Here is a 121,909-nt window from a genome sequence, read left to right on the forward strand (position 1 = left end):
AATTGGTGTCTCAGCTGATTCGTGTCCAGCTGGTGCTCCTTGATTGAGGGAGTAATCAACAAAATTTATAACCTATTACACCATATACTAGGGTAGCAAAGACAAAGCTACTATAGCATAGTGGCTCTAGGATCGTTCACTGGGATGGGTTTTCACTTCACAATTGATATTAATTCAAAGATGAATTGGTGCCTTTTCATTTCAAGGTTAGCTTTAAAAGAAAACATAAAGATGTTTAAATGAAAAAGGTTTGGTTTTAAGCTAACTAAAAATAGTAACTGATTTTAACTACAAAGAAAAGTGTTTCTTGGAGTTTAGATCACTAGGCTCAGGTTCCTCATACAAAAAGGGAGTTCCGGTCACTTGTTTCTTTTCCTCGCATTAGAGAATTAACATATAGTTAATTCTCTAACTGGTGTTGTACAGATGCTTCCCATTATAGTTAATTCTCTAACTGGTGTTGTACAGATGCTTCCCATTAATGGGTTCAAACACTAAATCACTCTCACTGATGCACTTTGCAATGGCTCATACCTCTCACTTAGCACTTGCCATTCAAGGTGATCTTTAACCTTGGATTACCCGTCAAAAGCTCGCAAGAGATAACTAATGGATGTCTCCTTGGAGTCCAAAAGCTTACCAAGTGTTGGCTATTCTAGAAAATCCTACCTTGAAGTCACCTCCCAAAGACTCGCAAGGGGTAAACTAGTGCATCTCCATGGACGGAGATCACTTGCATTACCAAGTGTTGGCCCAAGTGATTTAAAGGCGTTTTAAGTTAACTAAAAAGATAAAAACCATTAACGGGTCACACTTTCTCTTCATTAAAAACTAAAACAACAAAACTTCCAAATTATGCATGTGGAACCTTACCCGGCTTTCCTTACTCCAAGAGACAAAAAGCTTAGCCTCTCATCCTCTGAGGAAAAATCCTCAGAGTTTGATTAGCTAGAAAGAAAACTAAAGAGGATACAAGAATATATATGAAAAACAGAGCAAGTGCTCTGTTCCTTGATTCTATATATGATATCTCTATTACATACTTCCCCGAGCGTCCCGTTTACAGTGGATGCAAGAGAGTTTATATAGGAAGGTAATTTACCCTTCCTTGGACACTTCCTAGCTAAGGAATTACATGAGTGGCTGAATACAAGGAGAAAATGGAAATTTATACAAAAATATCTGAAGAAAAATATCCAAAAGAGTCGGTGGAAAATATCGGGAAGCTTCAGGAACCATTTCGCAGGTGAAAATGGTGTCTGCGAGATTTCGCAGACACTCAAGAGGGCTGCGAAATATTTTCGCAACAACAAGTTAAACTCGCAGGGCTGCGAAATTGGCTTCCACCTTGAGGTTCTCAGCGTTCCAGCTTGCGGCATGTATCGGGTGGCTTCAGGAGGAATTCCATAGCACTGTACAAAAAGGCTGCGAAATTCTCGCAACAAAAGGCTGATTTCGCAACACTTTGGAGTGATCTTCTTGCAATGGCTGTAACTCCTTCATTTCAACTCCAAATCACGCACCGTTTGAAGCATTGGATTCTTGACTTCCTGAGCTTTGAAATGGTATATAGAATGTAGAAAATGGACTTCGGGAAGTGCTCCAAAAGTGCGCATGAAGACTGCAGCTGCTTGTCCTCTGTTTTCTTCACTCTGTTTTCCTCTTCTCCTTGCTTCTCTCCTTGCATACTTTGAACGACTTTGGCAAAGGGCTATGGAGCTCCAAAGCTTGGTTCTTCATGAATTTGAGCTTCCAAAAGCTTTGCCATGAACTATATACAATTCTCCCTCATTCTTGGATTGTTTTGGTGATCAAATTACTAACAAAAACACCAAAACTTACACAATTTGATCAAAATTGCTTTAAAGGGTCCTTAACATGCCAATTGAGTTAAAAGGCCTAAACTACTACTCAAAAGTGTTTAAAAGGATTAATTATAGGCTATCAAATAGCACTTTTTGAGTAGTAATCAGTTATCATCAAAATCTGATTAGGAGAACCCTTGGGCTAACAATCTCCCCCTTTTTTATGATGACAAACCTTGGTTATCTAGGAGAAAATAAGTCTCCCCCTTAAACCAAGCATGAATCAATTTAAACAGAAATTTATGAATGATAATCAGGATAAGCAAATTTTCAATAGGAACAATGTGAAATTCTGAGTAAAGATATGAGAATGACATGCATATATGAGTCTCCTAAATCCTAAAATCTCTCCCCCATTGGCAACATAAAAAAGAAACGAATGAGAGGGTCTCGAAGATATCAAGGTGGAGGTGGAGGAAACACTGAGCGAAGGTAAGCCATCATCACCTCATGCTGCTGATCCATACGCTCCTCAATACGCCCAAGTCTCTACTCGAGATGCTCAAAATGAGAAGTGAAGCCGGTTTGATATTGATCTATGCGATCCTCCATAGAGTAGAAACGAGTATCATTGACGACTGCAAGCTCCTCCATACGAGTCCCGAGAGAACTGATCTGAGCGGATAAGTCCATCCAAGGCTCATGATCAGGTGCGCGAGGTGCCTGAGATGGTATCTCTGCGTGAGAAGGCTCAGTGAAGGATGGCTCAGTGAAAGATGGTCCCGTTGTGTACGCCGGCTCAGATATCATCCGCTCAAGAAACAATGCCTCAAACTGAACACCCTCGGTCTGGATTGGAGGAATGTCAAACTCGAACCCTCTATGCTCAAAGTCTCTCTAAGGGTCTAGCCCGCCCTCCATCTCTCGGATCTCGGCCTCCTTCTCATCTCTGGGATGCATCTATCCCTGTCCCTGTGCTGGCGGTCGCTCAGCTCTCTTACTCCAAGAGCCATCAGGGGCCTTCTCAAACTTCATCCGCCCCAGGGACTGCTCATCATATGTGTCATAAGTGGTAGGGGCCTCAAAATCTGTCTCTCGGCTCAAGTCAACCTCGGCATCCTTAAATACTCTCGTGAGGAAGCGACCGTAGGGGAGTACTCGGGTCTTGCTCTCGCAGCAAGATATCATATGCATCATCATCAGATACCCTACATGAATCCGTCTCCCTGTCAGAATGGAATCCACAATGAAGGCCTCGAGGTAGGAGACCTCGTCTCGATGTCCGCCGCGTGGCAACAGGATGGAGTAGACCATGTGATGCAGGACACGACTGGTCACTGTCAAGCTATGTGCAGAAGGTTTGCCCATCCCCTAGGCATCGGCAAGTCCACACATCCTCTGAATAGCCTCTCTAGGCTCGAATCCTGGCACCGTGGGCCACACCTTGGACTCATACACCTTGAGTCCAACTGACGGAACATCTAAAATCCTGCAAATGCTATCCGGACTCAAGGTGATCTCAACTCCTCTGACGGTGGAAGTGATCGGTCCTCCAAGTCCGTAGGTCACCCGCGAGTAGAAAGCACACACCAGAGTCGAGAAGATGGGCTCCGAAATAGTCACCACTGGTAGCCATCCCATACGTCCAAAAATCCCCTCAAATCCAAAGTACTGAAGTTGGGAGAAATTGATGCTTCTCCCTGGAACAACTTTCCTCTAGGCGAATTTTTTGTTTGTATCTCTGGTAGTCTTCAACATAACCAAAGAGAGCAGTGTCGTACCTCACCTTTCGGCGAGCCTCGGACTGATCCAGATGTGATGGCTCAACAGGGCGCTTGCCTTGAGCCCTAGAAGCGGCTGACTCTCTCCTAGGCGCCATCAGAAAGGCTGAGATGAAGGAGACGAAGCTGGAAAAGAGGGATGCACACACACCTGAAAGCCCTACGCGTGCAGGAAGGCACTGATGCAGGCTGTGACGTGCGGACTGAGGAGGAAAACATCCAAATGCGAAGCCTTGGGTCCCAAATCCCAAACCCTAGCTTCCAAAACCCCAATCCGTACATCTCAGAGAGTTGCAATGGTGTCAAAAAATCTCTTGTGGGAAGCTGGAATGACACAAGACTTGAAGAGCCAGAAGAAAATGATGAGAAACTGAGGCGCAAGAGGCTCTTTAAATTCCCAGCCCCGACAAACTGGTCGACCGGTTCACGCTTCACTTTTTGTGCATTTCCCTGTCTCGTGATCCTCCCCCTGCCCTTTTCAGTTGAAATCCCCAATTTTTGATGTCCAATGCCAAGGGAATTTTGATTTTTGGTCAAAATTTGACCTTTTTCCTAAGTGTATTTCTATATGATGCAAATGATGTGAATTTCATGCAATTATGAGGCATATTCAACAAGAATTCATCAAGCAATCACAAGATCATAGAGAAATTACCCCTAATTGTCTTCTAATATCAACAAATTGCTCTTCACTTAGAGGTTTTGTAAAAATATCGGCAAGTTGATCCTTTGTGCTTACAAACTCAAGAGAAATATCACCTTTTTGTGCATGGTCTCTAAGAAAATGATATCTAATTTCTATATGCTTGGTCCTAGAGTGTTGCATAGGATTTTTTGAAATGTTTATGGCACTAGTGTTATCACATTTTATAGGAACATGCTCAAAAGACAAATTAAAATCATTAAGAGTTTGTTTCATCCAAAGGATTTGTGCACAACACAAACCGGCTGCTATGTACTCGGCTTCAGCCGTTGACAAGGCTACCGAATTTTGTTTCTTACTATGCCATGAAACAAGTGAGTGTCCTAGGAAATGACAAGTGCCACTAGTGCTTTTCCTTTCAACTTTACAACCGGCAAAGTTGACATCCAAATATCTAATTAATTCAAATTTATCACCCTTAGGATACCATAGGCCTATGTCCATTGTCCCTTTCAAGTATCTAAGAATTCGTTTTACGACACTTAAGTGAGATTCTTTAGGACAAGATTGAAATCTAGCACACAAGCATACACTATACATGATATCGGGTCTACTAGCGATCAAATATAGCAAAGAACCTATCATGCCTCTATACATAGTTGAGTCAATGGATTTACCTTTCTCATCTTTGTCAAGCTTGATGGATGAGCTCATTGGAGTCTTCATTGTTTTAGCCTCTTCCATGTTGAATCTTTTGAGAAGGTCTCTTATATACTTTGCTTGATTGATGAAGGTTCCTTCCTTTAGTTGCTTGATTTGAAGTCCAAGGAAGAAGTTAATTTCTTCCATCATGCTCATTTCGAACTCACTATGCATGCATTTGGAAAATTCTTCACAAAGAGAGACATTAGTAGCTCCAAAAATGATGTCATTTACGTGTATTTGCACTAAGAGCATGTAACTTTCTTTGGTTTTTATGAAAAGAGTTGTGTCAATTTTTCCCATTTTAAAACCCTTTTTCAAGAGAAATTTACTCAATCTTTCATATCATGCTCTAGGTGCTTGCTTCAAACCATAAAATGTCTTTTTAAGTTTAAAAACATGATTAGGAAAGTTAAAACTTTGAAATCCGAGTGGTTGTTCAACATAAACTTTTTCATTTATAAAACCATTTAAGAAAGCACTTTTCACATCCATTTGATACAAGACAAAATCTTTAAAACATGCAAAGGCAAGTAGCATTCTAATGGCTTCTAATCTAGCTACGGGCGCAAAGGTCTCTTCATAATCTATCCCTTCTTCTTGATTAAAACCTTGGGCTCCCAATCTTGCTTTATTTCTAACAATTATGCCATTTTCATCCATTTTATTTCTAAAGACCCATCTAGTTCCAATAACACTTTGATTTGAGGGTCTTGGCACTAATTCCCATACTTCACTTCTTTCAAATTGATTTAACTCTTCTTGCATGACAATCATCCAATTTTCATCAACTAGAGCATCATTTATATTTTTAGGTTCAATTTGAGAGATAAAAGCAAGATTATTGCAAATGTTTTTGAGAGATGATCTAGTTCTTACCCCACTAGATGGATTACCTATAATTTGATCTTGTGGGTGGTTGATCACAAACTTCCAATCTTGATTCACATTGCACTTGATGAGGAGGGGGTAGTGCCAATGGTGATTCTTCTTTCTTGGGATCCTCTCCAATTTCTTCTTGTTGCCTTCTATCTTCAATTTGCAATTTTCCCATGGAGGTCTCAAAGCCTAAATCATCATCAAAGCTTTCTCTTTCTTGGAAAGAATTGTTAGATTCATAAAAAATAACATGAATGGACTCCTCTACAACCATGGTTCTTTTGTTAAAAACTCTAAAAGCTTTACTTGAAGTTGAATAACCAAGAAAAATTCCAACATTCGATTTTGCATCAAATTTTCCAAGATTGTCTTTGGTGTTTAATATAAAGTATTTGCACCTAAAGACTTTAAAGTAGCTAATGTTGGGTTTCTTGTTTTTCCAAAGCTCATAAGGAGTTTTCTTAAGAATGGGCCTCAATAGTATTCTATTTAAAACATAACATGAAGTGTTAACCGCTTCGACCTAAAAATATTTAGGTAAATTGTTTTCATTTAGCATGATTCTAGCCATTTCTTGAAGAGTTCTATTTTTCCTTTCAACTACCCCATTTTGTTGAGGAGTTCTAAGAGCCGAAAAATTATGGTTAATACCATGCTCATTGCAATAGTCTTCAAAATCAATGTTTTCAAATTCTCTCCCATGATCACTTCTTATACAAGTGATTGAAAAGCCTTTTTCATTTTGAACTTTTTTGCAAAACTTTGAAAACTCATAAAAGGCTTCATTCTTTTGACTTAAAAACAAGACCCAAGTGTATCTAGAGAAGTCATCCACAATAACATATGCATAAGATTTTCCTCCAAGACTTGGTGTCCTAGAGGGACCAAATAAATCCATATGCAACAACTCAAGAGGTCTAGTTGTTGAAATGAAATTTTTGTTTTTAAAAGAATTTTTGATTTGCTTTCCCATTTGACAAGCTTCACAAAATTTGTCTTTTTGAAAATTCACTTTGGGAAGGCCTCTAACAAGTTCATCTTTGTTGAGTTGGGAAATGAGGTCCATGTTAGCATGTCCCAACCTCCTATGCCACAACCAACTTTGATCATGCATGCTTGAAAAACATCTATCATGGCCATCATATTTTGAAATATTTATAGCATAAACATTATCACATCTATGACCCATGAAGATGGTTTTATCATTTTGAATGTCTTTGATAATGCAATGAGATGCTTCAAAAACTACTTTAAAACCTTTGTCACAAAGTTGACTAATGCTTAAAAGATTATGTTTTAAACCATCCACTAATAAAACACTTTCAATAAGAGAGGATGTGCCATTACCAATGTTGCCTTGACCAATGATCCTTTCTTTTGCATTGTCTCCAAAGGCAACGTATCCTCATTTTCTTTTTGTGAGGAAAGCAAACTTGGATTCATCCCCGGTCATATGTCTTGAGCATCCACTATCCAAGAACCACTTATCCTTCTTTGATCCCTACAAAATAAAATTCAAGTTGATTTAGGTACCCATATCTTTTTGGGTCCTTGAGGGTTAGTGACTTTGGATTTTTCAATCCAAACCTTTTTAGCCTTAGTGTTTGAATTTTTTTTAGATCCATTTCTTAAGGGACATGTGCTACTAATGTGCCCTCCTCTTCCACAAAAGTTACAAATAATAGAGGGACTTACACTTGAGGATTCTTTTACAAAATAGTTTTTAAAATACTTTTGATTCTTTGAGGATTTGAATCCTAGCCCTTGTTTGTCAAAAACACAATTTTGGCTAGCTAAAATCATTTCAAGGATTTTTGCCCACAAGAAAAAATTGAAAGAGAAGAGGTCAACCATTCATTTTTCTTTTTTAAAACCTCATTTTCACTTCTCAAAATCTCATTCTCTTTTTCAAGATGAGTTTTAGATATTTCATCAATTGAAAATTTTTCTTTCACTTCTTCAAGCTCTTTTTCAAGTTCTTGAATTTTCTTTTTGAGAGAATTATTTTTCAAACTAAGTTTTTCAAAATCCTCATATAATTCTTCAAAAACATCATGCATATCTTCATCACTAAAGTTAGAGTTTACCTCATCAAGATCATCTATTGCCATGAAGCACATGTTTGCCACTTCTTTCTCATTTTCTTCTTCGGAAGATTCTTCACTATCACTCCAAGTGGCCATCATTGCCTTTTTCATTCTTCTCTTGCCTTCACTTTTGTAGAGAGGACAATCATATTTGATATGTCCCGGTTTTTTGCATTTGAAACACACCAAGTCTCTTTTTTCTTCCCATTTCTCCTTGTCACCATGAGATGATGATTCCTTTTTAGAAGGGTCTCTTCTAGAGGTAAATTTTCTTCCTCTAAACCTTTCATTCCTCATGTATTTGTTAAGCTTTCTTGTGATGAGGGCTAAATCATCATCTTCCTCACTTGGTTTTTCTTCTTCAACATCTTCTTCTTCCTTGGTTGTAGCTTTGAGAGCTATGCTCTTCTTCTTTTTGTCTTCACCTTCTTGAAGCTTCTTTGCCAAATTAATCTCATATGTCATCAAGGACCCTATGAGTTCTTCCATAGGTAGCTTAGTCAAGTCTTTTGCTTCTTGAATTGCGATGACTTTAGTATGCCACTTTGATGGGAGTGACCTCAATATCTTCATCACCTTCTCAGATTCTTTGTAGGTCTTTCCCAAAGCTTCAAGACCATTGACAATGTCGGTGAACCTAGTAATCATCTCAACAATAGTCTCATTTTCTTTCATTGAAAATGATTCATAATTATGAACAAGTAAATTTATTTTTGACTCTTTCACTTGATTTGTTCCTTCATGAGTTATTTCAAGTAATCTCCAAATTTCTTTAGCTGATTTGCATTGACAAATTCTATTGTATTCATTTCTATCCATAGCATATTGCAAAGTAAAAACAGCCTTAACATTTAATTGAAAATTTCTTCTATCAAGCTCATTCCATTCTTGCTTGGGTTTTGAAACCAAAACTCCATCAACTAGCTTAGTAGGAAAAGTTGGACCATCTTACATGACATCCCATACATCTAAATCGGTTGATTGCAAAAACCAAGTCATTTTGGTTTTCCAATAGGGATAGTCGGTTCCCGTAAAGAATGGAACTCTATGTTTTGCAAAAATTTCAGTGTGGGATGAGCTTGATGGAATAGCCATTTCCTCTTAGACGATTAGGTCTTAAACAAGAGGTTAAACTCTAATACCAATTGAGAAAATAAAGGCTATGCTTAATTAAGAAAAACACCCAAGAGGGGGGATGAATTGGGTTTTTAAAAATCTTTTCAATAACAACAATTTCAAGCACAATATAAATGAAAGTAAAGAGATAGAGTTAGAGAATTCAAACTTGGGTTTTATAGTGGTTCGGCACTTCCTTGCCTACGTCCACTCTCCTCAATCTCCTAACCGAGTGAAGGTTCCACTAACTTGAAGCTTCAACCAAGCTTCTTATCTTCTTACACTTGGATTCCGGCTCCAATGGGCTCTTACACAATCTCTTCAAGAATTACAACTCTTGAAGGCTTAAACGCTTGGCTTTTACAAGAATAAAACACTCAACCTAGCTCAATGATAGATCAAATACAAAACAAGACTAGGATGACTCAGAAAGGTGCACTAAGGAGTATGCAAGTGATGATTTAATGCATCAAGAAGGAAATGAGAGCTTTTTGATCAAGAACAGGTAGGTAGATAATTGATTGCAAGTGTTCTCTTGTTCATAAATGAAGTGGAGCTCCTAATTTATAGGTTTCTAAGCTTGGGAGTCAAAAACAGCAAAAGGTACCCTCGATCGATCGAGTTAGGGGTCGACCAGATCATTAGCCGTTAGGCATTAAATGCTTGACAGGTTACCGTTGCCTCAATCGGACCTCGACCAGACATCGACCGGGAAATGTGTGAACCTCAATCGGGAAGAAAAGGCTACTGGATGAGAGAAAGTATTTTTGACACTCCTCGACCGGACCTCAACCGGACAAGGGCAACCGGTTGACCGATTCCCCAACCGGTTGAGCCGGTTGGCCATAGCCTCGACCAGTTGAGCCTTTTGGCCCCGAAAACCTTCCTTTTTAAATTCCTTTCTTTTCTACTATTTAGGCAAGGTCTTTAGGTGAATAAATATGCCAGTTTTAAAACATTTTGCCTAAGGTACATTTGATAAAACTCGGGTTTGAATGAATTTGAAAGTTTAAAGGATAAACTGAGTTTTTCAAAGATGCATGAAATGGTATGAAAACCTTAAGTGCACCTATGCATTCATCTTACAATCATTTCCTATGATCAAGAGATTCCCAATAGTCTCGGTCTTGTATCCATTTGGTCCTTGGATGAATTTTCGAATTTATACTTGAGATTCTTTACCATTTAAAAACAATTAGTCACTTAACCATGATTTGTTATCATCTATATCTGATTAGGAGAACCCTTGGGCTAACATTTTGAATGAGGGTAATTAACCTTATGGCCTTTCATTTGCATCATGGTTGTGTGAAAGAATGATAAAAATTGTGAAAAGTGCATTAAATGAAAAAAAAATATATAGTAATGAAAAGTAAAAGTCTGTGTGAGGCGAATTAAGAAGTGAGTGAGATTCCTAGGGTGAAAGACCCAAAAGTTTACCTCGGGAAGACTCCGAATGAGGAGTGTATTTGGGTACGGACGCGTATCCTTCGATGAAAGCTCGAGAACGACAGTGCATTGTGTGACTATGTGTGACATGTCCATGTGCATTTTATTTAATTGTTGAAAATTGTGGAATTATTATAATTATAAAAATTAAAAATGTGGGTGATTAATGCTGATGGAATGTTTCTTTTGTGTTCATTTGAAACTCAGTAATCCTCATTAACCCCTTGGGTGTTAGGCACCCTACTGAGCAATGTGGAATGCTCACCCATTCATTTTTACATTTTTTTAGATGCAGATGTCACTCCTGAAGATCCACAGGTGGGATAGAAAGGACTTCATGATGCCCCAAGAGGTTTTGGAACGACCTAGTGAAGTGTTGTGTATTTCTTATGTTGCCTATTTTGGGACTTGTATTAGCAAATTTTGAAACTATATATTTGTAATGAGACTTTATTCTGATTAATTTTCTCAATTGTGAACTCTTATTTCTACACTTTAATGGTAATTATTATACCTGGTTGCTCTTGAGTAGTGGTTAGTGTGTTGATAAATTGGATTGTTAGTTGGAAGAAGCTTTAGTGTGATTATGCCTAGAAAAAAAACAATCAAAGCATTTTGGTTTATTGTTAGTGTACATTAGGAGAAACCCTTAGTGTCAAACCTTTGACTTAGGGTCATGGGCCAAATTTTGGGTTGCTCGAAATTTGGGTCATGACAACGTGGTATTGGAGCCAAGGTTGCAATAATACCTTGGGGTCAGTGTTTGTGTGTATTGTTATGTTTATGATTTTCTACATATGTTTAGTTAACGAGCTGATTATTAATTAAATTATTCAATTGTTGATTCTTGATGTTTGAAAAATCTTGTGATGGTTCTTGCTGATGATAGTAAGAAACATTATGGTGTTAATTGTGTTGAATTATGTATTATGATTGTATGAAAGTGAAAGTTTTTAATAGTTGTTGAAGTTGAAATGGTTATATGTGAATTTATTTTGCTCACCTTGGAAGTGTGGTTGGATTAGGGCTTGTTGGAATTGAAACGACGGAAAGGCCAAGAAGAGAAAGATTTGAGAGAAATGAGGAGCTAGAGTTGGTAAGAGAAGAGCTCCGAGAAGTAAAAAGACAATTACGAGAGGCTGCTCACTTAATGAGAGGTCAGGGTTCCAATAAGTCAGGAGGTACCTAAGGCTAAGAAGATTCAGACCACTCTCAAATGAGGAGCCACTCTACGAGGTCAGTAATGAGCCAGATGGAGGCAATGAAGAAGTTCATGGTGATGCAACCTCCATCTTTTAATGGAGAGCCCAATGCTGAAGCAGTTGAGCATTGGTTGAGGATAATGAAAAGAATTCTAGTGTGGTTGGACATACCTAAGAAAATGAGGGTAAGTCTGGCAGCATACATGCTAGTTGACAAAGTTGATTTTTGGTGGTAATCAATAAAGATAGTATATAACACTGAGGTGATGAGTTGGGAGGAATTTGAAAGAATCTTTATGGGCAAATATTTTGGAAAAGTGGCTAAGCATGCTAAGATGATGGAATTTGAGCACCTCATCCAGGGAACTATGTCAGTGTTGGAGTATGAATCTTGCTTTTCGAAGTTGTCTAGATTTGCCTTAGGGATGATTAGTGAGGAATGAGAGAAGACCAGGAGATTCCAACAAGGGTTGAGGCCTACTATTAGAAATAGATTGGTCCCATGGCTATAAGGGACTATTCTGAGCTAGTTAAGAGGGCTTTTTGGTGAAGCAAGACATAGAGGAAACTATCAAATCTGAGACAAATAAAAGACAGAAAAAAGAAACAAAAAGTAGGGAAAAGTTCCTAGAAGAGATCCCAGGGCCAATTGTAGAGGTAGAAGGGTCAGCAATTTGAGGGGCATTCTTCATTCTATGCAGGAGGTGAGTAGAGTGCTCAGAGGGCGGCTACTTCTAGAGTATGTTATGGTTGCAATGCGGGAGATCACTTATGGAGGGCTTGCCTAGTAACGGGTGCATAGTAGGCTTGATTTCAGCCTCAAGGAAGCCCCTAACACTAGCCAGCAGTGCCCTTCCAACCCCTTTAACCACTTACCTTACTACTAGATGCCGCAATTACCCCCAACAGTGTAGGGAGCTTAGATAGCTACTATGAGTAGTCAGACCCGTTCTTCTCAAGGGTTGAGTGCTAGAGGTAGGGGGGATAGACAACAGGTAAAGTTTTTGCCTTAACCCCAATCGAGCCAGAGGAGGACGACATTTTGGTGGAAGGTAAGATTTCAGTCTATAGTACTTGGGTACATGTTTTGTTTGATACTGGTGCAACTCAATCTTTCATTTATGCATCTTGTGCTAATGCATTGCGGTTGAAAACGGAAATGGTAGAAAATTTGTTACTTATCGAGTTGTCTATGGGTATGAATTCTAGAGTTGATAAAATATGCAAGAGATGCGTGATTACCTTGGTAGGTAGAGCACTTAAGGTGGATTTAAGGATTTTGGATATGACTGGGTATGATGTTATCTTGGGAATAGATTGGTTGATGGTGTATAGAATGCTTATTGATTGTCATTGCCGCAAGATAATATTTTGTTTGCCAGATGGATTTAAGGTTTGTTTCATTAGAGGAAAGTGTGTTAGTTTGCCTTTTTTGTAGTTTGATCCATGCTATTATTACGTGTTAAGGAATGGATCAATAAATTTTCTAGCTTGCCTTCGTAGTAAGGAGAAAGCCTAGAAGGACATTAGAAAAATTCTAGTGGTAAGGAAGTTTCAGGATGTATTCCTAGATGAGTTACCAGGTTTACCACCACATAGAGAGTTTGATTTCTCTATTGAATTATATCCAGGAACGGATCCTATTTGAGTATCCCCCTATAGGATGACCCCTCTTGAGTTGAAGGAATTGAAAACTCAGTTTGAGGAATTGTTGAGTAAGGGTTTTATTCATTCAAGTACATCACAATGGGGAGCCCTAGTGTTGTTTGTGAAAAAATATGGCACGTTAAGGTTATGTATTGACTATAGGAAGTTGAATAGAATTAATGTGAAGAATAAGTATCATCTTCCATGGATAGATGACTTGTTTGATCAGTTGAAGGGTGCGAAGTATTTTAGTAAGATTGACTTGAGAACTGGGTATCATCAATTGAGGGTTAGAGAAGAAGATGTCTCAAAAACTACTTTTAGAATGAGATATGGGCATTATGAATTCTTAGTCATGCCTTTTGGGTTGACTAATGTCCCCACTGCATTCATGGATTTACTAAACAGGATATTTTGTGCTTACTTGGATCAGTTTGTGATTGTCTTTATGGATGACATCTTGATTTACTCAAGGAGTTTGGAGGAGCACAAGCAGCATTTGGTGACACCCTTAGAACTTTAAGAAGACATCAGTTGTATTGAAAGTTGGACAAAAGTGAGTTTTGGCTTACTGAAGTGAATTTCTTAGGCCATGTGGTTTCTGAGGTAGGAATAGCAGTGGACCATTCCAAGGTGGAAGCTATACAGGAGTGGCAAAGGCTTACTAATGTATTTGAGGTTAGAAGTTTCTTGGGGTTAGCTGGATATTATAGAAGGTTTGTGGAAGACTTCTCTAGAATTGCAGCACCGATGACTCGGTTGACTAGAAAGGGAGTAAAGTTTGAATGGAATGAGGAGTGTGAGAATGTTTTCCAAGAGTTGAAGCAGAAATTGACTACTATTCCAATGTTAACTACTCCTATTAGTGGAGAGTTGTTTACGGTTTACTGTGATGCTTCTATAGTGGGGCTAGGGTGTGTGCTAATGCAGTAAGGCAAAGTGATAGCTTATACCTCAAGGCAATTAATGTCGTATGAACATAACTATCCAGCACATGATTTGGAGCTTGCAACAGTGGTGTTTGCCCTTAAGACTTGGAGACACTATTTGTATGGAGAGAAGTTTTAGGTGTACTCTGATCACAAGAGTTTGAAATAAATTTTCACTCAAAAGGATCTGAACTCTAGGAAAATGAGATGTATGGAGACATTGGAAGGTTATGATTTTGCTCTTCATTACCATCCTGGAAAGGCAAATGTTGTAGCAGATGCCTTGAGTAAGAAGAGCTATGGCCAGCTATCTAGCTTGTGATCGAGAGAGTTTGAGATGCATGTAGTTATTGAGGATTTTGAGCTATGTCTTGGTTGGGAATAACAGGGTCCATGCTTGTATAGTATATCGGCTAGGCCAATGTTTATTCAAAGAATAGTGGAGGCCCAATTTTATGATGAGTTTTTAGAAAAAGTTAAAGCCTAGTTGGTAGAAGGTGAAGTAAATGAAAATTGGTCTATGCATGTAGATGGGAGTATGAGATTTAGAGGAAGATTGTGTGTGCCAAGGGATATGGAGTTGAGGAATGAACTCCTAGTAGATGCTCATAGGGCAAAGTATACCATCCACCCTAGGAGTACCAAAATGTATCAAGATTTAAAGAGACAGTTTTGGTGGAGTGGGATGAAGAGAGACATTGCTCAATATGTAGCCAACTGTCAAACTTGTTAGCAAATGAAAGTTAAATACTAAAGGCTTGCAGGGTTGTTGCAACCTTTACCTATACCTGAGTGGAAGTGGGATCACATCACTATGGACTTTGTGGTAGGGTTGCTAGGAAATAAAAGCAAGAAAAATGGAGTTTGGGTGATTATGAACCATTTTACTAAGTCAGCTTATTTTCTAGCCTTGAAGACTACTGACTCCATGAACTCTCTGACTAAGTTGTATTTACAGGAGATTGTGAGATTGCATAGGATACCATTGTCTATAGTGTCTAACAAGGACCCTAAGTTTACTTCTCAGTTTTGGCAAAGTTTACAAAGGGCTTTAAGCACCCAATTAAATTTTAGCACCTTTTTTCACCCTCAGACATATGGTCAATCAAAAAGAGTGATCCAGATCTTAGAAGACATGTTAAGGGCTTGTGTTTTGGACTTTGGAGGGAATTGGGCAGATGATTACTACCCAAAAAGTGCTATTTTGCGCCTTTAATTCATTATGTTTTAAGCACTTTTGTGTAGTAGTTCTCCATTTTTATTCCAATTGGCATGTTAAGGACCCTTGCAATCAATTCTAATCAAATTGTGTTAAGTTTTGGTGTTTTGATAGCTTTTTGATCACCAAAGCAATCCAAGATTGAGGAGAGTTCTTTGGAATCCATGCAAGGAGTATACCCGGACAGGGCGTCTGGATACACCATCGGAGGGCATCCGGGCAACATATCCGGACAGGATGCTATCGTTTCATCCGGACAACATTCCACCCGGGTGGTTCACATCCGGATAGTGGGGAGTGCCGCCAAAACACCCGACTGCCGTCACTTTCCACCCGGCTGCAGCCACTTTACACTCAGCGTGCCACCATTTCATCCGGGTATTTTGCATCCGGTGCATGACGCCGGATGGGAGAGGATGCGTTTCAACTTCTCTGGACAGACGTATCCGAATCATCTGATAGCCGTCTACCCGGATAGGAGAGCAGTCATTTTTGCACAGTGCCACGGTGTTCTCCTAAAGCTTCCTGATATTTGCCACCGATATTTTGGGATATTTTGAGATATTTTGCTTTAAATATTTGTTGTCTAAATCCTGAAAATCTCCTTGTAACCCACCAATTATAGGATTCCTTAGTTATTAAGTTTGGAAAAAGGATAAATAACCTTTTTATATTATTTGATTACTACCAAAAAGTGCTATTTTGTAGACCTAATTATAAGGGTTTTAAGCACCTTTGAGTAGTAATCATATTCATTTAACCTAATTAATTCATTAAGCTCCTTAGTAATTAGTTCTAACCATTTTTAGTGGCAAGTTTACATGTTTTTCATCAGCTTATGAACCAATTCAAGCATGTCAATTGATGGAGGAGCTATTTGGGCGAGTTAAGCAAGGATTTTGGACGTTTACAGGCTTGAATTTCAAGTGGAAACACGATCACAAGCAATGGGAACACCATTTCGCAAGGGGAGGCAATTCACTTGCCAAATGACCAATTTCGCAAGGTGATTTTCATCTTGCCAAAATTTCGCAAGGGGATTTTCCTCATGGTGCGAAATTTGGCCATTTCGCACCATGAAGAATCCACCTTGCGAAATGCCTTTGAAATCCCCTATTTTGAGACGCTGTTGATGATATTCCACTGCCGGTTCTCCAAGATATTTTGCTTGACTTTTAGCTTTGTAAATACCTATTTTACCCTTGTAATCAACCAATGAAAAGGTTGCTTTTGTAATAGCTCTTGTAATTTAGCTTTTTATTGTCTTTAAATAGAGGTGAAGAGCCTCAGACACGATCATCTTGTAACCTGTAACTTTATAAGTTATAAGAGCACTTTTGTTCATACGCTTCTTTTCTCTTTTCTTTCTCATTTTCTTAGTAGCCAAACATCCTTGGAGGATGAAATCCCCAAGGATGAGAGGCTAAAACCTTTTAGTTTCTTGAAGTAATGGATGTCATGTGAAGCTCCCGTGTCAGGATGGAGATTTCCAAGCCATAAATGTAAGTAGCTGAGCGTCATAAATGTTTTCATTCAAAGTAAAGCTTTTAATCTCTCTGACTTGCTTTGAATGACCAATACTTGATAACCTTTTGGTCTCAGTGAATTCTTATTGTTAGATCCACTGACGTTCATTAGTTATCTCCTACGAGCCATTGTATTGCAAGTCGAGGAGATGACCTATACCAATAAAAGAGCATTTATGAGGTTCAGCTACCCTTTTTGTAAGTTTTCAAGGACTAAAACTCAGTTGTTAAACTCATACCGGTTCGGGAAGTAAGCATCACCTTAGTTGCTTCCCCAACTCGAGGTGAAAAGTCCCAAAATCTCCATTTTTACACAGTGAGTTAAGCATGGCTATCCAAAGCTTTGAGAAACTTCTTTTTCCATCTTTTAACCTATTTTCATGTTAGTTTAGTTTACAACACCTTCATCTTTTTATGTTTTCATCTTAACCTAATTTTTATTAAGAAAAGTTCACTCCATCCTCCGAACTTCACCAGTTAAAGTAAAAACTCTTCCCAGTGTTCGATCCTAGAGCCACTATGCTATAGTAGCTTTGCTACTTTAGTGTAAGGACCTTAGGTATAAATTTTGTTGATACCCTTACATGCCAAGTTACCAAGAGTCGGGTTATCATTATTATTGTAAGATATATAAATATCTCTCGGGAGCCTGTTCCTAGGAGGGACGATCGATCTTTTGTACAGTTTTAAGTAAAATACAGAGCCTTTGCTTTGCTTTACCTTCTCATTTTTAATTATATTTTCTTACTAGCCAAACAAGCTCTGAGGATGTTTTCCCAGAGGATGAGAGGCTAAACCTTTGGTTTCTTGGAGTGAAGGAAGCTAGGTGAAAAGTCCAGATGCAAAAGTGGAAAACTCTCGTGCTTTAAATACAGGTAGTTGGAGTTCATAAATGACTTTTAAATCTAAAGTTTTGCTTTAAATCCCTTAGAATCACTTTGAATGACCAATACATGATAAGCTTTTAGGTCTCTATGGATACTTATTGCTAGATCCACATCAGACCATTAGTTATCATGTACGAGCCATTGGAAAGTGGCTCAAGGTGAAGACCCATAGTGTCTAAAGCCATTAATGGAACTTGACTACCATTTCTATTGACTTTTTATGGATTAAATCTTCATTGTTAAACTATACCGGTTCGGAAAACAACCATCCTTTATGTTATTGTCCCCAATGCGAGGAGAAAAATCCGGAATTTCCCACTTTGCATTCTGAAATTGATCCTAGCAACCTTTAGCTCCGGGAGACTTTCTTTCTTCCATTTTTACCTAGTTCTATGTTAGTTTAGTTTCAAACACCACTTTCAAAACAAATTTTATTTCTTTTAAACTTTAAGTTTTTGACAAAGGAAATCATCAGATTCAATTTCTAATCTTGAGTCTATCACTGGTAGAGTGAAAACCCATCCCAGAGTTCGACCCTAGAGCTGCTATACTATAGTAGCTTTGCTACGCTAGTATAAGGTCATAGGATTTATAAATATTTTTTATTAAAAGACCCTACTGGGCACGAATCAACAGACTACTTACCTTTGGTAGAGTTTGCTTAGAACAACAGTTACCAATCCAGCATTGGCATGACACCTTATAAAGCACTCTATAGGAGACCTTGTAGATCGCCCTTATGTTGGATAGAGTTGGGTGAGAGTCATTTGTTGGGACCTGAGATTGTCCAAGATACTACAGAAAAGATACAACTTATTAAGGAAAAGCTTAAGACTGCTCAAGATAGACAAAAAAATTATGCAGACCAAAGGAGAAGGCCTTTAAAGTTTGAAGAAAGAGATTGGGTGTTTGTAAAAGTGTCCCCTCAAGGAGGCATATTTTGATTAAGGAAAAATGGGAAGTTAGCCCCTAGATTTGTGGGACCATTTTAGATCGATAAAAGAGTTAGCCTAGTGGCATACAAGTTAATCTTGTCTCAACAGTTGTCCCTCGTGCATGATGTCTTCCATGTGTCAATGCTAAGGAAGTGTACTCCAGATCCAACTTGGGTAGTAGATTTGCAGGATGTTCATATTAGCAAAGATACTTCTTATGTTGAGGAACCTTTACAAATTCTGGAAGTTGGAGAGCATAGGTTAAGGAACAAGGTGATTCCCATAGTCAAAGTATGGTGGCAACACCATGGGATAAAAGAAGCAACTTGGGAACCTGAGGAAGAAATGAGACAGCACTATCCACAACTCTTCTTTGATTTTTAAGATAAACTCATTTAAATTTTGAGATGAAATTTCTTTTAGGGGGATAGCATATAATGACTAGGTATTTTAAGCCACATTAGAATTTCTAGTTTGAAAAGTCTTCTTTTGAATGGTGGTTGAAAAGTAAAAAAAAAAAACGATTGGAGAACACGTGTTAATTTTAGATTTGCAAAATTCAGAATATTTTGTTGGTCAATTAAGCGAGTTGAAATTTTTGTGACACGTTAGCTTTATGGTAGAAAATTTCTTAGGATTGTAAAAATTAAAATTTTCCGGAAACGAAAAACAAAAACGAAAACGAAAAATAAAAAATGAATTAATTAAAATTAATTAAAACTAATTAAGTAAAAATAAATAAATTAATTTACTTATTAATAAATTTGAGAAAAATTAATTTTTTTGAGATGGTGTTGGTTAATTTATTTTGTGTGTTGTTAAAAAAAGAAAAATGAAAATGAAGTGAAATGGAAAATGAATCAATGAAAGAAATGGAAATGAATTGAAGCCATGATTCAAAACAAAGAAGAGGGTTAGAAAATACAGAGGGTATCCAACAAGAAATTTAAAGAGAAGGAACCAAAAACTTGTTAGTTCATAATAAGCTTAAAACCGACCATGTAGGCGGTACAAAATAAAAAACATAAACTTAAAAATAAAGCTTAATTAAAACCGACCATGTAGGCGGTATAGGAACATAAAATAAAATGAAAATGAAATGAAAACAAAACTTAATTAAAAACCATCCATATAGGAGGTAATCAAAACATACTTATATTATACATAAGGAGAAATATCTTACAATGGATAAGGGGAGGAAAGCTTGAAGAAAGCTTGGGGCTTGAAGGGCTTTACATGATGAGAGAGAAAGAAGAGAGAAGGGAGAGCATAAGCTTGGGAGAGAAACATAACTAAAATTAAACGTGCTTACAAATGAGGCCCGAGCCTCCTTAAATAGGCAAAAAAGGAATCTTGAATAGTAACCATGAACAGTAGACCCGTGCTTGAATAGTGAATAGTGAACAGTGAATAGTAAGATTCACTTTTATACCGAAATCCCCCAAAAACCCTCTTTCAGCTGAGAAGACTTCCGGCAGGCTGCTTTATACTGTGTAGACACATGCTTGCTGCTTTTGGAACAGAAACTGCAAAGCTTGAAATATTCTTGTTGACCGGCCATCATGAGAAATCCTTACGATGATCTTCAAGAAGCTTAATATCTTCAGTAATAGCCATGGTTGGAAGAGGGTGTAACTTCTTGCCACAGAAAATTTGATGACAAGAATCTGCAGCAATAAGATGTCCCATATTTCTTGGAAAAGCCTCAAAATCTCTGCAAATAATTCTGGCTCTCCAGTGATTGATTTGCTTAATAATGGGTTCAGCACAAATATCAGAAAATAACATAGGGTAAGACAGCCGAGTAGGTCTCCTATTCTGATAGTGAAGAGAAACAATGTGCTGAGCTGGAATAAGCTTGCCACTAGAAACCCACTCAGGAGCTTTGCTGATGATGATGGCGTCTGCGAATTTCTTATTCATTTTAAATCCTTGGGTTAGACCAAGAGCAATTTTTCTTCCAAACTGGGAAACTTGGTTGGGATCAGAACAGATGATTTGATGGACCAGACCATGGTCCAGAAGTTTTTCTGGAGTTAATAATAAATCTTCACCCTTGAATTTGATGCTGATTGGTGAATAGTATTGCAAGTCCAAGCAAACACGACTGATTGTGAAATTTCTGTTGCAGTTGCAAATCAACTTCTTGATGCCTTTTTGGTACTGGAAAGGTTCTTCAATCATTCTGCAAATTTTTGAATCATCAACTTCCTTATCAGTAACCAAGCTTAAACCTGGGACTTTAAGACCAATATTGGTAGAAAGATAGAGATGAAGATCCTGGAGGTATGAAGAGATGAAGATCTGTTTTTCTTCTGCTGAAGACTTAGCCTTTTCCAAAATTGGGAGACGTAATTCTGGCTTAAGAGAGTATAGATTCTCTGTCTTATGATGATACATTCTTAGCATACGGTAACCCAACTCTTCCTCACTCAATTTATCATTCACTAGTGGGGTAGAATGCTTATTCTCACCATTTTCCAGTGGGGAAAATGAGGCTTGAGCTTTTAACATGAGCTTATGAAAGTCAACTGATTCAAGTTTCCTTTCAAGAGTCTCATACCTTCCCCGCCATTCAAAAATGCAATTGATATAATCAGATAAAGTGTTAGTATTGTTAAAAGATGGATTTGTGGGGAAGGAATCTTCCACAAAAGGTAGAGATTCCGAGCTTGAATCAATATCCCTACTAGGGGATGCTGAAGGAATGTGATTATTGAAGTGGCTGGAAGAACCTGATACTTCAAAATGGTCATAATGAAGTGGCATGAAATTTTCAGAAAGAACTGAATGAGAATTCTTAGAATCTGTAGGTTTAATGGACCTAGGAGGTTGTTTGTTTTTCTTGGGGGCCATGGTCTCGTGAATCTTGTAAATTCCATGAGTTGAGTGATTAGGAATGGAACTTTCTCCTTTAATAATCTTGATTTGAAAATTAGGGTTTAAAATAATCCAATCAGTTAAATTATGCTTAAATGCTATATACTTAATTGTTTTCTCAGATGTGAAAACAACTTTTAAAATTCCTTGGTTCAAAATATCAGTTTGAAATTTTGAAATGCATAAAGGAATGCTTAAAATATCATTTATAATGAGATTATGAATGAATTGGGTACCTAATATCTTAGGTGGATCATTAATTCCAACAAGATTAATTTCTTGATCACAAGGAGTGATGTTTTCAACAGGATTAGCAAATTCAAAAAGAATTTCCTTATCAAAAAGCTTTGTTCTTATACCTTGGTTATCTACCCACAAGGGATAAATAGAGCTTAAAAAGGGTATTCCTAGGAGGGCCTTTTCATTAAGATCCTTAACAAGGATAAAGGTTTGCTTAATACAGACATCATGATTACGGATATGAACGTCTGTTAATTTATACTTAATGGCAAGTCTTTTGCCATTGGCTCCAAATAGAGACATACTAGACTCTTCGCATAAAGGAATAGGTACAAGACCTTCTTGAAGGCAATTTTCAGCTGCTCCTGAATCAATCAAAGCAACAATATTAAAGACAAATTTATCTTTGACTACTATAGTAAGGGAGACTTCCCACCTCTGGAAGATAACCCTACTCACAATATTCAAAAAAGTATCTGTCTCATTATCATTAACATGAGAAGATTCTGGAATATCCATATGGATTTCTTGGTTGCCAATTCTATTGATTTGATCTTGGAGATCAGAGAGACCTAGACTTATGAATTGTCTTAACTCCTTAATCTCTTTTTTATGCTGCTTAACTTCTTCATGAAGTTCCTTAATGCTGACTTCCTTGGGAGACTGTTGGTCAAACCTGTTTAAGATATCATTAAGGTTATAAGGATTAACAGTCTTCTTGGCTTCTACCTTAACAACAGATTTCTTAAAAACTTCATAAAGATTTTGCTTAGTCTTTTCATCTTCAACTTTTCTTAAAGTATCTAGGATGAACTCCTGATCTTGGCTTATGACATTTATGGTTTTAGGACGGCAATTACAATTACCCTTAATACAAACATCTTGGTCACTAGAAGATTGGCTAGAAACATCGCCACTGCTATCTAGTTGATTAATATCATCTTCATTATCTGAATCAGTCCTTGATTCAGAATCTGAGGAGTTTAACATTACCTTACTAAGCATATTTTTTAGGTCATCTGAGACACTTAAGTTATTAATCTTTTGCTTAACTCTACAATCTTTCTTATAATGGCCAACTTTGCCACATTTAAAACAGATAATTGGCTTGACGTCTAAAGGAGTTTCTACCTTTTTCTGGGTATCTTTGTTGACCCTTCTTTGGACGTGCCTTGAATGCTTAGTATCATTCATCCTATAGTTTTCATGGGTACCTCTCTTACTGTGGTAAAACTTATCTTTGCTAGGCTTCCTACTTGGTTTTTGCTTAGAGGGAGGCATAGTTTCTTTTTGGCTGAAACCAAACTGGCTACAGAATGATCCAAATTCATTCTTGTAGATTTTTTGTTCATTCTTCATTTGTTGCTTAAGCTTGAAGTCATTGCACAACTTAATCCCTTCAGCTGTGACAATGTTAATAATCTCACCATAGGTTAGCTTATCATAAGGGATTTGACCGTTATACTGTTCCCTTATCTTGATCCTAATTCTCTCAGAGAAAAGCTTAGGTAAACCTGAGATGAATTTTTCTTTCCAAAAAGACTGGTTACAATCTGACCTTAGCATGACTTTGGTTAGGAAGACTTCCTTATACCACCTAAAATCATGAAGCTTGGGACACTTAAGGTTGGTTAAGAGATCTGCAGTTTTATCCTTAATTTTTGCAGGATCTCCAATGAAGTGCTTGGATATTGAGTAGATTAGAGTAGCCACTGCATCCTCAATATCTTGGCCATCTTTGTCCTTAACAACTTCATTACTCTCATTAATCCTATAGGCTTTAAGGATACTATTTCGATCATCAAAAGTGAGATAATTATCCCACCATCCCTTAAGCTGACCTGTAAACCCAGCAACAATGGTCTGAGCTACAGCATGATCTGGCAGTCTATTGTTTAATTTATAGGCTGTACTTACCATGGTCATTTCTTGAAGCTTAGTGAGTATGTTATACTCGGTCATACCATCTATGTTCCATTCATAGATAGTACCACTGGTGTATGAGACTTGAGTATACTGATTTCTTTCCTCAAACTGCATGTCAGGAAAAGTAGGCCTAGGATAGTAATTCCTAGTCTTAAAGGTTTCCAAGTTGTTAATAATTTGATTATGGGGTTCCTCAAACATCTTAATTAGTTCATCAGTTTCTTCTTCTGAACTAATATCACCTTTAACCATATTGATTCTCTTATCAGGCTGAACAGTCAAAGGGGCAACAAGATTATCCTTAATCTTCTGATTAATCCTATCAACAAAAGCCTGGTTGATTTGGGGATTTTCCTCGAATTCCTTAGAAAATTCGAAGGGCTTAGTTTTATCAGTGCTCTTAGTGTTATCCACACGCTTACAAGGATAATCTGGATATTCCTCTTGTTTGAAGAGTTCAAACCAAATCCAAAACTTAATGTTTTTCTTTTCTTGTCTTAAGTAGGCATAGAATTCTTCTTGGTAAATGGTTCTAATGACCTTTGGGATAGTGCTAAAGAACCAATCGTTTCTTTGCTTATTGACTTCAGAATAGAAGTCCTTTCTTAAGAGATCCTTGTTGATCTCAAAGTCCTCATTACTTAGGCTTATAGTGTTAATCATCTGGGAATAGGTAGGAGACATAACAGGGGACTCATTCTGTTGGGATTCCTGGGTAGACTCATTTTCTTCACTGTAAAATGGTCTAGCCACGTTGATGTGACTTCTAACACCTGTTAGCTTAATGTTCTTAGGGTTTCCTGAGCTGGATCCTTCTTCTTCCCTAGTGGTTCTAACTGGGATGGAAGAACTTGAAGCTCTAGAGGGTTCATAAACAAAAACTCTAGGGCTGCTGGAATGTCTGGAAGATTTGGAGAAAACCAGTTCTCCTCCTCCATCTGGATATTGAACAATTTGTTCAATACTTTCAGAACGTTGTGCTATGGCTGGAACAGCATTAGCAAAATGCCAATTTTCAGGGAAATCGACATCTTTCCACAAGATCTTCTTGGAGATGATGAAATCTGACTTATCTAGCATATCTGAGTGAAAGTAAGTGGTCTCACCTTTAGGACTGGTGCAAAGAGCCCCAGATCCAACGCTTGTGTTCATACTCTTATAGGCAAACCTGGTTATGATAGAAACAGGACTGTTTCCTGGTTTGATCTTAAAGCCATGAGTCTTAATATGCAGGACAACTGAATCTAAAATGTTTGCATCTCTTATTCTAACTGTGAAGTTAGGATAACACTGGAAATAAACTGGGCCATCATTCAGTCCAGCTTGGACTGCGCCTATAATAGAATCTCGATATTCGAGATGCCTATTATCCCTTAAACACATGACAATAGAGGTGTTTAAACCTAATCTTGTCAAAGGCTTAGCTGCTACTTGAATCATACCAAAGTGTATGAAATTATAGCCATCTTTCTTATGCTTTTCAACGGATCTGTTATCTAGAAGTCTTATGACTTGGTCTTCTTGTTCTAAACTGATTGTCATTTCAGAGGTCTTAATGGTATAATCTGTGAAGAACTTAAAGGTTCCTTTCTTATAAATTTCTTGATTAGACATCTTGGGTAACTTCCAATCATCTAAATCATTTTGGATCTTAGGATAATTGATCTCTTCACTGTTTACAACAATATCTTGAGAATCACTGGATCTCCTAGACATGGTTCGGAAAATTGAACTCATTTTAGGGTTTTTGATCTAGAGCCTAATAGCAGATTGACAAACCTTATGAGACGTCACCTCAACCCTCTTACAGCCTAACAAACGCCTATCCACGGCTAACAACGGCTCAACCGGCAGGGCTCGCGCTCCCAGGCACACTGCTACCTATCCTAGGATAGGCCAAGAACACCCAAAACAAGACCCAACTTCCCTCCCACATGGCTCTGATACCATAGACACCCAGGACAAGGTCATATGCAATGAAAACAGGAATTATGCCATGATTCAAAATAAAGAAGAGGGTTAGAAAATACAAAGGATATCCAACAAGAAATTTAAAGAGAAGGAACCAAAAACTTGTTAGTTCATAATAAGCTTAAAACCATATCCAACAAGAAATATATATATATATATTCAAAGACTTGAATGGTGATGGGTTGTGGGCCACTTGTGGTTGGAGGCTTAAAGGCAAAGGAACGAGAAATTAAAAAGGGAAATGAGAAAAGAAAGAGAGAAGTGGCAGAAAAAAGGTCTTGACGGCTACAGGGGAGAAAAAATTTCACCATTCTTCGATTGGCCGCTTGGGTAGCCAAACAAGCTCTGTTTTGCATGAAATTTTGAGAAAGAATTCTACTCGACGCAAGGAACGTTTCTACAGTAGTTGATTTTATTTTTAATGGTCTGATTTGTAGATATGTGGTAAGGAAACTTAACCCTAAAACTTTAATTAAATGTTTTTTTCTTGAAAAAAAAATTATACATCTTGTTGTTAGGAGTTAAATAGGTAATATTTGTAATATGAGAAATTTTATTGGATAACTTTGGAATATTTTTGGAATTTTGGTGATGATGGAAAAAAAAAATTGGTTAATAAATGATTGCATTTGGGTTGTTAAAATTAATGGGATTGTTGAGAATAATTGAAATTGTAGTATAAATTATATTTTATTGATATGTGGATTTTTTAGAATTTATTGGAATGTTTTTAGCAATTTTATTGTGGAAAAATAATTATATTAGATTATTGAAATTATTGGAGTTGTTGGAAAATTATGGATTTTTGGTATCGATTATGTTTAATTGAGATTTGAATTATTGGAAATTTGTTTGGTTGCTTTTGGTAATTTTATTGTGGAGCAATAATTATATTTGATTATTGGAATTATTGGGGTTATTGGAAAATTATGGAATTGTGGTATGATTGTAATTTCAATGATATTTAGACTAGTTGAAAATTTATGTGATATTGGTGATACTTTTGAATGAGAGTAATTAACCTCATGGCATTTCATTTGCATCATGGTTGTGTGAAGGAATGATAAAAATTGTGAAAAATGCATTAAATGAAAAATAAATAAATAAATAAAATAGTAATGAAAAGTAAAGGTTCATGTGAGGCGAATCAAGAAGGGAGTGAGATTCCTAGGGTGAAATACCCAAAAGTTTACCCCGGGAAGACTCCGAATGAGGAGTGTATTTGGGTACGTCCTATCCTTTGATGAAAGCCCGAGAACGACAGTGCATTGTATGACTATGTGTCACATGTCCATGTGTATTTTATTTAATTGTTGAAAATTGTGGAATTATTATAATTATAAAGATTAAAAATGTGGGTGATCAATGCTGATGGAATGTTTCTTTTGTGTTCATTTGAAATTTAGTAATCCACATTAACCCCTTGGGTGTTAAGCACCCTACTGAACAATGTGGAATGCTCGCCCCTTCCTTTTTACATTTTTTTATATGCAGATGTCACTCCTGAGGATCCACAAGTGGGGTAGGGAGGACTTCAGAATGCCCTATGAGGTTTTGGAGCGGCCTAGTGGAGTGTAGTGTATTTGTTATGTTGGCTATTTTGGGACTTGTATTGACAAACTTTGAAACTATATATTTGAAATGAGACTTTATTCATATTAATTTGCTCAACTGTGAACTCTTATTTCTAGACTTTAATAATAATTATTATATCTGGTTGCTCTTGAGTAGTGGTTAGTATGTTGATAAATTGGATTGTTAGTTGGAGGAAGCTCTAGTGTGATTGAGTAGAAAAATAAAATTCAGAGTGTTTTGGTTGACTGCCAACGTGGATTAGGAGAAACCCTTAGGGTCAAACCTTTGACCTGGGGCATGGACCAAATTTTTGGTTGCCTGAAATTTGGGTCATGACAAGTCTCACATGAGGGAGCATCACCATAAGCCATGAAAGGAAGCTTTCTAATCATGTTTTTAAACTGCCATGTATTCGGTGAGGCGGTTTTGAGGGGAAGTCTCAAAAAGAGGAATCTTTATGTTGAGGGAGCATATACACCACACTGGGAAGGAGTAACAACTATAGTTATAGAGACTTTTGTGTCTAAGAGAGGAGAGTTCATCACCAAATAAGGAGTCACTTTTTGGGGATTTTTTGGAGGAGCGCAAATTCTATGTTGAAAAAGGCAAGTTCATCACTGCTGGAGTAGTTCACCATCGTGGAAGCTTGTTGTTTTATTCATGGAGATTGTTGCTATCGACGCAGTTTACTGCCAATTAGAGGTTCTCATCACAGTCACTAGAGATCAACGCTGCTACAAGTTACCACCGCCATTTTCACCACCAGAGATCGACACTACTACAAGTTACCATCACCATTGGAACTCGCCATTTCCACCATGCCGAAGATCGACATTTGTCATCACCATCGCCCTTAGAGGGTGACCGTTTGAAGATGAGTTATAGTCATCATCATCAGACCTACAAATTACCATTCTTGTGCGAACAACAATTCATCTCCATAGTTCATCTCCACCAACATTGCACCGACATCATACTAGTGCACTTGCAGTTTTGAAACAGAGATCTGCAATAAGTACTTGCAACACCATACTAATCATCACCACACTCGACATAGGTTTCCATCACTATTTCTTCATTAATAATTTTAGAGCACCATATCTATACTGTTCCTCTGTTTCTATCGCATCTTCACCATTACCAACGTCTTCATTTGAAAGGAGGGTTTAGATTTTCGTTTGCATCTTTACCACTGCTAGAGATCGACCCATCGAAACTTACAGTTTGATCCATTATTGAATTCACTACTGTTAAAGCCATTCATCACTTCTATAAGAGAATCAACACACCATCGTTTGTTATTTTCATCACTGTGAGAGATTTGGCTATAATACGCCCATTACATCTGCTTTAGAGCATCAGTAGACACAAGTTAGTATAATTTTATTCAATTTTAAATCACTTTCTCATGTTTATTTTATTAGATTATAGAAATAGTGACTTGGTGTGGATGTAAGAAAGACCACACGTATTTGTTTTTTAATCATTTACTTGATAATGCATGTTGGTTCTAGTATAACCGGTTTAAGAATGTGTTAATGATTTTTGTTGAATTTTTAAAATCAAATCAAAATCATGCATGTGATTGTTAATGGTTAGGAATATTAGTATTTTCTTTAATCAAGTGAAAATAATGCATCTGGCTATGTAATGGTTAGAAACTTCAGTTTTGTTTGAATTATAAAATGAATATGTGATATGGTATGATGCAGCCATGGAAATATTGAAGTTATTAGTCTTTGTCTACTGAATTTTAAAATTAAAGCAAGTATGTAAAGAAGTGGCAGCCATGAAGTGTTATCAACATTTGTTTATTAACTTTCAAGATCAAAACAAGTATGTGAGTTGATAGTTGAGCTGAATTGAAGTCATGAAAGTGAATTGAGGAACATCTATACATTGAGATTTTATTGGTTGTTTGATGCTTAAATTTAAAATTGAAATAAGTGTTGTTGGATTGTATATTGAAAATTGTTTGATTGCATTTTTTATTGCTTAATTGATTGACTTAGGAATGAGATTAGATCACTTTTTCTTCAATTTCTTTTACCAATATAAGCCATTGGATGATCAAATGACAATTGGCTTAAGATCAATCTTTTAATTTGATTTTATGTTTTGATATTCGTAATTCATTTCCTTAGTTCACACACATACACTTAAACTTTTCCTTGAAAATTTATTATTGAGATTTCATGTATTTCAATATTAAAAAAAAAAAAAATTGTTTCCAAAATTTTTCCTTACTAAATCAATCCGTAAACTTATATTAAAAATTCATCTTAGTCTCTTTAGGTATGAAACTTCAATTTTCCAAAAAAAACAATGTTATCAATTTCATTCGGTATGCATATTTGAAAAGGTTTTAAAATGAACTTTGGTTTTGAATACACACGAAATAAAATTCATAGCTCCAATAAATGGAGTCTTTATGGACAAACTTATGGAAATTAAAATGGGATTTAACATATCCCTACATATAGAATTTTCCAAAGCATGGATCTCTATTGACACTATTGATAGCTTACTATACTTTTGAACTTGTAAATTAGAATCCAACCATTTAGATACTCTTTAAAATTTTTCTAATTATTCCATGATATGTTAAACTTCTTGAATTTTATGTTATAATTTTGTTTAAGTAAAGAATAATCCCTCAATTAGAAGATATAAATCAATTTTTCAGAAGGTTCGGTTTTCAATCTATTTTTGACACTTAGTTTTGTTTTTTAAAATTAAATTATTAAACGATCCCTTTAATTCCTTTGGATATTTTTCACTTAATCTAGACTTCCTAAATTTAATTTTTGACACAAAATATTAAGAAATGATTTCTAAAATGAGATATATATATATATATTCTTACACCCACTACACAAGTGTTTTTCTAAAGTTGAGGGATTTTTGTTAATTTTTAAATATGTTATGAATGTGATGTTGCCCTGTGATAATTTTTCATTTTAAATAAACATATCAAGCTAGTTATATGATTATTTTTTTTTATGATTTTAGGATATCTCTAAGTTAATTAAAAAAATCAATTGTTGAAAACCTTAAAAAGATACTCTATTTTAGGCCTATGAACATCATTATGAAATCTAGCACTAAATGAGAGCTAGTTAATTGAGATCACTTGGATGATGAACTAGGGAGATGTTTTCCGAAAATTTTCATGATAAAATTTAACTTCTAGATATTTGTTTTAGATTTATTTTATAGAGTTCTTTGTTTTGATCATTTGATGATTCTTTTGTGAAGTAACCTACTTGTGAATAAATTTGTTATTAGTTGGAATATAATTAATTAATTTGGTATTTTGAACTTTGTATAACATAAGGAATACTTTGCAAGGCTAGAAGCTCTTAACTTGTTTGGTGCCTTGACCAAATGAGGTCATCACCTATTTATAGGCAACCAAGGAACTTTTTGGAAGCCACAAAGGTTCCACTTTAATCCTAAAATTCCCTAGAATTTTTGTGTACAAAGTATGTACAAGACTTGTTTGGAAATCTTTAGAATGTCCCATATGCTTCCCTTGTCTTCCACTCTTATATAAAAATGTGTGGACACCTCTAGGCCTCTCTATAACCATCCACACTCTTCCACTAGTAGTAAAATGTAGATGGCTCTAGGAGATTGTCATTACACTAAGGCCAAGAAAAGAAGTGAAATTAGTATAGTATAAAGGTGAAGTATCAATTATATTCGTATAATTGAGTGGGTAATTTGCTAAAAAATACTAAATAAAACTTGGATAGTTGGAAAGAGGAAAAAGGAAAAAGGAAATAAAAAAAACCTTGGGAATATGCTTAATTAAGGATTAATGTATATTTGTGAAGACACGTTATAAGGTCTAGAAATCATCAAAGTAAAATAATTTATGAGGCAAGAAAAATATTAGGAATTTCTATTTTTTCAATTATTTTCTTGTGTTGTAAAAAATCAAGACAAAAAACAATAATAAGAAGAAGAAAAAGATGAGAGAATGAAAATAGAAAAAAAATATAAAGTATACCAAAATTTATATGGTTTGACCTAAAGCTTATATCTACGGGTAAAGATAAAGAAGAACTTCCACCATTCCTTGAAGATATTATAATCAAATTTTCAAATCCAAACTCCCAATTACACCTAAAAGGGCTCTCTCTTTCGGTCAAAATCTTTGCCCATATTTTCTCTAATTATATAAGAATATTCCATATAGGAAATCAATTACATAATTATCAAAAATATCTATTCCTAAATAAATATCTCACAATATAATATTTCCTTTCATAATAAGATACATTCTCTTATACGAATATATCCTAATATGAAAATATTAATGACTTACAAATTGACTCATAAGAGAATTTAAGATACTTTCTAACATTTTGAATAGAAGCACATAGTAACCAGGCTAATTAAATTAAAAGAAAACTAGAATAAGGCATCATTAGAGATCTAACACATTGCCCCAAAGGATCTATCCTCCTTCAACACAACTTATTCTAGAGCAGGTCATACTAACAGCCTTTGATGCTTTATTGAATATACTTATCTCGCATGATTAACAACTAAAAGGAATGATGCATGCCTCACCCTATAAAGTCTATTATAGACCTGACATGAAAAAGAATTAAGAAGTCTACAAAAACTAAGACTATGTTTGGTTTGCGAAAAATTTAAAAGAGGGGGAAAGAAAATATAGAGGAAAAGTAGATAGAAAGGAAAAGCAAAGGAACATAAACAATAGATTTAAAGTCAAACATTTATATTATATGTTACTTCAAATTTATTTTACTTATTTTAACTCTTCGATATAAGGATTAATAATTTAAAATGTACAAGTTTCAAACTAATTCTAATTATATTTAATTATTATTTTTCATAGTACAATCAAGAATAAGAAAATAATTTTTTCCGTAAAATTTTTTTTCTTTCCTTAATACTTCTCAGGAACCAAACATAACCTAAAACTTAAAAGGCTCAAATTATTCCTATAGAACCCCTAAACCAGGGCTGGATACTAAGGTCACTGGCTCATATCAAGAATAAGCTAACATTAAACCACAACCTCCGGAGTATTGAACAAACCATCTAATAACTAATAAGATGACAAGATCCTATAGAAACTATGATAGAATGATATAATAAACTCATTGCCCAGGTATGTTCTCTACAACATCAACAACAAATCCAACATCAAAACTCTGAGAAGTAACTGCTTTTGTTTCTTGGTTTAACTTTCATTAATATCTTTTTTATAATTATGTCATTTTTAACAAGTGAAAGGCTTTGGTATTTCATGTTGTCCTTGTCTTAGTTTTGATGGTTTGATTAATATAAACGTCTATTTCTGTTTATGGTCCAAACTACATCATTCAACTTTCCCAAAAAAATGTGCATTGCATATTTGAAAATATCAAATAATCTTATCTTCATCAAATAATCACTCTTTTCTGGTGCTGGTTGCTTGTCCCATGAATTTTACTAAGATTTATGGCAGAACATCATCAGGATAAAATCTTTAATGTTGAGGTTAGATTTTGATGAATACCATTGTGATTGAATGCCCATAATTTTTGGATAATTACATGTTGCAATGAGATGGTTTTGGTAATACCATTTTGTTCATTGTGTGGCCTAATTTTTCATGAGCTCAATTGGATTGTGTAAGCGGCAAATTTCAACTGAATTTGGAGAAGTTCGACTTTTCAATTCATGAGATATTAATTTTTAAAATGACTTATGTTGCTCATTTTTGGTTTATACAAGCATAAATATCAGTTGGAAGCTGTGTGGTTGAGAATTTAGAGATGTTTCTGCAAGCTTATGCAGGTTGCACTCAGCTGGATTATGCATTATGCTATATTGTTTCTAAGAATGGATCTTTTTTTTTTTTCCAGGACAGCAAGGTTGAAAAGGAAGGTGTAGATATCAGATGAATCATCTGAGCCATCATCTTCTATTATATGAAGTCGACAATCCTATGACAATCCAGACAGAAGAAAATGATGACCACTTACACAGGCCTATCTCTTCCTCCATGTCACATGGAGTCAATTCCAAAGAAGCGGAAGCAGTCCAAGAAGAAAATAGCACCTAAAAAATCCAAGGCTGGAACTCCAAGTGCATCTTGGCCGGAAAATCTAAGAAGAAAAATAAAGTGTCCATGAAAAGCCGATTAAAAAAGAAACCTTCACTTCATTAGCTGCTGTTTGAAACTTCATCAGTGGAAGAATTTTATAGTATGGAGGCACCTTGTCTGTCTATGTTCTCACTTCTCATATCATTTAATAACATGCATTGGCTTCCTGATTACTACTCAAAAAGTACTCTTTTTATAGCTTGAAACTAACTGTTTTAAACACTTTTTAGTAGTAGTTAATAATACCTTTTAACTCAATTGACACATTAAGGAACCTAACAAGGTTACTAATCAGTTTTTGGCAAGTTTTAGTGTTTTTGGTAGCTCAAATCAATGGCAATGCAAGTTAAAGCTCAAATACATGAAAAATCCAAGCTTTGGAGCACTTCTTAGCCCTTTGCCATGCCAATCAGGATGCAAGGAAGAAAATAAGAAGAAGAAGTCCAACAAACAGCAGTTTCGCATGGCTGTGCGAAATTTCACACACCATGCGAAACCTCTTGAGGTAGCAAAGGATTTCGCACACCATACGAAATTTCCCATGGTATGCAAAATCTTCTTGTGCACCGACTCTGTTAGATTTCTATCTTCAGATATTTTATGTAATTTCCTAGTTTCTCCTTGTAATCAACCTATATATTTTTTTTTTATATCTTTTTAAATATCTTTTAGGTAGCTTATATATAAAAGGAGAGACTGAGGGAGAGGTGGATGTGATGTTTTTCATAAAACACTTATAAATTCCTGTAGTAAGAAATATACAGAGCTTTTGCTCTGCCGTTCCTTCTCATTTTGTTTTCACTTTTCTTTCTAGTCAAACAACCTCTGAGGATGATTTCTTAGGGGATGAGTGGCTAGGTTTTACGTTTCTTGGAGTGATGGAAGTTAGGTGAAGGACCTGAATGCAAAGGTGGGAGTTGTCCTTGCTATAAATGATAATAGTTGTTAACCATCAATGGTTTTTATTTCAAGGTTTAGCTTTAAATCCCTTAGAATCACCTTGAATGACCAATACTTGGTAAGCTTTTTGGATTCCATGGATGCTTATTGCTAGATCCATGGATGTCTATTAGTTATCATTTACGAGCCATTGGAAGGTGGTTCAAGGTAAAAGTCTTTAGTGTTGGAAGCCATTGATGGGAAGCAATTACCATTTCTAATGAAACCTTTGGATCAAATCTTAATTGCTAAATACAAAACCAATTCGGGAGATAACCATCCTTTATGTTATTATCCCCAACGCGAGAAGAAGATCCGGAATCTCCCCCTTTGCCTAAGGAACTCAATCCTAGTGACCTGAAGCTCCAAGAGACCTTTTCTTTATAGTTAATTTCACTTATTGTTTTTGCTTAACTTAAAAATCAATCTTTCCAACCATAAATTCCATTTTCTTTAAAAGCTAACTTTCATAAGAAAAAGCACCATTTTATTTCCTTCACTAATGTCAACTGTACGATGAAAACCCATCCCTGTGGACAATCCTAGAGCTACTATACTATGTTAGCTATGCTACCCTAGTGTGAGGTGATTTAGGTTTATAAATTTTGTTGATAACACCCGTCTAAGCCAGAATCAATTGGCATGACTGCAATTAGGGACGAATCACTTCTTGAAGTTTATTTAATTTGTTCTCTGTTTTTATTTTTCTGTTCCATGTACATATTTTTGTCTTTTGTTGTCAGCTTATTTTGTTTTGCAGCATTACTTCTTACTTACCACTCGGAGCTGGAGCCCCTTCCCTTTTATCATTCCATGGGCTTTATCTTTTTAACATTGAGGACAATGTCAATGTTAGGTTGAGGAATGTAGAAGATGATTTTTTTTTTCTTTTTGAAATTTTAGTTTTGATAGTGAAGAAATTTGAAATGTGAATGGTATATGTGTATGTTTAGTTAATTGAGATGAGTCAATTCAGAAGTGAACTGCTGAAATTTGGAATGTCTCATTCTCTTGTGTTGGTTGATTCTGTTACTTTCTGTGATTGATTTAGTGTCAATATTGCTGCTGTCCTAGTCAAAAAATTTTCTTACTCAAACTTGGACACAAACTGATAGCACACCAAACCCTCCATGTAGGTTGAAGGCTTAGGTCTTCTAGCTTCCCTGCAGCTTTGCTTTGCGAACAATTGAAATGTTTTGTGCTGAGACACCTTCCAAATCCTGAAAATAAGGAGAGAGAGAGAGAGAGAGAGAGACGTGAGAAAAAAAGAAAGAAGTTTTGTGTGATTGCTTCAAAACCTGGCTGAGAAGTTCGAGTGGGATTTCTACAAGAAAAATGGAAACGTAAAGTTGTGATCCCAATGGATCAGTTGTCTTCTTCCTACTAGAGCATGCAAGTTTTCAAATTATGTATATTATTGTCAAATGTCATAAATTTAACTATATTCAATAAAACAACCCCATTATGTGTATCATTGTTTGTTTTATTATTGTTTAAAGGTTTTTTTCTCAATGTTTTGAGTTTTGATTGATATTTTTGTCTCCTCAGCAATTTTTTTTTTCTTGAAAATTCATGCGTGTTTTCTTGGTATTTTGAGAGTCAAAAGCAACTCTATGATAATTTTTTCCTTGTATTTAGATGTGTGTGTTGATATGATTGATATTTTCATCTCCTCAATAATTTTTTCCAAATTGTCACACGATGTTTCTGTAAAATCCAACCACCATTATTTCCTTATTTTCTTGATATTTTAAGATTCAAAGGCTTTTTTTTTTTTTTTTTGATATTTTTTTCTATGTATTTAGATGTGTGTTTGTGTAGTGTGTCAACAGTAGCTAAACATACAAAGCACGCATATATGTAATCTGAATTGGTAAACAAAAATGAGATTGAATGAAACATTGATTGATTATTCATGTTAGCTATTTTCCTAGATGGGTAAATTTGGAAAGGCATGTATGTATATATCAGCCTTCTTGTTCTTTTTACACTCCATGTCTTATTCCACCTCTTGCTGTATGAGTTACAGCTATTTTTAGTAGCTGCAAAGCTGCTTTAACTCCTCCACCACCACATCTATCTCTTCATCTCCTTTTTTCCTCAGTGTTTCACTCAATTCTCTTGCTTTTCTCCTCACATTCTCCCCATTCTTCTCCCCCACCACCTCTTTAATTACCTTTGCTATCTCTTCTCTTTCAAGCTTTCTATTCTCGTCTCTCTTAACCTCCCTACCCACACCGACCGCCTCCACCAATTTAGCATTAATCGGCTGATCTAGATGCATGGGCATGGCTATGATAGGGACACCAAACTTCATGCCTTCCATCACAGAACTCCATCCACAGTGACTCACAAAGCCCCCTATGCTTGAATGGCCTAGAATTTTTCTCTGTGGTGCCCATCCTTCCACAACCATTCCTCTATCTCCTAGCCTGTGGAGGAACCCTGGTGGTAGTGCATCTTCAAGCCTGATTTTCTCTCCCATTGGAAATCGAACAACCCATATGAAGTCTACGTTGCTAAGCTCAAGCCCATGGGCTATCTCTTCCATCTCCTCCTTGGACACAAAATACTCACTGCCAAATGAAACAAACACGGCTGAAGCTTCACACTTCTTGTTAAGCCATTCAACAATGTCTGTTGCCTCATCTTCGTCTTCTGGGTCTTGAAGAAGTGGACCAACGGTTACCATCTTCTTCTTAGTTAAATCAGAGACATAGTCAAGGTATTTTGCCTCTATCTCTCTGAAAGTCTTGATCAAACTGAACCTAGATGACCGTTCTAAGCATTGGTTAGCACGATCTCTGTCACTGATTCTACCTGCCGAAGGTTCAAGAAAACGGTTGAGCCTACCAATCTCATAATCTGGAAGGTGAATCTCCTGAAAAGGGAATTCAATACCCGGTTTCCTGTGGCGATGAGCCAGAAAAGATTGCAGTGTTGCTCCGGTGCTCAGGAACTGAACGGCCGGGATATTAAGCGATGAAGCAGCTGCCGGTGCCCATGGTTGGAGGAAGTCATAAATAAGTAAATCTGGGTGGAGGGTCTTGAGGATGTTGGAGAAGTTGGGGCTTGCCATGTCAAAGGCCATTTTGAGAGTGGGCATGAGATGGGGCGGGAGACCATTGGTTGTGTGGTACTGAGGAGGAAGCTCAGGCAAGGATGGAAGATGAAGTTTTACTAGTTGGATTGAGAGAGAATAGCTTTCACTGAGTTTTCCTTTGATGGGGTCGAGGTTAACAGGCGTAGAGCAGAAATATATGCTGAAGTTTCTCTTCGAAAGCTTCTTAGCCAGCTGTAGGAAGGGAGATATGTGACCATGAGCCAACCATGGGAACATTAGGACACTAATACCATCGCTCTGTCTAGCATCCATGGAGACTTTGCTCTCAATTTGATTAGGTGATGGATAGATATAGTGTAGAGGATGAGACAGGTGTCATGAAATGCTGATAATAGGGAAGAGCAGACACCATAGAAGGATGGAAAATTAGGACCTGAAGTCGGTGAAAACACTCGCTTTGAATGCTGATGTGTTGATTTCAAACTCTTCAAAGCCTTTCATCATTTAGGAGAACCTAAGATTGTTGATGTCTTTCCCAAGATGGTTATAATTTTTTAGAATAGTTTCTTATGTTTTATAAAATAAAAATTTATTTGAAAATTTGAAATATTTTTAATTTATTTTTTATGTTATTAAATATATTTTAAAAAATAATTTTTATATATAATATTTTATTTTTAATCATCTTTTATATTTGTATAATTACTTTTCAAATAAATGAGTAAAAATAACTAAAAACAATTAAAAGATGTTTTGTAAAACATCTTATTTTTTGTTTTTGAAAATAAAAAACTGTTTGTATTTTTTAGTTATCAAACATGTTTTTTCATTTTATTATTAAAAAAAACTATTTTTAAAAAAGGTTGTCAAACAAAACCTAAATCTAAGATATTAATATAAATATATATGACCAACGAGTCAACTTTAATTCTAATCTATACTTACTGCAATTGGAGATTATATAGTAAGAATATCACTGGTAGCAAAAGGATTTTATAATTGAATATATTTAATAGTAAGAGAATAGTAGAAAATAATTACAAAAGTAATTTAATTAAGAGATTGAATGGAGAAAATTGTCTAAGCTACATGTGGTTTAGCTTTTTTATTTTAGGCTATGTTCGGTTCTTGAAAAATTAGAGGGTATATACAGGGGAAAGAAAATGGAAGGGAAAAGTTAAAAAACAGAAAAATGATAAATGAAGGAAAATAAAAAACAAATTTAAAGCCGATAAATTATTTTTATGTGCTACTTTAAGTTTATTTTATTTATTTTAACTCTTTAATATAAAATTGAAATAATTTGAAAATAAATAAATTTCTAATCCAATTTAATTATATTTTATTTTATTTTATTTTATTTTTTTTGTAATTCAATCAAATACGAGAAAATAATTTTCCTTAACCTTTTTTTCTCTCGTGCTTTCCAGAACTAACAATTGTGTGAATATTTCATGCTCCATAACACATCTAATACATATAATGTATTGTTTTCATCCTATATTTGAGAATTTATGGAGAAATAAATTGGACTACAAGCCATTTGAACCATTACTCATTGTCTTCTATCGTGGTAAGAGAAAGAGATTGTGATCAATGGAAGATGCCAAAGCTACTGACTATTGAAGATCTACCAAGAAACAAAAAGTATAGTTCCACAACCTTCCAAAGATGGTCAATACATGCATGAAGAGAGACTGTAGAGACGTGGGGTTCAAGTACTCTCTTCTAAACAAAAGCAACGAGGTGAACTCCACGTGGTTGTTGTCTTCCCTTTGCTTGACGTCTGTACAAGTTCACTGAAAATGATGAAGAAAAGCTATTAGTCTATTACAAGTTTTGTTTATTATTTTTCTGATCTTTGTCATGTGGGAATTTAATTAGATAAAATTGCCATGCTTAATGCCCCCATAGGTAAGGCCTAATCTCTATGAGTCATGCTTCTATGAGCAAGACCCCATACCTAATTTTATGCATGATACTTCCTCCTAGCTATAAGAATCATTGTACGAAATACTTCTAAGAAATTAATTAAGAGCATTGAATCTGCAAAGGAAGTATTTCTTAGATGAATTTGTCATTTTTAGGGGTGGAGAGACGATAAAGTTACTTTGCAAGTACATAAAAACGACAAGACCTTACATGCATAAAGTCTTATCCCTTGAAAGTAATCAAGATCATTGAATCTACGAAACAAGTATTTCTAAGATGAATTTGTCATTTTTAGAGGTGGACGGATGATTAAGTTACTTTGTTGAAAGTGCATAAAGACGATAAGATCTTACACAATAAACTCTTATTTGTTGAAAGTAATTAAAATCATTGAATTTGCAAAAAAGAGTATTTCTTAGACGAATTTGTCACTTTTAGAGATGGAGAGACGATTAAGTTACTTTGTTGAAAGTGCATAAAGTCTTATCTATTGAAAGCAATTAAGATCATTTAATCTGCTAAGATGGTAATTTTTTTAGACAAATTTGTTATTTTTAGGGGTGAGGTGACAATAAGATCATTAAATTGTATCGCTTTATAAATCAAATTGTTAGTCCAACAAAATGGATATGAGATTCTCATAGAATAATTAAAAATAGATTTTAGCCTATTTAATTTAAGCCATATTCATCAACATTACAATACTTTAAGGTCATAACATAATTACTAAATGAACTTATCCACATATTTAATTTTTCATGATTCTATTGGTGCAATTAATAGAACATATTTTCATTTGAAGATTCTAGGAGAAGGTTTTGAAGATATAGAGGAAGAAAATAAATATAGCACTAAAGTGTTTGAGAGGAAGAGAGAGAGAGATCGGTCTCCATGTATTTTGATTCACAACATGAAGCTATTCGTCAAGTTAGTTTAAAGATCTTAGAATCTTCACTGAATTGATTTTAGATTTATCATTAAGTCTCAGGCCAAATCAAATTTCAAATTAAACTTTTCAATTTCATTGATTAATTGATTACACTTAATTCATCTCTGGTCAAGTTCCAATAAGTTTACAATGAGTCTACACAATTTTACCAAATCTACCAATCAAGCATTGGATGAATCTCTCAAGTAAATTCTATAATTCCTATCCGAGACCATTAGGAGAGAAAATTAACTAATCAATTCAACTAAGAAAATATCCACTTTTAGATCAAGTAGTGTACAATCTCACAAGGAGTTTATCTCTAGTTCCTTCATCTTCTGAGAAAGAAAGAAGCTAGACACTCATGACTGGAGAATGATTTCTGTTTGGCATTCAAGAAAAAGCTGAAAGAAAAATTTATTTATTAAGAGAAGAATTAAAATATTCTCTAATTTACAAAACCAGACAAATTAAAGTTCCTCAAAGTGACAATTTCAGCACTATTCATAATCAGTTGCAGAAATCAACCAAAAAGCACCCCAAAATTCAGCCTCTAACAAGTTAAAATCAATTGGAAGATGAGTAAAGCTTAATTTCACATCTTTCTTTCAAAGACCAAACCCTCTCTTGTTCCTAATATAAGGAAACTGATAGAAACCATGATTTACGCAGCGGAAACAAATCATGATGAAACAAGCATGGAGGCAAGCCAAAACCATATGTAAAAGACGGACCTTTTTCTCTGCTGAAAACGCCCACAATCTCCTACAATCTTCTGCTGTTTACCTTATCAATTTCCGGACTATGATTTCTAAGTGGGCAAAAAAAACAATAGCTAGGGTTTTTTTTTTTTTATCACTCTCTTTTCTGTTTCTAATATATATCTCTTCGATGGGAAGAAAACTGCTTTCTTAGAAACTCTTTTTTCTGTTTCTAATATATATCTCTTCGATGGGAAGAAGATCGCTTTCTTAGAAACTCTTAAGCGTATAATTTGCTTCAAGAAAAAAGATATAAGCGTGACTCTCTTTCCCTTAAAATGCCCATTTTAAATAAATTAGATTATTTATTTTTAATTAAATAAAATTTAATTAAAAACTAATCTATCATTTATTTAAAACACATAATTCATGTATAGTCCAAACAATTAAGGCACAGCAGGACCGCAGGAATAAAATTAACAAGGCTACTAATTATAATAAGAATTCATACAGGACCAGTATATTTTCATTATAATTAATCACAAATTATACCACTAAAAATTCATGATTGAACTCCTTATTAATCTTACAATTCCATTACATAATAATTTATGTTTCCCACGTTAAGATTACAGATGCTATTTACATCAAACAAATTACTGACAATTTATTTGAGTAACAATAGATCTTCAAGATTGTCACTTAACTTAATTCATATGTTGGATAAAAATCCACCTGCAGGGTTTACACTATGAAACCTTATAAGCTTACTTAAAGTGCATCATCAATCTCTATACCGAGACGTGGATTCAATCATTATTTAATACATCGCAAACATAAAGCGTCTTTGTCCAACTCATCGAGTCTTATCGCTCCAATAAATGAAACTCACTCTTTAATGAATTAAAACACAAGATATTTTATATTTGCTCATATTAATTAAATCATGATTAAAAACATAAATCTTATTTCTAATGTCCTAGAGAATATGTTTTAACAGTCAGTACAAAACATCCATTCTCTACTTGGTCCAGTTAGTTATATATAAAATATACTAACACAATTATTATTAAATTATGCCGAAAGATTAATTTATCTAATGCAAATCTCCAATTAAATACAAAGAAATAATTGTTTATAGAATGACATCATAATAACATACTATTAAATTCACGCTTATGCATGGTTAATAGTATATCTCTATCAGAAACAATAAACAAGACAAATGTAAGGGAATACACTCCAAAAAAATCTGTCGTTTTCTCTCTCAACTGTTTGAGTTCTAACTTAATCATGAGAAGGGAATCTCCATGGGTCTCCTTAGATATTCTTTGGTTTGCAGGTCACCCTCAATAGTAGAAGGAAGGAGTTGTTGTCTCGGCTCATTCAGTTCTTACTGAAAGAAAGATTACAACTGAAATAAAAACTAAAACTAGGACTAAGTTTCTCATACTCGTACTCCTAAAACTAAAGACTACTGCTCTATTCACGCATGCGCACCATCTATGGTCACTCTCCCGTATCTCCATTTGTCCCCTCCCCCTTATCTTTCTTTATATTTATATACTTTTCTCTCGATTCCCGCCAAGGGTGGTTGACACCCTTGCCTTTTTATGCTCGAAAGTGATGGACGTGGATTGGGGAAGATGTGATTTGCTGCATTTTTCAATTGATCGCTGTTGGAGAGGATCACCTACTCTTCTAACCTGGTTCGGTTTCTTTCAGTGGAAGGATAGTGATGACAGAGTGTGCTTCCAAGTGTAGAGGTTTTCTTCGAAGTCAAGTAGAGAATGTTGGACAGTGAATATTCCTTAAGTTCACCATGGTTGTTCTTCAAGGTGTGCCGTTTAGTGAAGAGAGGATCAGAAGTGTGCACAAAGATGGCAATCTGGAGGTGGTGCAACTCTTAAGAGCTGCACCACTTCAAATGTGTTACAACTAAAAGTGGTCTTAATGACCACCCTAAGTTTTCTTTTCTTAAAAGTTAAGTTTCTTTTTGTTAAATATTTTGATCCACTTACCCTAATTATCACCTTATATTTTTCTTTTCTTAAGAGTTAAGTTTTCTTTTATTAAATATTTTGATTCATTTTCGCATATTGATGAAATTAAATTAGATTCATTTTGAATTTCACAATTAGTTAATGGTTCATTGATGGGATGAATTTACTACATCTATAAATAGAGGAATTCTTGGTCCCTTTCTCCATTCTAACAATTCAGTAAAAAAACATCTTCATACCCATCAATAAGGAGTGCATAAAAGGGAGAGTAGGAGAGGGAAGATCAAGAATGAAGAAGTTAAAGATTACTTGAAAAACCTCAAATCATATTGAAGTTAAAGAATATGGATCAAGGTAAGGTTTATATATCCGTTTAAGTTCAACATTAAACACCAAATGAAATTATTTTTCCAACAAGATGCTCCAGGAGGATGTGCAACTTAAGTTGGAAGAGGGGTATGCAAGATGATTCATTTGTAGTGTGCCAACCTAAGGAACATGAGGTGTACAATTTTTTCCTGGCTTACCTCTCCAATGTGCCACTTGCCTTAGAAGCTTCTTTGTTAATCCTGAAGTATTTAATCCTTGTGGCTTCACTCAAAACCTCCATAGAAGTTTTGTTTGCACCCCAAAACCTACAAAATACTCATGAAAGCCATCAAATATTACTGATTTAAGGTGCTAACAACAAAAGCAAGTAGCAACTCAATTATGATCACCTCGAACATACCAAAATAAAGTGCTGAGTTGGAGTTCTCGTCAGAACCCCCATTCGTGAATCAATTGAATCATAAATTCTTTTAAACTCATTCAATTCAACTTTGAACATTATTCTCAATTTAGAGAATTAGGTAAGAGGCAAATCATTTTGACTTGTTGTGACAACTTCCATAGGTCTTTAAGGAAGATACCTAAAATAGTATGAAAGTCATGACAAATCTTTCTTTAGTTTTTCTTGGCTTTGTTACATAATTTAGGTTTTATTATTTTGGACAACAAAAAAAATCACATTCATGAGTATCATATTTGGTTGTTGTTATAGCCATTTGGCAACACCAAAATCAATTAAAAAGGGACTACAACAAGTGTAAATGGAGAGCTAGATTGGGACACTTAGGATAGCTAGTCATATGACACATGGCAATAACTTGGAGATGAAGGGGATACTAACTTCAACCATGTTTTTGATAGATAGACTTAAATAGAATATGTAAAGACCTAAAAAACTTAATAGAAACTTTAGAGTGCTCTATTTCTTTCCCTGCATAAAGCTACAATTGAAGTGAGGTTAAAGTAGAGAGACTAGTAGCTGAATACTTAAGTTGTTATTTTAAAATTTGTTTCTAGTGGTTCTTTGAACTGAAACTAGTAATTTAAGTGATAATTTTAGATTATATGAGTTGTGAAATAGTTAATGTATTGAATTGTGCATTTCTAAGAAAAATTATGATCATATGTGGTGATTGAATAGAAGTAATATTGATTGAAGTGCTTAAATTAATTTGTTGCTCATGGTTAAGATATGCTCTCTATTATATACTATTTTGTTTGGAACTAACTTGGATGTGCAACATGAGCCACATGGAGAAGTTTTAAAGGCATTGAAACTTCATATTCAAGGCACCACTATGGTGGAAATAATTGGGGGGTAAGGGAATGATCCCTGTGGTAGAGCCCTTAAAGGAAGAAAGACAAAGTATTCTAAGATGAAAGACTCAAAACAATCCCAAAAAGATCTATGTGTGGATATAATGGGAGGCACAGACTTATGTCCTTGGGTAAGAGAATTAAAGTTATAGGTACCCATCATGGTTCAAAGTCGTGGTATCGGTCACTGACTCGGAGGGTCCCGAGGCATATCGGTCTCGGTGTATCGGTCTGGTATCGGGCGATACGTAAAATAAGCTAATTAGAAAATTAAAAAAAAATATAAAAATATTATGTAAATCATCAGAAAAATATATACAATTAAATAAGCTCAAAAAATTAATAAAATGAAGTTGTCTCACATTTAACATTATTTAAATAGTTATAAAAGTATCTGCTCAAAGTTATTTATGATAATGCTAATAAAAGAAAGTTATTTTATTTCAAATATAATAACATTTTTACTAACAACACATACAATACAACAATCAATTCCATGTTGAATGACGAGGGGGTTCAAAATCATCATCATCAATCCTACGACGAGCATACAAATTGGGGTGGCAATTCCCGTAGTGAGGATATGATTGAAAGAGTTGTTCATAACTCGAATATGGTGGGTGAGATGATTGGCTTGATAATCCATAATCAGGAAAATATGGTTTCGAAGGCTATTCAGGATCAACACCAGCTTGATAGTATCCAAAACCTCGATAAGCAATGTTACTGCTACTAGAAGATTGATCATATCCATATGAGTCACTAGCTCGTGTTCCAGTATTTGAATATCCCTCTGGATGCATCATTGGAAATTGATTAAAATCATTTCTACTAAAAGTACTGGAAGAGCTATCACGGTCTCTAAAGTTGTGATATGATCTATCATCTACCCCTCTGAAATACGGCCTTGATCCTATACCCAAATTTTGTAAGTGCTCATCAATATTGTGATGATTTGATCTATGATAATCATGCCCACTAGAATAATCATCATCGCTAGGAAATGTAGTTAGTCTTTCCAAATGCTTTCGTTGTTCCCATATCCCTAGTCGATATCCATGATCTGTATCTTGTGTGGCATAGTAATTTTCACCTCCTTGTGCCCATGACATGCCAGGATCTACTTGACTAACATAACCACCCCCAATGCTACCATCTCCTCTAGTACCCTCACTAGTGCCACCAACTCCTCTATTGCCCCCACTAGTGCCACCACCTCGCCTACTGCCCCTATTGTCACCATTATCACTACTAAAACTTGAAGAAATTGTTCTAGAAGCCTTACCTTTACGACGAGAATCAACATCTCTTTCTCTACCTTCTTCATTAGTGGGAAGACCTTTATCCAACCAATCCAAATTATCAGATGATAAAATAGGCTCCTCTCCTTCTCGTATCCACTCATCTAATATATCATCATCATTAAAGATATGATTCAGATCAATTGGATTGTACAAATCTTCATTGCTTCGCTCTTGCATCAAATTCTTAACTCGAAGTCACATATTGTAGTGCTTATAAATTAACTTATGCAACTTTTTCATTGCCAAACGGTTGCGCAACTTTGTGTGAATCAATGACCATGTGCTCCAATTTCTTTCACAACCTGATGAACAACAAGTTTGGCTTAAAATTTTAACAACAATCTTTTGTAGATGTGGACCTTCGTCGCCATAGTTGTTCCACCATTCAGCTATAATAAAGAAAATGCATACTTATTAATCACTATGATATATTTAACAAAAAATGATGATAATTTCTTATTTGTAATAGACATAAACGTATTGAGTACTTGGAAGAGATTGATTTATTGCTTTCTTTGTGAGTGCACTTCCAAATTCTCCTTGGCCGTCAACAAATAATTTCACCTACATCATTAACATTTTTTTTTTTTTTTTGTTAATGCACATTACATATACAAAATGCATTATATAAAGGTCACAAACTATTATTATACCTCGTTAATAGCTTTTGCTTGTCTATCCAAATCCGGCTCTAATATCTTAATAACCTCCTTTAATCCAACTTTAATTTCCGGATGGTTGGAGAAATGCTTTGAATATTGAAACATTAGATTTAAAAAATATGCTGCCATAAGTTAAATAATGATCAGTTTATAATAATTTGTACTTGAAAAAAATAATAAAAAATATATAAAGAATTTTTTTATTACCTGCAGCATGCAAATGTCTGTGCAATTGACCTTCCGACCTTCTATCAATGACTTCCCAATACTTTTCTCATTGCTTGACCGATGTCTTGATAGCCAATTTAGCTCTATCCATTGCTTCATAAATAATTGATAGTGTGGGCTTTTTATCTTGATCAACCAATTTCAATACTTTGACGAGAGGTTCCATGATGGTTTGAACTTCTTCTGCCTTCTTTCAAAATTGATCAGTTAAGATAAGGTTGGATACCTTATCTCTTACACTTTTTCTGCTCCTATCTTTATTGAATTCACGCCACTCATTTGTTGTGCACATTCTCTTCAAATCAGCCTCATAACGTATAAGACTCTCAAGTGAAATGAATTCAGTGGCAAAACGGGTTATTCCTGGCCTTAACAGATCTCTATCCTTGGTGAACACTTTCATCAAATTCACTACTTTCAAGCTATTATAAATAAATCTTGTGATCATCTTAGCTTGATCTAATGTCTCCTTAATCTGTTTCATGCTTCCAATATCTTCAAGCATTAAATCAATACAGTGGGCTACACAAGGAGACCAAAACAAATGCTTCCGCTTCTCCATCAACAACATACCGGATGCTTTAAAACTTGCCTCATTATCAGTGACTACTTGAACAACATTTTCCTCCCCAACCTCCTCTACAACTTTATCCATAAGGGAAAAGATGTAGTCTGCTGTCTTAGGTATGTTGGTAGTGTCAATTGAAGAATGGTATATCATACTTCTATCACAATAAATCATGAAATTGATGATAGGCTTTCTAGTCCTAGAACTCCAACCATCACACATGATTGTGCACCCATATATAGACCATTTAGCCTTCAATGTTGTTATGTATACCTCAAGCTCTTACACTTCCTCTTCCAAATATGTATTTCCAATTTGGTATCCCGTGGGACCCTTGATGCCTGGACCTACTTCTGTTATGGTATCAATCATTGATTGACAGTAAGGCCGACTGTCAGCTGCATTAAAGGGTATTGCATTAAAGAGAAATAATTTAGAAATAGCTTTACCCACTTTCTTCACGCCTTCAGTAGAAAACAAGCTTTTTATTGATTTCTGCTTTGATGGGAACATGTATGGATCAATTCCTTTTGGAAGTATGCTAGCTCCTTCTCTTACAGTGAAGCTACGTGTCAGTCCGCGCTTAATCCTAGCATTAGAAGGTTGTGAGGAACTACCACCCTTCTGATGCTCTTGTCCACCTTCTTCAAAAATTCGACGACTTTCTTTCATTGCTTGTTTCATTTGTCTTCTTTCAAAATCAGCCATAGCAACTTCCTCAATTTCATCATCAGAATCACCCTCATCAATTTCATAGAAATTTTCTCTATTTAAGGAATTCAAAAGTCGTTCTTTTTTTTTTCTTTAACTGTGTTTTTTCTTTTGAAGTATTAGACATATGTTGTCTAACACTATGTGACACTTCTACCGGTACACGTGGACATCCTTCCACTTGTCCAAATATATGTGCGATGTGTTGCTTTAATCTTGTTATACCGCCATGTATAACTTTCCCACAATATTTACACTTTGTGGTTCTTCTACTACTACCAACATGTTCTGCATGCTCCCAACCAATATCATGTTTTGAAGCCATTTTGAAATTTTAACCTAACTATGTATAAAAGGAAAACAATTTACTTTTCAAATTGAATATATATAAACACATTTATATAAGAATTATAATATTCAATTTTTCACTCACTTATATGTTTCATATTGTTACCATATAAAAATAAATTGTACTAAAAAAGCAATAAACACGATCTCACCTAAGTTCATCATCTTTTGTTTTCCACTTATTTATATGTTTTTTTTAATTAAAATCAATGTAATTGACCATGTAAATGCATTCTGTATTATTAAATCATTTATGATTATTTGAAGAAAAAAAATTTCAATAATTATTAATTTTGTATAGTAATTTAATTTTGCAATATAGTATTGATGTAATTGAGTAATAGGGAAATTTTTTGTCACTAATATAATTTAAATTTATTTATACTAATAGAAAATTGAGTGATATTTTTAAAGTATTCAAGACAAATTCTTGTAAATTATATTTTGTACCATTATACAAAATTTTATATTATCCTTATACTTGAAGAGAAACTCAATTTATTAAAACCTAATTAGTTAAAAATGATGAAAATAATCCTTATATTTGAAGAGTAACTCATTTTTTTATATATATAAATACCCTTGATTATTTTAAGTATTTACATGTATGCTTTAAAAGAAATAATTATTTTTATAAGGAAAAAATGAGAGAGTTTTTTAAAATGATGCCAAAAAAATTATGAAGGGTTAGATTTACAAAATTGGGTTTTCAATAACCTTTTTAATTAAATAAGTCATTTACTAACGCTATATTTGGTTTATGAATATTGGAGGAAAAAAAAAAGGAAACTAAACAAATTTAAGGTTAATAAATTATTTTTTTATGGCTCTTTTAATTCATTTTATTTATTTATTTTTCTATATAAAGATTATATAATTTAAAAATATATATAGCAACAATATTAAACCATATACAGAGAGTATATATATTAATTTGAAAAGGAATAACAGATTATATATATGATATTATAATAAAATCATAGGTTTATTTTATTTATTTTTATAAACAAAAATACTATTTTAGTATATGTTAGAAACATAAAAATATTAACATCTTCATCATTTTTTGGGTTAAAAAATAATAATAAATATTTAAAGTAATAATTTTTCATAATATTTTATTTAAATTGAATAATTAATAAAGTTTAACTTTTTTAAAATGAATCAAAATTTTCATTCCATGTACTCATTTAGAATTGAATTATCAACATAATATTATAAAAAAATTTATTTTATATGTAATTAATTAGATCGGTTTTTTGAATTCAAAATTATTTTTAAAAATTAAAAAATTCATGAAATAATTTAAAATTATTAATTATGTCTTGTTTAGTTTATAAGACATATAGCAACAATATTTGAAAAGAAATAATAGATTATATACAGCAACAATATTAAACCATATATAGAGAGTATATATATTAATTTGAAAAGGAATAACAGATTATATATATGATATTATAATAAAATCATAGGTTTATTTTATTTTATTTTTATAAAAAAAAATACTATTTTAGCATATTTTAGAAACATAAAAATATTAACATCTTTATCATTTTTTTGGGTTAAAAATTAATAATAAATATTTAAAGTAATAATTTTTCATAATATTTTATTTAAATTGAATAACTAATAAAGTTTAACTTTTTAAAAATGAGTCAAAATTTTCATTCCATGTACTCATTTAGAATTGAATTATCAACATAATATTATAAAAAAAAATTATTTTATATGTAATTAATTAGATCGGTTTTTTGAATTCAAAATTATTTTTAAAAATTAAAAAATTCATGAAATAATTTAAAATTATTAATTATGTCTTGTTTAGTTTATAAGACATATAGCAACAATATTTGAAAAGAAATAATAGATTATATATAGCAATAATATTAAACCATATATAGAGAGTATATATATTAATTTGAAAAGGAATAACAGATTATATATATGCTATTATAATAAAATCATAGGTTTATTTTATTTTATTTTTATAAAAAAAAATACTATTTTAGCATATGTTAGAAACATAAAAATATTAACATCTTTATCATTTTTTGGGTTAAAAATTAATAATAAATATTAAAGTAATAATTTTTCATAATATTTTATTTAAATTGAATAATTAATAAAGTTTAACTTTTTTAAAATGAGTCAAAATTTTCATTCCATGTACTCATTTAGAATTGAATTATCAACATAATATTATAAATTTTTTTTATTTTATATGTAATTAATTAGATTGGTTTTTTGAATTCAAAATTATTTTTAACTATTAAAAAATTCATGAAATAATTTAAAATTATCAATTATGTCTTATTTAGTTTATAAGACATATAGCAACAATATTTGAAAAGAAATAATAGATTATATATAGCAACTTATTAAACCATATATAGAGAGTATATACAGTAATTTGAAAAGGAATAACATATTATATATATGATATTATAATAAAATCATAGGTTTATTTTATTTTATTTTTATAAAAAAAATACTATTTTAGCATATGTTAGAAACATAAAAATATTAACATTTTTATCATTTTTTGGGTTAAAAATTAATAATAAATATTTAAAGTAATAATTTTTATAATATTTTATTTAAATTGAATAATTAATAAAGTTTAACTTTTTAAAAATGAGTCAAAATTTTCATTCCATGTACTCGTTTAGAATTGAATTATCAACATAATATTATAAAAAAAATTTATTTTATATGTAATTAATTAGATTGGTTTTTTGAATTCAAAATTATTTTTAAAAATTAAAAAATTCATGAAATAATTTAAAATTATTAATTATGTCTTATTTAGTTTATAAGACATATAGCAACAATATTTGAAAAGGAATAACAAATTATATATAGCAACAATATTCAACCATATACAGAGATTACATATATTAAATTGAAAATGGATAATATATTATATATAGCAACAATATTAAACAATATTTGAAAAGGAATTCATTTATTAATTTATTACCTGCCGATCAAACCCCCTACCCTCTGTTTCTTCTTCTTCCCCAACACAACAACACCACGTTTTGCCCTCTGTCTTCTTCTTCTTCCCCAAAACAGCAACACCCCCAACACAGCAACACCACGAAGACGTTTTGCCATCTTCTTCTTCTTCCCCAACACAGCAACACCACGAAGATGCACTGATGTAGCCCTCTGTCTTCTTCCCCAAACCACAAAGATGCAGCCTCTCACTCTCAGACTATTGGACCACGATCTGCTACCTTCCACCAAGCACCGCACCAAAGATGAAGATTCTAGACTCCAACAATGGTGGATTTAGGGTTAGGTAAGTTATTCTTCAACCAAGCCTCTTTTTAAAGGCTTTTGAAAGGGTCACGGGTTTGTTTCAAATCTTCACAGGTTTGTTTCAAATTTTCATAGGTTTTCTTTTGCAGGGGAATCTTTGATTTCTCTGAAAAATCAAGACTTGTTCTGATGGGGCTTTTTGTAGAGAATCTGTTGAATTTTTTTCCCCGAGTTAACCGAGTTAACTCAGAATATCGGTCAACTCATCCGAGTCCAACCGATTCAGGCCAAGTCTAGGTATCTGGTATCGGACTCGTCGCGGTCCGCTTCGAGGCGGATATGACTCAGCCGATTTTTTGAACGCTGGTACCCATGATAGCACACAAGTGATGTGCTACAAAGAAAGGTTAATTAAAGCATCATGTAAGATATATAGTCATTTCAAAATTGATGATTGTGAAATATATCTTAGTGATTTTATATGCCTCTAAATGAATTCTTGTCTGATGCTATAGAGAAGTGTTGAAATGATAGTTTATAAATTCGTTTAATGTAAATAAACCCTTCTCCGCTAAGTTGTGGCTCGCTCTTCTCTAAAAATGATTTTTCAAACAAAGATGAAGTTGTACAAGAGATGACAAATATTTGAAGCTTTATGTGAGGCTTGAAGATATTTTGGTTGGTTGTATTTAGTGCACAGTCTCTATATTTTGAGTGGTTTTTATTATCGGTTGTCTTTTATTAAAGGAAGATGAGGGTTACAATCATAACTCTATAAAACACTAATCGTATAAAGGAACTTAGTGTTGTGTCCCCAATTCTAAGCAACCCAAAACTCAACTCATGACCCTAGGTTAAAGGTTTGACCATAAGGGTTAATCCTAATCCAAGCTAGCAATCAACCTAAACACCCTGAATTTTATTTTTTTCTCAAAATAAATTACTATTTAAATTTAAATAAAATTTCTCTTAACTAAGAATTCATTTCACTAACTTATAAATATCATTAAAGTCCAATTTGAGAAAAAACAACAGTCTTTATCCCAAGTCAAACAAAATTTCCTACAATTAGTTCACAACCATCCAAAATATAGTCAAATTACATAAATTGAAATCAATTAACCAATTGATACAATCCAAAATTTAAACAAAACAAATATAAAAAATTCTAGGCAACTCTCAAATAGTTCATATGTGCAAAATTCTCTCATCCACAACAAAGTGCACCCCAAACAGCATCTACACCAATGCAATGACTTGACTACTCCACCTTGCTCTTGCCGCATCTTCGAATCATTGTGCACTTATTAAGGCTACACATAAAATAGTGCTCTTGGAGTTTTGAATGATCCATCCACATCACCATATATACTACCACACTGAAAAAGATAAATGCAACCAACCACTCCAAGCTAACATCTCAAGACTGATGGTTGTACTAACATACTTGGATCACTAGCATAGGCAAAAGACATAGCTAAATAGAGAAGGCTTTACAGTAATTGGGAAGGAAGGAAGTTTTCGCCTATAAATACGTGAATTGTAAATAAAGAAGTAGAAGGGAATGATAGGGAAATAAGCTAGATTGTTGTTAAGAGTATGAGTAGATTAGTTTTAGCTTTAATCTTGTATTTTTCTTTTATTTCCTTTTTGTAAGCTCTCCTAGTTTCTATTTTCAATTTTCTTTTTTCTTTTTTTGTGATTTCAGATTTTTATGTTTCATTTTTTGTTTCATGTTTTCTATTTTTTTCTCTTAGTATTTTATACTCCAAGGAGTGAGATGAACTAAGATCTCCATATCTTAGTTCAACTTATCACCATTGGTTTAGCTATGAATGATTGAAAAAGACTTAAGTCAATGATTTTGATAACTAAAAGGAGTAACCATGGGCAGAAAATGTTATGTCGCTCTGGTTGTGAAAGTCATAAGTCAAGCAGCCTTGGCCGCATACTTATGTTTCACTACAACGGGTTTTATAAACCAAACACACCTTTCAACATGAGAAGGAATCCACTTAAATCATCTAATTACAAGGATCCAAAAGAGAGTAATTATACCATGTTGATCTATTATTGATGTACTTACTAGTTATGTCATCTAAAACCCCTTTGGTAAAAACCCCTGACCTAATCCTAAAGCCACAAGCATTGGTTCACAACCCCTTTGATAAACTTTTACTGCAAAAATCATTTTCTTTAATTTATTTAAATCAGAACATATTGAACCAATTGAAAAATTATATCATTCTCTACTTTCAGCCAAGTGTTTTTTCTATTTTCATAGAAAAATTTAGAGTAAGCATAATGCGAGGTTCAATTGGAGATAACTTGCCTTTATCCTATAATGGTTTTTAAGCTTATATGCAAGGTTTAAATTCTAAGTTCAATAATGCAAAAATCCTCTTATTAGGAGGATGTGTAGTTTTTCATCAATTATAAATATTCCAGTCTAAGAGTTAAAAGATTGAATAGGTGGCATACAAGTTCATTCTCAATTTAGATATGGCAAACTACCAGTGATGAAGTTAGGCATTCTAAACCCATCATCACTCGCCTCAAGAAAGAGGTTGGTTGCCCCCCATGGTTCTCTAATTTTTCCTACAACATAGGGTTTAATTTTAAGCTTGATGTTAAGCCTATGGATGGCTAGCTCAAATTCATGAGGAAAACGATTTAATGGAGTTATAAGATTTTCAAGAACACATAGTAACTAAAGAATTAGCTTAGTCAAAGAGAGACTCACATACCAATTGTGGAAGCAATCTCTTCCATACTTTCCATGGAGTTTCCAATCAAACCTTCATATTCTAGATTCCTAGTTGCTCCGACCACTGCAAGTTCTCTTTGAGGGTCGGTCAAGGATGGAGCCATCATCAGAACTCGGAGGGCTAAAGCCATTTCTGAGTGGGAATTTGACTTTTTACTCCATTGTTAGGGCATAAAAAGGGCAATGTCATAAGTTGCAGTGTCATTCGACTCCAATTAAGAGGTGAGCTCTTTCTACTTAGCCAAGGAACTCTTATAAAACAAAGAATGCTTGAGGGGTCTCAGCATCCATTTTCGATGACTTAGTTAGGCAATAGCTATGTGAATGAGAAGTTAGGAATCAAGATGCATACCTGGTTCACTATGGAAGTGACCTTTTTATGGTCTCTACTTTAGTTGTCTGTTCTCTTGCTTAGTGACAATTGGCCCATTGTTGGTTTTCCAAGTACCCTTGCACAACGGCCATTATGGTCTTCATCTGAGGAGGTGATCGACAACACTTGTAGGAGGTTATGGCTATTTCTGGGTGTCAACCACATCCATGCTCTAGTCGTAGTCTCCCACACCTTCGTGCCCAAACCTATTGCAATCGAGTAAAATAAGTACCCAAGCCTGGGCACTCTCGATCGAATACATGACCCATGTTAACTAGCCTACATGAAATGACAGACCTATGTAGCAAACGCCTGTCAAGGTCAACATTCTTGAAATGCCACTATTGCATATGCGAGTGTCACATTGCAAGGGTTGTTGACTATGTGTTCTCCATAACCAGTGTTCCTCAACTAGGTGAAAACAAGTGGCCCAATCTTTGCCCAGCTACAAAGTAGCTCACCTGTCCCATGGAGCAACCTAGGTATTGTACCATAAATGCTATATAAGGAGCACAACCAATAAGGGAATGGTAGAAGAAGTAGAACCATGGTTTTAAAAATCGAACCAGATTGACCAGTCCGGTCCGACCAATTGGATCGGATTTGCATTGAACCAGGGTCAGACCGCTTGAACCGACGGTTCAACTAGTGAACTGGACGAACAGTCTGGTTAAATTATTATTATTTTAAAAAAAAAAAAAAAACATCAAAACGACGCCATTTTGGAGGGTACATATTGAAAATCACGGCTGCTGGCTGCAAACTACAAACCCTCCCGCCTCAGTCCTTCCCCCGCAACAGTTGTCGGTCTGTCACTCCGCCTACCCCCAACACGTCACAACCTGTGACACCCAAAGAGCTTCCACCGACGACCGTTACAAGTTGGCAACCGTCCATGTCGTTGCTTCTTCAGTCTTCCCAGTTCCCCGCCGCGGAATTCGAAGTTGACAAAGCTCTCTACCGCTGTTAACTGCCCCGACTGGCTCTGGCTAGTACCCCTCTCTGCCATTTGTTCCCCTTCTTTCCGCTAGTACCCCCCTACCGTTGAAGCTATCTTCAATTTTTGTGTGGTACATTAACATACACACGATTACTTATTACAAACCTATTTATTTTGTTGGAAAACCGAAAACCAAATTCTATTTGAAGAGATATTTAGTCTTGTGTTTGGTTTCTTATGTTCTAGCAATGGTTGTGATATTTAATGTATGATAACTAAAGTTTCCAGAATTGCACTTTGAAGTACTATAAAACTAGATTCCCATATCATTTGGATTAAAAAAAAAAGTAACTAAATGGTGATGATGAAAATTTCCAAATTATATATAAATAAAAAAATTGCAGTATAAGCGGTAGAAGGAAAGAATCAGAGACCCGGAATCTTATTAATGATTTTCCACCAGTTTGGGCAAGTGAAGAATGCATATTAGTTTATGGATCCTAGTTTTTCAAATGGGTCATGGATGATTATGGGAAAAAAAATGAGGGCTATAATAAAAAAGAAAAAAATAAATAAAAAGTGGTTTTAGAGTATTCGTAGCTTATGGAAGTTAGAAGTTAACTTTTGCTTGTGTCACAATTTATTAGAAATTGATAGAAAAACCACATTATAAGTATATAGGCATCATGTATGAGTTTTAATGAAATATCATGTCTCATACATGGACTTTGTCATCTATTCTTATTGAAAAATTTTAACCAAATAAATTACTAGGTATTTACCCATTGGCATGTGATTATTATAAAATGTTGATGACTTTATTATAAATCATTAAATTGTTGATGACTTTCATTCTCTAGATTAATGTGGGATTTTTGTTTCTAATTTGATAGAGAGAAAAAAAAAATGGAATCAAACTTGACTCCATCCTCTAGTAAAGATTCAACTACCAATTCACAATCAACTAGAAGTAAGATCGACCCTACATGGGAGCATGTTTCAAAAGAAAGATATGCAAATGGAAGGAAATCTCTTATTTGTTTGCATTGTAAAAAGATTGCAAAAGGTGGGGGTATTCATAGAATGAAACAACATCTTGTTGGAGGAAAGGAGATATTTGTCCATGTAAATCGGTTCCTCCTAATGTCAGATTTCGAATGGAAAATTCTTTCCAAGAGTTTTTTAATTCCAAGAAAGCAACCCAAGAAGCATATGAATATAGAAATCCTTATGGTCCTAATGTGTCATAATTTGAAGGGGATGTGGCAGAAGGTGAAGAAGAGGTTCAAGAAATGCAAAGTCTTATGGCAGCTTGTAGTGGAAAAAGAAAAAAATTGATAGTGGATAAGTATTTTACTCAAGGAGCTCAACCTTCCATGAGGAGTGTATTAGTTGGGAAAGAATCTATTTGAAGAGCGGATATGGCAGTTGGGAGATTCTTTTAGGATGCATGCATTCCTACCAATGCTGTGAATTCCTTCTACTTCAAGCCAATGTTGGATGTTATATCAGCAATTGCTCTTGGATATAAGGGTCCAAATTACCATCAGCTGCGGGTTAATCTTTTAAAGGATGCCAAGAAGGAAGTTCAATTACTTATGGACTCTTATCGTGCAATTTGGGCAAAAGTTGGTTGTACAATAATGGATGATGGTTGGACAGATAATAGACAAACAACACTCATCAACTTCCTTGTGTATTGTCCTGAAGGAATATTGTTTGTGAAATTTGTTGATGTTTCATTCATTGTCAAGGATGTAACTAATTTGTTTTTGTTATTTGATGAGGTGATTGAATGAGTGGGTCCACTCAATGTAGTTCATATAGTGATTGATAATGCAGCAAATTATGTGGCCGCAGAGAGATTGATTTCTCAAAAACATAAACACATCAATTGGTCACCTTGTGCAACTCATTGTCTTAATTTGATCTTTAAGGATATTAGTAAAATGGACCATGTTGCTGAACTTGTAAGACGTGCATCAAAGGTGACAACTTTTGTGTATAATCATGTTACTTTGTTAAGTTGGTTGAGAAAAAGAGACGGATGGACGGAGATTCTCCGACCTGGTGCAACTTGCTTTGCTACTACATTCATTGCACTAAAGAATCTTCATGATCATAAACATGACTTGCAAGCTTTGGTGACTAGTAAGTTCTTTGTGGACTTTAGATATTCAAAGGACAATAAAAGCAAAATTGTAGTTTCCATCATCTTAGATAATAGATTTTGAAATGATTGTTTGATTGTTGTGAATCTTATGTCTCCACAAATGTGATAATTGTGTATTATTGATTGTGATGAGAGGCCTTCGATGGGATATGTGTATGAAGGCATGTATAGGGTTCATTTGGGCATCAAGAAATTGTTTAACTATAGCAAAAGACTATACAAGCCTTATACAGAGATCATAAAACAATGTTGGGATCAACAACTAAAGAAAAGCATTCATGCAGCAGCTTATTGGTTGAATCCATGTTTCCAATATGATCAGGAAAACTTTAGTAATAAGCCAACTGTTATTGGAGGTGTCATGGATGTTATTGATCAAAAAGTTCTGAAAGGCAAGTTTGAAATAATGAATGAAATGAAGTTGTTTCGTGATCGATTGGGAAGTTTTGGAAGAGACCTTGTTTATTCTTCACGTGAAGTACTTCAACTTTGTAAAAGATTATTTTCATTTATTAGAGTGTTTGTTCTTTTTTATTAGTTACCTACTTACTATTTAATATTTTAAACTTGCCAATGTGTTTTTTTTTTCTTATTTTTAATGTGAAATGGTAACTAGATGAATGGTGAAGGCTACATGGATACAGTGCACCACATTTGCAAAAGTTGGTCATTCAAATATTGAGCCAAACTGCATCATCTTTTGGATGTGAGAGGAATTGGAGTGTCTTTGGACGTATACATACCAAAAAAATGAATAGATTGGAACATCAAAGGCTTAATGATCTTGTATACGTTCATTACAATTTGCGACTAAAAATTCGGTATAAATGCTTTCTTAGTTGTTTTGAATTTAAATTCTTTTATTCACAATTATGAATAATTATATGCCTTTTTTTAGACTCTATAACAAGAAAAGAATCTATGATCCCATTGACTATGCATGCATTGATGAGACCGAATTTTGAATAGTTGATGATAATCCGCCAACAAAGCTAGATGTTGAAGAATTGGAAAATCTTCTATATGAAGAAGGGTCAATTCCAATAATGAAGTGGAAGGTTTAAGTTCTCACATCGGTTAGTAGAATATTTAAACTTATAAAAGTTCAATAATTATATTTTTTTTTTTCTTCAAAAATGATTTCTTATTGATATATATTCAATATTTTTGTAGATGATGAGGATGGTGGTGGCGTGGCTATAGAAGGGCTTGATGTGGAGAACTTTAGTTTTCCAGATGCTCATTTTCAATCTTCATATTCCAATTTCCAAAATGAATGAAGACATGAATTTTTTATTTATTAATATGCAAAAATCTTCATGAATATTCAAACATTGACATGTTATATTTTGAGTAATTATTTAAGTGTTGTGGACCTGTGATTGACATTTGTATTATCTATTATGAACAATGTGTTAAGTTAAACAACTCTTTGATAATTTGGTTATTATAGGATAACAATGGTTTGATTATTTGATAAATATTGGGTTTATTGACATTATGAATGTATAACATCTTATATTGTGTTATAGATATCATATATGATAATTGATGACTTCTACAGGTAAAAAAATTTATGAAAAAACTCAACAAACAAAGTAGATACTGTCAAAATTTAGATAAAATTTATTAATTTTTTAATTTTTAATAATATATAAAATAATAAAATATATATTTATGACATCATCGATTCGACTATTGGTCCGACCAGTTAACCGTGAACCGATAACTTTTCATGTTCAATGACCAATCCAGTTTTGAAAACATTGGATAGAACACACTCCCAAAGTCATCTCTCTCAATTGCCTTTGTTCTAACTTAATCATTAGAGGGGAATCGGCGAGGGTCTCCTTTTATATCTTTGAAACCATCAGTATGGTACACATCAATCTGGGTAATTATGTATATATATGTATTATTTTATACTTCAATCAAGGAATTTCACGTGTAAACATGATGGGAGATAGGTACTTACAATTAGACCTTTTTTCCTATCTAATAGTTTTGCCCTCTCTTGTGAGTTGAGAGCCCGTGTGATAGTACAAGCATGCTTTGATTTTGAAGCATGACATGTGCATCTCAACTCTAGGGCTTTCTTAATAGTGAATCTAGGTTAGCTGAAAGGTCGTCTCATATCATACATCAACATCATTTTTATTGAAAAACTGGAATTAGGGGAAAGTAGTCTAAAACCTAAGCAACCTGTGCCACACTAGACACCTGAATGGTTATGATGCATAAAACAAGCATTAACCACTGAGTATATGTTTTATGATGTATTTTACACCATATAAAACAGAACATGCTACAAGTTCCTGTAACACACCATATAAAACAGTACATGCTACAAAAACACCCTTGTGAAAATCCACAAACTTCACCATAAATACCTTACTGTAACTGTTCTATAGGCCATGGTGGCAGCGAACGCTGCAGATTCTGTATCACCAGTCCTCAAACATTCTTTCTCTTCTTCCTGTTTTCTTGTTTTAGGCTAATTGGTGGCTCTGTAGAGATAGTCAAGCAGCGCTCAAGCAGTTCTCCCATGCTCCATACCTTGAGCTGAAACTCCCACCGCCACTCTGCTGTGCGTATTCAGAAATAACTGCACGGGCACAAACATCCCAAGTCCTTGCTATCTCTCCAAGTGACATGGGTTGTGACAGGCTGCGAAGTGAGATGCTAAATCTCGACTTAGCCTTTACTGAAAGATCTTCATACTCTTTGCTGTCAAAGGAGTGTCACACCAAATTTATGTAAGTAACATATCTAATATGACTAAAATTTATATCAAAGTAAATTGACCCTGGAGCAAATATATGTTACATCCAAATAAGGTGGATTTTGTTTTTCAGGTTTTACTTACATGAAACTTTGATCAGGCACCCTTTTCTGATGAGTTCTTAAGAAAATTCACATTGTTGTAATCTTCATTATGTTCTAGTGTACTTTTTCTTTAGCATCATCAGTCTCTAGTGGACATGACAAGATTACACAAGACCTTGTGCCCCAGTTTCATGCTTTTATGTTAACTCCTCTACTTCTTTTATGGCTGTCAATTAAAACCATGCTTCAACTCTTAAGATGATGCTAACAAGTGATAGATAGCATCCAAAATTTTCAAAACTATTTATTTTAGAGCTTAAGTTTCAACTCAGGATGTTTTTCTTTTCCCTCATTTTAATTTCAGTGCTCCTCCAGGAGGCAAACAAACAGCCGCAGAGGATGGAGCAGGGATATTAATGAAGCTTAGAATAGAGAGGGAAGGGAAGAATTTTTATTTTTACTTCTTGCAAGGAATCAAACCATGTGATTTGATTTGTTTCAACTCTGAGTACGTGAAGGGTGTTCTATACGAGTCCTAAAGGTATAAATGAAGGCTTTGTTTTAATCCCTTCCTCAAGTCAGGAATAGCAGTCCTAGAGATGTTTTAAGGACCTTGTTCAAGAGCTGCCCTGTGTTGAGTGAGGAAGGAGCAAGCCACAACCACTGCAAAGTTGGCAATGAAACTCCATCAATGCACTATAAGCCACAGAAAAAACAGTTCTGAAGTTTATGAGGCCTGTACAAGAACTCAAGATTCAAGCATCAAGAGGGGTGCATTGAAAAGAAGACAATTGTAGTGGCATGTCTCAAATTCTTACTTGTATTTCAAACCCAAATTCACTTCTATTTTAGAGAAACGTCTCTCAGTATTCTCATGGAGTAAGAACTTAGAAGTTGCCTATTCCTTGTTTTGAAGCTCTATGAATTGGAATTGATGGTTATTTGAATATACCCAGGATAAAGAAAGGTATTCCCCTATTGGAGAGCACATTTTTTTCCTAGTTTGGTGTGTTAAAAGATTGACTCATTACATGGCTCTTGCTCTTGAGTTTTGCTTGGATATCAATTACTTGGGTGTACAGAAAGAGATGAATCCATATCTTACTTTAGGTTTTTGATCTTGTACACTTCAGATTTGAGTTTAGATGCCGTATCTAATAGGTGTCTAGAAAAAAACAATATCATCAAAGAAAATTGGTGGAAATAGTAGCTGGGTGAAAATTTCATATAAAGAGTACATAAATAGACAAACACAACTTTTTTTTAATGGGCCAATAGGTTATAGTAATAAGCACCTAGCACAAAGAGGTGCACAATCTAGGTACACAAGAGTTGAAATATTTTGATGGAGCACCACAGGGTGGCAATAACCCCCATCCAAGCTATATAAATGAAATGTGACATAAACAGCTCCTCATCAGAATCAAGGATCAAAATATTGGGAAATGTAGGAATATCAATAGTTGGATTTTACGCAAATATCAGGAAATATCGAAAATATTTGACAGAAATCCAGGAAAAAAATATCGGTCAAGTAGAAATTTATCAAAACTAATAGAAATGTTTGAAAAAACTTCCAAAAATGATAAAGCACACAATGATACACATATTAAAGTTGTCTTATAGAAGAAAGACTATAATGTATAATAAAATTTGTGACGTTCCACAATAATATATGCAAAACTTGAAAACAGATTTAATATTAAAATGATGATTAATGTTGTTTAGATGTATTCAAGGATATAAAAGAAATGATAATATATGTATGATTTTTTATTTAAAAATGTTTATAATTTTATAAGTTTATGTTCTTATATTTAATTACAACACAAAAGATATAAAGAAGACTTATTAAGAAGATTATCATGGTGATTGTTATATTTTCAATTACCAATTAAATGAAATTTGAAAATAAGATAATTAAAATTAATTTATTTATTAAAGTTTTATTGTAATATTTTATTTTGTACGTGCATATATCACAAATAAAGGTTATATATTTTGTGAAGAGATATTATAATAAGGGCACAAGTGCCTTGTTGGTTAAGTGACTACCTTGACACACTGCAAGGCTTGGGTTTGAGCACAATGCCTTGCCCTTTAAATTTTTATAAGTAGGTAGTGACGTGGCCAAGAGAAAATAGCGATTAACTGATGATAAATTCAGAAATTCCCAATAAGTTGACGAAAGAAAAACCGAAATTCATCAAAAATCACTGATTTTCAGTCCACTGGTCTTTTCACCTAGAATTTCATATCGGACCCCACCAATATTATGAAGTTTCCATGATATTTAGCGTAAAATTAGCAGATTTTTTTTTCTTGATCTGAGTAAGTACAAAAGGGATCATCCTCCAAACCCACTTCTTTGCTCTTGTTAAATGTGTTCCTAATAAAGTGGGTGGCTGATGGTTAATAGATGTGGTCTTTGTAAATCTAATGACAATTAGGTCAATCATATTCAATATTTTAAAAGGCTAAAGGTAGTTTTGAGGCGTTTTGCCTAATGAGACGAGGCATAAACCTTAAGGTGGAACAAAGAATTAGCCTCAACTTAAACAAAATAATAATAATAATAATAATAATAAAATCACATAGAATTGAACAACAAGAAAACCATACAATTCATAATAACCAACTCTCTCATGGCTTTATCAAACAATCTTCAACACTAACATCACCATTACTAGTAGGAATCATCTAATGAATTATAATTATATCCAATTGCTCCATTATCCTCTACATCAGTGTTAATATCTATGCATTCTTCTTCTCCATCTGTCAATTATAGTGTTCTTCCTTTATTTAAGAGTTCAACATCAATAATATGAAATTAATTATATATGAGTTCAACCATTGCAATCACCAATAATTCCTTTATCTCTTCTTCCTAATCTCTTTATTCCCTCTCCATTTAAAAGATCGATCGGTAGCTAACTAAGCCCTTACTTCTAAAAGGCTTAACATGGAGGAAGCTAGCATTGAGGAAATAATTTCTTGACCTCACTACTCCATAGATGTTTGGGAACTACTCATTAAGAGATTTATCACCCAACATTGTGATATAAAGCATCACTCTCTCTAGGGAACCTTTACAACCACTTCCCTAGAAGGGCTTTATTCCTCAAAGATATCCTCCAAATGTCTAACCTTCCTTCCCAATTAGGCTTATACATCTAGTTCCAACCCATAAGGTGATCTCTCTTCCCTTCCCCAAACCCTGACCAAATAAAATCTTTCAATTTCTTAATCCTGAAGGCTACTTTAATCGAAGCTTTGAACAAATATAGAAAATACAAGAGAATAAAGGATACCCATGACTGCATAAGGGTGATTCTACAACCTATGGACATATTGGCTTCCTTCCAACCATCTAACCAATGTAAAATCCTCTCTACAACTGGATCCCAAAAAGATACTACTCTCAGATTCCCCATAAAGACCCAAGTAAGGGAGACTAATCAAACATCTTGCAGTCTAAAAAAAGTCGCCACCTTAAGGGCTAGAGTCTAATTAATATTGATACCCAATAGGGTACTCTTATCAAGATTCAACTTGAACCCATGAATGCATCCAAAAACCAACAAGATTACCTTAAGGTTGTACATAAAAGATGGTCCTTCGACTTTAGTTGATTTTATTGATTGGGTGGGAACCTGTTGAGGGTGGGGTTCCTTTTACACCTCCGTTCTTAGCAGCTGATTTGTTCCAGCTGGGGAGCGGGGGGGTGTTTTCTTCTTCTTTGTATACTTTCAGCCGTTGTTTTGGCAGTTTTTAATACAGTTTTTCTCTTACTTATCCCAAAAAAAAATGATTACCTTGAGGCTGTACAGGTCCTTCTCTCTAGCTCTTGAGAATAATATTGTATCATCAGCAAATTGTAAATTTCCCCTTGCCCTATTGCTACATACCAAAATGCCCTGTAAGATCCCCCTCTCCTCTACCCTTAACATCAAGCTACTCATCTACAACAATGATAAAAAGGAAATGGGAGAGGGATTACCTTGACTTAAGCCCCTAGATTCCTCAACCCATCCTTTGGCTCACCCATTTAATTATACTGCAAAACTGACTGATGAAATGCATCCATGAATCCATGATCTCTATCTCCAACCAAAATTTTTCCTCTTTAATGATGAACCAAAAAACCCGATTGCACACAATCATAAGTTTTTTCAAAATCAATCTCAAAGAAACTCCTTCCTCTCCAAAATGTCATTCTCATCCACCACTCCATTCACAACCAAAACTACATTCAAAATTTGTCTATCCTCAACGAAGCTCCCTAAGAATTATGAACAGCATCATGCAAAACCCTTGTAATCTTTGAGACAGAACGTTAGCTATCATTTTATAGAGGCTAGTCACCAAGCTAATGGGTCTAAAATAAGACATTCAATTGATTTAGCTCCTCTTAGGCACTAGAGCAGTGGAAGTGGCATTTATTCCCTTATTGATGACTCCATTGTCATGAAACTCATAGAAGACCTTCAGGAAAATCCTCTTTAACGATATCCCAACAATCTTGATAAAATGTACATGTGCAGCCATCTAGGCTTGTGCCTTTTCCTTGTCCATGCGAAAGATCGTTTCTCATTTTCCTCCTCTTCACACCAAATTATTAGCACTCTCCTCTAAAATAAGGGACCAATCCAAGCTTTCTAACCACCACAAATACTCTTCCACTCTACTACATAATTTACCAAAAAAGCCTAAAACCTACTCTAAAATACTTTCTTGATTGTCTAATGCCACTCTTTCCTTATTCACTAATGATTTGATGAGTCTCTTTTTCCTTCTTCCACAAGAGACCCTGTGGAAGTACCTAGAGGTGCAATCCCCCTCCTTAGCCCCTTTAACTCTAGTTTTTCACCTTTAATAAACTTTTTCCCTAAATAAAAGTGCTTCCAACTCCACTTTCGTGGTAGTCATCGAGGTCATTAATTCTTTTGAGAGTGCAATCTCTCCCCTTCACGAGAGTCTACCATAGTTATGTCTTTGATGATAGCCTCCCTCTTTTCCCAAATGTTCCTAAAGCTATTCTTGTTCCACAATTCCAATTTTGCTTTGATGCCTTGTGATTTTTGCATGGATTTATAACCTTCCCATCCGACAACTTGGAGCTCTCTCCATCATGTACCAATACATTCCTTATGGTAAGCTTGGAGCCTCCCAATTTTTCTAAGACTCTTTTTATCACATTAAAATCTCATCCAACACACCATCTTGGGAAATTCAAACTAAACAGGTCTGAAATTTCATCCCAAAAATTCTAAGTTAAATATTATTCGGGGCATAAACTGAAGATAGCCAAAAAAACCTCATTACAAATAGAAGAAAGTTTGATTGAAATTGGAAAAAAACCTTATCACCGCTTCACTACAAGAAAGGATCCTAGAATCCCAAATATTGCACCAGATGCCCCACATGCTGGTAGTTTCTTCACACTCTCTACTCTCAGCCATCCAACTGTTTCTTACCAAGTTCTTATCACACCTTTCTTTTCTTTTTCTTTTCCTTTTCCTTTTCCTTTTTCTTTCTATCTAGTTCTGCTTTGCATAAAAGATCTTTGATTAGCCTTCTTTTCTTTTTACAACCCAAGGCTTGTACATTCCAACTAACAGTCTCCATCAACATTGTAAATGCCTTGAAAACCCAGCACCAAAACCCTCAAGCACCACCCTCTAAAGTGGAATACCTCTAGACAAACCATTCCACAAAAGAAAAATCGAAGTTAGTTGTGAGGCCATATTTTTATCCTCAAAACTAACTAAAAAGTGAAAGGACATATAAATTTCAACCATACGTAATTCAAACAAATCCAGTGAGAAAAAGAAAGCCTTACAAAAAAATTCCTAGAACTATTTTCTATCAAAACAAATAGAATTATTATTAGCATTGATAAGAAACTAAAATAAGAGTTTGTACAAAAGGATGAAGGATGACAAATCCTTCAAAAAAGGACAGAAAATGTATAGTATATGAAGTATAGAGCAAAAAAGAAAAAAAAGAGGGAAAAAAAAAAAAAAGTCTGAGTGGACTGCCCTTGTTTCCCACCCTTGATAAGATAAATACCAAACTCAAGGAGGCACAAGGGTCCAACAAAAAGAAAAAAGAAAGAAAGAAAATACAAGAGAGGTTTAGGGCTTGTTTGGAAATGTTTTCGAAAACAGTTCTCAAAAAATAGTTTTTGTTTTCAAAAACAATTTGTTGAATTTTTTCTAGAACAAAAATCTGTTTTGAGAACAACTTTGAATGTTCTCAATTTGTTTTCTGTGTCCAAATAAAAAATAAATTTTATTTTAAATGCTTTATTTGCGATCATTATTCATATTTATATAATTATTTTTTAAAGCAGTCCCCAAAAAACAAATGAAAACTATTAAAATATGTTATCAGAAAACAATTTATTTACAAAATAAGTTTCTTAACAGATGTGTTTTTTTGAGGCAGGAGAACTGTTTTACAGAAAACAGTTGTTAAAAACACTTCCCTAATATACTCTTAGCTTTTTATCATGGAATTGTGTCAATAAATACTTTTATCATAAAATTCTGTAAAGTTTACCGTCTCTAAAGTTAGGCTCAGGAAGAAAAAAAATCTATGTGCACCTGAACCTTTTTTGTCCCAGGAAAAATATTACATCAAAACGGTTAGCCAGCTATAAGGTTCAGAAGCTTGAAACAATCCCCAGATGAGCAATGATTGGCTTTACGATGTTCCTACACTTTATAGAATAGTAATAAGCACATAAAGAAAACCATAAGCACTCTGTTGCCTCACCTTATTTCAACTGGAAACTTGTCCAAGAGTATTGGAGAGCTATTTGGATAATTTGTGGGAACAAGCAATCGTAAGGGCTGAATTGGTGACTGCATAGCAAGAATACAAAGTAAATATCAACAAGGAGAAAATGATGTACACAGGAAATAAATCACATTTAGATCAAATAGGTTTGAAACCCCACCATTTGTGTTGAGGTATACTGTGATTTCAAGTTTGGGCTGAGAGCTACAGCACTGAAAGAGCACTTAACAATGGTTCCTTCACCACCTTCAGCAGCAGCAGCTGCTGCTGCTGCTGGATCAACATCTTCATGACTGATATCTACTACAGTGTCTATAAGTCGTTGATTTATCTCCCTTATTTCCTCCAACAGGGCATGATTAACCTGCAACAACAAGTCTTTATATTGACGATACTGAAATGGGAATGCAGCCAAAAGTTAGAACTGTCCTAAGGTAGAATCTACTTCATGTATTCACATTCAGGCTTGCTACTGCAGGGGAAGTACTCACACAAAGCAATTTAGAGACAAGAAATGCTTTTTGTTTTTAAATTTTTGATAGGTAACCTCTTTTTTTTTCCTTTTCCTTTTTCTGAATCACTGTCGGGACTTGAGAAACAAGAAAATGTGTTCATCTTATAGGTCTAGAATTGCATCCATGGCCTAGACATGTGCTCCCTAGCTCAAGAACTTTCTATGGACCTCCAGCTTTCCCCACAACACTTATAAATAAAACATAATAGTGATTCTTAAGCTCTTTATTGATGTGTACATGTCCTAACCAAGTTAGGGTGATTCTCAAATGCTATAACTGTCCCTAAAAGTTGACACTCAAAGATCTAACAGGGACAGCGCTGAAAGGTAAAAATTTGCAATATTTTGAAAGCAGAAAATATAAGTCATTGAAATTTGAAAATGAATTCGAGGTATAACTCTATGATAAGGATTATGTGTCCTTCAAGTCATAAGCATTGAACCAGTGTAGGGCAAGGAAAGAAAAACCATAGCACAATAAGCCACAAAGTCTCAACAAAGAAACCAATAAAATACAATTCACAGAGGATGGAAAGCCCCTACAAAAGGTTTTAGCCTTAAGGCACCTGCTTAACCAACTGATCCACTATCTAATTAGCCGAATAAGGAATCCAAAAGTAATAAAAAGCCAACTCTCTAGATACATTTACGATTTTGCACAACCAAATGTCTAATTTCCAGGATCCTCACTTCTAATATGAGATCCATGAAATAACCATGACTCAGTCCTTCCACCCAAAAAAGAACCACACATAAACGCACACATGTATATATGCCGATCCTACTCCAGCAGGTTTGGGAAAAAAATCCAACTACACTATCCTGGCAATCTCTAAATACTCCAAGCTTGATTTGCCTCAAGTTTCTGAACAAGAATCCCTCAAAATCGGCTTCAGGTAGCCCACCGGAAGGGGTTTCCCCTTCTCATACATCTCCTCAACCCTTCTATTAGCACAACAGATGCCTTCCCGACCAAACAAGATGACACTTGCGAAAGTCCCTGACAGGACAGTAGAGACCAGTTCCCAAAGAAAGGAAAAGAAGTACGGTGCATCCCACAGCGATTATGTAATCCTCTGCTTGCTATATTTCCCTTTTAGGTTGCCTTTAGATTTTGCAGCCTAAAGATGGAGTATTACTGCTTTTCAATTTAACCCTCTACATAGATCCAGTCAATGATACAAAAAGAACTTTCCAAGATAGATACAAATTTTAAAGTCTATTTTTGGAAAAATAAAAAATAAAAAATCAAATTGCCTTTTAGGTCTCCATCATCAAGGACTTCAAAGTCATTGCAAATTTGTCTCTAATTAGAGAATGGATAGTAGTGACCCCATGTACCCAAAAGCTAGTGGTGATTTACATTCTTCCTAGGCCTTTGATGAGGACTCCTCATGATACATAAAAGTGGAGGTTCATTTGGGTGACAATAGTATTGAAGATTACATTCATAACAGTAATACCTGTTTTGAATTTTCCAAACTAGCAGGGAAAAGCAATCCATGCAAGTTGCAGAAATGTGCATCATACTAGAAATCAGGGAGGCGAAATAGTTTAGTCTTCTCAAACTTCAGCCAAAAATAGTTCAAAAATTGTCATTGCATGATTGGCACCTTTCCAATTCATCAAACAAGCAATAAAGATGCAAACAACTCTTTTAGAGAGAGCTTCAACATTGCTAGATTCATTGACTGCATGTTCTATTGGGCTCCTAGTCAACAACATATGCTGGTTTTTTAAGCTAAAAGAGGGCACATCAATTGGGAGGTATCCTCTGAATCCCAGAACTCATGTCCACTCGGATTTCCTTTTTCTTAGGCAGCACATCTACATATGTATATTCATCTTGTAAAGCATTTCTAACCAGAAAAGACTGTCTTTTCTAATATGACCCCCTTTTACATTGTTCTTCTCTATTTAACCAAATTGTTTCTTATATGAATTGTTTCATCCAGTATTACAATGCATGAAATATTGTGTGAGCGTCAAATATGCGAAAATGAGATGAAATTATTTTAGGGAAGTTCAAAAAATTACCCCCAAAAAAATGATAAGATAACCTGTGTGAAATCATTAGTTTTGTAAGGCATAACATTCTCCATAAACATGATGACTTTGCAGTTCAAAACAGTAAACCAATTAAATGATTCAAGTCACATGAGAGAGCATCAATGTAACATAGGAAATTTCACCAAAACATTGGATTAGCAATTATTCATATGCCACTTGAGGTCCTACAAAGAATTCACAAAATTCTATATAATGATGCTCCAGTTAAATGCATATCAATCAATAGTTATTGTTCTTAATGAAAAGACAATCAACAGTGTACATAATACCTCAATCCGGGGCCTCTTGGCACTAGATGTCGCTGTTGACTCTAGGTCAGATGTCTCTGAACCAGCCAACTGCTTGAAGCTGTCATTCACACTGCCAGCTGATGATACAACATTTAAGGGCATTGCACTAGTGTAGCGCCTCATTTTCCTTGTTCCAGCAGCTCCATCTAGTGTGATAAAATTTCTAGCTTGCAAACGGCATTTTGTCATGGCAACCAAATCCTCACCAACTGCAGCCCTGGACCCATTACCAGGAGCAGATCCTGCAATCCTATCGATCATGCTGACAACTGAACCAATGTCGCTAACCGAGGCACTTAAAGCTTTAGGTGACATCAACTTTACCTGAAAATTACAACAGTAAGTTATATTATACATGTTCAAGTATGCAACTAGGATTGAAACTAAATCAACTTAACTAACCACTTTAATTAAGCGTTCAAGCGGCTGCTCTGTAACACTTGACTTGCCAGAAACCATTGTTGATGCATTACCATGATTGCCATCCAGACTGGTGAACTCAGCAAGCAACGGCGAGGCTGATATCCCAGGGGTTCCAATGGCAAGGGATGGGGGTGGTGCTAGTGCACCAGTTGTTTGGTGATGTCCAATATTTCCAGCATTCGTGATTAAGGAAATACCAGAATTAAGTTTCTCAGATTCCCCTGGCATAGGTGATGGAGCCAAGGGAGTTGAAGGAGATGGAACCACAAATGGCGAATTTGCAGATTGCAAAGGTGTTCCAGCTTTTGTAAGAGATGTTAGCAAATTTTGCTGATCAATCTGTGGAGAAGAATGTTGAGGAATTTGAGGAGATGCAGTCTGCAGGAGTTGAGGTGAGGAAATAGGAAATGAAGTTCCAGATTTCAACTGTTGAGGATAAGCTGAGCGCTGCACTGCTCCTTGATGTTGGTGGAATACTCCTGGTTTATTCGCACTCATTCCCTGCCTCATCTTCAAATCATTCACATCATTCATTTGATGAGGCTGTGACATTTGGTGTGCCTGCAATTGTGCAGGCTGCTGCTGTTTTGTTTGCTGGTGTAACTGCTGCTGCTGCTGCTGTTGTTGTTGCTGCTGCTGCTGTTGCTGCTGCTGCTGCTGCTGCTGCTGCTGCTGCTGCTGCTGCTGTTGTTGTTGCTGCTGTTGTTGCTGTTGCTGCTGTTGTTGCTGTTGCTGCTGCTGTTGCTGCTGCTGCTGCTGCTGCTGCATTAACTGTTGTTTTTGCATCAACTGCTGCTGCATCTGGCGCTGCTGCATTTGCTGTTTCAGTTGCTGTGTCTGCATCATCTGCTCCTGCTGTTGTTTCAGATGCTGATGTTGAAGCATATTGGAATTTGGCTGAAGTTGATTAATGTTCTGCTGTAGCACATTAACCCCATTTTGTGATGACAAGTTGTTAATGTTTGCCTGTTGGGGAGCACTCACAGGGTTTTGTTGTAGAGCTCCTACAGCAGCCTGCTGCAATGAAGTCAGTGCATTTCCTTGTCCTGAATCCAAATTGGCACTGGATTGTAGTGAATTCATTATATTCTGCTGTGCATTTGGCAGGCCAGATAAAGAAGGCATAGAACTTGGCTGTAAGCTTGGCACATTGTTCTGCTGCATTGTTGCTACAGAACCCTGTAAATTCATTGGTTGCAACTGAGGGTTCATTTGATTTTCATGTGGCTGACCTTGACTAAGTTGAGATTGTGACTGCTGTGGCTGCTGCATGGAGTGCATATGAGACACAGACGATTGTCCATGTTGCAGTGGAGGAACAGGCTTCCGGGGCCTATGTGTGTTAATAAAGCTAACTATCTGCTTTTCATAGCCGATCAGCTTCTCCTTGAAATTAGGTGTAATACTATTCTTGGACAACTGCAAGACTGTAATCATCCTCTCCAACATTGCTTTAAATATTTTGAGCTTCTCGAGCTGCTCTGTCTTTGGTTGCTGAGGAAGAGAATCATGCTGGAAAACAACAATAAAAGCAAACATAATAACAAGATCACAACAGAAAGTAAAAGAATAATCTATAAAAGTAATTGTTAGAAGTTTCTTTCTTTTTTCTTCTCTTCTGGTATTACAACAAATGGTGTATTACCATTCCCCAGGAATAGGCTGCAATATTTGGAATGGCAGGCCCCCACCCCACCTATCAACAAGGGATTAAGGATGCTTTACCAAAGAACTAAGACAATGCTGTCTGGTTTGTGGCTTAACCTTAGGCAATGAATGCCAGAAAGAAAGATTTAAATGGATAACGCACCTGCTGCAATTTAGCTGCAATTTTCTGGTGCATCTCATTTAAATCAGGTAAGTACATCTCCTTCATTCTTTTTATCTGCAAATATAGTCAGAAAGATATAAATGGTTAAAACTTCATGTTTTCAGGAGCTAATACTTTATAGAATCACATTGACGCATCTATTAGTTCACAAAAATAAGCTGACCAACAGAAGAAGAAAGATAAACTCATTTTTGTCAAATTCACAAATCTATCAGTTCTATGCATCGGTATAGTTTGAAAACAAGACCAAAAACAAGAAGAAGACAGATAAACTCATTTTTTTCAATGTAGTTTCAAACCAAAACCAAAACCAAAAACAATAATAATAATAATAATTTAAAATAAGAAAATATTAAAATAACATAAAAAGAACAACAACAGTAAAAGGTCATTGCATTTTTTTTCCCACCATACTATCCAAATCAGCATAAGACAAGTGATCTGCCACAAAACTTTGCCTCTCAAAGTGCTTCTCAAACCCTTAAAATCAATGGTCATTATATGATTGATACTTCCAAGAGGAATCCAATCCAATCTGGCTAATCTAAATAACTTTTGTCATAACTCCAAAGTGATCGGACAATGTAAAAAAAAAAGCAATTAATCGATTCTCCACTTTCCTATATGCAAAGTGCAATGATCTAGACTAAGGGCTTTGAAAGGTCCTCCCACCTAAAACAAGTCATTGGTATTGATCCCCTTATTGACTGCTAACCAAGCATATGCCTTAACCTTTGATGAAACTCTTGATTTCCATATAAATTTTGATGAAGAAAGAAGAACTAGAGTCGATTGATTACATAAGGCTAAGAAGAACTGAAGAACGATTTTACCATGAATACGACTAAAGACGATAATGACCAAACTCTCTCATTTGGGAAGACAAGGATAGGGTCACACGAGAGCGAATGGACAAGAGACTTTCGAGACCTTCTATCTCTAAGTCATAAGGTTTACATGAAAATTAAAGTTTCAAGTAAAAGGGAAAAAGCGCCCGTAGTTCAGATGATATAGGAGAATTTTTAACTAATGTAACTCTATAAAGAATACGAAATCGAGAACCCAAGGTTGATCCCCCATCACAAGGATTTCAACTCTACAGTAAACCAGCATTTGCCTTCTAAGACTTTCATCGATTGTCCCCTTCTCAATGTTGCACAAGAGTTAATGAACTGTATCTCTAAATTGAGCTAATTAATTAATTGGAACCCTATTAAGTTAATAAATAATTTAGGTCCTCTTTGGGTTAGATTAAGTGACCCAAGCCTGAGGTAGGCTCAAGTCACTTAAGCTCATGGAAAAGACAATAAATGCTCCTTCAAGGGTTAGGGTTTCAAACTTTTGTTATTCATTTGTTCTCTCATATGTTCTAGAGAGAGAGTCATAGCCTCCACCCTTCCAAATCTCCACCATCTAAGTGCCAAGACTTAAGGAGAAGTCACCAAGTGGAAGATTGCTAAGTTTTCAAAACAATTTATGAATTTGCAACAATTTTTTTTTTTTTTTTTTACAGATAAAAAAGATGTATATAAAGAAAAAAGGAAGCACCAAAAGCAGTGCCCTTAGAGTATACAGGGAGTATACAAAAAAAGCCCAAAGGCTCAAACCGAAGGGGAAGGGATAGAAACAAAAAACATCACCTGCCCTTACTTAGAGCCTAACCAATCAAAAAAGCTTACAAGTGAAGGAGGGTTCAAAAATATAGACACCCTAACCCAAGACCAAAGATTACATACAAAAGAATTTTTCAATCTTTGGAGCGAAAGCTCCTCATTACCAGATGCTAACATATTCCTTTCCTTCCAGACTGTCCAAAATATACATAAGGGGGTCATTTGTCAAACCTTTTTACGAGTTTTCCCCACAAAAGCCCTATGTCACCCAAGAAGAGTTTCCTTCATTGAACAAGAGAGAATCTAGGCCACACCAAAGAGGGAGAAAAGAAGATTCCATAGAACCCGAGTCTTTGCACAATAAAGTAAAAGGTGATCCACCGTCTCTACTTCAAAGAGGCATAGAAAACACCTATTTGCCAACGAGTACCCCCTCCTTTGAAGTTGGTCCAAAGTTAAGATTTTATCCCAAGAAGCCTCCCAAGCAAAGAAAGCCACCTTAGGAGGCACACTCGCCCACCAAATACTACCACAAGGGAACAAAGGAGAATCTCTGAGCTCCAAAATAGAATAAAGAGACCTAACCGTAAAGGTGCCACACCTCGAAGCTATCCAAATCATTCTATCTTCCACCTCCCTTTGCACCCTAAAGACTTGGATCTTTTGCAAAAAACATTCCACCAACTCTACCTCCCAATCATTAAACGCCCTTAAGAAAGGAGGGGTCCAACTAACAATTAGTATGCACACGTGTAACAATTAGTATATCAATTAGAGAGAAATTACAACTAACAATTAGCATGCACACGTGTAAAAGCTTGTTGCAACTAAAATGACAATCAAGTGCAGATACAACTAAAAAAATATTCCAAAAATCCACGTTCCCAAGCGACTGTGTGAAACTAAGTGGTATAGGTACAAGTCCAATAATGATGTCATACTAAACAAGCATGTCCAAATCCAATAAATAAATAAACACATATCTAATCCAAGTTCTCAAGGATACTCTCTTAATATGGACCTATACTTCCATACCACATTGATATTTCATTTTGTGGTTTACCATGTGGTGCACAAGAAAATTTGACCACTTCAACTAGCAAACTTGTGTCCCATGTCCCATGAATTTGGTCTTAGGCAGATCTAAAACCTAAGTAGCTTTTCATGGCAATGTCAACATTAATGGATATGTAGCAATGTTTTCAAAACCAGACCGTTCATTGAACTAAAAAAGTTATCGATTCATGGTTCACCAGTCAAACCGGTGGTCGAACCAATGATATCATAAATATATAATTTATATATTATTAAAATTAAAAATAATTATAAAAATAAAAATAATAATTTATATATTATTTAAAAATTAAAATTTTATTTGAAAATCATAATATTGTTTGAAAATCAAAAAATTAGTTTCAAATTAGAAATTAAAATTAAAATCAAAATTTTAATTTAAAATTAAAATTTTTTAAATTTATTTTTAAATCAAAAACTTATTTTAAAACCAGAAATTTATTTAAAATTATGATGTTTTCATTCATTTAAATTAAAATCACAAGTTTTAAAAATCATAGAGTTAAAAAAATAACAAATATAAAATAAAATAAATAATTATGGAGAATCCAAGATGAACTAAAAAGGTAAATGAGAATAAATATAAATATATATATATATATATATAAACCTGGAAATGAAATGGGACGTGTTTGTGCTGGAGGTGGGAAAGTGGAAGAAAGTTTAACTAAAAAAAAAAAGGAAAGGTTTTGGGGGGAGGGGAGGGAGCGCACGCTAGGACTGGGAAAAGAGGGAGAGTGAGGGGTGCACGTTGGGAACTGGAAAGAGAGGGAGGGTGGAGGCGCAGTTGCAGATCTGGGAAAAAGGCGACGGCTGAGACGGGAGCCGAAAGGGGGGAGGAGAGGGGTGACTAGGAAGAGAGGGAGGGTGGAGACGCAATTACAGATCTGGGAAGAAGGAAGGGGGGGACGGCAGCTGAGGCGGGTGCCGAAAGGGGGGAGGAAAGGGGTTTTTTGAACCATTCAGTTCACACTTGAAACCGGTCGAGTCGTCCAGTTCATCGGTCTAACCGTCGATTTCAACAGTTCAATGCCAGTTCAATAGCTACCCAACTTAAACAACTAAACTGGACCGAACTAGTGACCGATCGGCGGTTGGACCAGCCAGTCCGGTCCGGTTTTAAAATACTGATATATAGCATTACTATTTATATGAAAATAGAATTACAGCTTAGGGCTGTATTGCAGCACTATTCACATTTCTATTTCAGCATTATTCATGCTACCTTAGCATCAAACAGGATGTATTTTAAGTTTTTCTATGAAACTTCTATTAAGTTATGACAGTATGTCAAGATTAGTATGTGTTTAAGGATCAAGATTGATTATTAGTAGAACAAGTTGTGGGCAGTTCTCTATAAGAATTGTAATATCTTCTTTCAAGAATAAATATAAGATTTTCTATTATTTTGCTACTGAACTTGAGATCTTTGTCAATCCCTAAAAAGGGGTCAATCTTTCCTCTTTGAAGGAATTTATTCTAAAACCTACTTAGTGTGACAGCAGTAATCTTTTTCCCTTTGTCATCATCCCTTTGCAGGTTTTTAATAGTTTCTTACTGTTTTTTGTTATTCTAGCAACTAAATTTGGTTATAATAAATCCTAGTTGGTTCCCAACCCAACACTATTTTTATTAAAAATAATAATAATAAACCATGCACCACACCCTTTAAGTCCTCCACTGGTGGGTGCAATCAGATGAGCAAAAAAAGAACATATTACCTTTTGATACACCTCCTCTTGCCAATCACCCACATTAATAGTCCCTGTCTGGGCTGTGGAATCCAAAGAAGCTACAAAACAAATATAGAATATGTGCACTTAATAGATGTCTGTCAGAGAGGGGGAGAAAAGAAGGAAAAAACTGAAAGAAGCACAACTGAGAGAAATGTTACTAGAAAAGGGAAAAAAATTCCCACACACAAACCTTACAAATGCACATGCCAGCAACATTCTTCCAAATGGAATTAAGTAAAATTTTAAGCACAAAACCAAAAGTCCCAAGGGCCAAAATGAGAAAGACTCATAATAGTCATATTAAATGCAGATTGTGTAATCAGATGCAAACGTATAAACTGATAAAATATCAGGCCTGATGAATGATTCAGTAGTGGAAGAAAAGCAACCTACAAAAGCTTCACTAAAAACCTTGTCTATTAGTCAATTGAAGGAAGGATTCAAGGTTGCATCATTTTCTCCAACAGTCAAAAAGGATGTAAAGAAAAGGTATATTAAAACTTTCTGGCATGGAAAAATATGTTCCACTAATTTTCACAATCTACAAAACTATTAATATCAAAGTAAAGCCCAAGTTAATTATCAATGGGAAAAAGGATTGAGAATAATAACCTAGTTTTCTTTCATAGCACTTCCATTCCAAAAAATGAAGACAGCAAAACTAAAAGAACAACGATATAGAGGCAATGGTGCATGAGGAAGGGTTAGGGCAGATTGATCATGGCATTTGGCAAGCTATATGAAAAGGTAGGGATATATTCCATTCTTTCACTAGTATATGGGCAGGGAATAGGCTGAGGATTAAATTTTTTACTTGATGGCTGATGCAGGGATCAATCAATTGAGGATCTTTTTTCAGTCTTTTGGTTTCAGCATCCAACAAAGAGGCCTCTGTTGCAGGTTGTTGGAGCTCAAAAGTATGGTCATCTCATTGGATTTCTAACAGCATCATTGGTTTCCAAGATGGTAGTGACTTTCATGGCCTGAATTCACAGCTTTACCATTCCAGTAGAAATAAAAGAATCATTTTGATGAAAGGCACCTAGAAAGAGGTGCTTCTTGGATTATTTTTTTTATAGGGTGGCCCCTCCTATTATCGTGTCTTCATTCCCTTCATTGTTGGTGAGAAGCATTTGCCAGTCTGGTGCCCTATCCAAGGTAGGTCTTTCCACTTAGGAAGCAGCTTGGAAGAAGGTTGTTAACATAGCTCAACTAATAAGGAGGAGATGGACCATGGTGAATTGTTGCTTCTTGAGTTACCAAGTTGAGTCTGCAAATCACATTCTCCTCCATTGAGAGGTGGTTGGATCTTTGTGGATGCCACTTTTTCTCCATGTTTGGCATTTCATGGGTATACCTCATTTAGTGAAAAGGGCGCCCCGGCTTGTTGACATGATCATTTGTTCGTAAGAGAAGGATGAAAGTAGTGGTATAATTTAGCTTCTTTTTTTTTCTTTTTCTTTTTTTGTGCAGATGGAAGGAGAACAATAGGCAGGCTTTTGAAGAGAAAGAGATAATGGTTTTTCAGCTTAAAGACACTTAAAATCCTTATTCACATGATCTAGACCTTCCATGGAAGAGGAGGAGAGGACTTTGTCTTTTCTTAAGTTAATTAAGAGCTTACGTTTATGTTGGCCAAAAATTCTCTATCCTTTTTCTTGGATTTCCTCATAAACCCCCTTGTACTAGGGTGTGCCCCCTTTCATGATGCTTCATTAGTTTACTCATATTTGTGTATTAAAGAAACAAAAGGATATAGAAATGAAACAGATCACAAAGTAAATCTCTAGCACATATATCATGGTCACTGAGAGCTTAGTGTTGTCTAGGTTTTTTTGTTTCTCTTATCTTGGTTGATTCCTTGCATAGACCATGGTCCAATGGTTCACCCCCCCCCCCCCCCCCCCTTTCCCTTCAAGGTACTTTAATTAATCTACTCATAAAAGAATAAATAAACGCTAAATGTGGGAAATCATAAAATATGTCGGAGATTTGATTTAGTGTGGTAAATGGGATGTTGTGATTTGATTTAGTGGAGTAAATTACAGGATAGAATCAACTGAGTCAATGTTTCTAATTTAGTTTTTTTTTTTTTTTTTTGTCAGGGTAGTGATTATTTGCAAAGTTGTATCTTTTTATTTTTTTCCTTTTGCATGTACTCAAAAGTAGTCCTATATATATATATATATATATATATTGTAATCCTAAACTTCAAAGATATAGAGGAACAATTTTTTCCTCAAACTTTCACTAAACATCACCAAGAAAATCTATGGTATATATCTCACATATCAATTTGAAAAACACACACACTAATCTATTACTAGTAACTTGGTGAAAATTTATCATTTTGAAGAAAAACATAACTGACATTTCTAACCATTTTCACTGATATCATATAGAATATTCTTAATCATTTGGAAGGATCAAAAAGAGTAATGTGCTCCTAAGGTTTGCAGAAGAGGGGGAAAAAAGAGAAAATAACAGACAAAAATATGTTTGAAAAATCTGAAAAAGAAAATATGTTTGAAAACTTTTTAAAAAGTATTTAGCAAGAGACTTTAGTCCAATATGTAGGAAATGCACATTTAAGAGACATTCTGTTTCAATGATCAAACCACAAAAGAGAATAATTGTAGTTAGATATTTTAAGAAAGGATAATATGTTTCTTTTCTTTTAATGTGTAACAAGTCAATGGATGTGCCAAAAAAGGGTATTGCACTAAAGGATGGTTTAAAAAGAAAAAAAAAAATGGACCAGGACAAATAGACCCAATTTATTTCTACCAAGTTGGAAATGCTAGAACCTCAACAAAACTAGAAGAATTCTAAACTTCACCAATCTAAGCAACATCTAAAATTAAATGAGGGGAAATAAAACTCTCCCTACTAAAATTGAAAGGTAATTCACTTAGATGCTTTATAGGTTTTGCATTAACAAATAGTATAATGCTCTTTTCTAATTAATTAATTCAGGTGGTCTATTAGGTTTGTAGCCCTCATGCAAAGCATCTTACTCAAAACACCCACTATAATTTAATAGAAATACCTTTACCATTATGACCAGTCCAACGCATTTCCTACCTAGTTTGGACAAAATTTATTATAAACATCAGCTTCACACTAAATACCAGGTTTGGAAAAAATATATTTCAAATCTTGGTTTCATGCTAGATAGCATGCTGCAATTGAGAAACTTTTGGCAAGTAACGGCGCAGATGTAGGGGATGTCATCATCAAGAAATCATGAGAACAGCAGTGACCACTTTGTGTATGCATGGCTGGGGTAGGGGGGAGAGCAAAGGTACATAAAATATTCTGAAAGGGAGAGTGAGAGAGGAATGAGAGGTGTTTAAAATCCTTTTTCTGTACACCACAAAGAACAAAAGCTAATAGTGACCCTTGCTTTTTATCAATAAACCACTAACACTTCAACACTTGAATAAAGGCAACAACAAATTGATAAAAAGAAAAATGGACACATCTGTAACAGTCATAAAATGCCATGAATATGATGATAAGAATGGAAGCTGGGCAAAAAACAGTTAAGAAGCAATAGGAGTAATAAGAAAGTTTATAAGCTACAACAACATACTTGATGATGCTTCTGGAAGAGCTCTTTGGGACTGAAATAACTGCTTCTGCTGATCAATAACATTCTGTGTTTGAAGCAAGGCCCCTGAGGTTTGAAGTCTTTGTTGCATGTCTCTCTGTAATGAATTTGGCTGTGGTTGCAACTGTGTTGACTGTGATTGAAACTGTGACATCAGTTGCTGCTGTGATGGCTGTTGTTGTGACTGCTGCCCTTGTGTTGCCAGCAAATTTGACACACCCTGCTGCGTTTGTTGCTGAACTGGAACCTTGGATTGTTGCAATATATGTACAGGGTGCTGATTAGTCTGCATACTAGGATTACCAGATTGAGTTCCAAGCATTTGTTGCTGCTGCTGCAGTGCAGAAACATTACTTTGATGGCCCAGCTGTTGCTGATGAATATTCGAAAGGTTGCTCTGCTGAGCCATCAACTGGTGCTGCTGCTGCTGTTGCTGCTGCTGCAGGTTTGGAAGATTATTTTGCTGGCTTAGCAGCCTCTGCTGCTGTTGCTGCTGCTGCTGCTGCAAGTCAGAAAAGCTGTTTTGTTGTCCAATCAACTGATTTGATTGCATGGTTGTAGCATTGGGTGGTTGTCCTATAAGCTGCTGCTGCTGCTGTGAGGGCAATATTGGCTGCTGTGTCATTGATGTTTGCTGTTGATGCATAACAGGAGTCTGTTGTGGCTGTTGCTGTTGCCTGAGAACCGCCGGTGGATGTTGCTGAAGCACAGATTGTGATGACTGTTGAACAGAAGACGGCTGATTCTGTTGAAGGCCAGACAGAGGAGCTGATTGCATACCAGATGAAGTTTGCATGACGGATTGCTGAGACGATTGGAACTGATTTGATTGTAACAGAGTCTGCTGCTGCTGCTGTTGCTGATACTTCTGTTTTAAAAGGTGATGTTGCAACTGCTGCTGATAAATGTACTGCTGTGAGCTCTGGGACTGCTGCTGTTGCTGTTGTGGAACTACCTGTGGCCTTCCTTGGCTCTGCCTCTGAGAATTGGCAAACATATTTGAAGGCACCCCTTGTCCCATTGAATTCCCTACTGAGTTCTGTGGAATGCCAGAGATGTTCTGCATCCCAGAGTTCTGGCCAACAACATTTTGCATGGGAGTCTGGTTCAAACTAGTAACAGAAGATAGTGTGGATGGCAAGCTGGCAGAACTTGGTACTCCAGATGCAATGTTAGTTTGAATATTTTGGGCCAGCAGCTGTTGCCGTGTTTGAGACTGATTAGGTGCCAATGGGACAGGGAGCTGTTGCCCTTGGTTGTGCACTTGGGGTTGCATACTGTGAGATGCTATTCAAGATAAGAGGACATTTAATTAGAAGAATAAATGTTTTTTTTTTTTGATAAGCAAGCAATTGTATTAAAGAAGGCTTAGCAGCCGCACAGCATACAGGAAGTATACGAGGCTACAAAGGCCCCTCAAACAAAAAACAAGACAACCCAACCCTAATTGGAGGCTAACCACTCCAAGAAACCTATTAGGGAATTCGACTCCATATCAATATACACTTTAGCCCAACCCCAAATATTGTACACAAACGAAGTTTTTAATTTCTGAAGTGCCAACACTCCCCCCTTAAGAGCTAGTCTGTTCCTCTCCTTCCATATTGTCCAAAAAATGTATAGCGGGATGGATTTCCACACTTTTTTCCTTTTTCTCCCCACAAAAGAGCCTTTCCAACTACTAAGAACCTCCTTTACCCACTGTACACCACACAATGCAAGAATGATATCCCACAACCCTTTTGCCATTGTACAATGAATTAAGATATGATTGATCGTTTCCTCTTCACACCCACACAAAAAACACCGGTTAGGGAATTGCCACCCTCTTCTCTGCAGCCTATCCAAAGTGAGAACCTTCCCCCAAGTAGCTTCCCAAGCAAAAAAAGCAATTTTGGTTGGAACTTTGTCCACCCAAATTTTGCTATGAGGGAAATCCGCTCCTGCAGTATTTGTCAACACACTATACGCTTTCTTGACTTCAAACAGCCCGCCCTCTCCTTCCTTCCAAAACACCGAGTCTTCCTCCAAAGTTACTCTATAATCCCTCAACACAACTATTAAATTGCCCACCAAACCCAGCTCCCAATCATTAAAGTCCCTTAACAGTCTTAAATTCCACCCTCCTTGACCCAAATTATGATCCCAATAATCCTCCACTGTTGCATTCCTTTGGGCAGCCATGGAAAAGAGGTCCGGGAAACCTTGGGACAGCATATTGTTTCCACACCAAGGATCTGTCCAAAACCTTATTTTATTGCCTTTTCCCACCTTGAACACCATATTTTCCCAGCACCAAGCTAACTCCTTCAAGATTTCCTTCCAAACTCCAACTCCAAACACCCCATTTGCCTTCCTTGTCCTCCACCCAAACTCCTCTTGCCCATACTTAGCCTCAAGCACTTTTTTCCAAAGTTCCTCCTTGGCACGCGCAAATCTCCAAATCCATTTGCCTAGAAGAGCTTTGTTCAAACAAACAAGCTTCCTTAACCCCAATCCTCCCTTTTCTTTATCCACGCACACCACCTCCCATTTGACTAGATGAGCCTTGTTCTCCCCGTTGGCTCCTCCCCATAAAAAGTCTTTTTGGAGCTTTTCAAGCCTTCTTGCCACTAATTTAGGCATACGGAATAACGACGTTTGATACAAGGGAATGCTAGCCAACGTACTCTTTATAAGAGTAATTCTCCCTCCTTTGGACAAATATTGACGTTTCCAAAGAGCAAGCCTCCTCCTTACTTTCTCCTCCACCCCATCCCAAACGGAAGAGGCCCTATTAGGCGCCCCAAGGGGCAATCCCAAATAGACAGTAGGCAACTGTCCCACCCTACACCCAACTTCAGCAGCCAACTCAAGCACCCCTTCCACCTCCCCTACCGGAATGACCATACTTTTGTCCAGATTAATCTTTAATCCTAATGCTGCTTCAAACCAAAAGAGGATCCAGCTCAAATACAACAAAGACTCTTTCTTTGCCTCACAAAAAACAATTGTATCATCCGCAAACAGTAGATGAGAAATCTTGACACCCTGCCCTCTTCCTCTCCATATCCTACAGCCATGGATGAACCCCCCTTCAACGGCCCTAGTGATTAACACACTTAGAACTTCCATACCCATGACAAACAAGTAGGGGGAAAGGGGGTCCCCTTGCCTTAGCCCTTTTGAACTTGAGAAGAACCCAGCTGGAACCCCATTCACCAGCACTGAAAACTTGGCAATGAATATACAGCTCCACATCCATCCTATCCATTTTGGCCCAAAGCCCATCTTTTTTTTTTTTTGATAGGCAAAAGCAGAAGCTATATTAAAGAAGGCCAAAAGGCCGCACCGCATACAAAAGGTATACTAAGCAGCCCCAAGGCCACGGGAACAACAAAAAGAAAACCCCTCACCGACCCTTAGGGGACCGCTATCCACTCCAAGAAGCCTAGAAGTGAAGAGGACTCCTCTCCCCTATACAGCTTAGCCCAACTCCACAAATTACATACAAAAGAGTTCTTTAGAGTCTGAATAGCCAAAAAACCCCCTCTAAAAGCTAACCTATTTCTTTCCTTCCACACCGTCCAAAAAATACAAAGCGGGATGGACTTCCATAATTTCTTCCTTTTTTTACCCACAAAAGAACCCTGCCAACAAAACAAAGCCTCTTTGACCCTCTCTGGAAACACCCACTGGACCCCGAATAAGGCAAAGGCAATTTCCCAAAGGCTCCTAACCACTGTACAGTGTAAAAGAATGTGATTTACATTTTCCTCCTCACAACCACACAAAAAGCAACAATTTGGGAGCTGCCACCCACGCACTTGCAGCCTATCCAAAGTGAGAATTTTTTCCCAAGTAGCCTCCCACGCAAAGAAAGCCACTTTTGAAGGGACCATATCCACCCAAATATTTTTTCCGGGAAAAACAAGAGTATTAGGGGCTGCCACCAGATTATAAGCCCCCCGGATCCGAAAACTATCAGAACCTCCCCCTTTCCAAAGCACTGAGTCCTCCTCAGGGGTTACTCTGATGTCCCTTAGCAGAAACAGCAGCTCCTCAATCAGACCCAGCTCCCAGTCATTAGAGTCTCTACCCAACCTGAGATTCCACCCTCCTTGGCCAAGCCTTGGGTCCCACACCTCATCCACCACTGCATTTCTGCATGCAGCCAAAGCGAAAATCTGAGGAAACACTTGGGACAGCGCTTCATTACCACACCAATGATCAGTCCAAAACCTAACCTTATTCCCCCTCCCCACCTTAAACTTCATATTGTTCCAGCACCAGCCCATTTCCTTTAAAATTTCCTTCCAAACTCCCACACCAAAAGGCCCCCGGGCTTCCTTTGATTTCCAGCCCCCACCCTCCAACCCATGCTTCACCCCAATGACCTTCTTCCACAACACATCCTTCTCTACAGCAAAACGCCAAATCCACTTGCCCAATAAGGCCTTGTTCAACAGCCCCATCCTCCTTATGCCAAGGCCCCCCTTATCCTTTTGCGTACACACCACCTTCCAATTGACTAAATGGATTTTCCTACCCGTGTCACCCCCTCCCCAAAGAAAATCTCTTTGAAGTTTCTCCAGCCTTTTAACCACAGACTTGGGCATTCTAAAGATGGACATTTGATAGATAGGAATGCTAGCTAGGGTACTTTTTATCAGGGTGATTCTCCCGCCCTTTGACAAGTATTGTCTTTTCCAGCGGGCGAGTCTTCTCCTCAATCTTTCCTCCACCCCATCCCACATGGGCAAGGCCTTGTGCCGAGCCCCAAGAGGCAGCCCCAAATATTTAACCGGGAAACTTCCAATTCTGCAGCCTAATTCCACCGCCATTTCCTCAACATTATCAATCTCCCCTACTGGTATCAGCTCACTCTTGGCCAGATTAATCCTTAACCCGGAAGCCGCTTCGAACCACGCCAAGATCCATCCAAGATGTGTTAATTGGTCCTTGCTGGCCTCGCAGAAGATGATAGTGTCGTCTGCAAAGAGCAAATGAGACACCATTATCTCTTCCCCCCCTCTGCCTCTAAGCCTACAGCCAGAGATGTAGTTCCCCTGCACTGCCCGCCTGATGAGTGCACTCAGCACTTCCATGCCCAAGATGAAAAGATAAGGAGACATTGGGTCTCCTTGACGCAAACCCTTAGAGCTGGGAAAGAACCCAGCTGGAGCCCCGTTAATAAGGACGGAAAATTTTGCCGTTGAAAAACACCACCACATCCAATCCATCCAACGTGATCCAAAGCCCATCTTACTCAAGACCTTCATAAGGAAGCTCCAGCTGATGCTGTCATAGGCTTTCTCAATATCCAGCTTACACACCAGCCCCTTTTCTTTCCTCTTTTGCCAATAATCAACCACCTCATTAGCTATAAGAGAGGCATCTATAATTTGTCTCCCCCTTACAAACGCATTCTGATCAACCGAGACCACCTTGTCTAACACCAATTTCAGCCTATTGGCCAACACTTTAGCCATAAGCTTGTACAGCCCCCCTAACAGGCTGATGGGCCGAAACTCCCCTAAATCCTCAGCCCCGCCTTTTTTTGGGATGATGACCAAGAAGGTGGCGTTCAGGCTTTTTGCGAAAGACTTCTGATCATATAATTCCTTGAACAGCTCAAGAATCTCTTCCTTAGCAAAGTCCCAACAAGCTTGCCAAAAGGCCACAGTGAACCCATCCGGGCCTGGAGCCTTATCGCCATTCATTTCCATCAGAGCAGCGAAAATTTCTTCTTCAGTAAAGGGGACCTCCAAAGCTTCAGCTTCACTGTGATCAAGACTTTTAAGATGCAACCCCCCTAGGTCAGCTCTCCACCCTGGTTCTTCCCTTAGTTGCTGCTGAAAAGCCTTGACAATCCCCTCCCTCACCTCCTGCTCCTCCACCAATTCCTCCCCATTTATTATAATTCTATCCAAAAAATTATTTCTCCAATGGGCACTAGCCATCTTGTGGAAAAACCCAGTGTTCTTATCCCCTTCTCTAAGCCACAGCTCCCGAGACATTTGTCTCCAATGGGCTTCTTCTAAAAGAACCCACTTCTTGAAGTTCTCCTTGGCCTCGTTTTTCATATCCACTTCTCTTTCTGACAGGTCCCTGCCACTTTCCACCCTGTCCCAAAACTCAATTTGCCGAAGGGCTAAACCTTTATTCACTTCCACTCTACCAAAAACATCCCTGTTCCAGACTTTAATTTTCTCCTTCATCACCTTCATTTTATCAGCCAGTCTAAAACTAGCCCTGCCTACTCTTTCCCCACCTTGCCACCATTCCCGAAGGAGCTCCTTGAACCCCTCCACCTTGAGCCACATATTTTCGAACCTGAATGGAGAGGGCCCCCGGCTCATCCCTCCCCCCTTCAACAAGATAGGGAAGTGATCAGAGGTAGGCCTAGGGAGCCTACACTGAACAGCCCCCCTGAAGATATCTAACCATCCCTGGGATACCAGGAATCGATCCAATCTCGCCCAATTCTGATTATTCCTTCCTCCACTCCAAGAATACACGCCCCCCTGCAAGGGGAGATCGATGAGAGCAAGGTCATCCACAACTTGAGCAAACCTACGCATTGCTCCACTAAGGCTACCCTGCCTGCTCCGATCCCTTTGGGATAGAGTAACATTGAAGTCCCCCCCTATACACCAAGGCTCATCCCAAATACCCCTTATTGCACCTAATTCCTCCCATAACAACTCCCTCTCCTTTCTATTACACGGCCCATAAACACCAGTAAAAACCCAGACCACATCATTTTCAACAGTCTTCAACTTACACGATATAGAATAAATACCCACCTCCAACTCCAAAAGCTCCAGAGATCTCTTATCCCAGCAAACCAATATACCACCCGCAGAGCCTTGGGCTCCCATAGCCCCCCAATCAAGGAACCTTCCAGATCCGATGCTCCTCACCACCCCCTCAGTCATATTCTGAATTTTCGTCTCCTGAATGCAAACTAAATCCGCCCTTTGACTCCTAATCATAGCCTTTATCACTTTCCTTTTAGAGCTATCGTTAGCTCCCCGCACGTTCCAACTCACCAGTTTTAACTTCATAAATCATCTGGAGACTGGCCCCCTCTTCCTTGAACAATGCCTTTCTGCTTCCTTCCCCCATCATAGTTAATGGTACACTCAAGCCTCTTCAGCTCCCTCTCAAATTTCGAATTTTCTAATAGAGACTTGCGGTGCACTTTTTCCCTTCTTTCTCTAATTTTGACCATAAAATCCAATATTTCCTTTTCTAAGCCCACTGTAGGGAACCCCAAGAACTGGCTGAACCTTGCCAGCTCACTCTCTTCCCAACTGGCCTCCCTCCAGTCCCTAATTTCTGGAACCGTCTCTCCAACAAGGCAAAGGTCCTGTCCACAAGCTCCCAACGCACCATTATTGTCTTCCCCCATCTCCCAGCGATCCATGGGTTTCATTGCTGCAAACGTCCTTTCACCCCTTCTCCGATCCAACATTACCCTCTGGGAATCATCCAGACCCACCCCAGAACGGTCGTAACACTCCCCCAGTGGAGTCCGACCAGAAAAATAAGAATAAGAAGGGGGAGAAGGAGGAACACACACCAACGGACCATAGTAGTTAGGGGCAGTCCCATACCTCAAGGCTTCCTCCATTAAAGCTTCATCTGTCATCGAGTTCTTCACCACCCTTTGCTCCTCATTCGAAGGCCTCCACAGCCCATTCTTCACCGTTAAACACGACCAAGGCTGTTCAAGGCCCCCCTCAGAGCTTTGGCCTACCCCATTACTGAACCGAGCCCCCCTCACATGGGCCTCATCCTTATTACAGACCTGAGGCAAGCCCCGGCCTTGACTCCCCAACCCATCCCCTCCTATCAACTTCTTCTTCGCAGCCCGCCCAGCGTCAGAAGGCAGCCCAATCTGGATCAGCCCAGAATCGCAAGGCAGAGCCGAATCAGAGACTTCATGAGGCCCAACGGCCCACTGCTTCGCCAACCCACACAACTCATGGGGCCCATCCGACACCAGATCCGAGTCCGAACCCGCAGTCAGACCCATCCCCGAAGACTGGCCCCTCGTCCCATCATCAGTCTGCAACCGGACCTCGAGGCTTGAGCCTCCTACCAACCCCCTCACTCGCCCCCCCGCGCGTGCATAGCCTTCACCCCCGTCCTCGCCATCTGAGACCATAATGCCTTTGCCCTTTTCATCCCTTACCTTTCTCACAGTCGGTCTAAGTTCCCACCATAGGGAAAGCACATAACGGTGGTCCTCGGTTCGAATTTCCATTTCATTGGGGAGCCTCTCCTGCTTAATCTTCACCAAGATCCTCGCCCACTGCAGGTCTTCCAACATCTCCGTCTGGTGATCGACATCGATGAAGCCCCCGCAAGCATCCCCTATTCTCTTAAGGGTATCCCGCTCCCACATCGAGACAGGCAAACCCAGAACCCGCACCCAAGCCTCGCTCCTCTTGTTACCTTCCTGCAGACACCCACACTCGGGCCTCCATTTCTGCAAATTGAGCGGAGACCCCAGGCACGAGAAACCCCCAATTTTTAGGGCTTTCTCTGCTTCGGCCAAAATCCCAAATTCTAAAAGGGCTTTGCCCCTTTCCATTTTCGCAATTCCTAAGTTGCCCTTCAAACACCAAAGTTTTGCCAATTTTGTCCCCCAGTCTCTCAGATCTTCCCCTACCTCAAAGCTGGTGTCCCAGCTCCCCACCAAACACTGAGCCATCTTCCCCATACTCCGACTCAGATCCCTCTTACCTAGCTCCACCCTCGCCACTGCTATCGCTTTCTCCTCAGAATATACCACTGCTTCCGCGTAGGATTTCCCCATCGATGACCTCAGGGGCGTCACACCTTTTGCTTGTAGCCTCGTTTCCCTGTCGTAACACCCCAACCGGCGTAGCAACCCCGCCATTAACACCCACCCATTTTTAGAGCCATTTCCCTTCGGGATAAAGATACAAAACCTTTTATTTCCCATATCTGTAACCCCTAACCTGATAAACAACCCCCCCTTGTTTTGGCTACGCACCATAAGAAAGGACCTCCCACTATCTTTCCACTGCTTTTCCCAAATTCCGGTTCCTGCATTCCCAATACAAGCCTCCAACCCATCAATGAAGCTTCCGATGCTATTTGGACCCAACCTGACCCACGAGGAGATTCCCCCTTTCCTTTCTACAATCAACACTTGTTCCTTACCTTTCTGCTCCCGTACCTCCACATCGAACCATTTTGATTCCACTCCAAAGCCTCCTTTCTTGGCCCTGTTCCTAACCCCCACGAAGCCTTCACCTTCTTCGTCGCCCTCATGCCCATCTGGCACTCGCCGCTCCCCTCGCTCCCTTCCGTCGCTTTCGCCCTCTCTCACACTAACCCTCTCTCTCGCTCTCTCGCACATTTCTTTTTTTAAATTTTATCTGACTAGAATGTTTGCTCCCAAAGCCCATCTTATGCATGACCTTTAGTAAAAATTGACAATTGATACTATCATACGCCTTCTCAATGTCCAATTTACATATTAGACCTTTCTCTCCCCTTTTTTTCCAAGAGTCTACTACCTCATTTGCAATTAGGGAGCCGTCAAGAATCTGTCTCCCTTTGATGAAGGCATTCTGATCAGGAGAAATCACCTTTTCTATGACTTTTTTAAGCCTGTTGGTCAGCACCTTTGCCAATAATTTATACAATCCCCCAATCAAACTAATTGGCCTGTAGTCACCCAAGTCCTCCACCCCCCCTTTCTTCGGTAACAAGACCAAAAAGGTATGATTTAGGCTCTTAATGAAGGAGTTCTGATCATGGAACTCCTTGAACATATCCAAGATGTCCTCCTTGAGAATCTCCCAACATCTTTGCCAAAAGGCCACTGTAAATCCGTCCGGACCCCGGGCTTTGTCCCCATTCATCCCTTTTAAAGCTGCATAGATCTCATCCTCAGAAAATGGAATCTCAAGGGCTTCCGCTTCTGAAAGACTGATCTGCTTCAGCAAAAAAACCCCTATATCCGCCTTCCAACCCGAGTCTTCCGACAGGAGCTGCTGATATGCACTTGCAATTCCTTCCCTCACTTCTTGTTCCTCTGTAATCCTCACCCCATTTATCTTTATTTTATCCAGGGTATTGACTCTCCTACGGGCATTGGCCATGCGATGAAAGAACCCTGTGTTCCTATCCCCTTCCCTTAACCATAATTCCCTAGATAGCTGTCTCCAGTGCACTTCTTCCATCGACACCCACTTTGCATAATTCTCCTTAGCTTCCTTTTTGAGGCCTAACTCCTCCTCTGTTAAATTTCTCTCTTCTTCCGCTAAATCCCAGCTCTCCACTTGCTGAAGAGCTTCAGCTTTGTTTTTCTCCAACCTTCCAAAAACCTCCTTGTTCCAGATTTTTAAGTTTTGTTTCAATCCCTTCATCTTAGCCGCTAACCTGTAGCTCGGCCTACCTCTAACCACTATCCCTTGCCACCACCCCTCTATCAGATCTTTGAACCCCTCAGCTTTGAGCCACATATTCTCAAATTTGAAGGGGGATGGACCTCTCCTTAGCCCTCCTCCCTCAAGCAGAACCGGGAAGTGATCCGATGTTGGACAGGGCAATCTTCTTTGAAGGACCCTACTGTATTGGTCTAACCAATTGGGGGTCGCTAAAAATCTATCCAACCTAGCCCACGTTTGATTATTGAGCCCCCCACTCCAAGTCAAAGATCCCCCTTGCAATGGGACATCAGCAAGCCCTAAATTATCTATGATCTGGGCAAACCTCCTCATAGCTAAGGTAATCCTCCCATTTCTACTTCTTTCAGCTTGGTACAAAGTTGTGTTGAAGTCGCCTCCTAGACACCATGGCTCCTCCCACAATCCTCTAATTGCCCCAAGCTCCTCCCACAAGCACTCCCTATCTTCTCTGGAGAAAGGACCATAGACCCCCGGGAACACCCAGATTGCTCCATCTCCCTCATTCCTGAATCTACAGGAGATGGAAAATTGGCCCTCCTCCACCCCCAGCATCTCCAGCGATCTTTTATCCCAACAAATCAGAATACCCCCTGTCGTCCCCATAGCATTCAATACCTTCCAATCAAGAAATCTCCCCGGCCCTAGACTCCTCACCACCTCTTCAGACATAACTTACATCTTTGTCTCTTGAATACAGAACAGGTCCACCTTTTGATTTCTAATAACTGACTTGATAACTTTCCTCTTGAAACTATCATTCACTCCCCTCACATTCCAACTCAAGATTCTTAAATTCATTGGACAACTGCACTCTGTTTCCCTCTACCCTGGGTAGGGCCTTTCTTCTTAGTATCCCCCTCATAGTTAACAGAGCGCTCCAGTCTCTTAATCTACCTTTCAAACCTTGAGGTCTCCAACAGACCTTTACCAACTATCTTCTCCCTCCTTTTCCTGATTCTGCCCAAGAAACTCAGGATTTCCTTCTCTAGACCTTCCATTGAGAAGCCCAGAAATTGACTGAATTTAACCAGGCTACTCTCCTCCCAATTAATCTAATCTTCCTTCCTATCCTCTTGGGCTTCCATCTGGTCTACCGTCCACCCCGAACTTCTTCCCAAAGGGTCGACACTGTTGACCTCAATCAAGTCCCAACAGCCCTCCCTTCTCCCTATATGTTCTTCTGTACTTGGTCTTCGTGACCCACTTCCAATCAGAATTCCCTCCCTCTGCACCCCAGAATGGTCGTAACACTCCCTCTCCGAAGTCCGACCAAAACAAAAGAGATTAGAAAAGGAAGACCCTTGAGCCCTGAAACCCCCCAAGTTTACATCTAAACCATACCTCGCGGCTTCTTCCTCTAACATCCTTTCTGCCCTCGGATGGTTGAAATCCAGCTGCTGCCTTCTCCCCATTTCTTCTTCTCTGCATCTGACGAACTCTCTCTCCAAATTGTCGTCTTTAATATGACCGTTGGAGCCAGAGGGATAAGCTTTTAAAAGGAGCCCACAATCCATGGGATGGGCCTGGTCTGAGACGGCTTTCCCCTTATGAAGATGGCCCAGACCAGAGCCAGCAGCCCACCCCGAACTTCTGGGTTGCCGCGGCCCAAACTGATCCCCCTTTGAGGCTTCACTTCCTAATGACAATGAAAGCCCATGAGCCCAATTCAACTCCCGACCTGGAGCCATAGGCCCAGTCTTCGATCCGGGCCCCTGCAACAAGCCCACTTGCGCCTGGGAGCCCATTGCAGCGGAGCCCACGTCCTGCGACAGACGACCAGTCCCATCCTCTGACTGACGCTGCGCCTCGGTCCCGGCACACGCCATCTCCTCCACTCGCGCCCCAGCGCGTGTGTCATCATCACCTCTAACCTCCCCTCTTGGGCGACTCCACAGGCCACGCTTTCTCCCCTCTTCCTGCCTTAACGACGGCGCCGCCTCCCACCATAGGGTTAGAATATATGTCATTTCTTCAACCCCTATCTCCATCGAGCCAGGTATATTCTCGCTGTCCGATCTAACCAAAATCCTAGCCCACTGCAAGTCCTCCATGCTCTTCGTCTGTGGGTCGACGTCTAAAAACCCACCGCATGCATCTCCCACCCTTCTCAACACCGACGGGACCCATAGCGAAATTGGGAGCCCCAATATCCTCACCCACACTTCCTTTCTTGCCTCACCTTCTTCCAAACAACCCGATCTTGGGTTCCACTGCTCCAAGTCCAACTGAACTCCTCCCACCGCCTTATTACCAGAGCGAAGAACCCACCTTGCTTCTTCCGCTAATTCTAATTCCAGTAATACTCGCCCTTTTCCCATACTTGCCATCCCCATCTTGCCTTTCAATCCCCAGGCCTTTGCCATTTCCCAACCCAAGTTTTCCAGATCTTCCCCTTTTGCATTGCTAGGGCTCCAACTTCCAATCAGGCAATGTTCCAGCCTACTGAGATTTCTACTTAATTCCTCCCGTTCCACCTCCACTCGAATGTTATTGGACCCCTTATTCCACCAACCCTTCACCGTGTCCGCAAACGACCTTCCCTTCACCATATCTGGACGCAACCTTCCCAGTGCCTTCACCTCTTCTTGTTGTTCCTTTTTGTCAGTACTAATATCCAACTGCCGAAGAGCCTCTACCATCGCCGTCCATCCCCCCTTGTCCCCTTTGCCCTTCGGGATACATATACTGTATCTCTTCAACTCCAAATCGACGACCCCCAATCGCAAAAAACAACCCGCCCTGTTAGTAACACGTACCAGGGAGAAACTTCTCCCCTTCTCCTTCCAGCCCTTTTCCCAACTTCCTTCCTTCACATCCTCGATGCACTGATGTAGGCCTTCCATGAACAGCCCTACGCTATTCAACCCCATTCGCACCCAAGACGACACCCCTTTCTTGCTTTCCGTTAAGATTACTAGGGTTTTTCCTCCCCTCTCCACCATTTCCAGCACAAATGTCTTGGACTCCACCCCAAAACTGCTCGTCTTCCTTTTCCTCCTATTCTCCGCGCGACGAACATTCTCACCGCTGGCAGCCTCTCTCTCTCTCTCGCTCACAGCCTCTCTCGCTCTCTCGCTCATCTTCATTCCTTCTCTGTGTTGGAACTTTTAGAAGAATAAATGTTTGAAACAGGCAAACTAAGAATCATGCTCAACTACACAGTAAGAGGTACTTTAACACTACAATGAACAGAGCTGTATCTCAAATCAGTCTAATTCAAAGCAAAGGGTCCATTTCCAGAGTCATCAAATTCAATTCAACTGGTTTTTTATTTTTCCCATTAGACTGGTATGTAAAACTAATGGATCAATCAGGATTTCTGCTTCTGAAAAAGAGCAAAATATATCTCCCCATCCCCTACACAGAGGAAAAAAACAATTGAAGCCCCATTTGCAATCACATATTTCATTCTAATATCATAAATAGCACTCTGAAAACCAGAGTTAAGGACATTATAAACAAAAAATCCCCCCTGTGATTACAAAAAGAATCAACATCTTATTCCTACTCAATTCTCATTTATACTCCACTAGTTTCTACTAGCATCTGAATGAATGTTTTGGAGTGGAGCATAGGTGGGGCATGAAGAGCATCCCTTTCATTTACAAGTCCCTTACTCCTTTCTTTTATGGTGAGAGTGATGTTTGTTAAACAAGCAACATTTGGTGATGGCTAGCAAGACTATGACAAAAATTAACAAGGATGAGCCCCTTAAGATTTATTCATGAAAAGAAAATGGTACAAAGAAATCCAAAATAGTAAGGGTTTAGGGAGGGAATAGAGATGTTCAAGGTTCCACTCTATGTAAAACATTTTTAAAAAGAGGTTACCTATCAAACCACAACAAAAACTAAAATAAAAATAAATAAATAAAAAATAAAAGAATAAAAAACAATGATAATATTCTTAAGTAGACTCAGTTGAGGGCATTTTGATAGTGCATGTCTAGGATTTTAGAGTCAAAGGTAGGATACTCGGTAATTTGCATCCGAATTAGAATTTGTAATATCTTCTTTTCTAGAACTTTCTTATAATAGGTTCCTATAAACTTCCTATTTTCTAAAAGTGCTTATTTGCTTTTAATTTGTCAATTGTTTCAACTGAAGGTTCTCTTTATATTTCAGTTCTATAATTTGGAAGGTTTAGAAGTCCTAGGAAAAGAATTAGAATTCTAATAGGTTACTATTATGTTAGGTTTTTCTTTTATGGTGTTGTGGAGTTTTAAAGTTCTCTAAATTCTATAAATAAAACTAATAGCAGTAAATGAGAAATAAAATGAATAATAATAATAACCCTCTCCTGGGGAGATTCCTAAAAGGTTTTAGCAAGACTCTTAAGGTTCATTGATCTTTTTCTCCTTTTTCTTTTGTTGATTTCATTTCTTTCTTTGCTGCTGAAATTTGTCAATCCCCTCCATAAATACCATGGAGTTGAAGTCCAATCCTACGTTTTGTGATCATAAGTACCTATCTTTTTTTTTATGAGAGATCATAAGTAACCTATCTTAAGGTTGTTTTAGATCACGGACCCACTTTAATGTTGAAATCTGATACTGAAAAGGCCATCGTCATCTCTCTCTCTCTTAAATATGGAAGAATCAACCCAATCCCTAGAAATCGGCCAGGGCATTGAAATGTTGGCCATTCAGCTAGAACAATCCAAAATGAGTTGGAATTTTCATGGGGACAAAGAATGGAGGTATCTTTCAATTTTGAAGCTAGAACCAACCCCGTACCTGAAATGCAGCAAATAGAAATGGAACCAATACACTGATCATGTAACCATTTTAAGAAAATAGGTTATCTTCTTTCAGATGGAAGAAAAAACAATTAGTTAGTATATAACAAAACAAAGGAAATGCAAGGAAGGATGAGCTATCCCTCAAGCCAAACAAAAAGAAGCAAACCAAGTATTAAGTGAGTCCAAAAAGCCTAAGACACCTCGCAATCACTCAAGAGGAAGGAAGGCTCCTACATAAACTCCTAATAAGGAAGCTCCTTGCTTTGGCAACCAATCTGCAGAAGATATTATCTTTCTATCCTCAATCATCAAGGGGATAGAAAGGGAGTAAAAATGAAAAGGAAAACTAATTAACCAAATCAAGTCTCATTCCTAAAAAGAAAAACCAATATACTAAGTAAAATAAAAAACCAATACACTAAGTAAAAGTTTTCATTCATCATCATCTTCAAGGCCAAAATTTAAATTATTCAAATAAACTTCCCTAATACTCGTTGCAACAAAATTATGCTTCAGCTTCAATCTTTCAGGTATGCCTTTGACAACATGGGTGCGGTGTTCTTGAATAGGACCATTGTTTCTCTTCCTTTCCATTTAGCCATCCAGTTGTAACCATAAAATCCATTCCAAGTGACTAATCTAGGAATTTTATTCTGAAAAGAAATTCTTAGAAACTACTAGAATGGTCAAAGGTTTTTATGTCCTACTAGCATATATCCTATCTATAACAAGCACATCACAAGATACATATAAGATGAGATCTATACAAGTGATAGTATCATTTTTTATGTATAAAAAAGGTATTGTTTTGCGGTGTCTTAAATTTTTTACAACTAAGCATTAGTTTTTATCATGTGTACTTTGGTGCATCCTCTTTTTAGGCGCTATTGATAGATTTTCTCTTTGCCTATCAGAAAAAAAAAAAACTAAGCATTAGTTTTATGATAGCTCCGTTCTCTGTAAAATCCACTCATAAGGATGAATTTGGCTTTGATGCACAGGAAACAAATTGAGACAATTTCATGCCTATAAAAGGGTAGAGAGTAATTTTAATAGAAAAGGAATGGTATATACATGTATAATAGTACATTTGCATGTGAGTGCATGCATGTGTGATTGAAATATGAATATAGGAAAATAAAGAAAAAGTGAACATCATACAATAAGTCAAGCGTAAATATGGATATGGAAGGACAGAGTATGTTATAATGCCAGCAAAATTTCTACTGTGGCATTTCATGAGAGCAAATTGCTTCTCCATTCTGTTACCTGGATCTGGGGGATTTTTGCTATTGCCAGCTGAGTTCGATGGCAGATTACTAGGCATTGCAGTCTGAGATTTCGTTTCCATTGTCAGCATCTTCAGTGATATCTTCCGCAGGTAGTCAGACTGAAATTTAAAAGAAAAAAATTATATATATATATATACACATCAATGAATCACAGATTAAAACCTCAACCAACATATGCGTTTTAATATTTTGAATAGACAAAAAAAAAATATATCAAATACTAAATAATGTTCCTAGATTGATGAAGAGATGAATGGTTAAGTAAATATTTTGATAGATAAAGCATACACAACAAAATTATTATCATTTTTATAAAAATGAGCCATAAAGGTAACCGGAATACACAGGATATACATAGCTTAGATGACCAGACAACAGAGAAAAAGAATCAACAGCAGAAACTTAATAGAGTAAACTACCTCATGCAGATTACCAAATTTACAAGACTTTTGCATGATGGATATACCTGGCTCGTGGCGGCTGTATAAATCTTTTCTTCAAACCTTACAGCGATTTTCCTAAGCTCATGCAGACCCTCTTGTCCAGAAACAGGAAGATGCCTCTTCAAAGTGTCCATTCTAGAGGTAAGAAATAAATAACAGGTTTAAATGGGTTACTGAAATGCAGTCACAGAGAAGTTCTTAACAATCGATTAGTAAATCACATCAGCAACACATAAACCATGTCCAGTAGATATCCAACCCAGAAACAGCATTGCATGATACTCAAATTTAGAATACACAGAAAAAGAAGCAGATAGAAAATGATAATTCAAACCTTATTTCTTAAACCCACAAACAAGAAACTTCATTCAGAATTTTCTTGAGGCTGAAAGTCTATACCAGTATATAACATTTCTACAGTTCTATGTAATTCAGAAAGATGCCTAGTTTACAGGATTTGCGGTCATCCTTTGACATTTACTGCACATTTTATCACTTTTGCTGCCTCCAGCCTCTTTCCTGTTCTTGTGTGCTTATGTGAGAACTTGCTCATCTATCAATTTTAAATGTGCCTAAAATGTTCACAAATCTTTATTATGCCTTGCCTGGCTTGAACTTTCAACCCATGAGAACCAATATTCAGTGGATTTGATAGAGCCATGTATCAATTATGCCTTGCCTCCCTACCAATTCATGAAATCCCAACATATATTCTAATTGAACCCAGGATTCAAGCAGGTTCTTCTGGACATTAATAGAAGAAACTGGTTCGGTGACTAGAAGCCAGGAACGTCTTTAAACGACCTAACAGACTAGTCTAACATAGATTACTATTGTCTTAGAATGCCTAAGCCATGACCTCAGTGAAACAGATTATTTAACAAGCCAGTCTAGGCAAAGTTCAGTGTACGATAACAAAGGATACAACTCAGTTTCCTTTTCCAACCCCGTTGACTAGCTTATCTATGGTATCTTCTGATACTAATGCAGTACTAATCCTCCTCTTTGTTCCATTGTACATGTGTTTTACATCACCCATCTAGCTGAATATGGCAAAATACACAAAAGCATGCCTCTAGACAAGCCATGTCCATACTCCTCATCCCAGGACCAACTTCAATGTCAAAGATGATGTGGCATAAACAACTTAAATGAGTTCTGTAAGCCCTAGGGAATTTGCTCCTAACAATTATAAAAGGTAAGATTATTTCATCTATTCAGAGCTTTTTCTCAATCATTTGTTCGTCTGTCAAAAATTGTTCAATTAAGGAATTTGCCCCTAACAATTATAAAAGGTAACGTTATTTCATCTATTCAGAGCTTTTTCTCAATCATTTGTTTGTCTGTCAAAAATTGTTCAATTAATTTGATGGATGGCTTATATAATCGGATAACTGAGAAGAGCTAGGCAATCATCAGGGTCCTCACTTTTATGCTACAAGCCGTCCACTTTATTTAGAATTATCACAGTTCATTTATTTGCATAAGAACCACACTACGATTGATGGCACTGCACCAGTCAACATTGATAGAGCAGCACATGCCAACTAAATATGAAGGGAGAGAATGCAAGAATGTGAAACTTCAAAAGATGCACGTGCCAACCCCAAACAAGTTTTGGTGCGAAAATTCAAAACATAGGACCCACAAAACAATATGGCAACTTATTTTTGATACATAAATTCCACTAATATATTAAAAGCCCTAAGAAAGGGCGCAACAGCGTACACACGACAAAACAAAATGGCAACTGAATCAGAATGGAAGCTGCAAATATCCATTTTAGCAAGAGCTCAAAGGAAGCTGCATTTCCCATAACCTCATCAACTATCCAGCCAATAATATCTTTAATTTCAACTATTTTATTAGGGAAAAATGAACTCTTTGGAATAAAAATAATAATTCAAAATTATCCATCTAAATCAAGTAAACCAACACACTACTTTCAAACCCTAAGCCAGGTCCAAGCCTGCTTTCAAATTTTTTTTTTTTAATTACTCAATTCTGGTCCAACTGATAGTCTCCGTTCTGTGAGCTGAGTCACCCAACTCCACAAAACAACTCTCAAGAATTCAATAAAAAACAATCCACAAAAATCATAACACACCACCAAAAATATTCTCAAAATTCACACATGCATGAACTGAAAAACACTCCCAAGACATCTCTAAAGAGGAAAAAAAAAAACAAAAATCAATATCGGTAAACAAACAACACTCACATCTTGTTGACAATCCTTTGGCGTGAATCGGGGGGCAACTGGGTCCTCCAATCGCCCCCATCCATGGCCGGCTCAGCCTGAGCAGGCCTCCAATTATTGGTATCCATCAAAATCCAACTGTCCCAAAACGAATCCACCAAACAACACACACACAGAGATCAAAAAGCTCGGCTAGCTTCAGCTCCGTCTCCTGAATTCAACCCTAGAAACACCAAAACAAAGCATAAGATTGAAGGAAACAAGACGAAGATAGACGACTGGAAATGAAAAATAGGAAGATCGAGAAGTAAACGAGATGAAAAGAGAGGGTTCGGTGGGTTGAAACCCCAAAATTTTCACCTGATTCGGAAACTCATTGCCCAGAATCTTTTTCTTTTGTTGCTTTTTGGCTCCCTACTGGTCCCGTTTAGACGCTCAAATGAACTTTTGGAAAGTCTTGGGACAAAGCGGCGATAGGTCTTACGGAGGGACGCTGCCTTGACGACACGTGGCTTTCCCCTATTGGTTGATGTGATAAAAACGTTGAAACTCTGCCACTCTTGACTGCTATCCCTGCGTGGGTGACTTGTTTTCTCACGGTCTCACCTCCTCTAATTTCTTGCCTGCTCTCTCATTTATCTTCTTTTTTTTTTTTTTTTTTTATAAGTAAATCATATTTGTATTAAAAAAAAAAAGCTATAAAGTATACAAGGGTATATAAAGCAATTAGAACCTCTCATACAAAAACAAAAAAAACCAACAAAGCCTCACCACCCCTTAATTGGAAGCTAACCACTTCAAGAAACCTATAAGGGAAAGAGACGTCTCTCCAATATACAATCTAATCCAGCTCCATAAATTACAAATAAAAAAACTCTTAAGTTTTTGAATATCTAACACTCCTCCCTAAAAGCTAGTTTATTCATTTCCTTCCAAACAATCCAAAAAATACACAACGGTATAGATTTCCATATCTTTTTCCTTTTCTTCCTCACAAAAGGGCCCCTCCAACTAGTTAAGACCTCCTTTACAGTTTCTAGAAAGACCCACTGCACACTTGATAACCCAAAGACGATATTCCATAAGACTCTGACCACTATACAGTGTATAAGAATATGATTTATAGTTTCTTCTTCACACTCACACAAAAAGCAACAATTAGGGAGTTGTCATCCTTTTTTATGAAGTCTATCAAGAGTAAGCACCTTCCCCCACGTAGCCTCCCAAGCAAAGAACGCAACCTTGGTTAGAACTTTATTCACCCAAATACAACTTGACAGAAAAGTAATGTCATTGGGATTGGCCAACAAGTTGTACGCTTCTTTGACCCTAAACTGTCCGTTTCTTCCTCCCTTCCAAAAAATTGAGTCTTCCTCCAAAGAGAGCCTGTGACCCCTTAAAACATAGAGTAAGTCCCCTACCATATCCAACTCCCAATCATTAAAATCCCTAAAAAATCTTAGATTCCAACCCCCTTGACCAAAGTTCTAATCCCACTTCTCCTCCACCGTAGCATTCCTATGGGAAGCCAAAGCAAATAGATGAGGGAAGTTTTGGGACAGTGTTGTACCAGTGCACCAAACATCAATCCAGAAACTGATTTTGGTACCCTTCCCAGCTATGAACACCATGTTATCCAAACACCAATCAGTTTCCTTCAAAATTTCCTTCCAAACCCCTACTTTGAACGCCCCATTAGCCTTCTTTGTCCTCCAACCACGACCTTCTTGCCCGTATTTCGCCATTATCACTTGTTTCCAAAGATTGTCTTTATAAAAAACAAACCTCCAAATCCATTTACCAAGCAAGCTTTGTTCAAAAGTGCTAGCTTCCTTAAGTCTAGCCCACCCTTATTCTTGTCCACACAAACCACATTTATCTTCTTTTTTATTTGAGATTTTCTACAATTTCATACGTGGATTGTGTCCAACTCTTCTAAATTTATATACCACTACTCTTTACTAAATAATTTTCATTATAAATTTACTATATATATATAATTCACAATTCATCAACATAGTTTTTACTTACACTTATTGTATGATTTTCAAATATTTTCTATTATTAGAAAAAAAAATGTTCCTAAAACTAGAGGCAAAATGGACATACTTGATCGAAATATCACGTCATCGAGAAATGTTGTATTGATAACATGTATGGATAATAAATATCATCCCCTACTTGGTTGATTAGATAAGAAATATTGGAACTTGGTCTCTTTTAGGCGTTTTTTTTATATGATTGACTCTTGTTTCTAACTTTCTTAAATAAGTGATTTTTCAAAATTTTAAAATTGTTTCCTAAAATTTGTTAAACAATTTTTTTTTTCAAAAACACTTTTTAAGCTAAAATCGCTTCCTAATATCATTGTCAAATGGACTCTTAATAAAAAAATATTTTCCTCCATTTTGTCTACTTAAAATAATTGAGTATTTGTTTAAATACGTTTTCTCTTATATAAAATCAATAGTAAAATTTTTAGAAGCTTATATTAAAAACAATAATGATTTTTAAAATTTGTTTTAAAAATAATTAAGGCATTAAAAAATATTTTACTCTATCAAATTTTTAATTTTAAAAAATAAAAACATATTAGAAATATATATATATATATATATATATATATATATATATATATATATATATATATATATAAATGGACATTCACTAATTTATTTTTGAGAGAGTACCATGAAGGAAAGAGTGTACCTAATTAGCTCAATACCAAACCATGTAGCTTTTCATCAAAAGTTGGATGAGATATATTTTTTAAAAATATATATAAAAAGGATAATGAAATTAACAAAATCATGTTTGAGAGAAGGAATGAAAATTTTCTTTTGATCTTAAAAATAAAATTAAAAAAAAACCATTTCAAAATTATTTATTAAAAAAATAAATCATTTGAAAATATTTTATAATTTTGAACTAATTGTTTTTGTTTTAGTTTTCCATTGTGGTCCTTTTGGCTTGCTATCAAATTTTTAATTTTAAAAAATAAAAACATATTAGAAATATATATATATAAATGGACATTCACTAATTTATTTTTGAGAGAGTACCATGAAGGAAAGAGTGTACCTAATTAGCTCAATACCAAACCATGTAGCTTTTCATCAAAAGTTGGATGAGATATATTTTTTAAAAATATATATAAAAAGGATAATGAAATTAACAAAATCATGTTTGAGAGAAGGAATGAAAATTTTCTTTTGATCTTAAAAATAAAATTAAAAAAAAACCATTTCAAAATTATTTATTAAAAAAATAAATCATTTGAAAATTTTATGATATCACAATGTAATTTGCTAAATATCAAAGCACCAGTGGCGAATTTCAGAGAGGGCAGAAGTCAATATTTAAATAAAAAAGAACAAAAATAGAAAGAAATAAAAAAAAAAAGGAGAGCATTTTCATGATTTCACGTGCCTTTTTTATTTAAATGAAAATTTAAAAATTATGGAATTAAAAGAAAGGAAAAGTTTTAATCAAATAAAATATTCTTTAAAAAATTTGGAGAATATCAATAAAATACTTTTTAATTAAGTTTGAACCAAATCCAAGAATAAGAAATAAAATATATATATTTTTTTATTTCTTTGTTTACTTTTGTAAGTGTTTCATCTCAAGTTTCAACTTGTTGCATATTTATTGAAAGTTTAAACAACTTTAAGGGAAAAATGTGTTTATAAAATATAAATTTTAAGTAATTATCTAAAAAATAATTAGCATTTCATATACTTTTTAATCAAAAATAATATATTTGATTATTTATGTAATATATATATATATATATATATATATATATATATATATATATATAAACTTTTCTTAATTCCATCAACGCGTTTTAAAATCGTAAGGGTCTTTTTCGATTAAAGTAGATAATATTTACATGATTGTGAGCGAGTCATTGCAAATGGTATCAAAGCTTATCACTGACTTCAGTGTTGGGGTTTGTTTGATTTCATAAAGGGTGATTGTCTATTTGGTCTTGTAATTTCATGAAATACAACAAGGATGTTTTGTCTGATGGAGTATTTATGATATTCCATATTGAATAGGGGAAATGGTTTCTGAGCTTTTATAAATATAAGTTTTTCTTAATAACATAGATGTGTTTTAAAGCTGTAAAAACCCCTTTAGGTACAGAGCGGACAATATCTACATGATTGTATGCAAGTCATTACATGAAATCTATTTTTGGTTAGGTTGGTAAAAATGTGTCATTTGGTGTTTTATAATAATTAGACATATTTAGAATGAGTTTGATAATGATTGTAAAAAGTGTTTATAGTATTTCTAATATTTAAAATATAAATTTTTTTTGAGTGTTTTTATCTTTCAAGTGTTGAAAAAGTTAGAAATGTTCCATAAAATCATTATCAAACATATTCTTAGACTTATTAGAAATTATTTTTTATTTTAATGATCAGGTAACGGTTGTAAATAAAGTCAAAGTTATAATTTTTAAAAACTAATATCTATTTTGTAAAAGTTTCATTGAACATCAATTGACTTCTTATAGAAAGTACCATTTTCTAGCTTTAATATTTTTTAAAAAAATTACCCTATGTGCTCTTTAAAACCTTAAACAACTTTGAAACTACAACAATTATTAGAGGAAGTACCATTTTTTGGCTTTCGATAAGGCTTTTTTTTTTATATATAAAAAAAAATTACATTATGAGCCCTTTTAATGAAATAAGCTAAATATATACAAAATCTTTTATTGAATACAAATTGAACCTTAAGGTTATGTTTGTTGCTAGAAAATACTAAGAAAGGAAAAAAAATACTAAGGTTGTGTTTGGTTCTTGAAAAAAAAAAAAAAGAGAAAATGCAAGGGAAATAAAATATAAAGAAAAAGTGGAAGGAACAAAAGAGGTGAAGGAAAATAAAAATTAAATAGATTGAAATCAATAAATTATTTTTATTTGCTACTTCAAGCTCATTTTACTTATTTTCACTCATCGATATAAAAATTAAATAACTTTAAAATACATAAGTTTCTAACTAGTTTTTATTATATTTGATTTGATTTTTTATTTTTCATAGAACAACCAAATACAGGAAAATCATTTTCCTTAACATTCTTTTTCTTTCCCTAGTATTTTCTGGGAACCGAACATGGTTTAAAGAAAAATAATTTTTCTCATATTTGGTTGTCCTATAAAAAAATGCTAAATAAAACAAAATATAATTAAAATTAGTTAGAAACTTATGCATTTCAAAATTATTTAATCATTATATCGATGAGTTAAAATAAATAAAATAAATTTGAATTAACAAACAAAAATAATTTATTGAGTTTTAATCTATTTTTTATTTTCCCTTACTTTTTCCTTTCTTTTACTTTTCCTTCATATTTTCTTTATGTTTTCCCTTAAATTTTTCATAAATCAAACTATTAGCTCAAGGGTTCTCCTAATTGTGTTTTGATGATAACAAACCATGATTAAATGACTAATTGGTTTGAATGATAAAGAATTTTAGGTGTTAATTTGGAAATTCATCAAAAGATCAAATGGATGTAAAATCAAGATTTTTAGAAGACATTTATTTATAAGAAATATATGTAAGATGAATGCATAGGTGCACTTAGGATTTTCATATCTTTTCATGCATCTTTAAAAACTCAGTTTATGCATTAAAATTACATTTCCATCAAAATCTGAGTTTTATCAAATGAACCTTAGGCAAATCATTTCAAAATTGACATATTAATTTACCTAAAGACCTAGTCTAAGTGTTAGAAGAGAAAATAACATAAAAAGATAGGTTTTCGGGCCAAAAATGGTGAATCGGTCAAGACACTAGTGAATTGGATGAATCGGTTAGTGTACCGGTCGACCAATTGACCATTCTCGATCGAGGTCCGATCGACATATGCAAAAAACTTTATCTTTCTTATAATAACCTTTCTTTCTTAGTTGAGGGATATGTCTTCCTGATGGAGGTCCAGTTGAGGCCTAAAAGTCACTTGTCATGCATTTAATATCCAACGACTAGTGAATTAGTCGACCCCCAACTCGACCGATCAAGGCTATCGTTTTGGCATTTTGGCTCCCAACGCTAGAAACCTATAAATTGAGAGTTCCACTTCATTTATGAGCAAGAGAACACATGTATTTATTTGTTTACCTACTTGTTCTTGCCTTAAAATTCTCATTCTTTTCTTGGTGCATTAAATCTCCATTTGCATATTCTTTAGTACACCTTTGTGATTCATCCTAGTTTTGAGTTGTATTTGAGTTAGGTTGAGAGATTTAAACTTACTATTTGAGTGTTAGAAGCTTCAAGTGAGTAGAGACTTGAAGGGATTGTGTAAGAGCTCATTGGAGCAGATCTAAGTGTAAAAGTGTTGAAAACTTGGTTGAAGCTTCAAGTTTAATGGAACCCTCACTCGATTAGGAACATAGTTTAAAATATCAATAAATATGGATATATTGGTTATTGGATTTTACGGATATATCAGAAATATCAGTGGATATTTTGACAAAAATACCAATAAGGCAAAAATTACTCAAAATTTATGGAAATGTTTAAAAAAACTAAAAAAAATATGATAAAATAAATAAGAATATACATCTTAAAGTTATTTTCTAAGTTTAATTGATATAAGTATAGTTAAAGAGAAAAATATCGATAAGGATATAATCGGTCTTAATAATTTATTATTTATCTAATCAAATTAATTCTAATTTATAAAATATTAGAACTTCATTATTATTATTATTATTATTATTATTATTATTATTATTATTATTATTATTATTTCATTTTAGTATTTTTGCATGAAATTTGTGGCATGTAGGGTAGGGAAATTTGAAATTTGAAAGGGCCTTGTGGGGTCATGAACACGCATGACCAAGAGTTGACTAACCAAAAAAAGACCAAGAGTTTACTAACCAAAAAAATCGAGAAATTTCCCAAAAAATCGACAAAAGATCCAATATATCGATCGATATTATTGAAAAACTCACCGAAATAATAGCATGATTTTTTCATCAATTTATCACCCTTTAGACAATATTTCAGCGATTTTCTTGATTTTTTGACGATATTCCTACAGATCGATAATTGATGGCCAAAATTGTTTTGGCCACCTCCATTATTCTAAATTTTGCCGAAATTTCGATGATAAAAAATGGCATTTCAAACCATGGTTAAGAGCTCAAGGAGAGTGGATGTAGGTAAGGGGTGCTGAACCACTATAAATTTTGAGTTTGCTTCCTCTAATCCTATCTATTTATATTTGTGCTTCTTTTGGTTGAATTTATGGTGTTTGAAGAAGATTTTTTAAAACTCAATTCACCCTCCCTTTTGGGTGTTTTCTCTATTAAGATTAACCTTTATTTTTTCACAAACATAAACTAAATAATTTTTGAAACCACGACAATCTTATAACTATTATATAACATATAAAATCCAAGTAGAAGCACTACCAACTATTGTTCAATCTATAAAAGTTAAGTTCATAATTCAATACTAAAAAGAGAATTCAAATTGTCTACTAACAATGTGATTCTATTGTTAAAATGAAGTCTTTAAGGGACATTATTTCCTTTGCTTGAAATGGTTTATCAAAATTGGTAAGGTTGGGACGATCCAAGATACATTAGAGTTGTGAAAGTTTATGCTAATATTATAACCTTCATTGTAATGTTTGGACTATTACTTATTTCTTATTTTTTTACTTTATTATTTGCTAAAAGTAAATTAAAAATTTATTTTAAATCATTGAATTGACATATTAAGCATCATTTATTTTAATTAATATTTATATTTTTACTCATTTTTAGCAATAAATTTATTTGTTAAATATTATACTTAAAGTATTATAAATACATAAGATAACTACAAAATATTTACTATAAAAAAATAAGTAATATATAATCATAATCGTAAAATATATTCTCATTAAACATGAGTAATCAAGTAAAAAAAGATTTGAAATTAAAAATAAGTTAATTATATTGGCTTAATAATAAAAGTTATATATATATATATATATATATATATATATATATATATATATATATATATATATATATTTATTTATTTAAATTGTAATATTAAATTATTTTACCAAATATGTTTAATGTAAGGATACTAAGACGGTATTTACTAAATCAACTTGATGACTTAATGATTTAATGACTTAATTGAAGTCATTAAATCCTCCTGTAATAGGACAATTATAGCTATCATCTTCATCATCCCTTGTTTGGGTATTCTTGTAAATGATACTCAATGTCATGCTCACATCTCAAAAATTAGCTATGCCATAATTAGTAAGCTTTTTTTTTTTACTTAAAATACCCATATATAACTTATTTTACCTTAATATCCAACCTACTATTAGTTTAATAAATTATTTTAATCATAAAAAAATTAACACTCATCATTATTTTTCTTCCAATTATATCATTCCATTCATTTTGCATTGTATTTTTTTTATTTAATAATGATTTTTTTTTTGAAGTTTTTTAAAAACTTTAAGAACTTTTGTCTTTTCTTTCAAGGTTATTTTAGATACATGGTGTAAGGACCCGCATTCAACCATGTAGATATTGTCCGCTCTAAGCCTAAAGGGTCCTCATGGCTTAAAAACACGTTTACATGATTAAAAGGAATTCATACTTATATAACGTCATAAACTTTTTCCTCTATCCGATGTGGGATGTCCCAAAAGTGATTTCTTAGTATCCCTACTCTCCATCTTGATTTCTTTACGGGACAATTGTCACTATTATCTTCATCATTTGTCGTATATCTTGATATTCTTGTAAATAATACTCAATTTTAAATTTAATTTTTAATACTTCTATTTAAAAAAATTAGCTATGCTATGATTTGTAAACTTTTTTCTTAAAATACCCACATATAATCGACTTAATCTTAATGTCCTACCCACTATTAGTTTAATAAATTATGTCAACCATTAAAACATTAACACTGATCATTCCTATTGGTACATTAGGCTATATATTTTTAAAGTTAGGCAATTCGATTTTAAACATTTTGGCTTAAGTCTTTTTTAAATAGCGTCTTACTCTCCATTGAAGATTTAAGGTTGTTGAATAATCAGCCGAGATGATACAGGTAAGTATTGACAAGTCTAAGAACGAAAAATTGGATTTAATTAAAGCATGGTATGGATAATAGGTTTTTTAAAGAGAGCTAAAATGTTTTAAAATAGGTTTAAAGAACCCCTTGAGCACTCGAGTGCTCTCTAGAGCATGCAAGTGTTAGAAAGCACTCAAATGCTCTAAGCCGCTCAATATCTTATGGAAGAATTCTAAAGAATTTTGGAACATTATTTTTCTTTTTCTTTTTTAAAGGTTTTATTTATTTTGGGTAAATTATAGATCCCATCCACTAGGTTTTTTGCATTATTTTTTTTTTTTTGATACGTAAACACAATTCATTAAAGAGGCAAAAACCTCAACGTATACAGGACGTATACCAGGCAGCAAAGGCCAAAAACAAGCAAAAACCAAAAAACAAACCACCCCTCAACTGGAAGCTATCCACTCCAGGAAATCTAACAGGGAATGCGGCTTCTCCTCCATATACAACTTAGCCCAACCCCAGATATAACAAACAAAAGAATATTTGAACCTCTGAATTGCTAAACCCCCCCCCCCCCCCCCCCCCCCTAAAAGCTAATCTATTCATTTCCTTCCAAACCATCCAAAAAATGAATAATGGAATGGAACTCCAGAATTTCTTCTTTTTTTTTCCCACAAAAGAACCTCCCCAACTATATAACACCTCCTTTACAATTTTAGGAAACACCCATTTGACCCCAACTAAGCCCAACACTAAATCCCAAAGCTCTCTAGCCACTGTACAATGAATAAGTAAGTGATCCACGCTTTCCGCATCGCAAGCACACAAAAAACACCTGTTCGGAAGCTGCCAACCTCTTTTTTGTAGCCTATCAAGAGTCAAGATCTTTCCCCAAGTCGCTTCCCACGTAAAAAACATGATTTTAGTTGGGACTCCTCCCACCCAAATCCTGTTTTTCGGAAAGTTGCCATCCATAGGCCTATCCAACCAGCTGTACGCCTCCTTCACTCTAAACTTACCGCTTCCTCCTCCCTTCCAAAAAACAGAGTCATCCTCCCAAGATATCCTAACACCTCTCAGCGCTTGGAGCAACTCCCCTACCAGCTCCACCTCCCAATCGTTGAAATCCCTTATGAAACGCAAATTCCAGCCGCCTTCCCCAACATTCTGATCCCATAAATCTTCAATCTTTGCATTTCTATCGGCTGCCAAGGTATAAAGATGCGGAAACCTTTGAGACAGCGCTAATTCCTCGCACCACACATCAGTCCAGAAGCTGATTTTATTGCCTTTCCCCACCTTGAACCCCATTTTATCCCAGCACCAATCAGCTTCCTTTAAAATCTCCTTCCACACCCCCACACCACACGCACCCACAGCCTTCTTGGTCCTCCAACCATGACCCTCCTGACCATACTTTGCTTCCAGCACATGTTTCCAAAGAGCCTCCTTATTCGAAGCGAATCTCCAAATCCACTTGCCAAGAAGCGCTTTATTCATAATAGTAAACTTCCTTATTCCCAACCCCCCATTTTCTTTATCCCCACACACCACCCCCCACTTTACCAGATGAATTTTCCTCTCCATGAGACCCCCCCCCATAAGAACTCTCTTTGCAATTTTTCTAATCTTCTAGCCACGGACATGGGCATACGGAATAACGACATCTGATAAACTGACATACTACCCATAGTGCTTTTAATAAGCGTGATCCTCCCGTCCTTTGAGATATATTGGCTCTTCCAAAGAGCAAGCCTCCTTCTCATTCTTTCTTCTATACCATCCCAACCATAAGTCGCCTTATTAGGCACCCCCAGCGGCAGCCCCAAGTAAATAGACGGAAGCTTCCCCACCCTACAACCTAACTCCACAGCCAGCTCCTCTGTCCTTTGAACCTCTCCTACTGGAATAACCTCGCTTTTAGCCAAATTAATTTTCAACCCGGATGCGGCTTCAAACCAGAACAAGATCCAACTTAAATTCGTTAAATACTCCTTCTTCGCCTCACAAAATACTATAGTATCATCGGCGAATAGCAAATGCGCAATGTGGACAGCCCGGCCTCTATTACGCTGAATTTTGCACCCTGAGATGAAGCCCCCCTCCATGGCCCTTCTGATTAGGACACTTAGCACCTCCATTCCCATGACAAATACCTTGTCTAAAAAGATTTCCTCTTTAATGCAAACATTGGAAAAAAGCCTAATGTGCCTTCCCATTCCTAAAACTCTAAAAAAAATTTATTCTTATATTTATTGAGTTGAGAAGGAGATTTGCATTCCCTTAGGCATTCAGGTAAGATCCATTGGGAGCTGACATGAAGTTCTATTGAAACAAGGTTTAAAGAGAGAGGGAGTTTAGAGGACCTTATTTGTCCTTAGGACTATTTCCAGACTTCCAGTGGCACACTATTCATTGCAACTAAAAGCACTCCATATCTTACAATATTCTGTAGAACCTCAAATACTTGCAAAATATGAAATAAAGTAATAAATAAAAAGTTACTATTCACTTTACTTCTATTTAAACCTGTTTCATAGTATAAAAGGAAGGCATTCTAATCTCATACTTGAAATAAACCTGGAAAAAAGAAATACATTTCCTTTTGAATCATTGTTAAAGCTAGGATTTGAATTTTCAATAATATTCCCTTTGATTTCTAGTTTTATTTAGTATTGCTTGAAGAACATGATTCAAGATTCATAATATTTCCTCTCCAGGTTCCGGATTCATTAGTAAAAACTGCAACATTCCATATCAGCTTCCCACGACAAATCTAACATTTGACATTCAAACATCATATTAACATTTTATCCAGAAATCACACCATGCGTAGACCGAGTTGTTACTTAGGTTCTACATTTGCAAATTTCCAAATCATAGTAGACCTATGAAGCAGCAACTTCCAACTGACTCCATTTTCCAGCCTCAGAGTCTGCAAAATATAATGGTTACACAATAATGAGAGATGGCAGGTTTCCATAGTAAACACCTTTTACACCTATCTCACACATAAACAATTACATTACAACCAAGATTTCAACCTTCCTCCAACAACCAGAGATCAATGCAATACCAAAATTACGACATGATTTCAGCTTAATTTGAAATTCAACTCAGAACTTTAGAGGGTCGAAATGAATATTTGTGATAAAATTAGAGTTTTAGGATTTGGGGAATATTCCAATCTTGGTTGGGGGTGGGAGGGAGAAGGAAGAGAATTAACCTCCCAAATCTGTCGAATTTTAGAAGAAATCTGAAGAAAGACACCATTTTTTATGCTTCTTAAGATCCCAAATTGAAAATGCAACATTTCTTTCTCAACACCAAGCCATATGAAAAGATATTTAATCAGAACTAAAATCAGGAAAATGGATGAAGTTAGCTGAAAATACTCTTATGTTATCAGTTTTAGATACTTAAATACCTCAAGGATTAATCTGACTCTAGAATTATCTTTGTAGGAGAATGAAATAAACATGTTTCACGAGAAGCTTAAGCCAGCTAAAGAGAAATTACCTTACTCTAAATTCAATCTCTGAAATTGATTAATGTTCTGCTGCAATGAAGTCAGCGCATTTCCTTGTCCTGAATCCAAATTGGCACTGGGTTGTAGTCAATTTATTATATTCTGCTGTGGATTTGACAGGCCACATAAAGAAGACATAGAACTAGGCTGTAAGCTTGGCACATTATTCTGCTGCATTGTTGCTACATATTGAATTTGGAAGAGAAACTGAATGATACTCTATATCAAAAAAATTTTGGTTTACATCAAGAACTTAAATAAACAAAGCAATCCCATAGAATATCATCGGATATTCTCTCTAATTCAAACAAGAGATAAAAACAAATTTAAGCACACTAGGACTTATCTAAACTAAACAGTCCAGAATAATAGAACTCAGTCAAACCTTATTTTCTGGTTTTATTTTAAATTCCAAGATGGTTGTGACTTTCATGGCCTGAATTCACAGCTTTACCATTCCAGTAGAAATAAAAGATTCACTTTGATGGAAGGCACCTAGAAAGAGGTGCTTCTTGGATTAATTTTTTTTATAGGATTGTCCCTCCTATTATCGCGTCTTCATTCCCTTCATTGTTGGTGAGAAGCATTTGGCATTCTGGTGCCCTATCCAAGGTAGGTTTTTCCACTTAGGAAGCAGCTTGGGAGAAGGTTGTTAACATAGCTCAATTAATAAGGAGGAGATGGACCATGGTGACTCGTTGCTACTTCAGTTACCAAGTTGAGTCTGCAAATAACATTCTCCTCCATTGAGAGGTGGTTGGATCTTCATGGATGTTACTTTTTCTCCATGTTTGGCATTTCATGGGTATACCTCATTTAGTGAAAAGGGCGCCCCGGCTTGTTGATATGATCATTTGTTTGTAAGAGAAGGATGAAAGTAGCAGCATCATTGAGCATTTTTTTTTTCTCTCTTTTTTGTGCAGATGGAAGGAGAGCAACAGGTGAGCTTTTGAAGAGAAAAAGATAATGGTTTTTCAGCTTAAAGACACTTAAAATCCTTATTCACATGGTCTAGACCTTCCATGGGAGAGGAGGAGAGGACTGTCTTTTCTTAAGTTAATTAAGAGCTTACGTCTATGTTGGCCAAAAAATTTCTGTCTTTTTTCTTGGATTTCCTCATAAACCCCCTTGCACTAGGGTGTGCCACCTTTCATGATGCTTTATTAGTCTACTCATACTTGTGTATTAAAGAAACAAAAGGATATAGGAATGCAACAGATCACAAAGTAAATCTCTAGCACACATACCATGGTCACTAAGAGCTTAGTGTTGTCTAGGTTTTTCTATTTCACTTCTTGGGTGGCATGGGTCATTTGTGGGTAAAGCTCATAAAAAGGCTTGGCAAACGGCTCCTTTATATATATTTTGGATAGTGTGGAAGGAAAGAAACATATTAGCAATTGACAATAAGAAGTTATCAATTTAAAGATTGAAAAATTCTTTTGTATGTAATGTGGTCTTGGTCTAGGGCGTCTGTAGATACGAGCCATATTTCTCTTGTTAGCTTCATTGATTGGTTAGGCTCTAAGTAAGGACATGTGATGTTTTTTCCTTCTTTCCCTTCCCCTTTGGGTTGAGCCTTTAGGCTTTTACTGTATACTTCATGTATACTTGGAGGGCACTTTTTTTTTGTGATTCCTCTTTTCTTTACCTATCCAAAAAAAGCGGTTTTTCTATCTCTTATCTTGGTTGATTCCTTGCATAGACCATGGTCCAATGGTTTGCCCCCTTCAAGGTACTTTAATTAATCTACTCATAAAAGAATAAATAAATGCTAAATGTGGGAAATCATAAAATATGTGGGAGATTTGATTTAGTGCTGTAAATGGGATGTTGTGATTTGATTTAGTGGGGTAAATTACGGGATAGAATCAACTGAGTCAATGTTTCTAATTTAGTTTTTATTTATTTTTCTGTTTTCAGGGTAGTCATTATTTGCAAAGCTGTATCTTTTTTTTTTTTTTTTCCTTTTGCATGTACTTAAAAGTAGTCCAATATATACATGTTGTAATCCTTAACTTCAAATATCTATAGGAACAATTTTTTCCTCAAACTTTCACGAAATATCACAAAGAAAATCTATGGTATATATATTACATATCAATTTGAAAAATACACACACTAATCTATTACTGGTAACTTGGTGAAAATTTATCATTTTGAAGAAAAACATAATTGACATTTCTAATCATTTTCACTGATATCATATAGAATATTCTTAATCATTTGGAAGGATCAAGAAGAGTAATGTGCTCCTAAGGTTTGCAGAAGAGGGGAAAAAAGAGAAAACAAAAGACAAAAATATGTTTGAAAATTTCTGAAAAACAAAATACGTTCGAAATTTTTTTAAAAAGTATTTGGCAAGAGACTTTAGTCTAATATGTAGGATACTTGGTTATTTGAGTCCTGATTAGAATTTGTAATATCTTCTTTTCTAGAACTTTCTTATAATAGGTTCCTATAAACTTCCTATTTTCTAAAAGTGCTTATTTGCTTTTAATTTGTCAATTGATTCAACAAGGTTCTCTTTATATTTCTGCTCTATTATTTGGAAGGTTTAGGAGTCCTAGGAAAAGAATTAGAATTCTAATAGGTCACTATTATGTTAGGTTTTTCTTTTATGGTGTTGTGGAGTTCTAAAGTTCCCTAAATTCTATAAATAAAACTAATTGCAGTAAAACAGAAATAAAATGAATAATAATAATAATTCTCTCCCAGGGAGATCCTAAAAGGGTTTAGCAAGACTCTTAAGGTTGAACATTTATCTTTTTCTCCTTTTTCTTTTGTCGATTTCATTTCTTTCTTTGTTGCTAAAGTTTGTCAATCCCCTCCATAAATCTTAAGGAATTGAAGTCCTAGCCTGCAGTTTTGTGATCATAAGTACCTATCTTTTTATTTATGAGAGATCATAAGTAACCTATCTTAAGGTTGTTTTAGATCACAGACGCACTTTAATGTTGAAATCTGATACTGAAAAGGCCATTGTCATCTCTCTCTCTTAAACATGGAAGAATCAACCCAAATCCCTAGAAATCGGCCAGGGCATTGAAATGTTTGCCATTCAGCTAGAACAATCCAAAATGAGTTGGAATTTTTGTGGGGACAAAGAATGGAGGTATCTTTCAATTTTGCAGCTAGAATCAACCCTGTACCTGAAATGCAGCAAATAGTAATGGAACCAATACACTGATCATGTAACCATTTTAAGAAAATAGGTTATCTTATTTCAGATGGAAAAAAAAAAAAAAAGCAATTAGTTAGTGTATAACAAAACAAAGGAAATGCTAGGAAGGATGAGCTATCCCTCAAGCCAAACAAAAAGAACCAAACCAAGTATTAAGGGACTCCAAAAGGCCTAAGACACCTCGCAATCACTCAAGAGGAAGGAAGGCTCCTACATAAACTCCTAATAAGGAAGCTCCTTGCTTTGGCAACCAATCTGCAGAAGATATTATCTTTCTATAGTATTAGCATAGTTGTCAATTCTAATAAGAATCTAACTTTCCAAATCTATCTTTATCCCCTATCATAAAGGGAGTAAAAAAGAAAAGGAAAACTAATTAAGCAAATCAAGTCTCGTTCCTAAAAAGAAAAACCAATATACTAAGTAAAAGTTTTCATTCATCATCATCTTCAAGGCCAAAATTTAAATTATTCAAATAAACTTCCCTAATACTCGTTGCAACAAAATTATGCTTAAGCTTCAATCTTTCAGGTATGCCTTTGACAACATGGGTGTGGTGTTCTCGAATAGGACCATTGGCTCTCTTCCTTTCCATTTAGCCATCCAGTGGTAACCATAAAATCCATTCCAAGTGACTAATCTAGGAATTTTTGTCAAAGGACAGCTTTGCTGTCCACACTTCTTTCCTCATTTTAGCTCACAATTGTTTTCTTATTTCTCCATTTATTATTCTGTACAGTTAGCATACATTATTTGACAGATTATAGTTTACATGTATAGGGCTAGAATCATGCGGGGATTTATTTGCTTTTATTTGCTTTCCATGTATAGCATCTTTGTAAAGTCTCTATATAATATATAAAACTCAAGGCCCAGATATTCGGCCATTCACACAATATTTTGACATGGTATCAGAGCTTGTGTTTTGAACCTAGAGTTTAAACGCTTTCTAGTTTTTCTTTGGGTTTTCTCGGATTTAGCCCTAGGGGCTCTCGGATCTAGCCCTAGCGGCTCTCGGATCTAGCCCTAGCGGCTCTCGGATCTAGCCCTAGCGGCTCTCGGATCTAGCCCTAGCGGCTCTCGGATCTAGCCCTAGCGGCTCTCGGACTCTAGCCCAGCTTTTGGGTTCTTTTTTTTTTTTTTTTTTTTTGGTGGTTGTGACAACACATCTGTGGTGTGATCTTGGAGTTTTCTTTGAGTTTCTTCGCTTCTAGGCTCTTGGAGATCTTCGATTATTTGGAGGTTTGTTATCAGATTTAGGCTCTTTGACGATGTTTTTTTTTGTTTCCTAAGCTATTTCTGTCTTCGTAATGTCTGGAGAATATTCTATTGTTCGTTTCAATGGCAAAAACTATTTTCGTTGGGAGTTTTAGTTTAAGATGTTTGTGAAAAGTAAGAAGCAAGACAGAATCTCTAAGTCATCTATGGAATCTGAGTACCGGGCGATGTCTCTTGCTTGTTCTAAAATCATTTGGCTTCGAGCTTTGCTTGTGAAGTTAGATTTTTCTGAGACCGATCCTACACCTCTACATGCTGATAATACAAGTGTTATTCAGATCACGGCCAATCCTGTCTATCATGAGCGCACAAAGCATATTGAAGTGGACTGTCACTCTATCCGTGCAGCCTTTGAAGCTCGTGTTATCACTCTTCCACATATTTCCACTGACTTACAAATTGCTGATATCTTCACCAATACTCTACCTCATCATCGATATTGCTTGCAAAGTAGCAAATTGATGCTTGTTGATCAACCTGCATCAATTTGAGGGGGGCTGTCAAAGGACAGCTTTGCTGTCCACACTTCTTTCCTTATTTTAGCTCACACTTCTTTCCTCATTTTAGCCCACAATTGTTTCCTTATTTCTCCATTTATTATTCTGTACAGTTAGCATACATTATTTGACAGATTATAGTTTACATGTATAGGGCTAGAATCATGCGGGGATTTATTTGCTTTTATTTGCTTTCCATGTATAGCATCTTTGTAAAGTCTGTATATAATATACAAAACTCAAGGCCAAGATATTCGGCCATTAACACAATATTTTGACAATTTTATCCTGAAAAGAAATTCTTAGAAAGTACTAGAATGGTCAAAGGTGTTTATCTCTTACTAGCATATATCCTATCTATAACATGCACATCACAAGATACATATAAGATGAGATCTATACAAGTGATAGTATCATTTTTTATGTATAAAAAAAGGTATTGTTTTGCGGTGTCTTAAATTTTTTACAACTAAGCATTAGTTTTTATCATGTGTACTTTGGTGTGCCCTCTTTTTAGGCACTATTGATATATTTTCTCTTTGCCTAACAAAAAAAAAAAAAAAAACCCAAGCATTAGTTTTATGATAGCTCTGTTCTCTGTAAAATCCACTCATAAGGATGAATTTGGCTTTGATGCACAGGAAACAAATTGAGACAATTTCATGCCTATAAAAGGGTAGAGAGTAATTTTAATAGAAAAGGAATGGTATATACATGTATGATAGTACATTTGCATGTGAGTGCATGCATGTGTGCTTGAAATAGGAAAATAAAGAAAAAGTAAGAACATCATACAATAAGTCAAGCGTAAATATGGATATGGAAGGACAGAGTATGTTATAATGCCAGCAAAATTTCTACTGTGGCATTTCATGAGAGCAAATTGCTTCTCCATTCTGTTACCTGGATCTGGGGGATTTTGGCTATTGCCAGCTGAGTTCTTCGTTTCCATTGTCAGAATCTTCAGTGATATCTTCTGCAGATAGTCAGACTGAAATTTAAAAGAAAAAAATTATATATATATATATACACATCAATGAATCACAGATTAAAAACTCAACCAACATATGCGTTTTAATATTTTGAATAGACAAAAAAAAAAATATATCAAATACCAAATAATGTTCCTAGATTGATGAAGAGATGAATGGTTAAGTAAATATTTTGATAGATAAAGCATACACAACAAAAATATTATCATTTTTATAAAAATGAGCCATAAAGGTAACCGGAATACACAGGATATACATAGCTTAGATGACCAGACAACAGAGAAAAAGAATCAACAGCAGAAACTTAATAGAGTAAACTACCTCATGCAGATTACCAAATTTACAAGACTTTTGCATGATGGATATACCTGGCTCGTGGCAGCTGTATAAATCTTTTCTTCAAACCTTACAGCGATTTTCCTAAGCTCACGCAGACCCTCTTGTCCAGAAACAGGAAGATGCCTCTTCAAAGTGTCCATTCTAGAGGTAAGAAATAAACAACAGGTTTAAATGGATTACTGAAATGCAGTCACAGAGAAGTTCTTAACAATCGATTAGTAAATCACATCAGCAATACATAAACCATGTCCAGTAGATATCCAACCCAGAAACAGCAGTGCATGATACTCAAATTTAGAATACACTGAAAAAGAAGAAGCAGATAGAAAATGATAATTCAAACCTTATTTCTTAAACCCACAAACAAGAAACTTCATTCAGAATTTTCTTGAGGTTGAAAGTCTATACCAGTATATAACATTTCTACAGTTCTATGTAAATCAGAAAGATGCCTAGTTTACAGGATTTGCGGTCATCCTTTGACATTTACTGCACATTTTATTACTTTTGCTGCCTCCAGCCTCTTTCCTGTTCTTGTATGTTTATGTGAGAACTCACTCATCAATCAATTTTCAATGTGCCTAAAATGTTCACAAATCTTTATTATGCCTTGCCTGGCTTGAACTTTCAACCCATGGGAACCAATATTCAGTGGATTTGATAGAGCCATGTATCAATTATGCCTTGCCTCCCTACCAATTCATGAAATCCGAACATATACTCCAATTGAACCCAGGATTCAAGCAGGTTCTTCTGGACATTAATAGAAGAAACTGGTTCGGTGGCCAGAAACCAGGAACGTCTTTAAACTACCTAACAGACTAGTCTAACATAGATTACTATTGTCTTAGACTGCCTAAGCCATGACCTCAGTTAAACAGATTTTTTAACAAGCCACTCTAGGCAAAGTTCAGCGTATGATAACAAAGGATACAACTCAGTTTCCTTTCCCAACCCTGTTGACTAGCTTATCCATGGTATCTTCTGATATTAATGCAGAACTAACCCTCCTCTTTGTTCCATTGTACATGTGTTTTACATCACCCACCTAGCTGAATATGGCAAAATACACAAAAGCATGCCTCTAGACAAGCCATGTGCATACTCCTCATCCCAGAACCAACTTCAATGTCAAAGATGATGTGGCATAAACAACTTAAACGAGTTCTGTAAGCCCTAGGGAATTTGCTCCTAACAATTATAAAAGGTAACATTGTTTCATCTATTCAGAGTTTTTCCTCAATCATTTGTTCACCTGTCAAAAATTGTTCAATTAATTTGATGGCTTATATAAACAGATAACTGAGAAGAGCTAGGCAATCATCAGGGTCCTCACTTTTATGCTACAAGCTGTCTGCTTTCTTTAGAATGATCACAGTTCATTTATTTGCATACAAACCACACTACAATTGACGGCACTGCAGCAGTCAAAATTGATAGGGCAACACATGCCAACTAAATATGAAGGGAGAGAATGTGAGAATGTGAAACTTCAAAAGAAGCACATGCCAATCCCGAACAAGTTTTGGCGCCAAAATTCAAAACATAGGACCAAAACAATATGGCAACTTATTTTTGATACATAAATTCCACTAATATATTAAAAGCCCTAAGAAAGGGCGCAACAGCGTACACACGACAAAACAAAATGGCAACTGAATCAGAATGGAAGCTGCAAATATCCATTTTAGCAAGAGCTCAAAGGAAGCTGCATTTCCCATAACCTCATCAACTATCCAGCCAATAATATCTTTAATTTCAACTATTTTATTAGGGAAAAATGAACTCTTTGGAATAAAAATAATAATTCAAAATTATCCATCTAAATCAAGTAGCCCAACACACTACTTTCAAACCCTAAGCCAGGTCCAAGCCTGCTTTCAAATTTTTTCTTAATTACTCAATTCTGGTCCAACCGGTAGTCTCACGCAACTCCACAAACCAACTCTCAAGAATTCAATAAAAAACCGTCCACGAAAATCATTACACACCACCAAAAACATTTCTCAAAATTCACACATGCATGAACTGAAAAACACTCCCAAGACATCTCCAAAGGGGGAAAAAAAATCAATATCGGTAAACAAACAACACTCACATCCTGTTGACAGCCCCTTGGCGTGAATCGGGGGACAACTGGGTCCTCCAATCGCCCAGATCCATGGCCTGCTCAGCCTGAGCAGGCCTCCAATTATTGGTATCCATCAAAATCCAACTGTCCCAAAACCAATCCACCAAACAACACACACACAGAGATCAAAAAGCTCGGCTAGCTTCAGCTCCGTCTCCTGAATTCAACCCTAGAAACACCAAAACAAAGCATAAGATTGAAGGAAACAAGACGAAGATAGAAGACTGGAAATGAAAAATAGGAAGATCGAGAAGTAAACGAGATGAAAAGAGAGGGTTCGGTGGATTGAAACCCCAAAATTTTCACCTGATTCGAAAAGGAAGAACTGTGCTGTGAGGATAGATGGGCTAAAAATTGACCTATCATCCTCCTTTTATCAATGTTGTGCCCAAAAGCTATATAAGTCATAGTTTATGTACTTAATGGCAAAAACTTGAAAATATTATTATTTTAATTTTCTATATAAATTATAAAGAATAAGATTTAAATTTAAATAATGATTTTATGAAAAATTTAAAGAAAAAATAAAACATGAAAAAAACAAGATAAATATAAACAAATTATAAATTTTAATAAAAAGAATATAATTTTATTTATATTTTTTAAATTATTATTTTAATTATAAAAGTTTGTTTTGAATATTATTAAGCAATAGGTGACAAGGGATGATTATTTCACTTGGGACTTTATTATGAAAAGAGGCACGTGTATCTCTCCAAAATTAAATAGTTTTACATTTAAATATGTAAATTTAATAAAAATATTTAAATATTTTAAAAATATTAAAATTCTTACATATTTGTCAAATCATGTTTTTTTTAAACTTTAATTATAATTTATCAAATATTTGATCTTAGAAAACACATGATGAAGATTTTTGTTCTGAAAA

The 121,909-nt window shown here is 35.9% G+C and overlaps 2 protein-coding genes across 4 annotated transcripts; both read right to left on the minus strand.

Annotated features, from left to right (window-relative positions):
- Positions 1 to 36,352: 36,352 nt before the first annotated feature.
- LOC100257356 (UDP-glucosyltransferase 29) lies at positions 36,353 to 37,847 on the minus strand. Its single transcript, XM_002271551.5, has one exon. It carries the CDS (start codon positions 37,842 to 37,844, stop codon positions 36,504 to 36,506), a length of 1,341 nt encoding a protein of 446 aa, XP_002271587.3. The 5' UTR covers positions 37,845 to 37,847; the 3' UTR covers positions 36,353 to 36,503.
- A 22,372-nt stretch (positions 37,848 to 60,219) lies between these two features.
- Positions 60,220 to 121,424, minus strand: LOC100264243 (mediator of RNA polymerase II transcription subunit 15a). Of its 3 annotated transcripts, none has more exons than XM_059741538.1 (12): positions 121,327 to 121,424; positions 120,988 to 121,189; positions 97,816 to 97,927; positions 97,327 to 97,447; positions 80,864 to 82,168; positions 77,254 to 77,324; positions 72,825 to 72,899; positions 70,994 to 72,526; positions 70,571 to 70,915; positions 67,878 to 68,081; positions 67,694 to 67,782; positions 60,220 to 60,811 (listed from the first exon to the last, which is right to left on the minus strand). In XM_059741538.1, exons 2-12 carry the CDS (start codon positions 121,092 to 121,094, stop codon positions 60,604 to 60,606), a joined length of 4,170 nt encoding a protein of 1,389 aa, XP_059597521.1. In that variant the 5' UTR covers positions 121,095 to 121,189; positions 121,327 to 121,424; the 3' UTR covers positions 60,220 to 60,603. The 3 variants fall into 3 exon arrangements, with proteins under 3 accessions (XP_059597521.1, XP_059597520.1, XP_059597522.1); XM_059741537.1 differs by lacking the exon at positions 97,816 to 97,927 and adding an exon at positions 118,919 to 119,030; XM_059741539.1 differs by lacking the exons at positions 120,988 to 121,189; positions 121,327 to 121,424 and adding exons at positions 100,014 to 100,215; positions 100,353 to 100,748.
- Between the last annotated feature and the right edge of the window lie 485 nt (positions 121,425 to 121,909).

Source organism: Vitis vinifera, chromosome 13 (assembly GCF_030704535.1).
Source record: "Vitis vinifera cultivar Pinot Noir 40024 chromosome 13, ASM3070453v1".
Lineage (NCBI taxonomy): Eukaryota > Viridiplantae > Streptophyta > Magnoliopsida > Vitales > Vitaceae > Vitis > Vitis vinifera.

Excerpts from the sequence above, each read along its gene's own strand:
- LOC100257356 (XM_002271551.5), bottom strand. The coding sequence starts at position 37,844 with ATGGATGCTAGACAGAGCGATGGTATTAGTGTCCTAATGTTCCCATGG.
- LOC100264243 (XM_059741538.1), bottom strand. The coding sequence starts at position 121,094 with ATGGATACCAATAATTGGAGGCCTGCTCAGGCTGAGCAGGCCATGGAT. Across the intron at positions 97,928-120,987 it reads CAAGGGGCTGTCAACAGGAT|AATGGACACTTTGAAGAGGC; the intron begins GTGAGTGTTGTT and ends TCTTACCTCTAG. Across the intron at positions 68,082-70,570 it reads CCAAGAGGCCCCGGATTGAG|GTTAATCATGCCCTGTTGGA; the intron begins GTATTATGTACA and ends TTGTTGTTGCAG.